Here is a 104,367-nt window from a genome sequence, read left to right as displayed (position 1 = left end):
CTAGGCCCGAAATTAGTGTTATGAAACACTCAGTAACTGATCATTCAAAGCCCATTAATAAGAGATTAGTTAGCAATTAACCACGCTTTCTTACAAGTCCTGCCTTCTTGCAATTTTTGCTTTAATTAAAATAAATAAAATCACAACAAACTTTTATAAGATTTTGTAATTGCTAACTTCATAATGATTAAATCAGGGTTGTTTAATTTCTCATAAATAGGACATCTGTAAAGATATTGGAGTTTAGCTATGTAAGGGTGATTGATTTAATTATCATTAGATGTGTAGTTTCAACTTTCAGCAATTACTGTAAGAGAAAGAGACAGAATTCTATAGTACCTGCAATACCTCAAAAGGAAATTACCTATCCTAAGAGCAGTTGGAGGGCATCTAGATTTAAACCATGGACTGCTTGATCTGTAGTTATATATGTTACCCTTTAACCATGGCTCACGTCCAAAGTCTGTTTTATTTTACCAGCTATGATTGTGGAATGACAGATGTTAAAGTAACATCATGGTCTGAATTTACACTGATTTTTTTCCCAACGGGGAAGTGAACTGGAGTATGAAAACAACAAGCAAAGGTGGTGCACATCTGAATCACAGAAGAGTATGAGCTAGAGTAAGATGCTCTGCCACCTACATGGACCTAAGCAAAGAGAAAGCTATGTAGCCATAATTTAGAACTGTATCAAAAGCCCATTGAAGTTAAAGGAAGTTTTTCTTTTGCCGTGCACACAATGACAGGCAGAAGTGTCAAATTGTCACTCTATAACTTGAATTTCTGACTCTAGCAAACAAGCTGTCTATTGACCTGATTCAGTTTCCAAGTGGTCATGTTCAGACATACAGCCATTCCTTCAAATCCTTTTTCATTTATTTACAATCATTTGGAGAGCCATGTATATCTGAAAGAGCGTGTTGGGCAAAAATACTAATCTCCAGCTCCAAGAAGCTGTGGGAGTATAGTGGTAATAGAACAAGAGCTGCTGGGTTTAAATACATCTGCCCTGTGTGTGTGATTATGTTTTATGGTTTCTTTACATTAAAGTTATTAGAGTGAATGGTGCTGACTATATAGTTCAAGCAATTTAGATGAATATATTACAAATACCTATAAAAGAAAATATACGGCCCTTTAGTCAGTGAGATAAATATACAGATATTCAGTGACATCCATTAGTCTAATATTCTTGCTTTCCTAAACATATTTTCAAAGCCAACCCCTATTTCTTGAATGATGATGACTGCTATTCGGAGACAGGCTTTAATGCCAGCAATGTACACTCGCATCAAGCCACGCCACACGCAGCTTGTTCATTTTAAGATTCTGCTCAAAAATTGATTTCCCTCTTTTTTAACCCTACAGAGGGCTTGATCTGGCCTACCTCAAATACCGTCTCTTATCACCTAGCCCAACACGTCCCAAACCTTTAAAAGCAGTTTAACAAAGCCAGTTGGGCCCCTCCTTTACCCCCAAAGACAGGAACCACTGCTCTGCACACATTCCCCACCTAATCCTTTGTGACTACCTAGGGGGCACACCCCATGCTTTGGGAAACACTGGGCCTTCTCCTTGTATCTCTACATAACCCCCCTTCTGTTAGAGAAAGAACCTTCTTCTCTATAGTGCCTGTCATCTGAAATAGGCTGTATCTCTCCACTTTGTCGACTCAGATATCACCTGAAAGCAAGATCTTTTATTCCGGGCCTCTTCATTTCTTGGGCTTTCTACTAGTAATACATTATTTTCATAAGCCTTGTAAAATTCTACTCATCAACATAGAGTGAATAATTTTTTTCATGGCTACATTTTAAAATATCATTAAGGTGTTCATCTTCATGGCAAAGGGTCAGTAGATTCTGTGGCATGGCCAGTACATTTCCATTACTGTTTCAGAAGGGTGATGTAATTACGTATTAGCATTTGGGGAGGTGGTTCACATGCAAGGCACTAAACAAGATGGACTTGCATGGCCAATAGCAACAGAGCCAACGCATCAAAACCAAAATATATTATACTCAAACTTAAAACTAAATCCAGACTTTTAAAATATGAGAATACATATAAATACATATAAAAAAACATAAACCAATTAAACCATATGCAGTCACCTTACCACTTGCCTTTCCCTTACTTTAGTGGCTGACCATGCCAATAGGATAATCGCTCAGATCAGAGATATACTGTCAGTTCCTAATAAATGTTTTATTTTCTCAGAGGTTGTAGAAAGAGGCATTCAGGTCAAAACCACGGAAAGCCATTTTGATCTCAAGTGGCAATACAAATGACAATATAATAAATAATGGGGTGTGTTTTCCACCTTTCCAGAGCCACATGGACAGAGGCAGTTATATTTCTCAGTGCCAATATATCAGCCTTCTGAGTAAGCTGTATGCATAAAGTGGAAAAGGACAACTATAAAGACCCTACTTAACTTGCTATTGCACAAACTAAGTATCTGGCATACCCATGAGTCTTTTTAACAAGGGGGAACCCAGGTGACATATTTATAATGGAAACAACTGCCATGTCTAGTTGCTTATTAATGACTTCTAATCTCTGCTTGATTAGGGATTTCACATTTTTAAACTTAAATCTAATCATTTTCCAATTCTGAGAAACCTAGTGAATGCAAAGAATTTTGAATATACTCTAACCAAGCAAGTTTATGTGAAAAATCCCAGCTGAGCTGTTCATCTAAGCATAACCTTGACAAATGTTGTGGATGACATACCATGAACGCGAAGCCAACAATTTATATCACAGAAACTTGCATTGCACAGTATTTGGGCTGTGTTACATTGTATTTCTCTCAGTTGTTACAAACCACATGTTTATTGTCAGTGGTTGATTTTGCAGCCATGAAATGGCAAGATATTTGTTTGCTACTGAAGTAATTATTTTAAACATGTACTTCCCATTATGAACTTTCAAGCCATCAGGATACTTTGCTAGTGTTGTACAGGGAGGGCTCAGAAGGCAGGATAGTTGAACTATTACACTCAGTATCACTTGTAGCTCCATCCTGAAATTAGGTTTAGACAATCCCACAATAAATTAAAACAATTTACTGCCACAGGATGAAAATGTCTTTCACATTGTGGCTAAATTGCTTTGAGGTTCACAAATCACTAGGGCTGAAATCTAATAATATTAAGGAAAAAATGAACGTGAGTTAATCCATTCTGATGACCACACAAGGATTCATTAAAAGCTCAGGCACAACCCTCCTTTTTTTTTCAGCCCCAAATTGATTTTTGGATCCCTCTAAAAAATGCTCGGGGGGGAGGTATCTGGAGTTGAACCAAAGACTGCTTGATCAACAGTCAAATGTTCTACCACCAGCTTATAGAATCATAGAATCATAGAATATCAGGGTTGGAAGGGACCTCAGGAGGTCATCTAGTCCAACCCCCTGCTCAAAGCAGGGCCAATCCCCAATTTTTGCCCCAGATCCCTAAATGGCCCCTTCAAGGATTGAGCTCACAACCCTGGGTTTAGCAGGCCAATGCTCAAAGCTATACCTCTTCAGCTGGCAGAAGTGTGGAGAAGAGGGGGTTCCATGGAAAAAAATTTCCACCAGGAACTGAGACATTCTAGGCCTAATAATTCATATATTGTAAATATTCTGCATCCAGCATACATTAGTGAAGCAATCCAAATAAAAACCAACAATGTATTGTTATGACTCCTGGCTTACTGGAAGTGCCCCTTATAGCTAAACCTGTGAACTGCTTCTAATATCAGCACTTCTCTGTGCATGTGGGATACTTCTTAACTGTCTTTTCTCTCTTCTGGACTTGCCTCTGGCCAAAAAAGTGGTTTTTTTACTGTGGGATAATCCACCTGTATTAGCTGTCTTGCTGTAAAAAAAACACCGGGGAGGCAAGGGGCTCCGGTTTTACGGCAAGGTAAACTAGGCAAGAAAACCCCCACGAGAGGGTATAATTGCTGGTGTTGCCTAGCTACCTCATAGTATTAGGATCCTCACACTTTTTGCCACACACTGAAAAAACCCACCCTTTTCTGCTCCAAGTGGCTCCTTCTCTCCCAAAAGGCCCCCCACCCAAGACATATACAAAGATGTGATCACACTCCCCCTGCTGGACACTCATCAGCCTGCAGTGTTTGGCTCACATACTGAGCTGGTCTAAGCCCCCTGAGTCTGAGCAGCATGTAGGTTCTCCCTCTGGCCTCTCGGGCTCACTCCTCGGGTAAAGATTCCCTGTCCAGTACTCCTCCTCAGAAGTGAGACCCCGTGGCCCAGGTGGTCTCTGCCCCCAGATATGTACTAACCCCACAAGTTTCCCCAGCCTGCCCTTTCCCAGCACTCCCCCCACAAAGCTGCTCTGGTTTACGGTTTAACCCGCTGGGGAAAAAAACGACGAGGAGGACTTGTGGCACCTTAGAGACTAACAAATTTATTTGGGGATAAGCTTTCGTGGGCTAAAACCCATTTCATCAGATGCATGGAGTGGAACATATAGTTGGGAGGTATAAATACACAGTACATGAAAAGATGGGAGTTGCCTTCACAAGTGGTGGCAGAATTCATAACTTTTATAAAGGTCAGAAGGAACCATAAGATCATCCATTGTTCTTGTTACAAGACTCGCTCTCCTTTCATTTGAGAGACTAACAAATTTATTAGAGCATAAGCTTTCGTGAGCTACAGCTCACTTCATCAAGTGAGCTGTAGCTCACGAAAGCTTATGCTCTAATAAATTTGTTAGTCTCTAAGGTGCCACGGGTACTCCTTTTCTTTTTGCGAATACAGACTAACACGGCTGCTACTCTGAAACCTCTCCTTTCATTTGACACACTCCCAGTGTGAGATCCTGGGCTCTTCATCCACCAAACCCACCCACTTTGTTATTGAAGGCGAACATCTCTCTGTGGTTCTCACAATGAATAGCAGTGAAACAGCCCTTACTGAGAGACTAAAGTAAAACAATTATTAAAAGGGATTCATTACTGTCACTCTTTCCCTTGTTAATTTCAATGAAAGATAAAATATAGCATGGAGAGACTGTTAATGAACTTGAGTGACTTTGCGTGGGAATGCTGCTCTTATTTACTATTAAGCTGCATTTATTTGGTCTTTCTAAATCACACTGCACTTTGTAACAAGGTAGCACCCACCCACGTAGCAAGCAACCTCTTGAGCTACACACATACTCTATCACTGCGCTACAGCCTTGCTGCAAGAGCTAATGTGAGGTATGCCACCCAAACCCTACTTGTTAGAGCTTATATGTTACTTCTAGCACTTTTTTCTCTGCTCAAATTACAGAATCTGTGATTACACATGATCAAATCAAAATCCACAGTTAGGGCTAGTGGAAAAAGAGCAAAAACAAATCTAATTGAGATGAATTGTAAAAAGGAATTATGATCTTAATTTGAGTTTTTTCCCCCACCAAGCCCAACTGTGGATTTTGGTTTGGTTGTGTGTATTCACTGCAATGGGGACCTAAATCAAATGTGCTGATTTTGTAATGGAAAAAATTCAAAGAAAATGAACATTATTGTTTAGTTTTGAACTGAAAATTTAATTTCAGTTTTTCAGGGTTTTTTATCTTAATTTTTAAATTATTGTTTTAAGGCGTATGGTTTGGGTTCTGCGTCCCATGCAAACTTTCTCTCCTTTTTTTTTTTTTAAAGCGCCACTTTGTGTCACTTGTTTTTTGTTTGTTTTGTCTTTTCTTCCAGTGGGGAGAACAGAGACACAAACCCTTTTTTAAAAGAATTTTTGACAAACAAAACAAACATTTCCTTTCAACATTTTTTCACTGAAAAAAAAAAGGAAAAATTTCAAACAGAGCAAAAACTGTGAACATTTTTTGCTGTTGAAAAAGTCATTTTTCATCCCAAAATATTTTTCAACATCTCTGCTGCAAAGAAAGGATTTCATGTATAGCTCTGTCTTCTAACTGTTTCTGAGGCTGCACAATTACAGTAATCTTACAGATTCTATCTTTTTCAAGTGTTTTAAGATGCTTATACTGGTGAAGAAGAGAGATCTTACTGCACCTGGAAGTGTGAGACTCTCAGGAATCACTCCTGCTCCTCTTTCATTTTCATTTCTTTTTCAGGTTCTAACTAATATTTTAGAATTTCCCTCCAAAGTTAAATCCCAAACTATCTAGTATTTATTGAATGCCAGTGATTTTATAAAGACTGCTAAGAAAATAGGATAAAGTGTAACTTACTTCCTGAGTGTGTGTAGGTCAAGTATAGATTTTTTTAAAAAATCAAGAGACCCGCTGGTTCAGCTCCAGGTGATTGTTAAAAGGTACATCTTCCTGTTTTAGAACAGTAGCGTGTTTTCTGTCAAATGGAGTCAATAACCATACAGGTGAAAAATCTCTTTCTAAGCCCTAACACACCTCCAGTTTTTCCTTTAGCCAAGCTTTTAAACTCCTATATCAAACTACATAGACACATAGCAAGTGGTAGAGGGATAGCAAGGGATAGACTGTTTGCCTGCAGCTTAAACCGGCCCTGGTTTAAATCCCTCTCCCTCCTGTATGCATATTGAGAGGGTGGAATGTTACATTATACCTAGGTTAGCGCACGTAAATTATAATCAGGAGTCAGGACCCCTGTGTCCTATTTGCAGTTCTGCGTCAGATGTGATCTTGGAGAGATTTACTGAGTCTCAGTTTCCTCAAAGGTGAGAATAGGACAACAAGACCTATCTCATAAGGATGTTGTCTGACTTTATTCACCAACACCTTAAAGCACTTCTAGTTCCTCAGATGGAAGATACTATGTCCGGAGAAACAGCTATGGGGAATTTTAGGGGGAAAAGGGCTAGTGTCAATACAACCTATGCATGCTGGAGTGAAAAAGATTATTGACATATTCCCATAATACATAAAAGTCAGAATTTTTATTTAAAAATGATATCTGAGGTTTATTGAAAGGTATTTTGAAACAGCAACCCTTTAATCTGCAACTAAGAAGTTGGTCTTATTGGCCTGCTAAATTCCAGCAATGTTCAAAAGACTGGTGAAAGAGGACTGGTGTAACATTGGTGTGAGTTTGGGTATAGACACTCTTTTAGCGGTTTAGATCTGGCTTATATCAGTTTAGCTTGCACCCTCCTTAAATGAGCTTTTATTTGGTCTTGTTCTTATCGTTTCCTCAAGGAAACTGCAGTGGAATGAATAAAAACAGAGCAAAGACTTCAGGATTTGGCTCAATATTGCACAGAATTTATATGAAGATTTTCATTTTCCAAACACTTTACAAAGATTACATAATTCTCTAAATAGTCTCGTTCCCACCCAATTTCCCTTGTCTGTGAAAATTACAGCCACGTGGTTAAGAGTGTTGCTAACTGTCACAATTTTATCACAAATCTCATGATATTTGATGTTTTTCTCAAAGCCCCAGCTGCTGGAGTCAGGTTATTACTTGAAAATCTCAGCCTTCATTTCAACAAAAAGTCACTGGAGCCCTCATGGCTGCAGGGAAAAGCTTGAAAATGTAAATCTTAAATGTTCCTACACCAGAGGTGAAATAAAGAGAATCCCAAATTTAATATTAAAAGCTAAATAACTTCTCTGTGCCATAGGGTATGTCTACACTAGAAACACAGCAATGGCACAGCTGCAGTGCTATTGTAGTATAGACACTTACTACAGCAAAGACAGGAGTTCTTCTGTCTCTGTAGTAAATCCACCTTTCTGAGAGGCAGGAGCTAGGTTGACGGAAGAATTTGAATTCTTCCATCTACTTAACGGTGTCTACACTGGGACTTAGGTCACCTTAATTACATTGCACAGGGGGTGAATTTTTGTAGCTAAACCAGCTTAATTTTGTGAGGTAGGCCAGTCCCCAGTTTTCATATCTATGAAGTGCAGCTGCATGGGCAGCGGGTATCACAGGCCGGGGGAGGCTAAGCCTCCCCAAACAGCCCAGCGTGACCCCACCCATGCTCCAGCTCCAGACCCCTTCCGGCTTCCTGTTCTTTGCCCTGCTTGGGCTAGGGCTGCCTGTTGCTGGGACTTGGGACATCTGGAGCCAGTGCTCGCGCTGCCTGGTGCTTTGCTAGTGCTCTGGGGATGGGGGCACCGGAGCCATACCTCCCGTCTGGTGCTCCGGGGCAGGGTCTGTGCTGCCCACATAGCACTCCAGGGTTAGGGGCACTCGGGTGGCTCAGAGCTGGGGTTGGGGGGCTCTGGGTTCCGGTGCGGGAGGGCCTTGGGCAGAAGGCTAGCCTTCCCCAATGGGCAGTCCTCTTGCCGCTCCTGTGCGGCTGCCACCTTTGTACAGTGCTTTGAGATCTGTGGAAGAAAAGTGCTATGTAAGTGAAAACAAATATTATTACTTGAACCCACGGCAAAGTCAAAGTCCTGTGTTTATGACCTGCCTGCTAGCGTGGCTACTCACACAATCTCAGAATACTGGCCATTCCTGGAACGTTTTAAAACATGAAGGGCCTGCCTACTGCCTGCTGTCTTAGAATTGAATGAGAGATCACAAATTCTGCATTTGTGGCACCTTAGAGACTAACACATTTATTTGAGCATAAGCTTTCGTGAGCTACAGCTCACTTCATTGGACGCATCCAATGAAGTGAGCTGTAGCTCACGAAAGCTTATGCTCAAATAAATGTGTTAGTCTCTAAAGGTGCCACAAATACTCCTTTTCTTTTTGCGAATACAGACTAACACGGCTGCTACTCTGAAATTCTGCATTGTTACTTTACTCAGCAGGCTCCTGGATGGGAAGATGTGATTGGAGGAGGCATGGCTGGGAGAAGAAAAGGCTTCTTTCAAAACAAATCTATTTGATAATTAACAAAACTGTAAAGTGAATTCTGAAACCCCCATAAAAGGGCTTCAATCGATTATTACAATTGAATTATTACAATTCAATCGAAATTACAATCGATCATCCCTATTGAAGTTATTTAGGGCCAGATTTCATCCAGATCCTACAATACAGAAGTCTGCATTGTGGAAAAATCTGTTTCTCTGAGCTGCTGACATTTCACTCTGCAGGAACCAAATGTCATTTCGACTGGATCTAGTCTCGGTTTTGATGCTCCGATAGATGTCTCGGGTTTTCTGTGATTATTTGCCTTCTTTGGCAAGATTCTCTATTTTCTCTCAGTGGTTTTAATTTGAGTCTGCTCCAGTTAATTTCCAGCTCATATCCTGCAAGAGGAGTGCCACACCCTTAGCTGGGACCTTCTTGAAATTAGGATGAACTCTTAAGGCATGCAGATCTGCTGCCCTTGATTGGGCCAGCAACACAGATGCTGAAACAAGTAGGGCTGCATGCAGCGATTTAATAGGCAGAGCCTTGCATGGATACAAAATTTGTATCCGCCTCTGATCCGCAAACATGGTCGGCGGATATAAAGTGGATATCTGCAGAGTTCTATTAATAGGGTGGGTGCCTGAATTGATGCCCCAGCAATAGGTTAAGGGGTGTTTGAATGGGAATAAAACTGAAGTCCTGCCCACCCCAAAGCACTTGATACCAGAGCAAGGTTGTTACCCCAGGTGCCCTGGCCAAAATCCAATGCTGGGGGGGGAGGGATTTGCCTTTGCAAATGCCCCCCTTCTCCATCAAGCTACTACCCACCCTTCCTCCCTCTAGTGCCTGTGCCACGTGTACTTGGTGGGCTAATAACAGGTTTCAGAGTAGCAGCCGTGTTAGTCTGTACTGGCAAAAAAGAAAAGGAGGACTTGTGGCACTTTACAGACTAACAAATTTATTCGAGCAAAAGCTTTCGTGAGCTACAGCTCACTTCAGCGGATGCTGTAGCTCACGAAAGCTTATGCTCAAATAAATTTGTTAGTCTCTAAGGTGCCACAAGTCCCCCTTTTCTTTTTTGGTGGGCTAAGAATCTTCCATAAATCGGCTGCAGTTCCCCATTTGCCTCCAGAGGTGGCACTGTGGTGCACTGAAGACGATCAGCGACTACGGAGACTAGAGCGCCGTTCCTTATCACGTGATGAGGGAATAGGGCGTGACTGCGTCACATGCCGAGGGAGGCCCCCGCCTCCGTGCCGTCGTGTGACGTAGTAGGCCGGGCGCCGTGCGGAACTAATATCCCGGCATCCTTTGCGGGCCTCTCTCTCTTTTTGTAGCCACAAGATGTCCAAGCGAGGTGAGGCGCGGTGTGAGCGGCCGCCACTGGGGGCGGGGAGAATCCGTCGCCATCCTCCGGCCCCACGGGTCACGCGGCTCCGGGACCCGGGGGGATGGAATAGGGGGAGCCGGGGCTCCCTTCGGGGCCGGGTCTGAGGGAGGGAAAGAAGCGGGGATAGGCCCGCTGGGGACGGGGACTGTCGGGTCCCGCTGAAGGGGTGCGGGAGCCCGGGCCCTGCAGGGGGTGCGGAGGTTTGAGGCATTTGTGGGGGGCCAGAAGGGGGGCGTTGGACGGTCCATAGCTGGGGGGCGCTTTCAGGGTGAGGCCTTATCTTGGAATGGGGGGTCCTGAGGCCCATGTGGATGAGAAATTATGGTCGAAATAAGATCCCAGGTGCAAGCCCTCATTGGGGGCAGGGGGGGGAAGCTCAGGACCTGGATTGTCCCATGGCTGGAAACTGCTCCTTGCACCTCGGCATGCGAGAGGAGGAACAAGCCCTGTAAGTCGGAGACGGAAAGTAGCTGAGAGATGAGGTGCTTTCCTTAGGTTGAGTAACGTGTATGATGCCTAGATGCGACAGGGATGGGCAGGTTAAAAATGCACCGAGTGGAGCGTTTTAAATTGCATATTTTAAAAATAGCCGGTTTAAATAGGGGTTGAGACTGTTCGGATAATTGTACTGTTGCAGTTTTAGATTAAAACTTATTACAAATTGAGAGATTAGTCAGTGCTCTTTTTAAGAATGCCCCAGCTGGCAGGGTATTTTATTTGAATTATGGCGTGATATAGGCAAAAAACAAAATATTGTCAGTGACAACCCTGGTGCTGCAAATATTTAAATAGGTGCATCCGATGAAGTGAGCTGTAGCTCACGAAAGCTTATGCTCTAATAAATTTGTTAGTCTCTAAGGTGACACAAGTCCTCCTTTTCTTTTTGCGAATGCAGACTAACATGGCTGCTACTCTGAAACCTTAAATAGATGTGTAACTTTATTCATGTATAAGCATTTATAGCCTCGGAGACTAGAATGGTATTTTTCATTTAAAAAGTCTCTTCCTGTAAAATCTGTCATTTTGAAACAAGACTGTGTCATTGTTAACGGTGAAGAATTATTTAGCGTTTCAGTACATTAACAAAGTTTTTGTGAATTTTCTCATATGCCCTGGACCAAAATTTTCAAAAATAGCTCCAAATTAGGTGCAAATTTAGGCACTTGTGGTTGGGATTTTCAGAAGTGCCTAATTGCTTTAGTAGCACAAGTCTTCTAGTGCACCAGAAGATGGTATAGGTTACAAACATAGCACTGGCTATTTCCTTGCCAATTTTGTGTTTGAGTTTGTTGAGGATGTTAATGTGAGACTTGAGCTTGTCTCTTTCAGTAGATATGAACAGTTTTCATGGCAAAACTTAGTAGGAACAAAACCTATGTAATTTCCACATAAATGTCACTAACAATTAGGAAACTAAAGAACTACCAGAAGACATCCACTTTAGATTGTAAAGGGGGTTGGAGGGAGAGTGAAGAACTAGTAACACAAGTAAAAATGTGATTCAGGTTCTAAAAATCACTTCTAGATAAAATTATAGTTTAAATAAAATAATCAAATGTATTATTTTTAATCATGATTCATATCATCCCTGAGGTAGGAAAGAGGTTACAAATGTTCTTCTTTCTAACCTACAGGACGTGGTGGTTCGTCTGGTGCGAAATTCCGTATTTCCCTCGGTCTTCCTGTGGGAGCTGTGATTAACTGTGCAGATAACACAGGTGAGTCTGTCTGGCTCCCTTCTGGAGTTAATATCACTTGTTTCTGCTTCAGTAGCCCTTCTGCCTTGCTGTTTATCTGGTTAGGGTTTGTGTAGGTAACTGACTAAAGGAAACCAGGGGTTGGAAGTTGGAGCCAGGCAAATTTGCATTATAAATGAAGGTGCTAGTTTTTAACAGTGAGGGTAATTAATGGTTCCTTCTGGCCTTAACATCTGTGTATCTGTTAATCTGCTTCTGTGGAATTTCAATTTATCACTCAATACTGATGCTAAAAAATGCATCCTACCTCAGAAGCAACAACAGCAGCTTCCTCCTTCTGAAAAGCACTTGCTGGGTCTGTGGTCAGTGACTCAGTGAGTTGTCGTGGAAGGGCATAAAAAAGGCATCGCTTTTGGGTGAGGTGGCAGCATGTGCTGTTAACTTCAATGAGCGACGTTACAGTGATTCATGAGGGGACATCTATTATGTCATGAGCTGGCTAATTCAAAATGTTTTTTTTTCCTCGTAGGTGCCAAGAACCTGTACATCATCTCTGTGAAGGGGATTAAGGGGCGCCTGAACAGGCTGCCAGCTGCTGGCGTAGGTGACATGGTCATGGCTACTGTCAAGAAGGGCAAGCCTGAACTCAGGAAGAAGGGTGAGTGTTGGACGTGCAGGTGGCAAATTTACATCCTCTACATACAGCGTCCCATGGGCTCTTCTGTAAGTGTCTGCTACAGACATCCTGTCCTGTAGGATTAAGACCTTAGCTGCCCAGATTTCCCACAAGTGCTACACACGATTTGTTTCTTTGAGGAGGGAGGTGGGAATACTGTCTGGACACAACTGAGTTGTGTTTGTCACCAGGTATAACGCAAACTGGGCACGCAAACATTGTTATGCATGTAGAGTATGCTGGGTCTAACCTTGATGTAAGATGATTGCAGCATTGCAGCTCATACCCAAGGCAGAACTAGGACTGACATAACAGCACGATCTCAACAGGCCTCCTTCAGCTGGTGGACTTCCTAGTCTCTTGTAGACTGCCCTTCCTCTGGGAGATGGAAAGGCAGCCCTTCCACATGGGAGGAGCAAGGCAGTTTCAACCTACCAATAATGATGCTAGAAGTAGGCAGCCGGTCTCTGAAGCAGCAGCTTCCCCCTTCTAAAAAGCACTTGCTGGGTCTGTGCTCAGTGGCTCCGCGAGTTGTCGTGGAAGGGGATAGCAAAACCTCACTTTTGGGTGAGGTTAGCAGCAGCATGTGCTGTTAACTTCAATGAGTGGCGTGACAATCCTGAAAGTTCACGTTCTGTTTTGATTATTAGTATATATTTTTTCAATTAGTCTTAAGTGTTTGTGGAAGGGTTTTTCCTTCTGGATGTGTCTGTGGGGAGTGACCTTGCATCTGGAAATGTGGCCAGGTTTACCTTACAAAAGGTTGTTTGAGCACTGGGTTAGAACATGAATGGTATTGAGTCACTCGGGTATAGATTCAAGTGTAAATTACATTGGACTAGTTTTTATATATACAAACACACACACTTTTCCCTCTGAACCAGCACAATGAATGTATGCTCAGCGGAGAAGTGGTCTTAGCCCTTTTGAAACTAAATATCAAAGACTTGCAATTGGAGTAAGTGTGTGGAGCAGTGTTTAAAGCAGGTTTCCACCCTAAATACTTGTCATAAATGTAGTTCCGGTGAAAGGCTTTGTCTTGACTGGCTGGGAAACTGCAGACCCCTTCGCTCACGAAGCAGACAATAGCCAGGAGGACTGTTCCCACCTCAACTCTACTCGTCACAGTTTCTGTAGCCCATCCAGTTCTTGATGTTACAGATGAAGCTATCAACAAAAACATTTGTGACGTGGATGTTTGGTGGTATCAGTCCCAAAGGCCATTGATGGTAATAACTTTTGGTGGCAATCCTCATACAACAGGAAACCTTTACTGGGACCAAAATCTCGTATGCCATCCAGATGCACATTGCGGCCTTGCAAGGGTAGGGCTCAGATGAGGACGTTTACTGTTGAGCACAGCATTGAATCTGGGTGATTCCTTTTGAGTTTCTGCTGTTGGTTTGTACTTGGAAATTTAAAATCCTGAGCTTGTCTTTCTCCCTGCAGTACACCCGGCAGTGGTAATTCGGCAGCGGAAATCGTACCGGAGAAAAGACGGGGTGTTCCTCTATTTTGAAGACAACGCGGGAGTGATAGTAAATAACAAAGGGGAAATGAAAGGTACAGACGGCAATCTATTGCACTGGACAAGAGCAAACTCCTAAAGAATAGTGCAGCACAAATTTCTGCATTCCTGGCCCAAGGAGAGCACCACTGTCTTCAGGCAAAAGGACCAAAACTATCCTTAGTGCCATGAAAAGTGGGTATCTTGGATGCGCCAGCAGAGAAATACTGATGGCTCTGTTGTTAACATGCTGCCTGAACAGCACTCGCAGAAGAAGGATGTGGTCGGAGTGTAGAAGAACATAAGCTCTGACTGGTTCTTAACTTCTCCTTTTTCTTCCCCGCTTTCACAGGCTCAGCAATCACAGGCCCCGTGGCTAAGGAATGCGCAGATCTGTGGCCCAGGATAGCCTCCAATGCTGGCAGCATCGCATAAACCTGCGCCATCCTCATTGTAAAGATAAAATAAAAGTGGTTGCCCAAAATTCCTAATGTCTGTGTTGATACTGTAAAACTTGGAACACTTCCTCCCTGACAAACCTGGATAAGGTGCTCCTAGCATGGGGGCTTGGCTGCCTGGGGACAGTTTACCTTTAGAGCTTTAGTCATGTAGGTATAATACCCTGTGTAGATACACTTTAAAAGTATGATTTTTTTTTTGAGCTTAAACTCCTTCCCAAGCAGCACAAACTGAACTACAATAAGTCTCTCTAATACCAGAATAAGAGTCTCTAGAAAGGGGTTATACTGGCATAACAATATCTGTTTAAAATCATCCCTTGGGTTATAACAAAATTACTTTCTTGTGTAGACAAGGTCTGAGGTGCCAATAGGAATACAGCAATTGGGCTTTAAAAGTTGTGACTCCTATGCACCAGGAGGCAGATCTTTATGAAATAACCCATGACAGAATAATTTTCTTTGCACTGCAACTCTGCCTGATATTTTTTACATTAGGTACTACGGTAGAACCTCAGTTATGAACACAAGAGTTACGAACTGACCAGTCAATCACACACCTCATTTGGGATCGGAAGTACGCAATCAGGCAGCAGCAGAGTTAAAGGGAAAAAATAAAAACACATACAGTACTGTATTAAATGTAAACTGCTAAAAAAAAAAATAAAGGGAAAGTTTAAAAAAAAAAAAGTTTGACAAGGTAAGGAAACTTTCTGCCCTGTTTCATTTAAATTAAGATAGTTAAATGCAACATTTTTCTTCTGCATAGTAAAGTTTGAACATAATATGACATTACATAGTATTAAGTCAATGTTCAGTTGTGATCTTTTGAAAGAACAAATGTTTTGTTCAGTGTTATGAACATTTCAGAGTTACAAACAACCTCCATTCCCAAAGTGTTCATAACTCTGAGATTATGCTGTATAAGATGCTCGTGACAGACAAGCTTTGTGAGAAAAGCATTGTTTGAGTTTGAACGACAGCATTGGTTATTGGGCCTCGTGCTGCAAAGTAAGCTCTTTCAGGAAAGGAACTTATTAAGAAGAACTTGCTTAACGTGGCCCAAAGGCATAGCAGAGCCCACCGCTTTTGGAGGAGGTGATGGCTGCAGCATGTGCTATTAAGCCCTAGGAATGGTAAAACACGCTTGAAGGTGAACTAAGATGCTTCCTTTGACAAATAATGCCACATCACAAACTGATACGTGTAGACTTGATTTCCAAGTACCTTTTAAGGATGAGCTGATGGGCTCTCTAACTTTTTAAGATCACAGTTACAGCATTTAGGGTACTTGTGGCACCTTAGAGACTAACAAATTTATTAGAGCATAAGCTTTCGTGAGCTACAGCTCACTTCATCCGATGAAGTGAGCTGTAGCTCACGAAAGCTTATGCTCTAATAAATTTGTTAGTCTCTAAGGTGCCACAAGTACTCCTTTTCTTTTTGTGAATACAGACTAACACAGCTGCTACTCTGAAACCAGCATTTAGGGTAAAACCTTTTGCAAAAGGTGATGATACAGGCTGCTACGTAGTGCAAAAAGCTGCAGTCCTTATGCTGTGTGATGAGGCATGTCTTATTCCCCAATGTTTTTTTGGCTAAGTGCAGAACTGTAGATGTGAGACTGAATGGAATTGTAAATAAATCCATTTTCCTTTATACGAGCGTGTCAGTTAAGGGTGTGGGGGTTTTAACCAATATGCTTATACAAACCTTAAGATCTTGAAAGTAAGGGGATGTTAACGCTTATGGAGCAGACACCACCAAGTGGTTTTTTCGGTCAGTATTGGAACACCAACCACATCCCCAAAAGATATTAACTATGGGTATGTCTATACAGCGAAGTTGTTGACACACAAAAAAAAAAACACTCACAAACCTCCAAAAGTTCTGCTGATGCACGTGGCAGTGTGAACATGGCTTTGTCGACAGGAGCGCTCTCCTGGTGACAAAGCTAATGCTGCTTTCGGGGCTGGAAGTATTTTGTCTGCAAAAGTACTGACAGAGCGTTTACACGCACTGACTTTTAGCGACAAGGCTGTGTGGCTAAAAGCTGCCTGGTGTAGACAAGCCCTATGTTGAATGAAGCACTCTTCTGTTGGCATAGCTGCATCTATAGCAGGGGTTATGTCCACATAGCTATTTGATCACTGGGGTGACATTTTCACACCCCGGCCTCTTAGTTATGCTGAGCTGCTGTAACTTTTCAGCATACGCAAGCTGGGAGCATGCATGGGGTGGGGTTTCCTCCCCTCTGGAACTGTTAAGGGCTGCACATCACTTTACCGTGGCCCCTGTGGGAGTGGAAAAGCCCTTTTCCCCGTACAATAATACTGTACGCTGAAAGTTTGGCTTTCCTAGAGCTTTGTAGGTTCAGCCCTTATCTAGCTCCCTGCCAGGCCTGGGAGTAAAGCGCTGGTTCTGTTTTAATTTGCTGCTAGAGGCTGTCAGCTTCCGACGGTGCTACGCGGTTTGAGGGGCCGTGACCAGATCACTTCAGCGCCCCCCCCCCCCAGCCACCTCACTGCTTTGCTCTGAGCAGAGCGCTGCCCCTTGCTGTCCCTCTTCAAAGGGAGCTTGGCCTCCCAGCTGCAGGCGCAGGGAAGAGGGCCTGGCCCTGGCTTTCTGGCTGGCTTGCCGTGAGCCCGAGGGACGGGACGAGCTTACAGAGGAGCCCAGCGGCTGCACGGGGCAGCAGGAGGCAGGATGGGCTCCCCCGCGAGCAATGGGACGCATTGCAGAAAAGGGGGGCGGGGAGGCAGAACCTCGCCCCGGGTTGCTTGAATCTGCCCCCAAGCAAACCGGCCGCCTCTGATGGGGCTGGTAACGCGCTTCTCTCCCCCCCCCCCGCCGCCGCCGCCTGCAAACAGCTGATCGATCCCAGCCCCACGTGGCGTGATGGAGCGACTCGGGGGGGGGAGCCAGCCTTGCCGTGCAGCGGGTCCCGCTCCTGTGGGGCTGTGCCCCCCTCCCCCGGCAGGGGATGATGGGTGAGTCCTCGGCCCTTCCTTTCCCAGCCAGGGCGGGCAGCTGCCCTGCAGCCGGCTCTGGGGAGCCTAGCCAGGGGCGGCGCCCGAACGTAACAATGCAGGGAGCCGGGGGAGAGCCGGAGGGAGGCGGTGGCAGGGGCCGGGGGGTTCACAAGGAGCCGGGGCGGGGGTCCTGCCTTTGCTCAGCATGGCTTGTCTCAGCAGGAGGTGTCTGCAGAGGCAGAAGGGCTTTATCCTGGACGGGGTGGCCGTGGACACGCTGGCTGGCAGCTACACGCACATCCCGCCCAAGCTGTGGTCCGCCTTGCCCCCTTACAACGCCCAGCTGGATGGCCACGCCGCAAGCTACTTCGCATCCCCCGCTGTCAAGTCCCTGCTGAAGAACACGGAGCAGGTACCGTGCGGCGGCCTGTAGCCACAGCCCGGCTCGATGAGCCCCAGGGTTGGGAATTTCGGGGCTCTGGCTGGCAACTAGCTAACTGGTTAGCTGGCCTGAGTGCTGAAAAGAATGAACCACGGGGGAGCCAGTGGCCATGGGACAATCCTGCTTCTGTCCCCGCGGGGTTGTGTAACTACCAGCTTAGTTCATGATTCTGTTTCTATGACCAAAAAATGGTTTTATTTGTAAGGGCAAAAACGTGTCTGGCTATAAGGTGGCTCAGAGGAGACAGAATTTTACACAGTTCTCATCCAAAGCAGGTGGCCTGTTGATTGATCAAAAATGTGGACTATCGGGAAGCCGCTTGGTGAAAGAAGATGGTTTGTTTCCTTGTGGAAAGATTGAGAATTCCCACGATCGCCATTTACAGTTGCACATTCAATTGACACATTTCTAACCAAATTCTGAACTAAAAACTAAATGTACCTTAGACTGTAAACTATTTGGATTCAGGGGTTGACTTTGTGGTCTGTTTGTACCATCCAGGCCATGACAGGGGTTCCCAGGCAAGAAAAATAATCATAACATGGACCTGTAATTAACTTTATTATGAGCAAGAGAAGTCCATCCTCTTCCCCACCCCTCAAATTTCACCTTTTCCTCTGCTTAGATTTTTGAGATCCTTGCTCTTTCCGACCTCAGTGGTTCTTGTGTCATTTTCAGTGATGTCAGAATGAAAACACCAGACATGGTTAAACCAGCAAGTAGGAAAGGGAGAAGGAAAGTCATGGATTAGCAAAAATTAGCCATTTAAAGAGAAAACAGAACCATAGATGGACAAATTTATCTGGGTCCTGAAAATGACACAGTTGATCAAATGTTGATGTCCAGATTTTGGTAGAATAACAGGCAGATCTGCGCCATGAAACACTGGTTATAATTCAAAGAACAATAGCCAATAGTGGACAGCAGTCTACATCATAAATCCCTCTCACTCCTCTTCCCTACCATAGTGTTCTCCCTGATTAAGAATTCTAGCTCCATCTAATTTAGAATTCCAGCTGAAGGTGGGTGTGGGAAAGGGATAATCTCTAAATAATGGTGATTTCGTGATTCTTTATGCAGCTGGGATTTTTTTTTGGTTGCTTAATATCAGATCAGTTTAAAAAAATAATTATTTGTGAAATGTTTTGATCAAAAAGCAAATGACTGTTGCAGTCTGTGTGAAATTTATTTTTTAAAGAAAAATAAACAGGGCAAACGACCATAGTCACACATGATCTGCCTGTGCAGACCTTGTCTTCTTGCTATCTATGCTGCTTACAGAAGGTCAGCACTACCCAAGCCATGGTGAGACAGCAAGAGATATAATGCTCATTCATATTCTTTTCAGCTAACTGAAATTGCATTTCTTCTCAATTTAGTGTTTTAAAATCTCACCGATGCTTCATAGAAAACTTTTGAAATAATAATCCTTTGCTTTTATATGCACTGCATTAAAGAGCTTAACAAAGAGAAGGTTAAGGGGTAATTTGGTCACAGTTTATAAGTACCTATGTGAGGAACAAAAAGTTTGATAATGGGCTCTTCAGTCCGGCAGATAAAGACATAGCAAGATCCAATGGCTGGAAGCTGAAGCTAAACAAATATAGATTCAGGAGGGCAGAGTGGATGATCACAGTGGTCCCTTCTGGCTTTCGAATATATGAATATAATGCCCATTGTGGCTTTCATTGGGCTTTGTACAATGTCAAACACTGTTGGTGCTTAATAAATAACTTAGACCTGGTTCCTGCAGTCAGATCTGCTAGCATAGACACCCGAAGCCATCATAAGGGACTCCACACTTGCACTGAGGTCTGTGCTAGCGGTTCTGGCTGCAGAATTAGGGCACCTTTCACGTGCAAAGAGCTCTACAAACATTAGCTAGCTAATGCTGCACAACCTGGTGCCAGATTTAAGTCACTAGAGTTACAGCAGTGATGAATCTGGCCCTGTCTCTTTACAGGGAATTCTCTGGATACATCCAAGATTTTATGTATTTCATCACATTAGCTATTATTGATTAAAGATATTTTGCACAGCAGCAAGATTGCATAGCTTCCGACTCTGGAACAATAAATACCCTGCTTTCATGCACCCCAGATACATTATGAGTGCATACCCGGAGCTGTTTCTAAATGCAGTGCATTTTCACACTGTAGTAACAGCTGTCCGTGTGTCTTTAGATACGGAACAAAGTCAGGTACCTGGTTTTTTAGGTCCTGATCGATGCTACTGAAGTGAATGGGAACTTTGCCATTGACATCAATGAGATTCTTCATGTTGGGATTTAGAGATGAGCCAAAATCTGGCTTTGCTCTGAGTTTTTGTTCTTTCTCTGACTTGCCCCAGCACCAAGGTGGTACATCCAGGGATGGTTGGATAGTGGATTATTTCCACATCTATGGGCCAGGGCAGAGGTACCTGAACAGAAGGAATTGGGCAGGTGCAGGTAAGACTCCCTTCAATAAGCTCTTCTCTAATCATCAGTTACTCTATGTATCACCTACTGGGTTAAGAATCATGAGATTTTAAAAGAATAATAAATATTGGGTTCTTTTTTATTACTAACGTGCTTTCTGGTTTCATAAAATTTGGAGTAAAGGTGTCACGTTTTCAAGCTTTTCTCCTCAGTCAAAAGGCTAGAAACTTATATTCCTTTTAAAGGAAAGCTGAGTTTTTTGTATAATCACTTGATTCCAGGAGCTGGGGCTTTATGCAAAAATCCAGATGATAAAATTGTAAGAGTTGACAAAGCTGCATTCCACAGCATCACTTGGCAAAAATTCCTTAATGTTAAATAAATATAGTAGTGTATTTCATCCATCAGTTTCAACACACTTCACAAAGGAGGTTGCTATCGTTTACCCCCATTTTACAGATGGGATACTGAGGCACAGAGACAGGACATGACTTGCTCAAGGTCACCCAGCAGCAGAGCTGGAACTAGAATCCCAGGTATTGTAAGTCCCAGGCTAGCGCTGTAGCTACTAGGCTACGCTGCTTCTCAGGAGTGAGCAAAGTTGGGAGTCCTGGACCTGACCTGACCTTATCTTGTCCTGTCCCCTGCAGCAGAGAGTACAGAAGTCATAAACAACCCTTGGTGTGGGCTCTGCTTTGGGCCTTCATAGGTGGCACTACTCTAGTCCCCAGTCCTCACCCCACAAGTTCTGGGTCTTGGGAGAACTATTGTAACTTAGGGCAACCCCACAGGCTGTTTGGTGCTCAGCATCCAGATAGCACCAAGCTGACTTTGCCCGTCTTTCCTCTGAATTGCACCTCCACGAAATCTCAGCTTCTGGCATCTCACACTTAAGGCAGGTCCAATCAACACATTGCTCTAACTGTCGCCAGCAGCCAATGGCCTGGGCCCACCAGGACACCCAGCTGCTAATGGCAGAGCTATTTTTACTAAAGATTCCCTAGCGTCAACAAGGCTACCGAGCTTGTGTGTAGCTTGCACACCAGTCCGAGTTCGCTCAGTGGCCTGGGTGAGTTGCTGGATGGAGCACAGCTGAAAAGGAGAGGGAGATAAAGACTGATGGGGCCAACTCTTTTCCCCACAGGCCACTCTTCTGAGCAGGTGGGCGGCCACTACAGCTTCCTGGCAGACGTGAAGCCCATGAAGGGCTACAATGGGCGCTTCGGCTACCGTCGCAACACCCCAGACCTGCGGGTGAATTCGTCCTGCTTCGGCGAAGTCACTTTGTTCCCGCTCCACTGATGCCGAACGAGCTGCTTCTCACATGCCTTGGATGCCATGGAGACCTGGAGACACTGATTAGGAGTAAGAAATGGGAACTAAAATAAAATATTTGTTCTCGCTTGTTCTATTTTAACAGCTTGTTGTTACGGGTGATTTATTTGCCTAGGAGACGCACTGTTGATGCAGCATCTGGGCTCCTGCTTTTACCAGCTGCCCTGGAACGAGACTGACTGAGGCCAGGTGATAGTGCAGGATGACTAGATCATACATGGGCTTCCCCATCCATTCAGAGGAGAATCTGTTCGGACAGCCCAGACCTTCATCCCCAGGGAGACGGGGAAGATACTACCTGCAGTACAAGATGCTTTCATCTCTATTTATAGAAGAGCCTAGATAGATAATAAAACACATGTATTTGACAACAGAGCTTCACGTATGCAGAGCATTAAGGGAGGAGAAAAATGGGAAAATACACTTTTCCTGTTTGGCCAGGTGGGTGACAACTAGTGGGCTCAAGCCCTGGGGAGAAGAAGCAGTTAATATTTTAATAGTACCCGGAGAGATGAAAACAAGGCCCCTACCTGGAGGACCCTTTGAGTGGTTGCCTCATGTTCGTTGAGTTGTTTTGGTTTGGAGTTTTTTGCTCTCTGTTGCCCCAGCCCCACATTTGCAGGCTTTTGAGCGATTCAGCAGCAGGGTCAGGTGGTGGTAATACAGTGCTGAAGAGCTTTAAGGCTGGCCCAAGGGAGTGTTGTAATCTAGTTCCATTTAGGGCACTAGAGGTGTTAACCCAGACCCCCGGTGAGCAGGGTGATGTAGTCTCACTTGGGGCTCCATGGATTCTGAAGCTACCCCAGGGCAGAGGGTGGTGCAATCTAAACTCCCCAGAGGTTCTAGGTTGTGTTATGCATGTTGCAAAGCTGGGCAAGGCCTAATTAGGCGATGCTCTGCATTATGGATGCTCTGGCTTCTTGTATAGCATAAAAACAAGGCCAGGGGTTATATGGGCCTTGTCTACGCTAGCGGGGGGGGGGGGTGATCTCCCACCATTACACTGCGAGCACCCGTGTAGACATTTTGACCATCTCAGACCTGACGTTCTGTGAAAATAAAACAGCCCTTGCTGCTAATTACAGAGGTCACACTGAGAGAAAAAGCCCGGTTGTTTGGGTGGAGTGAGCGAGCAGCACAGAGACATCCAGCTTGTCACCTGATCCTGTAGCTACAGCAATATGGGCAGAACCCTGCAGTTGTATAGATCCCCCATGAACTTCCCTGGGGCTCCATGTAGGCAGACGCAGCTGCGGGCTCAGGGTCTGGTATTATAAAGGGAGCTGGAAGAAATGAACTGATCCAAATGACATCTGGTACATTTCAACCAGACTGTGCTTCTGGGGTTGAAGGTGCTTTTTCTTACATTGCAGTGGGACCCAGAGCCTCAAAGTCAGGAACCCCGAGAGCTGAGCGTTGTACAAATCTCTGCCCTCAAGGAACTTGCAATCTAAGAAAACAAATAATGTATGAAGGAGAGGGGTATTATAGCTTGACATTTTTTTATAATAATCATAACTGTGATTCTCATCTCCCCCTTCCTTTGCTTTATTCTATTTGACTTATTACATTCTCCTCCACTAAACTCCTTTTTCATCCACATCACCTTCTTCATTTCCTTGCTGTGAGCTTACCTGAGGTTATTTTTGTGGTGTCTAATTGCCAGCTAATTGCCAGAAATAGCTGCATTTCCCTCAGTCAGGTTTCTACAGAAGTAGATAGAAGTAGAATGGTGTAATCACAGGTGAAGGATTGTTGGAGGCGGGTGTTTTGCCAGCTTATTAAATACGTCTTGTGTGGTTTCAAGGTGTGCTGGCCATGAGAAAGCAAACACAAGCCATTGAAAAGAAGAGAGATTTTTATGTCATTGGTTTAAAGAAAGAGAATTCAGAGAGAATTAGAGCTAGAACTTTATTACCTTGGCCCAAGTGAACCCAATTCCAACTGCAGTAAGACTGGGGCGGGGAGGGTTAAATGCAAAATGAAAACTAATTATAGTTTGTGTGAGCAGTATGAGAAATAATTACAGGTGCAGTGAATCTGAGAGATAGCTACTGGCATAATTAGTATAACAGACCTATTACAAGAAGTAGTGAAGAGTAACAATGTGTCAAAACCAGTATCCGTAACTAGACTTACCTGTCACCTTAATTTTTTTGGCAGGTGGGGGTATAGCTCAGGGGTAGAGCATTTGACTGCAGATCAAGAGGTCCCCGGTTCAAATCCGGGTGCCCCCTTTTTTTCAACGTTTTAATCAAAACAAAGACATATTAGTTAAATATTTACTTTTTTGCAGTCACTGTGGACTGATCTTTCTTTGATTAGGTTTCAGCCAGTGACAAAGATATAGGCCATTAGTGGAAAGTGGAGTAACAATCTGGGAATCCTTAATGGAAACATGGACATTAATTAAAGTGTATTTCATATTGCAGAACTGAATTATATGGCTTCAGAGTCAGAGCATGACCATTAATTAATATGAAATTATCTCCATCAAATTAATAATATAGATAAAGGGGTTTTAATTCAGTGGTTAGAGCATTTGACTGCAGATCAAGTGGTTCCTGGTTCAAATCCAGATACCCCCTCGCTTTTATTTTTCTACTTTTCAAAAAAACCCAAAAAACAACAGGTCTGTAACTAGCACTGTTTTAGTAAGTTCACGTTTTGCACAAAATTACAAAATTTAACTTCAAGATACTCAACACCTGTTCGTATCCATGATCAAAATGACCCATTATTTGTTTAAAGTCACTCAAACTAAACAACAAAAATATGAATTTCTGGGCAATATCAGATTTCAGAGTAGCAGCCATGTTAGTCTGTATTCGCAAAAAGAAAAGGAGTACTTGTGGCACCTTAGAGACTAACAAATTTATTAGAGCATAAGCTTTCGTGAGCTACAGCTCACTTCATCGGATGCATTTGGAGGAAAAAACCACCAATATCAGTATTTCTACTGAATGGAAAACTGCAGGAATTTGACATTGGGTAATTAAACACCTACTTAAAAATATGTTTTAAAAATGCCACTGGTACAATGGGGCCCTGATGTTCTTGGTCTTAAACCTCTAGGTGCTACTGTAATAATAATTAATTGAATAATTAATACACAGCTCCCGAACAGTAGATGATGTACATGGGCTGATGGTTGAAAATGTTTTACTCACATTCTTCAGCAGAAAGAAAAGGAGTACTTGTGGCACCTTAGAGACTAACAAATTTATTAGAGCATAAGCTTTCGTGAGCTACAGCTCACTTCATCGGATGCATTTGGTGGAAAAAACAGAGGAGAGATTTATATACACACACACAGAGAACATGAAACAATGGGTTTATCATACACACTGTAAGGAGAGTGATCACTTAAGATAAGCCATCACCAGCAGCAGGGGGGGGAAAGGAGGAAAACCTTTCATGGTGACAAGCAGGTAGGCTAATTCCAGCAGTTAACAAGAATATCAGAGGAACAGTGGGGGGTGGGGTGGGAGGGAGAAATACCATGGGGAAATAGTTTTACTTTGTGTAATGACTCATCCATTCCCAGTCTCTATTCAAGCCTAAGTTAATTGTATCCAGTTTGCAAATTAATTCCAATTCAGCAGTCTCTCGTTGGAGTCTGTTTTTGAAGCTTTTTTGTTGAAGTATAGCCACTCTTAGGTCTGTGATCAAGTGACCAGAGAGATTGAAGTGTTCTCCTTTTGCCCCTCCACCCCCACGAACATGATACAGTTCTGTGGTGACCTAGAATCCTATTTTCGACGTCTCAGACTCAAGGAATATTTCCAACACACCTCTGACCAACATATTAACCCACAGAGACCTTCCTGCCAACACTACAAAAAGAAGGATTCTAGGTGGACTCCTCCTGAAGGTCGAAACAGCAGCCTGGATTTCTACATAGACTGCTTCCGCCGACGTGCACGAGCTGAAATTGTGGAAAAGCAGCATCGCTTACCCCATAACCTCAGCCATGCAGAACACAGTGCCATCCACAGCCTCAGAAACAACTCTGACATCATAATCAAAAAGGCTGACAAAGGAGGTGCTGTCGTCATCATGAATAGGTCAGAGTATGAACAAGAGGCTACTAGGCAGCTCTCCAACTCCACTTTCTACAAGCCATTACCCTCTGATCCCACTGAGAGTTACCAAAAGAAACTACAGCATTTGCTCAAGAAACTCCCTGAAAAAGCACAAGAACAAATCCGCACAGACACACCCCTGGAGCCAGGACCTGGGGTATTCTATCTGCTACCCAAGATCCATAAACCTGGAAATCCTGGACGCCCCATCATCTCAGGCATTGGCACCCTGACAGCAGGATTGTCTGGCTATGTAGACTCCCTCCTCAGGCCCTTCGTTACCAGCACTCCCAGCTATCTTCGAGACACCACCGATTTCCTGAGGAAACTACAGTCCATTGGTGATCTTCCTAAAAACACCATCCTAGCCACTATGGATGTTGAAGCCTCTACACCAACATTCCACACAAAGATGGACTACAAGCCGTCAGGAACAGTATCCCCGATACTGTCACGGCTAACCTGGTGGCAGAACTTTGTGACTTTGTCCTGACCCATAACTATTTCACATTTGGTGACAATGTATACCTTCAAATCAGCGGCACTGCGATGGGTACCCGCATGGCCCCACAGTATGCCAACATTTTTATGGCTGACTTAGAACAGCGCTTCCTCAGCTCTCGTTCCCTAATGCCCCTACTCTACTTGCGCTACATTGATGACATCTTCATCATCTGGACCCATGGAAAAGAAGCTCTTGAGGAATTCCACCATGATTTCAACAATTTCCATCCCACCATCAACCTCAGCCTGGACCAGTCCACACAAGAGATCCACTTCCTGGACACTACGGTGCTAATAAGCGATGGTCACATAAACACCACCCTATATCGGAAACCTACTGACCGCTATTCCTACCTACATGCCTCTAGCTTTCATCCAGATCATACCACTCGATCCATTGTCTACAGCCAAGCGCTACGATATAACCGCATTTGCTCCAACCCCTCAGACAGAGACAAACACCTACAAGATCTCTATCATGCATTCCTACAACTACAGTACCCACCTGCTGAAGTGAAGAAACAGATTGACAGAGCCAGAAGAGTACCCAGAAGTCACCTACTACAGGACAGGCCCAACAAAGAAAACAACAGAACGCCACTAGCCATCACCTTCAGCCCCCAACTAAAACCCCTCCAACGCATCATCAAGGATCTACAACCTATCCTGAAGGACGAGCCATCGCTCTCTCAGATCTTGGGAGACAGACCAGTCCTTGCTTACAGACAGCCCCCCAATCTGAAGCAAATACTCACCAGCAACCACACACCACACAACAGAACCACTAACCCAGGAACCTATCCTTGCAACAAAGCCCGTTGCCAACTCTGTCCACATATCTATTCAGGGGATACCATCATAGGGCCTAATCACATCAGCCACACTATCAGAGGCTCCTTCACCTGCGCATCTACCAATGTGATATATGCCATCATGTGCCAGCAATGCCCCTCTGCCATGTACATTGGCCAAACTGGACAGTCTCTACGTAAAAGAATGAATGGACACAAATCAGACGTCAAGAATTATAACATTCAAAAACCAGTTGGAGAACACTTCAATCTCTCTGGTCACTCGATCACAGACCTAAGAGTGGCTATACTTCAACAAAAAAGCTTCAAAAACAGACTCCAACGAGAGACTGCTGAATTGGAATTAATTTGCAAACTGGATACAATTAACTTAGGCTTGAATAGAGACTGGGAATGGATGAGTCATTACACAAAGTAAAACTATTTCCCCATGGTATTTCTCCCTCCCACCCCACCCCCCACTGTTCCTCTGATATTCTTGTTAACTGCTGGAATTAGCCTACCTGCTTGTCACCATGAAAGGTTTTCCTCCTTCCCCCCCCCTGCTGTTGGTGATGGCTTATCTTAAGTGATCACTCTCCTTACAGTGTGTATGATAAACCCATTGTTTCATGTTCTCTGTGTGTGTGTATATAAATCTCTCCTCTGTTTTTTCCACCAAATGCATCCGATGAAGTGAGCTGTAGCTCACGAAAGCTTATGCTCTAATAAATTTGTTAGTCTCTAAGGTGCCACAAGTACTCCTTTTCTTTTTGCGAATACAGACTAACACGGCTGCTACTCTGAAACCTATTCTTCAGCAGGAGATTCACTGTAAGATGTAGGTTGGGACGAGGTATATCAGAGAGGCTTGGGCAGGATTCAGTAACATATCATTTGATTTTTGGTAAATACTTTTTTAGTGTAGGTGGAGGAACATCAAGGATGAACTCTGAAGAGTCAGCAAAAGAAAAACTGGTGAAGGGGGTCACCCAGATTTGGGCTGGGGAGCCTCTTGATCTTCAGTGAAATGCTGTACCACAGAGCTATACCCCCGCCAGTAAACCTGCTATTGACTAAGAGCTAAAAGAGATTTTTATATGCACAGCCTAGTTAAGAATAATTAGTTTCAGGAATAATTTGTGGTTATGAAAATAGAAGCAAATAGAATAACCAACTGGAACTTATTACAATAGCTTCTTAAATATATTGGGTGAAATTCTGGTTCCACTGAAGTCAATAACAAACCTCCAATCTCACACTTTCTTGTCAACTGACTAAATGGGCCATCTTGATTATCACTACAAAAGGTTTTTTCTCCTGCTGATAATAGCTCATCTTAACTAATTAGCCTCTCACAGTTTGTATGGTAACTTCCAACTTATCTGTATGTGTGTGTGTGTATATATATATATATATATATATATATATATATATATATATATATATATATATCTATCTTATTATATGTTCCATTCTATGCATCTGATGAAGTGGGCTGTAGCCCACAAAAGCTTATGCTCTAATAAATTTGTTAGTCTATAAGGTGCCACAAGTACTCCTGTTCTTTTTGCGGATACAGACTAATCCAGCTTCTATTCTGAAATCTCCAATGTACTTCAATGGAGTCAGGATATCATCCACTGTATTTACTAAAAACCTGTGTCTTCTTAAGTCACCTTTCATTAAAACAAACCAAAGCACGTCATCTTTCTTGCAACCTTCTATACATGCATCCGATGAAGTGAGCTGTAGCTCACGAAAGCTTATGCTCAAATAAATTTGTTAGTCTCTAAGGTGCCACAAGTACTCTTTTTCTTTTTGCCTCTATACATGGGAAGACCATTTTGAGCTTGTCTGCTATCCCTGCCACATGTAAGTCCCCTTTTAAAGGCCTGCCCTTACCATGCTTCCTATACTGGAGCTGATTGATTTGTATATGAGTTGCCTGTTGTTATTCCTCTTCCCTGACATCCGTTGTTAGACTGGAAGCTCTTTGGAGGAAGAGCTGTTTGGAAAGCAACCAGCATAAAGTGGGTGTTAGCACAAATAAATACATTTAATACTAAAAATGTAAATGATTCAGGGATGATTACCATAAATAAGATCACTGATTCCTATCTACATTTAGCAAAGGGGGGTATAGTTCAGTCGTGAGGCATTTAATTTCAGAGTAAGAGGTTGCTCATTCATAGGTGCCCCCAGAAAAAAAACAGCTTTTTCCGATCTTCTGCAGAAATCTCAGATACAAAGAAAGGTGAATTTATTAGGTCTCGGGTTTAAATACACTGTTATATTTCTGATCATTCCAATGTGTTCAGGAGTTGCTCAAAATGGCAATGCTTAAAATGAACGTAAAGATACAAGACACCTTTCTAACTCTGGGCTGTGCCTCTTTAAGATTGTGATGCTACAATCCGATGAGTACATGGAACAAACAACTGGAAGTTATTAAAGGCTCCTTCTTAAATATGTTAGATTTATTAGATTTATTTTGAAAACCAGCATCTAACGTATCTTTTATTCAAATCAATGGAGACAATTTGTCGTACCTAGACATAAGGCACAATTTTTTAATAGTGAGAGTAATTAACAATTAGAACAATTTGCATAGGGTTGTGATGGATTCTCCACTACTGAACATAAGACTGGCCATATTGGGTCAGATCACCTGTCCATCTAGCCCAGCATCCTGTCTTCTAATAGTGCTCAATACTGGATGCTTGAGAGGGAATGAACAGAACAGGGCAATTTATCGAGTGATCCATCCCATTATCCAGTCCAGTTTCTGGCTGTCAGAGGTTTAATACCAGAGCATGGAATTACATCCCTGACCATCGTGGCTAACAGCCATTGATGGATCTATTCTATATAATGGTAGCAAATTCTTTTTTTAATCCAGTTATACTTTTGGCCTTCACAACATCCCCTTGCAATGAGTTCTATAGGTTGACTGTGAATTGTGTGAAGCAATACTTTTTTTGTTTCTTTAAAACTCACAACTATTTTACTGTTTATTAAAATGAACAAAGACAATTCATAGTAGCTCCTTTAGACATTTTTTCTTACTGTCCCCTTTAGTGAATGATGGTATCAGTTCTACTAAATTTGAGTCCTAGACACATAACGGACTTACACTGTAATCTTTAGGAGAAAGATAGAGACCACATCTTCAGCAAAACATCAGTGTGTAAGCCCGGAGCTGAACAGTAGGGCTAGCCATACTGCAGTCATGAATCATCCACGGCTTTGTCTTCACTACACTGTTAGCTCAAAATATAACTTGAGTGTGAGCCTTCACCCGACTCCTGTCTTCCACTGATGGCTCGCGGCATCATCACCAGGCCAATGAGCCAGCAGAGCCACACCTCTTCCCCAGCTTGGTTTTTCTCTCATGTCACCTGACGATTCTTCTTGGGGTCCCCTGATCGCCCCCTCTGCTACTGTTTCTTAGGCCCTAAGCCCTAGCTCCTACTTTCCAGGCCCATAGCCCCCTCCCCCAGGTTCCCCTCCCAAAGCCATGCCCCCCCTTCCCATGCCCACAGCCCCCCCACTAGGTCCCCTCCCCAAACCTGACTCCCACACTTCCCAGGCCCACAGCCTTCACTGGGTCTCTTCCCCAAACCCTGCCCCCTCCCCTCACTTCCCAGGCCCATAGCCGCCACCGCCACCGGGTCCCCTCCCTAAACCTGCCCTCTCCCACTTCCCAGGCACATAGCCCCATCCCCAAGCCCTGCCCCCCCTTCCCAGGCCCATAGTGCCCCCCCACTGGGTCCCCTCCCCCAACTTGCCCCCCCACTTCCCAGGCCCATAGCCCCATCCCCAAGCCCTGCCCCCCCCCACTTCCCAGGCCCATAGCACCCCCCCACTGGGTCCCCTCCCCCAACCTGCCCCCCCACTTCCCAGGCCCATAGCACTCCCCCCACTGGGTCCCCTCCCCGACTTCCCAGGCCCATAGCGGCCCCCCCACTGGGTCCCCTCCCCCACTTCCCAGGCCCATAGCGCCCCCCCCCACTGGGTCCCCTCCCCCACTTCCCAGGCCCATAGCGCCCCCCCACTGGGTCCCCTCCCCCACTTCCCAGGCCCATAGCGCCCCCCCCACTGGGTCCCCTCCCCCACTTCCCAGGCCCATAGCCCCATCCCCAAGCCCTGCCCCCCCACTTCCCAGGCCCATAGCGCCCCCCCACTGGGTCCCCTCCCCCACTTCCCAGGCCCATAGCGCGCCCCCCCACTGGGTCCCCTCCCCCACTTCCCAGGCCCATAGCGCCCCCCCCACACTGGGTCCCCTCCCCAAACGCCGCCCCTCCCCCTGAGGCCGGGCCCGGGCGCCGGAAGTGGCGCCATCAGCCGGGCCCCGCGGGGAAGGAGCCGGCGCCGGGAGCTGACGCGCGGCCGGGCCCGGGAGCGGGGCGAGCTCGAGTCTCCGCCGTGATGGGGGGCGGAGACCTGGTGAGGGCGGGGCGGGGCGATCTGGGGCTTGGCCCCCGGCAGCCCCCCGGGCTTTGGGAGCCTGGATCCCCCCAAGAGTTTGCCTGGGCGGATTTGGGGGTGGAGGGTTAAATGGGGGGGTCTCCAGCCCCCCAAAGGGTAGTTCTGGGGGGAGAGGCGTTGTCTGAGATGGGGGGGGCTGTATTTGGAAGTACACGTGTTTCGGGGGGGGGGCTGTATTTTGAAAAGCCGTTGCCATTAGGGTGCAGCCCCCCCCGTTTGTTTGTCCTGACTAAAGCCATGGAGAGATTCCCCGGGTAACTCGGGGACACCGAGCTGTAGGGCGGGGGCCTCTTTTCATCGGCGCCCTTGCGCCCTGTGCCGCTCGCTTTGCTCTCCCGAGCACCAGGCAGGCGTTAAAGGGGCTTTTAAACCAGCCCAGCACCCACCCCCCTCGCGCCAAGGGTTGGCGCAGGGGCTTAAGTGTAAGCTAGCCAGTTGCCCGGGAGCCGGGGGGGGGGGGCGCTTGAATTTAACTGGAAACACGCGCCTACGTGTTTGCAGGATCAGGGCCCGAATTTGGTTTTGTGGGGCAAGAGCGAGAGGAAAGGGCTTGCGACGCTTTGTAATGCCTTTGAGTGTAATCTCTTTGGGGCAGGGACTGGCTTTTTGCTCTGTGTTTGTGAGGCCCGGGTCCACAGCTGGGACCCCGAGGTGCTACCACAATTCAGATAACAAATAATGATTCCCTAACTCTCGGCCTAAAACACAAACCAACCCTACCTTTGTCAAATTGAGGTGGTAAACAAATAGCAGTGTCTTGGGGAAAAGGGACCCCAGAAGAACACAGTAGTTTTACAAAACCCCAAAGGTAGAATGCAAAGTTAAGCCCCCACTTTGATGTTTAAACCGTTGAGATTTTTTTTTCTGCTGGTTTAAAAGCTGTGGCTTGTTTGCTGCTCAGGCACTTCAAGCGCTGGTTTAGGTGAAAGTGAAACTGATTTGTCTGTTTTTATTGGCCAGTCTGATTGAAATGCCACCTCCAACCCACCCCCCAAGGTAAAGACCTTCGCCTGCTTTCCTTGCCTGATTACAGCTCCCACTGAAGTCTGGGAGACTTGAATGTGTGTGTGGAATGCAGGAGCAGTCCCTAAATTTGCTCACTAACCTGCCTTCAAAACTAATAATCGAAAGCATTCAGAAAGTAGATGAGGAAATATTTGTTAAAATATGACTTCTGTGCCCCTTTGATTCATTCCCCTGGCGCCCCTTGTGAGAAGCTTGTGTTCCTATTTCGCAGAGAGGTTTTGTGGATCTGGCATATTAGCATTCTCAACTGCTTGTACTGGTTCCTCTTCTCTGTAGAATCTGAAGAAGAGCTGGCATCCCCAGACTCTGCGCAATGTGGAGAAAGTGTGGAAGGCAGAGCAGAAACATGAAGCCGAGCGGAAGAAGATTGAGGAGCTGCAGCGGGAGCTGCGGGAGGAGCGAGCCCGGGAGGAAATGCAGCGCTATGCGGAAGATGTGGGAGCAGTCAAGTAAGAGTTAGGCAGAGTATTATGCTAGACTCTGTGTGTGTGGTTTTGTCCCTTGAAAATCCTGTGTGCGTCATTTGTACTTGAAGTACTTTATGGCACCAGGAGGAATTTCTGAATGGGGACATTCTAGTAACACATTTCTTTTAGGACTTGAGTCGCAGCTACCAAATAATTAACTCTCCTGGCTGTTACATTATAAACTGTGGGTGCCATAAAAAATGAAGGTGCTTGTTATAATGGGCCAACAATTACTTCTGGTATTGATTAGAATAGACCTGTCCACGTATCTTAGAGCTGTGACATATAATTCCACACTGGGAGAAATTTCTGAGCGATGAGATCAATTACCCTGTGGAATTGCCTCCAGTTGTCATTTAAGAATGGACAAAGGCTGGAGTGTAGAGAATAATCCTGCTGTGACAGAGAGATGGAAAAGATTAAGTCCTAATATGTCCCTTCCATCTAATTTCTAAGGCCCTAATCCTGTAAAAAATTTACATGGGCATATAACTTTCCACCCTGTGCATGGTCCTATTGACAGCAATGGGATTATTCGCCACGTGTACAGTTCAGCACCTACTTAGGTTTTTGCAGGATCAGCGCCAAAGAGAGGGGTTTAAAGTTGGCTTACTCTAAAGCATTTCTGCTCGTCTTTTCAGAGAAAAGTGAAACTTTAGAGCTGCTTGGAAGGAAGACCAAGTAACATGGAGTTTTTGTTTGAAACAGGAAAAAAGAAGAGAAGTTGGACTGGATGTACCAGGGTCCCGGGGGTATGGTGAACAGAGAAGAATATCTGATGGGCCGCCCTGTGGACAAATACGTCTTTGAGAAGATGGAAGACAAAGAGGCAGGTTGTTCCACTGAAACAGGACTTCTCCCAGGCTCCATTTTTGCCCCCACAGGTGCCAATTCTGTCCTAGACATGGCAAGCAAAATCCGGGAGGATCCACTTTTCATGATAAGGTACTAAATGTGATATTGACCGGGACAATTAACCTAGGCAAGTAGTGAGTTGTGATCGCTGCTTGACGATTGGCCAAGAATGGCACACAGCTCGTCTGTTTTAAGATTCGTATTCTGTTTGTCAACCCATACATCCCCTGTCCACTTGTTTCCTTTATCCACCTGTTGTGTTTTGTCTTTCAAACTCAAAGCTATTTGGGGCAGAGACTGTCATTTACTATAGATTTGTACAGGACAATAGGAATCTAGCTGAGACTGCAAAGCACATCTCTAATACTAATGTTTGATTTGATTGGCTTGCAATGGTTTAGATTTTTCTGCTGACTCTCAGAGATGTTGCATGCTGTGGTTGGAGTCTTTTTTTCTTTTCTTGCTGTGTTCTGTTAAGCAAGAGAATTTGAGCAAGGTACAATTTGACTTAAGGTTTTTCCAAAAACTGAAGATTGTCTAGAGATCTTTTTAGTTCTTTGTGGCATCCGATTAAGTGAGCTGTAGCTCATGAAAGCTTATGCTCAAATACATTTGTTAGTCTCTAAGGTGCCACAAGTACTCCTTTTCTTGTTTCCTAAATGTTACACTATTAATGATCTAGCTCTGAACATTTGTGGTGGGGTGTGTTTGTGTGTGTCCTATTTCCAAGCTTTTCTTGTGTTTTTTTTTTAATTTCTAACTTGTAAATACTAAGCACTCATTTGCTTTCCAGGATAAGAGCCAGATCCTGCAAACACTTAAGCATGTTAGTAACTTTGCATGTCTGAATGGTCCCATTGAGGTCTGTGAGACCACCCGCATCCAGACAGTTACTCGTGGCCTGAGGTGTTTGCAGGATGGGGGCCCAAGATGCATCCTGCTGCCCATGCTGTAGCTCAGTCTGTGTGGAATTTTAAGCAGTTGATGCCCTCCAGTAAAAAGGTGTAAATTCTAAATGCATCAGTAGGAAACAGAGACTGCATTTTCTACAAGGCTGTAATTTTGCATCTAGCTCCTGTATAAATGATTGTATCAGAGTTGCATAGAATTAAATCCTGCAGCTGGATTTTGAAAGAGACTGGATAATTTTATGACCAACAATCATAGTTATGCATGCAAAGGAGTGCTGTGTCTCATGCTGCAGATTGTAAACTGATTGCTCTGTGACTCTAGAAAGAACTTTACTTCCCCTGGGCAAGGCTTTGCAATTGTCCGGTTGCATTACATATATATTGCTCTTGGCTGAGGTATCAGACATTCACCAGTGCCTTAGCCAGGATGGATGGCATTGGGATAAGTCAGTTCCTAAGACAGGACTTGATGGAACCGTGGAGTCAATCTACAAGGGGATATAAAACAGTTTCTTGATTGACCTTGCTATTCAGCATTTCAAGATGGAAGAAAAAAGAAAAAAAAAAAAAAAAAAAAAAAACAACCACCAGACAAAGGCCCTGATCCTACAGTTGGATCTGTATGGTCGCACTTACAAAGTCTGCTTAAGCCCCAGTCCAGCCAATACACATATGTTTAACTTTGCTGCCTTGAATAGCCCCTTTGATTTCAATGGGGCAACTTCTGGTATTAAAGTTAAGTACGTGCATTTGTGCTTTGAATTAATATTTCATCTTTGATGTTATTAATGTTTTTTGAAAACCCCAGTGTCACTTATTTTTCGTTAGGAAAAGAGAGGAAGAGAAAAAAAGAGAAGTTTTGAATAATCCTGTAAAAATGAAGAAAATCAAAGAACTGGTATGTATTCTTTAACAGAAATCAGAAGCAGAATTTGCATTGAATTGAGTGAGAGCAGAATTGGGGTCCAGAAGAAAGACTCTTTAGATAGTGGCTCTCAATCTTTCCAGACTACTGTACCCCTTTAAGGAGTCTGATTTGTCTTGTGTACCCCCAAGTTCCACCTCACTTAAACTACTTGCTTACAAAATCAGACAAAAAAATACAAGTGTCACAGCCCCACTATTACCAAAAAATTGCTGCCTCTCTCATTTTTACCACACAATTATAAAATAAATCAACTGGAATATAAATATTGTACTTTACATTTCACTATATAGTATATAGAGCAGTATAAACAAGTTAATGTATGAAATTTTAGTTTATACTGACTTCGCTAGTACTTTTTATGTAGCCAGTTATAAAACTAGGAAAATACCTTAACTGAGTTGCTGTACCCACGGAAGACCTCTGCGTACCCCCAGGGGTAAACATTCCCCTGGTTGAGAACCACTGCTTTAGAGAAGGGAATTTTTCTATTCCCTGCCTACTTTTGGGTAAGAACAAAATAAGCTCTTTCATATAGAAAATCTCAGCAACGTTTTTTTTAAAAAAAAAACCCAACAATCCCTGAGCCATGTTATCTTTCCCTTATTTGTTACATTATTATAACATTATTTTAATTCTCAATTCTCTTGTCACAGATCAGCTATACCAAGTCACATAGACAGTGAGGAGGACTTGGGTGGGCTCCATAATAAGAGTCCCTTGCCCCTTCATAAGAGATTTTGCAAAGTGTGTGTTGGCCTGAGATTCTTTCCATACAGAATCTTTGTGCAGCCTCCCATGACGGTGGCTGTCTAACGCTTGTGTGAGCAGTGATGATCAGCACCGAATTTGGTTTTTTGCATTATAGTTGCAAAGCAGCTTGGAAAAAAAGGAAAAGAAGAAGAAGAAGGAGAAGAAAAAGAAGCACAAGAAACGCAGACATCAAAGTTCTAGCAGTGAAAGCACCAGCGGGGATGATGAGCAAAGCAGAGCGAGGTACATTTGGGGGCCTTAGCCATACCCTGCACAATTTTGCCACTATCTACATCTCTGCTCTCACTTCCTATACTTTTCCAGTCCTCTTGTTTTATTACTCCATTCAACCTCTCTTGTTCCCTACTTCACGGCTCTCATGCGGCCCCTATACTTGGAATGATTTCCTTCTCATCTGTCAGTTCCCCCCCCTTCAAATTCCATTTTAAACCTGATTTTTATGAATCTGATATTTTTCATCAGTCTCTGCACAACTGACCCTCCCATCCCTGGCCTGCTGTCTCATTTCTTGTGCTTTTCATTTACCTTGTCTTTCCCTGTCCCAAAAAGCTTATAATTTAAGAATGTCATATTCTGCTTTTGTATACCCCTTGGATCATGTTGTGGTGCTGTGTTATTTTTAGTTATAACATGGTGATTTGGTGGGATGATACACAAATAGCCAGTATTATGGAGGGGGACTACATTTTATTATTTTTTATATTTCCTGTAGGGGAAAAACAAATTGGGAAAACACACTCCAAACACATACCTGTCATGTTAGACTTTTTTATAAACTCTGAAAGATTTCATGGGTGCAGTGGATAGAAAGAGAGATTGTATTAAGTTTTTCCACTCCAAAGACTGTACTTTAATTTTTCCCTTTAGATCCAAGAAGATGGATAGTTCTTGGGAACCTGTTCATCCCAAAGTCCCAGGGTACGGCTTACAGGTAGCCACATGTGCTTCTCACAACTTACTGTCTGTAGAGTGTGCCCATGTAGCTGTAAGGAAAGCGTGGCTCTAGAGATTACATAGTGGTTTTAGGCTCTGGAAGAGGACTGTGAGAAACAAGGTAGTTTTGTGGGTAAGCTCCTACTGGGACCAGAGATTCAAGTCCCATCAATGATTTTGTCCTTCCAACATAGGTGATGGAACTAGGAGTGCTGGGGATACTGTCACACCCCCTGACTTGAAGTGGTTTCTGTCATATATAGGGTTTGCAATTTTGATTCAATGGCTCTCAGCCCTCCACGATACAAGTTGTTCCAGCACCCTGCCTTCCCAGGTGGATAAGACCAGTTCCATTCAGTTTACTGTGCCAGGGTCATATGGTTGTCTGACTTTATACTATGCTATTTAAGCACCTAGGGTGATATAGTGGCTCCATTAAAGACAAGGATAAAATGCCCATTGACTTCACTGGATCCAGGATTTCACCCCTTGTCCTCCAGAAAAGGCCTTAAAAACCAAGTTTTTATGTGCCCTGTGTGGCTGCTGAAGATCTAGTGGGGTTTTTCATAAGAGCAAGGATTTACCCCAGGGGTGGTTTTTTTTTTTGGGCCAAATTTTCTTGTCCCTGTACTGTTCTGGTTAGCTGCTGCACGCCACACCAGAAGTGGCTGTATTTTTGGTGCTCTGTGTGTAGTAGTAAGTGCTTTGGGATGCAAGGCCCTATAGAAATATATGTTTAATATGTCTAAAACCTCTGCACTAGACTGTGGACAGAGAAGAAACGACAAGGAGTCCTTGTGGCACCTTAGAGACTAACAAATTTATTTGGTCATACGCTTTCGTGGGCTAAAACCCACTTCATCATCAACTTCATGTACAGAGAGACCTTCTGGTGAATGGATGGAGTTGTAGATGATGCCTTTTGCCTCTGTCCCATACATATGCCTGCACTTTGCCTAGCCTAGTTCTTTCTGCCTCACCAGCACCACGCCGGGGGCTCCCATGAGCGTTGTGCTTTTAATTGCTCTTTGTTGAAGGATGTTCTCTTCCTAATTTCAGAGTAGAGACCCTGACCACAATCACAGGCCTCGGCGCTCTCCAGCTGCTGGCCAGGAAAGAGCCACCCACAAACACCGAGACCGCGCTAGATCAAGGAGCCAGTCCGGGTCTCCTAAGAGAGACACTGTCAAGAAGAGTACAGGGGAGGAAGAGTCTGAGCACAGGAGGTCAAGATCTCTGCCTAGGCATGGTGAACAGTGAGTGTGAAATCTTCACTTTGAAACAGATTCAAATAAAGGGCATGCATGGCTTCTCTCCCGGGTGGAATTCTCAGAAGTCAGTTGAATGCTCAGCATTAAAATTCCTCCTATTACCTCATCAGACTACTTGTAACTCTTTCCTAACGTTTCTGCAGCTTTAATTTCTCACATCACTTTATCCCAATGACTTGAAATTAAAGCTGGTGGAACGACAGATGCCTGGCTTTGTATCATCTGTTCAAGGGGCTGCCTTTGTAACTGTTGTAGAGATCTCCCAAACCACAAACAGGGCTTGGGAAGGATTTAATTTGACTTAGTAAATAAATTGTAATCCTTGAATTATCTCTTTATCCCAGAAATGAACAGAGGGAGACAGGGTAGGGCGAGACCCACCGTGAATTAAAATTTACAGAGAAAAGTTGTTTAAATTTAATCATTTTTACGGTGGAAAGTTTTTCCAAATATTCTCACACCACTGACACTCCCTTCTACTTCTAAACACCTATTAACTCCTTCCCCACAAAAAGGAAGTTTAATAAAATCTTAATCAAAATCCCTAACCCAAGCAGAGTTGTGACCCCATAAATAGAGAACTGCCAGAGACTCCGTGAAATCCACTAAGGACTTTGCTCTTGCTATCAGTGTTACAGAGAAGGGGCTCAGATACGAAGATGATGGGTGACCGTATAAAACCCTAAAATTGATTGTTAAAGGGACATTGATAATTTAGAATCTGGTCAGATTTTTTACAAAATAGTTTCAGCCCCCAGTCTCTTTGCCACTCACACTTTGTATTCTTTAAAAAGTTTTTTTCCCCCTCCTGTTGCTGTGAATAAAAGTGACCCATACAAACAAGCAAAAAGGGGAGAGCAACTATTTGGGGGAACCAGTGAAAGCAAATTTGCTCAAAGTGCAGCCAAATGCACAGAATAAGCAACCGGAGGAATTTTTTTTCCTCTTGAATCTCTTTCCGTTATAGTCATTTTAGGGGCTTTTTTTTTTTTAAAAAAAAAAAAAAAAAAATCAGGCAGTGTGTGATTTTTTTTTTTTTGAAGTGGATAGTGTCCCTTTAAATATTATTTGAGGGTTAATATGATATCAGTGGCTTTAACAAATTATTTGGTATGGCGAGATGCTCTGAAAAATGATATATGAAGCAATTATTGTTATGAATCTTTACTTCCAGTCATGAAGTGTTGATAAACCTTGGATACTAGTTATTCCCTGCCGGTGCAGAAACTTAAGTTGGGTAAAAATAACGATAAAAAAAAAAAAAACCAAAAACCACAAATGTTAAAATAAAGTCAGTCTAAAAATTCATTTTTAAAATGAACATCCATTCTGCTGAAGGTGACAGATAATGCACCTGGAACTATAGGAAAGCTCTTATTTCAAAACGCCAGCAATAGTTCTTGTGGTCTGTTAAATATCTGGTTGCTACAGGAAAGGGCTAGAGGTATGTTGATATTATGTGCATGCGTTAAAAATTCTTTCCTGGGTTACAGGTACAGCACCAGGGTGGACAGGAAAGAAAAGGAAAGGACTAGGAGCCCTTCCCCTAAAAAAGGATACCGACGACAGCATACTTCAGGGTATACTAGGTAGGCAAAAGGTTGCACACCTGGCACCTTTATAAGGAAGCTGCCCATGCTGATCCTAAAATAATAGGCAGTGAGTAATGCAAAAACATAATTTATATTAACTAGAATGGACCAAAGGTGAATGGAATGGACAACAGCAGGTCAGGTGAACAGTCCAAACAGTGTTTGATATTTCAGAGTGTGTTGTATTTTACCATCTCGTACTGCTTCCCACTGCTATGCATGTTCTCTTCCTGGCTACGAGTTGTTCAGCTGCCATGTACCAGCCTGCAGGGGCGAATGTGAAGTTGTTGTTTTATCCCACAGACTGGTAGCTAGAAGCATTCTATATCAGTCATCAGGCTAACATGATGCCCTTGTTGGTGTCCTATTATCAATCAGTTTAAAAAACAAAAAAAAGTCTTGGCTCTCATTGGGTTGTGGAGGGAAGGAAAACAGTAAAGATCAAAACACAAGAGACATTCCACTTAAGTATGTGCTTAAGCACCTTGCTGAATCAAGGCCCAAAAGAAAGCTGTGTCAGAAATGCCAAGAACTTGAGGCTCAAACAGCTGTTATGGAAAACATCCAGGAGATGGGTGGCTGTGTTGCCCATTTCTGTCTTATAAGGAATGAGGGGCCTTCTTGAGTATGTTCATACTTCAGAGCCTCAGCAAACAAGGAAGATCTCCTATGGGATTGCTGTGTTCAATAATGTAGTGGATTGTGTCCTTGCTATGAATAACTTCTGCATTAGAGTTTGGGGATGGGAGAGGCAAGTGATCATAATGAACAGCACTATTTCTGCCTCTCAACAGAAAGATCTCCGCCGAGGAGCTAGAGCGTAAGCGTCAGGAAATGTTGGAAAACGCCAAGTGGCGGGAAGAGGAGAGAGCAAACAATGTCAGGAGACACCGAAAGGAGGAGGAGCGGGAACGAGAACTGGAGAAACTCAGCTCCCGAGATGGGAAATTCCTACAGTGAGTGTCTTGCTAGCACATCCCTCTAGATGAGTTAGACACAGGGAATAGTCCCCCAAGGGAATGGGTGAGACAGCAGATGAGACATTTAAAACTAGACTTGACAAAAAACACTGTAGAGAATAATTCTGCACTGTCTGCAGGATGGGACGAGGTAAAACCTGATTGAGCTTCTCCAGCTCTACTGTCTGATTCCATGTTGTACATTAGAACTAAGGAGGTTTAAATGTTTTTTTTACCTAACTGTCTAAAACAGAGTGATCAAGACTTCAGTGGCTGCCTAGTCATTCAGTGCAAGTTATTTGTGGAGCACTATAGAACCGCATGGTGTTTTACAAGCGGATAAAGAAAAATTCCTTGTTCTCAGAACATGCAATATCAAGGCCTGATCCCAGAAATTCCCTGTACACAGACCTCCTATGTGCAGAGGGCTTGTGTGATTGGGCCTTAACTAGATCAAGAAATAACAGACCATGCAGGGTAAGGGAAGGGGTGTTAGGAGAGAGAAGCGTCTGTAAACACAAGGGGTGAGATCCTCCCTCCCCCACTCCAGGCTCTTTATGCTGGGTAAGAGTTAGAGCATTGTAAAGTGGCTGGGGAAGGATTCTCCCAGTATGGAATCTGAGGAAGACAGCTGTATAGGTGTTTTCTGAGGACCCACTCACACCTGGGCATAGGGGGTGTGGCAGGAGTGGTGTATAAGTCATACACCATTCCTGCCACACAGTGCTGTAGCCCAGGGAGCCCCTATGAACCATCTGAATTATGCTGGAGGCTGTTGCAGCCCAGAATTGGGAAGGTGCAAAGTAGCTTAAAATCACCACAGACAATCCTCCTGGGCAGAATCCAAAGGAGGAGGGTGGATTCCTCCCTCCCGCTCTCAGAGCGGACAAATTGACAAAATTTTGTACGTTACTGGAGGGCGCGGGAGGAGCATAGGATATTGTTTAATAATGTGGTTTGAGTCTTAAAGGTAGTACATCAGGGCTCACAATTATCCCTTCTTGTCTGTAGCTAACATCGCAATTTACAGCATGAGCTGTAGCATTTGAGTTCCTAGAGGAGCACTGCCCTGATTTGCAGGCAGATTGCTTTTCCCTCTTGTATGCTTCTCAGAAAGCTGAATCTCCCATGACAGATACATTGGTAATTAACAGTTCTGTTTGGAAGGTTGAGGAGTAATTGGGAACCTCTTAAAATTTATACAGAGCAACGCTGACCCTGCATATATGGTACTTAGTCTGTCACAGGCTAAACTGTAGTCATTCAAATGTTCTAGTGCAGACAGCATTAGGAAGCAGCAGTCTGTTTCCTGTTCTAGCTCATGCATGAGAGTCCGGGAACAATGAAGCTTTACTGGAAAGAGTAAAATTTAGAAGGATGATCTGACTTACTTTCTCATTCAATTCTTCTGCAGCCATATAAAACTGGAGAGCGCGTCCACTTCCTCTGTGGAGGATCGGGTCAAACGCAACATCCACTCTATCCAGAGAACACCAGCTGCCCTGGAAAAACACTTTATGCAAAGATGAAACTTGCTCTCCTTCTGCTGATGTGCTGGCTCACTAGGGCTTTTTCAGAACAGTTCACAGGACACTTCTTCTCAGAGGGCAGCTGCCCCATGCACAGAGGGATCCTCCAACAACCTGCACAGACTCCTGCAATGATACTTACTCGGTGAAAGGGAGCTGGACTTCTCTATATCAGCACAGAGTTCCTTGGCCTTCTAGCTTTGTAAATGCATTTATATCCAGAGTATTAAATTGCACTAAGCTGTTTGCTGGAGTCACCCTCCACCCTTATATTCTATTTTTAACATTGTGGCAGATCCTGCTTCCTGTTGTCCACCTAAACCAGCATCCATTTTTAATACTGTTATCAGACACAAATTTCTGGTAACTAATTACCAGACTAATTGAGCAAGTTGACCTCTTTCGATGATAGAAAGGATACTCAATGCTGTAGAATCGGCCTTGGGAACAAATTCACCTGTGGCATTACTCTGCTAACTTCTGTGAAGTGACACCAGAGACAGACTTAGCTTGATTAGTATTCAGTATCACCAGTTTGGGAATAGGCAAGGAGGGTGTATGGAGTTAGTTTCAGCCAAACTAATCTGTGAAATATCTGTAGAAATGTGCCGAATTGCTCACAGGTTTGAATGATGTGTCAGCAAGGCGGAGACTTGAGTGAAAGGAAAAATAAACTGAAACAAAACTCAAACAAGATGCAGGTAATAGAATAAAATATTTCTCTGGGATTTTGTACATATACACAGAGTAATGGGCATAAGTACAGGTGTGTACATCTGACTAGGCTTTTTCTTGTTCCTAACCTTCTTTTCTGGAAATGAGTCAGATTCTAATTGCAGAGAGCATTGTCAGTTCATCATTTGGGGCCAATTAGCAATTAGTGCAGTAGGTTACAGCAGCCTTGGAAAACCATTATAAAAATGTCTTCTCCCCCATTATGTTGAAAATGGGTATTTTACATCCAACAATAAAACTGTTGTTTTGCTAAGCAAGCAAAAACCTTTGCAATGCTGAGTGACACAATTGTGCGTTCATGGGTGGAAGGGGCATTATTTGGAGGCTGAGGGTAGCAATGTGGACATTTAATTAGGATTTTTCTCCATTTTATGAGAAGTCAGGTAAATATACTTTGTATCTGAGAGAGCAAATTTTCATGACAGTTTTGAAAGCTGATTTAGGTACTCTCTTTGAATTGACCATATTCTATAAAATGTTTTCCTTTGGCAAATGATTATTGCTTTATAGTAGCTTACTGCTGGGTTATTCTAAAATTAGTGCAAAGGGGAGTCAAATGAACCCATTTACTTTAAGCAACTTTTAAAATTATACCTAAAGACACAGTATTTCTCACTCCTGCCCTTGTACATTACCACTGCAAATCTTTCATCCTTGTTGTGTTACAGCACTGGGTTCTATTAAATGTTGTGTGGCGTCTTTTACAGCTGTATGTTTGGCTCATAACCACTTCTGTTACAGAAACAATAGGAGGCAATAGTAGAGAAAGCTCTAATTTGGGAGAAAGAATTAGAATTACACAGAGTGATTGAAAAAGGCCATACCAAAACATTCTCTGTCTCCTCAAGCATAAATGAGATTTACACTAAATGACTAGCCAGTGACCGTAAATCCTTATAGTCAGGTAAGGAAATAAACCAACCATCTACCCTTATTAAATAATCAGAGCTGGCTAACAAACTACAGATGTTTCCCTCCTTGTCGTTCCTATGACTGGGCTGACCCTCTGCCTCTCTGGAAAAGCCGCAGGTATTTTGCCCTTGGGCCCCTGTCTTTATAGTTTTCAGAGTAGCAGCCGTGTTAGTCTGTATTCGCAAAAAGAAAAGGAGGACTTGTGGCACCTTAGAGACTAACAAATTTATTAGAGCATAAGCTTTTGTGAGTTACAGCATCCGATGAAGTGAGCTGAAACTCACGAAAGCTTATGCTCTAATACATTTGTTAGTCTCTAAAGTGCCACACGTTCTCCTTTTCGTCTTTATAGTGCATTTGGATTTGAAGAAAGCCTCCCCTGGGGGAACCTGACATGCTCCCCTCTCTGTAGGCTGGAGGGGGACCAGAGTTCCAGCTCCTAGGTCTCCCGCTTCCAACCCGGGGATCTTGGAGGGGGAACTAGGGGGACCCCTAGTGGGGCACGTGGAAGCTGAGGCGGGAGGAAGCTGCCAGGCGCCTCCCCCATGTGCAGCTGTGCCCCTTTCGCTCGCCCTTTAAGAGTGTGTGGCATAGATAGCAGGCCATTCATAATTCCAGGCGCCTCGCTGCTTATTGGCTGCAGTCGAGCAGGACGGGGCCTGACGCAATACGTCACTCAAATTGGGCGAGACCATCCCTGGCGAGAGGAGGAGGGAGACACTTTCCCCACCCGCTCTTCTCTACCTCGCCCGTTCTCGCAGTTCCCCCATCAGCCCAGCATGTCTGACGTATCCTTAGGGCTCCCTCGGGGAACTCGTCCGGGACTAGCCCGGGACCAGGCAGTGGCTCTCCCTCCTTACACTCCTGCTCTCAGTACCCCTTGCCAGTGTGGGGAATGGTACATCCCACTCCCCTCCTCCTCAGGCCTCCGCCATCTTGGCGCCTCCTTAGTGCAGGAGCCGGAGCGGGCTCGGCCGGCGAGAGTGGCTCCTCCTTAGCGGTGGAGCGAACCACTGCAAGGAGGGGCAGCTAGCGGGGCGGCCGGCACCACTGTGGGGGAGAGGGAGACGCGAACGAGCTGGCAGGGGCGGACGGCTCCATCGGGCGGAGGGTGTAGGGGTTCGGGCGGAACCACTGTTTGGGGGTGGGGGGGGGGGAGTGTAACGGGCCGGGGCGGAACCATGCGGAGGCGCTGCTAGGGGGGCGGATCCGCCATGGCCTCGAACTGCGCGGGGGGCTCGTCGGCGGGGGGCGCCGGGGCGGCGCTGGGGGCCGCGCTCAGCGCCAGCAAGACCAAGACCAAGAAGAAGCATTTCGTGTGTCAGAAGGTGAAGCTGTTCCGGGCCTCGGAGCCGCTGCTCAGCGTCCTCATGTGGGGGGCCAACCACACGGTGAGGCGAGCCCGGGATCGGGGCCCTTTCCTTCCCCCCCCCCCCCGGGCCTCCGAGCCCGCCCTCATTGGGGGGCAGCCGCACGATGAGGAGACCTCGGGATCGGGGCATCCATCCTCTTGGGGACCCCCACCGGTGAGGAGAACTCAGCCCCTCCCCCCGCCCTGGGGATGGCACCCCCCCCCCTTGGCACTCCCCCCGGGCCCTCCCCACAGTTCCCTCATGGAGGGGGGCAACAATATGGTGAGGAGACCTTACTATGGGGGTTGGGGGCTTTTCCCCGTCCCCCTAAGGGTACCCCCCCCTTCCCCAGGGCACCCTGATCCTGGGGCTCTCAGCGTCCCTCATGCTGGGGGGGCAACCCCATGGTGAGAGGACCCCAGGCACTTCCCTGCCTCTGCGACGTCTTGCATCCTCTGGGATCAGGGCCCCCACCCTGGACACTCCCACCCCTTGCCCCTGGGGTACCTGCACCCCAGGAACCCCCCCCCCCACCCTCCCTGTCCTTGGGCACCTATGACTCAGGTTTCGGAGCCTGTCCCCAGTTGTTTTTCCCCATCCCCTCAGGGCTCTGACACCTCTCAGTCCAATGACAGGGCCCCCCCATCTCCCTGGAACCAGGAGATCCTGCTTAGGGGGGTAACAACGTGGTGGAAAACCCTAGAGGGCCCCCTTGTATCACCCTGGGACCCCCATCCTCTCTGTGAGAGCCCAGCTACACAGGGAGATCCTGGGAGACCCTGTGTCTTTGGCCCTCCCATTCCCGAAGATCCTCATAGCCCTCTACATCCCTATGTGGGAATCTACCGTCTTGGCCCCTCCTCTCCCACACATATTGGAGATTCCCCTAATGCTAGGAAACCACAGAGCCAGCCTTAGCATCCTCATGGTAGGGTCAGATGCACAAGGAGGAGATGCCAGGATCCTGTTCCTATTCATTCTTGCCATGGAAACTCTCACCCCAAACCTTGGAGCCCGTGCTGAATATTGACAATCTGGGGGTCATGTCCCAGGTGAGGTCCCAGGGCATTGGGGACCATAGAATTCCCATGGGGGATGGAGTGATACCTACCTCAGGTGGAAGCTGGGGGGGTTGACATGAATATCTCTGAAGCACTCTGAGCTCCTCGCCTGTCACAGTCTTCTTTGGATCCTGCTTCTGACAGCTTCATGCCTTACTCAGCAAACTTCTTCCCTCAGCTTCTGTGATTGCACCCAAAATCTTGCACCGTTCTCCTCATATACCCGGATGGGATGGGATGGATTGGAAATGACTGCCTCATGGCTGTGGCAGATAAACTGCCATGGCAGCCGTTAAAGATCTGAAAACCATCATCCTGGTATAATCTTCTGATTATGGAATTCCAGAAACCTTTCTCTCCTCCCGTCCTCACTTCAAATTTAATGTACTCCTTTTCGGGGCTGGGAAAACATTATTCCTTCTCATGGAGTGAAAGGGCCTCAGCCATCCATTCCTGCAGAACTTAATTTGCTGATTATTATTATTTATAAAGCTTTCTAGCCCATATGGTGGTGAAGAAAACCTCACAAATATGACCCGATGCATGTTGTCTTCCTGAGTCAAAAGATGCTCAGGTGTTTCTGCTGCTGCTCAGAACTTTGCCAAGAAGCAATCTAATGAAATTAACAAGACTTTTGTCAGCTTCACTGCTGTCATTAGGAACCCTTCAGAAGCAGTGAAATTAACAAGATTCTTCCGATGAAGTGAGCTGTAGCTCACGAAAGCTTATGCTCTAATAAATTTGTTAGTCTCTAAGGTGCCACAAGTACTCCTTTTCTTTTTAAGATTCTTGTCAGTTTCACTTGCTACCTCATAGTCACTGGAGCAGTTGCCACTTGGACCAGGGCCACCAAGAAGTTCCCTTTTTTATCTGCCGTTGGCTGTTACGAATTTGGAAAATTTTTCAAACCTTGAATTGTTACATTGCAATGGAATCTATTAAGGCTCAGAATGCTTGGCTGTGAAGAATTTACTCAGAGAACGGGAGGCAAGGCGAAAGTTTGGTGCGAACACCAAGCTAGTAACGTGATTATATCAAATATATATTATAATGATACTGCTGCCAGAAACTGCAAAGCTGCATTCTGTGGAGTCAGAAAAGGGTTTAGAAAATATCAGTTTTGACCCCCACCCCACCCTCTGACAAATATCTGTGATTTCCTAATGAATTGTCAATTAATTTTGATTTTACTCTGTTGCCATTGGCCTTGTTGCTGAGAAGGCATTTAGGTGAGGCTAAAACAATTGGACCCCAGCTCCACCATTGTGTAAAGCAGATCATAGTCTAAATTATTTTTATTTGCTTTACTAATGAGCAGTTGCTCTTGCAAGCCTGTGTTTGAGGAGTCCTCGGAGTAGGGCATACAAGAGTTATTTGTATATGAGGTGGAATCACTTTTGTGTTGCAAACAAATGGATTAGGCCAATTCTTATCATGCAGCAACTGTCTGTAAACAAGGCCCATTGCAAATGAAAAAGAACAGTTGAACCTGTGCATAATTGGCCAACCCTGAACAAATATTGACAGGAAAGCACCTTTTTTACTTTACAATTAGAAAAGAAATCTGCCCAGCTCTTAGGATGACAAATTACAGAAGCTGGAGTGAGGGTAATGCTTTGAGAGAGTCTTGTCACTGCCTGGCGCATGGCTGCCCAATTGGTCCATGTGCTTACTGAGAGCTCCTTAAGGCCTGAAACTAGATAGTGAGGCATATAGTTATGTTTTACAGATCACGTCAACTGCCTGTGTATTTATGCCACAGTTCTATCTCAAGTTCCAAAGCCCTGTCCCAGCCTGAACTGGACATGGTATACTATGTAAAAAGGATTGTCTGCAACCCAGTCTCTCCTTTGGTTGTTCCAAAGGCTTGGTTAGAAATCTGAAGGGATTTTCCCCAGGAAGTTATAGGTCATGTGTGGAGTCCTAGCTTTCTATCCAAAGTTATTGAAATAGACGTAGTATTTGAATATACTAGGTTTGCATCCAAGCACAGCAATTGTCCAGGATGCCGTACTGGGCACTGGTTGTACTGGTTGGCACGCTATCTCAGATTCTGCTGAATTGATCCAGTGTGAACAGGAAGCCACAAGCATGCAGCTGTACTAGCGCAGTCAATCTTCTTAATTCCATTTTATGATGCATTGTGTCTCACCTGAAAATGTGCCGTAAGCTCCTGCTCATAGGCAAGGCCACATAATATGGCAAGCAGAATCTAACTTCTGCTCCAAGGGCCATGGTCTCTGAGGCACTGTAGAGGAAATTATGCAACAACTGCAAATATTTTTAAGAGGTTTTTATTAAATATAAAAATGAATAATATTGTTCCAGTAGCCCTGTGGCATATATTTTGTAACTATGGAATAAAAAAAATGACTGAAGGTTTGCTTCAGTGGTCAGCAGTGAGAGTGTTAACGGTGTTGGCAATGTCACTGCTGTCTATAGGTTTCAGAGTTAACTGCTTCTTGAGATAAATGAGGTGGGTCACACCTCACCACTCCTATTCAGGCTGTGTGGTCTCTAAAGTTTAAGTATATTTTCAAGGTTATCTTTGCAACTATAAGATTGCAAAAGAGACTTTTTTTAGAAGCTTACATTCTGGAGCCCATTTTGCTGCAAAGGATGAACTTGATAGCTATAGAATACACGTCCCTATCGGATAAACCCTTTGGGAATGCCAGAACGTGTTGGTACCATCGTGATTGTGAGGGTTGTGTCAAAAATAGTTATAATTGGGCCAAACTGTTCCATGGACAAATCCAACAAACAACCATTTTATGTAATCTGTCTGCTTGTTTTGTAAAGATACACCCTGGGGTCCATTAATTTATTCTGGTAACAGCTAGGCCTCCCTTGTGGTTAAACAGGCTTGCTAGCAGCTGATGCAAATACAGTGGATGGTGGGCAAAAGTAGATGATGTGTGTGGAGATATTAGTGCATGCAGATTGGGAGTTATTTTTTACATCAGTTCAGGCTATAACTCGCTTTAACACTGTCTTCATCCATACTGACTGTGCTAGACCAAATTTAAATTGAGTGGGTCTGAACTGGTTTTTGATTGTATTTTGATACTTTGTGACTCTGTGTAGACAAGACCAACAATAATGATTGTTGGCAGCTGAATCTGCAGTGGGGGGAGGAAGCTTGTTCTTGCCTCCCTTCCTCCCCACCCCTCCAAAAAGTATGTAAAGTTGTGCGAGAGCGAGCCAGAAAGAGAGCGAGCCAGAAAGATTGAGTCCCATTTGTGAATGGCTCATGAGTTGCATTGAAGAATTAAACCATTTTAAAGATGGCATCCTTTGGGGGCTTTCGTGGCTTTTCGGGGAGAACAGAAGATTCAGGCTTCTCATTGCTGGCTGTACATTTAGTGTCCCTCCTGCATATCACTTCATAGCCTGATTGAAAGTGTTTGCGTAAGGGGTGGAGGAGGGGAACACCAAGAGGGGAGGTGAAAATGTTGAATTGTGATAACTACACTTCATGAAGCAACAGTGTTTGTACAAGTGGTGAGACCATCGTTCTCATTGTAAGGTATTAGTTATACCAGATGACAGGATTCTAGTGTTTGCCAGTGGTGGTGAGTGTCTCTCCCTGTTTCTACATGTTGAACAGCCATGTCTGTGCGGATCAAGTTAGCCTTTGTTCGGTGAGATGGTAGCTGTAGATCTGTGGCGTTTGGTGGGAACAAAGGGCTGGTTTTTGATCTGGTGTAAGCAGGTGCACTGCCATTTAAATCTGTATATTTGTGATGCTGTCTCTGTGGATCTTGCTAATGGTAGCATTCTCTCTTCTTGAATCTCCATGTATTGAATGAAGCACCACCCAATCTCACAGGATTATTGGGATTTTGTGCTCAGACAGTACAGAAGGCAGCTATTTGGTATTCAATCCAAATAGTAAAAAGAAAAGGACTACTTGTGGCACCTTAGAGACTAGTACTCCTTTTCTTTTTGCGAATACAGACTAACACGGCTGCTACTCTGAATCCAAATAGTAAAACTGGGATTTGCAGCATACATTGTGGCCAGAATTTATATAGCACACCAAAAACAGATGCATCTGCTACATACTGTTTTGAAGTCTACTAAACTGATGCACTCAACCTACCATGTGCCAATATTCATCACATCCCTAATGTTGATTGTTTCTTCCGGGGCTGTAATTGACCTTTAGTGAGTGCCGTGTATGGCAACAGGATTGGTAACCAGCATCAACGACCATTGCAATACTAAAGGAGTACTTGTGGCACCTTAGAGACTAACAAATTTATTAGAGCATAAGCTTTCGTGAGCTACAGCTCACTTCATCGGATGCATCCGATGAAGTGAGCTGTAGCTCACGAAAGCTTATGCTCTAATAAATTTGTTCGTCTCTAAGGTGCCATAAGTACTCCTTTTCTTTTTGCGAATACAGACTAACACGGCTGCTACTCTGAAACCTGTCATTGCAATACTGTGACCCCAACTTGCAACAGAATGTATTTTGGAACCTTCTCTTGAGATAATGAGGAGAGAAATAGCCCAGTGGGCTGGATACTGACCATGGTTCCGTTTCTCATTCTGTTACAGATTGACTTTGTGACCTTTGGTAAGTCACTTAGTTTTTCTGTACTTCAGTTCTCCATCTATAAAAATGGAAATAATAGCACTTACCTGTTTCACAGGAGGCTTGAGAGGATAAATACGTTAAAGATTGTGATACAACTACTCTGATTGGGGCCATATAAGTACCTAAGATGCATCAGAAAAACTGGACCGGGTGATCTCATGGCCTGCAACCTTAGCTGTGATTCCATCATAGCTCACAAGCTATTCAAAGTTGGGCCAGGTCAGTGGAGATCTCTGAGGTGCTTTGAGACGAGGTGTGTTCAGTATCACTAGGAGATGCTCGTCCCTTAATCAGTAATGAAATAGTGGTGCTAGGGGCTGTTTTCCTGTAGGAGGTTCCATCTCTGGGATGAGCTGCTGAACCAAAACTTACTGCTAATGGTTACAAAGAGTTCCATGGCATAATCGGTCTAATTAATCGCACTTCAGCTCACAAAAACTCTATTTTCTCAAACCAACCCACACTTAGGATTTCAGTTGTGTACAGTATTCTTCTTCACTTTCTGTCCTAAACCATTGCACTGTATTGCAGTCTTCTGCTGAGTGGTTGTATTCTGCTCCAGATATGGTCAGATATCAGTGCTGATGAAAGCGATCCTTATATTTATCCTTTACCTACCTCAGGAGGGTGTCGTGGAGCTTGATTAATGCTTGCAAAGCAGTTTGCGTTCCCTGGCTGAAAGGTACTAGAGGGGAACAAAGTATTTTTATTTTCTGAGAAAATTCCTGGTCTAAAGAATCCTGGAGAATAGACTTGGATACTCCATCAGTTGGATCTTGTTTGTAAACAAATTGTGTTGTCCCATCAATTTACTAATGGTAATTGCCACTTTGAGGCTAGAGACAGGTTTTGAAATGAAATTATGCTTTTCCTGTTTATCCTGAGAACAGCTGGCTCTGAACTGCACAGAATATTGATGTCTTATTCAATAAGAAATCACCCTTGCTAATAAGGATGAATTACCCACTGCAAATAAGCCTAGAATCCTATTGATTGCTACTGCCCAAGAATTCAAGGCACTAAAGAATACCACCGCTTGCCCCGCTTGTGTATTTACAGAGCAATACAAGCTGTTTTTATTTTATCTTGTACAAAGGAGGATATTGCATGTCCTAGTTAGTGGTATTGTGCTTGCACTCAGGTGAAACCAGAAACGTTCGTTCCTTGTTGCGGTGACTTTTCCGTCTGAGACATCGTCAAATAGTTCAATATAAAGTGTGACCTGCTGCTAAATTCTGTAATCTGCCCTCCAGATTCTCACATATCTGATGGGTTTTGTTTTAAATGGATCATGATAATGACTGACATGTGTCATCCTATTTAAATCTGAATTTACAATAGGATTCTGGGGAAGGGGATTGATGCCAGATTGACTAAACCCTGGCAAAAATACAACGGACCAGGTACAGAATGGGCAGCAGAAGCAGGGTATGCCCTCTCTTACTGGCACTTCTTTACTGACAGGGCTGGGGGTGTTGAGTGTCCCATTTGAGTCTTTACTTTGCTGTGGTCTTGCCTGGAATGGGAATAGAAAATTCAATGGCAATTTAAAAAGGCATAATGGGCCATGTAAAGTGACCATTTATTTTTCAAGACTGCCCAAGAACAGATTTCTTCTAAAAGGTCTTTTTGGGGGGAGGAGAATGGTGGGAAACAACTTGTAGAGGGCCAATAGTGTGCCAGGCATTTTACAAACAGATTTGAAGGCATCCCTGCCCTGAGTGCTTACGTTTAGGATGGTAGACAACATGTAAACGGATGGGATTAGATTAGTCAGCAAATGCACTGACTGAAAGGTGAATCTCAGTGTCTCTTTAGCGAACATAAGAATGGCCATACTGGGTCAGACCAAAGGTCCATCTAGCCCAGTGTCCTGTCTTCTGACAGTGGCCAATGCCAGGTGCCCCAGAGGGAATGAACAGAACAGAGAATTGTCAAGTGATCCATCCCCTGTCACCCATTCCCAGCTTCTGGCAAACAGGTTAGGGACACCATGCTACAGCAAACACATCAAAAATGTCCCTTTCTCCCTCCACTGGCTTCCCACAGAATATTGAGTCAGGTTCAAAGTTTTGGTTCTTGTCTCGATGGCCTGGACCCAGGGTATTTAAAAGATCACCTAAAACTCTGAGATAAAGACTGTAGTTGATAACTTCACTCCTCTGGCACAAAGGGAGTTTCTACAAAAAGGGTAAAGCTTGTCTGTGCAGGAGACAACTTTCTCGGGGGCTGGCCCAACACACTAGAATGAACTGCCCCAGGAGCCAGGGACCATCACAAACCTTGCCACCTTCTGTGCCAAGCGCACAGTTCTTTGATTTTGCTTTCTGTGACATAAATTCATAGTAACGTGTGTCTGCACGCACTCCTCTTCCTGGGGAGCGGTTGAGAGAACAGATACGACAGATGTTATTCACCTTGCTTAATGCACTCAGGTACTATGGCGATGAGAGCCGTATAAATACATATGTACTACAGCATGCCTTTGTAGTTCCACTTTTATTTAGTCAAGATTTAACATCTAATGTTTCACTCCTCTAAGAGGACTGTGCTTAACAGGCCCTTTGGAAGACGTATGGTTGGTTGGTCTTTTGGGGGGAGGACTTTTAGAGTTCAATGGCTATTAGCCAGGATGGTCAGGGGTGCAAGTCTGTGCTCAAGGTGACCCTAAACCTCTGACTGTCAGAAGCTGGGCGTGGAAGACTGGGTGGATCGCTCAATAGTTGCCCTATAGTTGTATAGTTCTATACACTCCCCCTGAACCTTTGGTGCAGGCCACTGCCAGAGACAGGATCTTCGGCAAGATGGACCTTGATCTGACCCAGTAGCTCAACTCTCACATTCTTGTGACTTGGTGGGAGAAGATGGAGGCACTGAAAACCAGTAGTAATGGTTCCGACTTGAGCTTTCAAAGACAATGTGAGAGCAATAGGTTTTTTCCTGTCCTTCAAATCCTAAAAAAGAATGTAAAATATGGCAGCTATGTATTATAGTAACAAGGTGTGCGGGTTACACTAGTCAAAGGTCTGGGATTTGCTATATTCAATCCTGGACTGGTGCCAAGAATGAGGGACCAGTGGAGACCTGACATAGTTTGAGGCAAATAGCTTGTGAACAGCAGGGACTAGGAACACCTGTTCAGCTCTTTATTCTGTTGATCACTTTGTAAGGTAATGATCCTCTGGTGGCCCTGTCATCTCAGGGCAAGTCACTTCCCATGTTCAGTATGGGATTGTAATACCCACCTTTCAAGGGAGCTATGAAGCATAAGTAACTCTTTATAAAGAGAGGTTTCAGAGTAGCAACTGTTAGTCTGTATTCGCAAAAAGAAAAGGAGTACTTGTGGCACCTTAGAGACTAACAAATAAATTTGTTAGTCTCTAAGGTGCCACAAGTACTCTTTTTGCGGTGTCTAAATGTCTGACCACATCATTCCACTGGCTTTAGATGTGGTGCCGGGCTACTCGCAGTGTGACCACCTGGCACTCATGAACCGTTGAGCTATGATCCAGTGCCATTCAGAATAAAATCACACCTCGTTAATGTGTAATGGCTGTACTCTGCTGACTCTCAACTCAGTATCCAAAAGCTGGTGGCGGGGTCCAGTGAGTGCAGCTGGCTTGGGGAGGAGGCTGCCAGCGAAGGACTCTTCCCCTGGACGTTGACGCTGAGGCACTGTTCTGTGGGGCAGGGCGTGCTTTGAATGAGCATTGGAGTAGCCTCAGAGCAAATCACACCTGTCAGTCGAAAGGGCTGTACCAGGTAAAGCCACTACAGCCATAGCCAGGAGAGACAAAGGTCAGGCTGAAATCTTTTTGCCTCCCATCAGGGAGCAGTTCATACATAAAGCTTAGCCATCTCCGAATATCCTTTTCCTCGCAGTCATTGGCTTTGGATACCTCTGTGGCTCTGAACAGCACTGTAATGCTGCTTTTGGCATCCTTTCTGAGCTCTGTGCTAGAACAAGCAGATTATGGCTTGCCAGCTCTCACCATGGCGCAGGATAAAAAAGGGCTGAAAAGGGCTGTCTCAGGAGAGGCGATTTAGTAGTTGCCTCCTACTAGGCAGGATAACTTGGAAGCTGCAAGCAGTGCCTCTTATTAACGCAGAATTGAGGGTCTGCCGCACCCCCCACCTGGGTCATCGCCTTTCATTTTGCACTTCTACACGTAGCCCTCAGTATCTGCCTTGTCCAGGATCAGGCTTTCTGCAAATGCAGTGAGAGTATCAGTCTCTTTGCTCCATTGCAATTTACAAATGATAGGCAGCATGTAACATTATTTATTCATTCATCTGTATGGTACAACAAAGCACTTTATGTAAGTGGGTACCATCCCCTGATGCTGCTACAGAGTAAATACTGGGCAGTGCTTTAAAGAGCTTCTGCTTTCAAATTTTAACCAGACAATGACCCTTTTACTTTCTTCCTCATTGCTGATTCCCAGGGTTTTTCTCTTTAATAGTTCTCTTTTCCCTTGGTAACACACCTGACTTTGCAGTGAAAATGCAGTCCAGGGTTTGATTCCACAGCTTACGTGCATTTCTTTCATTGGCAACAATGGGAAAAGAGATGTGAAAAATACTTGTCTGTTCAGTGGTTGTTTGCTAAGATATTAGAACAGTTTGGATAATCCTCTGGCCATCTCTAGTGCTTTCCATCAGCAGATCTCCATGGTCTTTGCAAACAATGAATTAAACCTTGCAGTCTCCCTAGGAGGTAGAGATATATCACTCCCATTTTACACATGGGGAAACTGAGGCGCCTTGAAGTTAAGTGACTTATCCAAGGATTCTGAAAGAGTCAGGATCAGAACCCAGGTCTCCTGACTCCCAGCCACTGCTTTAACTACAAGGGCAGGCTGCTTCTCCAAGTATTACTGCGTTGGAGCTGGCACATTTTAAAATAACAAAGATAATTGAATTGCCGTGGAATTACTTTGTAAATCCACGGTGTTAATACCAGATCAGTGAGTTGGGACTGATGTGGCCGCTGTGAATTCCAAATTAACTAATAACGATTGGACTTGTCTTAATCTGAGCAAACTTTGGGGTTTAGGTAAAGCTGAAATGGAGGGCATTGCTAAGCGAGCCATGCTTGCGAAGAATATTTCAATGCGTCACTGGGGACAGTCACGCTTCGATATTTCTTACCAAGTTGGTTCATTTAGCATATTATAGCCACATGTAGCCCTCCCGTTTTTTTACTACAGGCTGTTTCAGCCCATGGTGCAAGAGGCTGAAATGTTCATACATGGCTTTCTCAAAAGCCGCTGTTCTGCGGCGTGGCTGCTGAATACCCAGTTGCCTGTTTCCATATATTCCTGTGGTTGCCACACATGAACAGAGAATAACAGAGCCAGTGGAGTGATTCATCCTTTGGGGGAGTGTGGGATAAGAACTACAACAGACAGCCAAGGAAGGAGCCGGTATCGCTGAGACAGCTGTATTGGCTAGAGAGAAGCAGTCCAGAACCTCCGTCACTGTCCAACCTGTTATTTATAACAGTGACAACTAGCTATGGAGTTTGTTGCCAGTGCGGCTTTTGACCTAAAGAGAGAGGAGTGTAAAAATAGAAAATCTGAGTGATGCCTTGCAGTAAATGGTTAAATCTTTGTTCTCAAATCCTATCACGGGTGATCAATAGAAGGTTAACAAACTGTAGCTGCCTTAGAATAATGCAGAGCAGAGGTTGGCTGGAAACGTACTTGCCACGTCACTGGCAAGTATGTATAATGCCCTTTTAAACTTGAAACCACAGCACTTTCCCAGATCTGTTCAGCACAGAAATATGCTCTAAAAGTTGAATGAACTGTATCGCTTCCAAATCAGTTTCTAGCAAGTATTCAACACCACCCATAGCTTTCTGGGATCACCAGTAAACCCACTGATAATGACAGGAGATCATGATTCAAGTTCTGAGTCTTTTTGGTTTTTCTTTCTCTTACAGATCAATGAACTAAGCAATGTTCCTGTCCCTGTCATGTTAATGCCAGATGACTTTAAAGCCTACAGTAAGATTAAAGTGGACAATCATCTTTTCAACAAGTAAGTAGGTGTGGTTTCACCTCTCTCACCCCTCGCTATTCATTCTGTCTGTAAAGAGCTTCCACTCTCCCTGAGGATTGGCAGTGACCAGTTCAAATGTTTCCACGCCCGGTTGCAAAGAGAGAATCTGTCATGATTTGAAATATGTTCACCTACGTGACATGCCAAACCTGCCAAGCAGGGAAGTGGGTATTGTGACCGTCTGTGCCATGCTACCTTGTGGTTTGGCCTTGGTCACTCAAGCGGCGGGAAGAATGGTGATGCAGATGTGCTGTCGGTGCTGTGATAAAGAAAAGCTATCGCTGTAATCACAGATGTGTAGTTGCTGGATTGGGTTGAATTTGTTTTAGTGCTTGTGGAGGGCTGTTAATCCAACATCCCGAGGCTGAAGTTCTCTCTCCTCTTCCCACCCTGCCTGACCCGTCTGCCTCAAACCTGCCCCAGTGAGATGACCTCTAGGAGAGTGCGTGTGTGTGAGGGGGGGAGGCGGGGGTTCATTCTGCACGACCCCTTTGGTTCTTTTCTCTCTGCTGAGGTTGAGACCACCAAAGATCCTGTGTTTGGAAGTGCTTGGAAACAATAGATGTAACTGATATCGGGAGTGGCAATATGTTATCTGGCTCTGAGCCTCCTGTGCTGCCTCAATTGAGGGAGAGGGCTGCGTGAGAGAATCTCGCATTAAAAGGCGCAAGACTGGAGCAGATTCATCCACTCTCCTTTGTCTTCTGACCGTTAAGCACTTGCCACTAACTGACCTCCTCCTTACCTTGCTTTATCAGTCCCGAAGATCTGCTCTGAAACTAGAGGACCGGTTCCCCTAGCTTTTCATCTTAAACAGTCATGATGTATTACAGGGGACATCTGAATTTATTCAGCAGAACAAAAGCAACAAAAAAAGGGGAAAAGGAAGAATTTCTCCATCAAATCTGGACTTGTAGATGGGGGAGAATCATTCTACCTTGTGGTCAAAAAAGACAAATAACACTTGCCCAAATTAGCCTCCGGGGACCAACTGGTTTCTGTAGACACATCTCAGACTCTACGTTCTGTTGCTTGAAAACCTTGTTCTGGATTAAGGAAGCTGTGCTTTCAATGGTTAGGGCACGGAAACAGAAGTATGTGACAGGATCACTTTCTCTCCCTGTGCCCTTGAACAAGTCATTCCACAGCTTCACGCTTCCATTCCCTTACCTGCAAAAGGGTGAAAATGATGCATGCAGCTTCTAAAGCATTGAGAACAGAAGTGCATTGTGCTGCTGATTGGAAATGCCACAATACAGTTGGGAATGTGGACTCTGAGCTTTTGTGTGAGACTTTTATTTTGGCCTTTGAATAGAATCCTACCATGGTTTTGGATTAGGCTTTCCTAATCATAGAATGATAGGACTGGAAGGGACCTTGAGACGTCGTCCAGTCCAGTCCCCTGCACTCATGGCAGGACTAAGTATTATCTAGACCATCCCTGACAGGTGTTTGTCTAACCTGCTCTTAAAAATCTCCAATGATGGAGATTCCACAACCTCCCTGGGCAATTTATTCCAGTGCTTCACCACTCTGACAGTTTGGAAGTTTTTCCTAATGCCCAACCTAAACCTCCCTTGCTGCAGTTTAAGCCCATTGCTTCTTGTCCTATCCTCAGATAGGAAATATAGGAAGTATATAAAAAAAAGTATATAAAAATAGGAAGAATAATTTTTCTCCCTCCTTCTTCTTGTAACAACCTTTTATGTATTTGAAAACTGTATGTCTCCTCAGTCTTCTCTTCTCCAGACTAAACAAACCCAATTTTTTCAATCTTCCCTCGTAGGTCAGGTTTTCTAGACCTTTCACCATTTTTGTTGCTCTTCTCTGGACTTTCTCCAATTTGTCCATATATTACTTGAAATGCGGCGCCCAGAATTGGACACACTACTCCAGTTGAGGCCTAATAAGTGCGGAGTAGATCGGATAATAATGATTGATAAAAGCACACATCACTGTGAATTTACACAGTCCTTCACAACCATATAAGAAGTACACCCTCTCCCAAAGAGCTGCAAACTAAGGGCTAGACCCTGAAAACACTTATGTACACTGGTAACTTTTCATGAGTTATTTCTTACGTATTATCATAGTGCCTAAAACCTACAGAATTTAATACGACCAGTTGCATAGTACAGGTAAGCATTTGCAGAATGAGGCTATTAGGGAACACACAGAACGATAATTCAGGAAAACACAAATCTGAGAATGGAAGAGAAATAGGTAATTGAAACACTTCCGGGGCTAGTGTTGAGGTGGTAGGAGCTTAAAGCAGGAAAATAGCTTTGAAAATTGTACCACAATAATTTGCTGCACTTGAATAACGTCTTGCTGTTTGTCTTAGGGAAAACTTGCCAAGCCGTTTTAAATTTAAGGAGTACTGCCCGATGGTGTTCCGAAACCTCCGCGAAAGATTTGGGATTGATGATCAAGATTATCAGGTACGGGGAAAAAAACCCATTTGTGGAGATTGCAAGAGTTTCGATGTTTGCAAAGTTTGGTTCTGCAGGTTTCTAAAAGAGCAGCAGTGGAAAGGAGGCGTGTCGTGTTTGCAGGTTTGGGGGCCTCTTCAACAGAGTTAAAGCGCTGAGTGATTATTTTTGTACTAGGGTTTTATCAAGATGCTCTGTGTTTGGGACCTGTCCTAACAGCACAGCTGTGACCATTCAAACCTGTCTCAGAGGTGGGGGCAGGGAGGGGAACGGCCCATTGTGTCCTGCAGTGTGGCTTAAACCTGGTTGTCAGAGTGGTTGCAACTCGCTAGGATGCGTCCGATGAAGTGAGCTGTAGCTCACAAAAGCTTATGCTCTAATAAATTTGTTAGTCTCTAAGGTGCTACAAGTACTCCTTTTCTTTTTGCGAATACAGACTAACATGGCTGCTACTCTGAAACTCACTAGGATGTAACTGAGCCTCCCTTCTTCTTTGTAGTTTTTAGCTTTGAAGAGGTAGCAGATACTTAACAGGCAGGGAGATAAGAGGCTACTTAAATTAGATAAAACAGATTAAAAAAAGGAAGGTTTTGATGGCAGCCTGATCTTTAGCAGTATGAGTGTCAGGTAATTAAAACATCTTATCTTTGCAGCTCTGCAGGAGCCGATAACTGTTGGTATCCTGCCAGCAGTGGTCCGCTGATGTGTACCTACATATTCTTTGAAACCTGCAGCATTGGAACAATGTATTGATTAAGCCTGATATTTGATTGTGTTTTCACATATATGATCACCTTGTAAAAATTCTCTCCCCCAGCACTTCACCTACTTAGTTTTCTGGCATCCTGGAAATATTTTTCAGAAAGATCATCACAGTTCATTCTCATTATTTCTCAGTTATCACCCACCCTCCTCTGGCATGTTTCGAGGCTAGTGTAATGAGATTTGTTTTCTCACCCCAGACAGCATTGGAAGCAAAGGTGTAATTGCCATTATTATTCCTTCACGTGACAGCGCAGGGCTCATCAGGATGGGGGATTAGGAGCTACTCAGTCCAGTTTCTCATTTCCTACTTCAGGGGCCTGGAGTGGAGCATATGTCAGTAAAATGCACACTTGATGCTGCTCTGACCTGTTGTTGCCAGCATCACCAAGAGATGGAATACCCCTATACAATGGATCTGTCCAGATTTGAGTTGACACATTGCTAGTGGGCATCATGGTGGAGGGCTGAGCTGTTTGTTTTCTTGCTGTCCTTAGTCCTTCAGTCTTCAGAGTTGTCAATCCAGCACCTTTCCTTAGCCTTACATTGGTTAATTTTTTTAAAGATTTTTCCCAGTTATTTTTCTTTGTAAGAGTCAGGTCTCAGTTTCTACAGCAAGATAGCTTCATGTCCTGTAAGCCTTATTAGAATCGTGTTGAGAAGAGAGACAGAGTGGTTACAGCATGAGACTAGGAGCCAGGGGTGCCTGTGTTCTGTTTGCCACTCTGCTACTGTCTTGCTGTGTGACCTTGGGCTTGTCACTTAACTCATCTCCCTTAATTTCTTCACCTGTAGAATGAGGTCTGTGCAGCACATTGAGATCTCTGGATGGAAAAGGCTGTGTAAGTGCAATTCCCTGCTCTTAGGAGCATGACAGGGCTCTTGATGAACTTTGATTTTGAGGGTTTTTTCTGTAACTGTGTTTCAGGAGAAGCCTCTTTCGTGATACCCTTCCCCCCCCCCCACTTGTTAGACTCCCTTCTAGTCTGCTGCCTTATTGCACACCCAGTCAGAATGGACACACACAGCCTGTTTTCGCAGAGCAGAGCAGATTTCCTATGGCAGAAGCAACAGTTTTCTTTGCTCTTCTTCTGCAATAGATGGTTCATTAGTGAGAAATCAACAGTGGCTGCAGTTCCATGACCACATTTCATACCGCTAGCTGTTGTGACAGCCCATCTGCTGCTTTGGAGATGGAGCAGAGGTGATTATAAAGAGAGATCCTGTTGGAGGGTGAGGAGGTGTGTGTGTGTATGTATATATGCACGCACGCACAAGGAGCATGCTGAGTACTTCACAGTTACAGTTGAATGATTAACTATGCAGCGCACACAATCTCTCCTGGAAGTTGATTGTCATGGAAAATTCCTTTCATCTTATCTCTTGGACATTGTTTTTCCGGTGCACATGCTTTCTTGAGTTTTGGCCCTTGGGAGAGTAGACTGGGACTTAGAAGATTGGCGTTCTATTTCTGGTTCTGCCATTGGCCTGCTGGGTGACCTTGGGCAAGTCACTTCATTGCCACATGCCTCAGTTTCCCCATCTTTAAAATGGGGATAATGATACTACTGACCTTTGCTAAAGCACTTTAAGAACATCAGAGTGGCCACACTGGGTCAGACCAATGGTCCATCTAGCCCAGTGTCCTGTCTTTCAACAGTGGTCGGTGCCAGATGCTTCAGAGGGAATGAGCAGACCAGGGTAATTATTGCATGATCCATCCCAGCTTCTGGCAGGTGGAGGTTTAGGGACACCCCAAGTTTGGACCTTTGAGATTCACTGATGAAAAATGCTCTACAGTAGACACTTGTTTGCAGTAACACCTGGGAAGAGCAACCACGACTTACGAGCAGCGTTTCCCCTGGGAATGTTTTCCCTACTGCGAATTGTCGACACTCCCCAAAACTGCTTAGGAGCAAAACAGCAAAAGGCATTGATATGTTGCTACTAATGAGCATCTACTGTATAAGAGCCTGGTTTTATTATTATCAGTTATGCTGGGTTCCATCACAAATAAGGAATTTCTCTAACAGGTGCTGTTGGGTATTTTTCATAACCTTTTATTTACTATGATAAGCTCTGAAAAGGCTTGCAGCAGAAACCTCTTCCCACACCCTGTGCCTCCACTCTGCTTGCACTTAATCTCTTGCCTGCACATTGGTATGAAGAGCAATGGAGTCTAGTGGTTAGCAAAGGAACAAAAGTCAAGTCTCCTGGACTCAAATCTCAGCTCTGCCACAGATTCACTGTGTGAACAGGACTTCTTACGTCCATCTTAATTTCCCTGTTGATAAAAATGTGGATATTCTCAAACCACCCAATGAAATCCCTTAATGTTGGTAAGGAATTCTGAGATCATCCAGTGAAAAGCAGAATATGTGTAAAGTGTCCAGGAACCCTTGGCTACTGGTATTACGAAACCAAGTGGAAAAAATTGTGCTAAGGTTGTTGATGTTGCTTTTTAAATACTAAAGATGGAAATGCCCTAGCGCGTGTCTGCGCGCTAATACTGGGCACAACTGCATGTCAGGGCCTAGTATTGCTGATGGAGCCACGTCAGCCAAAATGTTCGGGGGCTGTGGGCTCTGAGCAGGCGGATCGGAGTTCTCTCTCTGAACTCACTGTGAAGGTCTGAGTGGCTGTGATGTGCAGCCTAGTGAGGGGTGTTAACAGGAGGCCATTGATTTGTTACAGTATCATCTTTGGAATCTTGGGTGACATCTGGAGAGAACCCACATAAGCCAGTCACTGGAGATGACTAGTCGCTCCTTTCAGTGGTATGGACTATGCCAGCCTTTATTTATTTATTTATTTCCCTCCTGCTGTCAGACATTCTCTGTACAGTGATTGCCTTGTACTGGCAGAGGAAGCGCTGCTGTCGCCTAGCCCACTGGCATGATTTCATGCCAGGCTTTATCCAGATCTTGCGGCAGAAGGTTGGACAAAGCTATCCGAACTCCAGCTGATGTGTAGCGGGTTGGCTGTAAGAAATAACTGTGGGTGTTGGCTTCACACAATTCAACGTGCCTCTTACATCTGTTTATGTGAACGTTGTTAGCTGTTTTCTCTCCGTCGTTATTTTTGTCCTCTGGCTAATCTGCCTTAGCATGTTTTTATGTAGCCTAGATGCTCGTTTCTTAGGTTACTCTGTATTACTCAGAATCACTTCCTATCTGGGAACACCATTATTGCATCACTTTCCTCTCTTGCCTAATCTGTCATTTATGTAATGCCTGTCCCTCGCAAGAATCCCTTCTCCCATCTCTGGGGTGGGACAGTGTCAGCTGTTTAACAGCACTCCGTTGGACTGAGGCTGTGTAGGACAGGACGTAAAGAATGCTGCATTCATTTGAAATTTCAGTGGGGATTCAGGCAGGTAGAACATAATTATTTGAGTGGGAATTTGCCCAGGAAGCTATATTTTTTTATCATCCCTACTCTATGGGGGAGAGAGAATAAAGTAAATCAGTGTGTCAGGACAGGATCTCTACATGACCACAAATGGTTAGCATTTTTGCTTCCTGTCTCCCCTAAAAAAAGGGAAATCGGCTTGATGGTGGCAACTGCTCTGTTTTTTGAGATGATGCGTGTGAGCCCACACAGCACTTACTAAGCTGCAAATGTCAGCAAGAAGCAATTCCCCCATGTCCCTCTCCCTTCCCCGCTTTCCCTGATGGTTTCGAGGCCATTGGCAGGAAGTGAGTTTTTCCCTTTCTGCATTAAAGTGAGGTGCATTTAAATGCTTCCTTCTAAAATGAAAAATCTCTCCTCTCAGCTTATTTTTTAGTTTGCAACTGGAAACCCCCCTAGTTCACAGCAGGCTCTGTTTGCCTCCATGTCCCATGCTCCACAGGAGCAGAAGAGCAGGCTCCCTCTGCTTTAAAAAAGCTCTGTGAATGGAGGAGAGAAAGCAGTAGTAATTACTGGCATAAAAATATGTGATGTTATCTGTAACTGACATCCAGAAAAGCACACGTGCTTTTGGCGACATAGCATCCTTCATCCTGATGTACATTTCGAAGCACACATACACGTGTAAGGATTAGCTTGTGTGGGTAGATATAAGACAATAGCAAAATAAAACGGAATGCTTCAGAGTCTAATAAAATGATGATTTTGCTCATATACGTAAAACAATGTACAGGGCTTCGGGGCCGGGGGGGGCGGAGTTGATCTTTAAAAGAGGAAGGATGGCCTTGTAGCTAGAAGAGAGATCAGAATTCAGTTCCTGGTTTTGCCACAGAATCTCTGTTGGACCTTCGGCAAGTCACTTCATCTCTCTGCGCCTGAACTGTCCCGCTTGTGAAATGGGGAGGACAGTCCCTCCTCACTCTCTCTCTAAGTAGCGAGTTCAGTGGGCGTGGACGGTCTCTTCCTGTGTGTGTGTGCAGTGCCCAGCACATACACATGGTATGATGACAGAAGCGGGAAAGGTACAAACTAGCTGTTTTTGCAGAGCAGTTGCAGCAAGGGGACGCTGCAGTAATGGGTAAGGGCGAAGTGACAAACGCTCGTTATGTTAATTCGTTATGGATTGAGGAGGATGTCTGTATGATAGCTTAGACCAAATGCTCAGCTACAGGCGTGCAACAAAGAGAAATGGGGAAAGATCAGAACAGAAGATTACAATCCGTTACCTGCCAAGGTTATTTAGACTGCAAGTTCTTTGGGGCAGGGACTCTCTCTTTTTGTGTTAGTACAGTGCCTTGTAGGATGGGGCTTGGGCCTTTAAGGTGCTACCACAATCTAAATCATCGTAATAAAGATACCAAAGAAGCTTTTTCTATAAAGGTTTGACTACGCTAGACTTCTAAAAATGTCCCTCTGGTGCAGTACCGATGAAAGTGCTAATGTAGACCATCTGCTGGCATTTTGACCACCATATCATATAACCCTGCTTCCCGTGTGTAGATGACATGATGATTAAAACCCTGGCAGCCACCAGAACACTGGCTGTCCCCCACCTCAGCTATCATCAGCAAAACCGGACTAAGATCACAATGGTGGGAATCTTTAAGGGGTAGGAAAAACAGTCTAGAATAGATGCGTCTTCTGTGGCTACTACGTAAATTGCAGTTGCCACATTTCTAGCACTCGACTGTATTGTGTTTCATTAGGACTTGAGGCTATTCATTAAGTGGTGTAGTCAAAGGATGAAACAATTTAATTGCACCCTTGTCGCAGAACATTATTGTCATGGATTACTCGACTCAGCAATTCCGTTTGAATTTTCCAATCTTGCAGTGAGGAGTGAGAGAAGCTGTTGCATCTTGTTTCTAAGGGTGGGGACAGGAATATAAAGGAGAGCTCCTCTTGCGTGTTGGAAGAACAATCAGTATTTCTGTTCTCTAGGCCCTTTGGTCAAACTCTCAAGAACAAGAATAGCAGGGAACGGCTTTTGGGTCAAAGGTGACCTGCAGAGGATTTCTAAGCAGTTAGGTGTGTGCCAGTTTTTTGCTGCTTTACGATGGATCAAGAAAGTGACATTTTTTAAAAACCCTTTATTCCTACTTTGTTTTTATACCCTGGATGTATCAGGAATGTCCAATCTGGCTGGCCTTGGTTTTACTGGAGGAACTTGAAGGAGTCTCTGACCATATGTGTTGTGAGTCCTTGCACCATCACTGAAGGAAGGGGTGAGAGATGATGACTCTTTAGCAAAGACTTCCTTGCTTCAAAATGTGTGTTAATCACTGGCATGAAATGTGTTAACAAATTGATGGGCAAGCTTTTTACAGATGGAGGCCTAAAATCAGGGTGCTAGATCCCAGATCTAGGCACCTAAATAAGTGGCCTTGCTTTCAGAAGTGTTGAGCATCCAACAGCTCCCATTATTTGTATTACTGTAGAGTCTAGGAGGTCCAGTCATGGACCAGAATATTAAGTACTAAGTGCCAGGGTGCTGTACAAACAGAATAAAAAGGCAGTCCCACTGAAATCTGTTTATCCCGTTGAGAAAGTAGAGAATTGCTGGACCGGTTGAGCTGATGCCTTGGCTTTAAAAGGGGGGCCTGCAGCTCGTTACCATCTCCTCTGATAAGATCACACCTCTTCTCTCCTCCTCATTGTTATCCTTCAGAACTCTGTAACACGAAGCGCTCCAGTGAACAGCGACAGCCAAGGTCGATGCGGGGCCCGTTTCCTGACCACCTACGACAGGAGGTTTGTCATTAAGGCAGTGTCGAGTGAAGATGTAGCAGAGATGCACAACATACTAAAGAAGTACCATCAGGTACGGTGAGTCTAGAACCCTGAGGAGAGGGTGGCGGATAACGCCTTAGGGGCACGTTTGATGAATAGCAGCGGGAACCTGATGAATTGAGACTAGCTCTTGGATTCAAATAGAATGGCCATATCTTCAGCTGCAGCTCGCCGGCAACCTTTGCGCAGGGGAGGTTGTACGGTTAGAGACTGGATGTTGCCAGTGGCCACAAGTTGTCTTCTGTTGCTTTGGGAGCACAATGGGATTTTTAACTTCACCTCTCCCCCAAAGGCTTGGCCCTCCTAACAATGTAAATATCCCTGCCCTGCAGGCTTGCCAATGCTTGAAAGCTACAAATCGAGACCTCTTCCTAAGGTTCCACATTGGATTAGAAAAGCTTTCCAGATGGATGAGAGGAAAATGCTATTTTGCAGAGGGGAAAATGGTAATCTGGGTCAGCTGCCATGCATGGAAATGTCCACTCCAATTCTGCCGCTCCGCTGTGTTTTAATGTATGTCCTTTTGCCTCCCTTGAGCAGTGGTATAGGATGGCCACTAAAAAGCCCCATTTTTAGTTGGCGGTAGATGCTTAGCTTCTCTTTGACCATGTGCGCTACTGGAGACCGGTAGTGTGACTTTTTTTTTTTTTTTTTTCCTCCTCACCCTTTCAGTTTATAGTGGAATGCCATGGGAACACCCTTCTCCCCCAGTTCCTAGGCATGTACAGACTCACCGTGGATGGAGTAGAAACCTACATGGTAGTCACCAGGAACGTATTTAGTCACAGGTTAATTGTGCATCGGAAGTATGATCTGAAGGTAAGTCTGCTCTGAAAGCGGCCAGTCCATACGTGGTCAGTGAGATGAATTTTAAAAACACATACCTCTCCTTGTATAGGACTCCCTTCCTGTTGCTTTATGAAGCATTCTTAAATTGTTTTTCACACTAGATCAATGAAGTCCTGACTTCCCTTTTTCTGAAAGATTTTGGCTGAAACATGAGTGGCATCTGTGCCAGCCCCTCGTTGAAGAGGGAAGAGATACTGAATAAGTCCCATAACTCAGATCCAGGACCTTCCTATTCCACTAAAGCTTGACAGTCCTTCAGCTCCAGCAGTGCAGTTGGGAACTGGTACTTCTAATATTGAGGTTCCCTTTATACAACATAAAAGAGTAGAAAAGGGCAGACACAAGGTATCCTTCCTTTGCAGTTCACTTTCAAAGAACCTGATGGTTGATTTCTGTAGCTGCTGAATTCCGAGGCTAGGAAGTTCTAGGCACAGTGTGTTTTACCTCCTACGGTTTGTGGCCAAGACAGGATTACCTTAAGGGCCAAACAACACTGAACCAAAGTATTCACTTTCCTTTTGTTAGCATGTCACTAAGGTTCATTGTGTGTCTTTTTATCCTGCCTTGTCTGCACTAGGAGAGAGAGAAATGCATACTATTGAGATAAAATCCACTTCTTCATAGTGTAGCGTGAGCTGCATTTCATAAAGCAAAGGTCAGAAGCTTTTTGCAGCTGTGTAGTTCTTGGAGGTGCTAATGCAGAGAGAAACCACGTGGTCTGTTGTCATGGACGTGAGAAAGTTGAGCCTTGAAAGTGTGGAAGTACGAGTCTGGCTCAGGGGGGTTTGTCATTGACTTCAATGGTGAAGTCACTGTTCCTCACTGTTCAAAGCATGGGTTGTAGTGAAAGAGGGATTCACATACTGAATCAGACCGGTGGCCGTTTAGCCCAGATTCTATAATATCCTATAATATCCAGGACAAGATGATTCACAGGAAGATGCAGGTCTCTCTCCTCTCGATCACGTATATTTTTAAAATCAGGGCAACACATTGCATTGCTCAAATTACTGGATCTAGTACCAGAGAGACACAAACAAGGGAAAAGGGAACACATCCTCCAACCAGCTCAGACCATTGTCTGCTGCCTTTATATGGTGTTTTCAAAATACATTTTTGTGAGGTTATTTCTTCATCAGGAGCAAAGAGGCATTTAAAAAAATAAACTGAATCTTGTACATTTATGCTTAGTGATGGTCAATTTAAATTCGGCTGATGGCTGCTCGTGGTGAATTATGTCCCACTTCTTTTGTTCTTATCAGGGCTCAACAGTCTCCAGGGAAGCAAGTGACAAAGAAAAGGTATGAGTGATGCTGCTACTTTACCTCTGCAGGAACAACATTTCATTCCCAGTGGTGCTTACAAGGGGGCTAGCCGGCTAACTGTGTCTTCATACCAAAGGGTTAACGAACAGTGAAACCTTGTGACAAGCTAAACTGCTGGTTCACGTTCTCCATTATAGCAACTGTGTGTTAGTCCCCAAAAGGTTGTGCAATGGTTTATCTCGTTGTTGCACAAAATAAAGTATTAACAAAAAAGCAAAGGGCTTGCCTGGCAGTCTAGGTGTGGTACAACCTGGTCCCCTTGTTTGCCAGGCTACTGGCACTGCCAAAGGAGGTACCTAATAATACCTTTTATATGGGGAACATTTTCAGAAGTGCCTACGTCCCACTGAAAGTCAGTGTGACTTAGGCTCTTCCAGAAATGTTGCCTATTAATACTCTCAGCGTGCCAGGTGTCTCGCAGACCAATCTGAAGCCAAAGGGCCAGATTGGGAGTTAGACACCTACTGGGGATAGGCACTTTGGTAAATCCCACTAAGCACTTACCTACATCTTTAGGTGCCTAAAGCCCTTTGTAAATCTGGTCCCGACTCCCTTCTCTACAGAGCTTCCAACCTAAGGCTCCAGTCCTGCAAACCCCTATGCCCTTGCTTAATGTTACTGCCATGAATAGTACTATTGAAATCAACTGAACTCCTCATGGTAGTAAACTGAAGCACATGCATAAGGGTTTGCAGAAGGTATGGTCCAGAGGGATGGGATATAACAAAGCCACGTAGTAGAGCTGAGCACACCTGGTTAAGGCCACACTTTTTTTGTTTCAATTTTTTGGAGCTGTCATGATGATTTAGGGAGTAGCACTTCACTCAAGCGGGAAGACTGGGCTGGAAGGCTGGATTGGTTGATCACAGGGTCTTTGAGTGGAGACATTGGAGGGATCCTGGAAGATTTCCTCTCCTGTCTACACAGTAGCCTCCCAAAAAGTTACAGATCTCTTGCACAAGCCATTGAGAATTTCCTTTTCATAATTAAATCTCCAATATCTGGGTATAATCTAACCCCACCTTACAACCAGGCACAACAGGGTAATTGTGTGGTGTTACTCCCTATGTAGTGTGCCTGGTTATGTGGTGGTATGTGTTTATGTGGTGTTACCAGGTATGCCTGATTATGTAGTGTAACTATGATTTCTTGTCTTACATCGCTTTGTGTGACACCACATAATATTTATATAAATTGCCATGGATTTACATGCCACTCTAAGGACGAAAGAATGCAATTCCCAGCTATACATGCAAAGAGTTTGTGAAACTTAATTTCTTTAATATCCATGAGAAGCACTTACATTGCAGAAACACTTGGTCCCCATTACAAAGTCCTCAAAATGCAGTGGGTTGATTTTCATGTAATGACTGGGGGAGAGGAGCACTTGTCTTGAGATTTTCTAATCTGAAAACAACCACATGGATTTTTCTTCTATTTTGTGGGGTTGGTTAGTCCATCCTTGGCTGAGACTGTTGATCAAGCTTTCAGCCCAAAGCCAATATTCTTGGCAGCCTTTGAAACTGAGCTGCTATTGGTATCTCTGTTGCCTCCTCCCCCTCCCCCCCCCCCAAGCTGGAGGCAAGCAAACGGACTTGCTGATAAATCCAGGTGTCTTGCTCCGTGCCATTTCCAGGCATATGGGAATGAGCGAATCTCTTACTTTAGAAGATGAAGTCAATGCAGCTTCCTCTGTTTTCCTTTGTCATGTTGATCCAGTTGATATTTTGCAAAAGAACGGAACCACCAATAGCTGTGGCCATTGGCATTAGGCTCAGGACATCTAACGTAGTCCTCTCTCTCACAGGCCAAGGATTTGCCAACGTTCAAAGACAATGACTTCTTGAATGAAGGCCAGAAGCTCCACGTTGGAGAAGAGAGTAAAAAGAACTTCCTCGAAAAGCTAAAGCGGGACGTGGAGGTAGAGTTGAGCTGGGGTTCAGATTGTTGCCATGAACAGGGCTCAGACAGCTGGGTTTTGTGACCCCGCAGTCCGTCCGTGTCTTCCCCTCCTCCCCCCCAAATGGTAAGGTAGCTGCATTATTTTTAAAGTATGCATCCTCTATTGCAATTGCTATGGAGGAGACAGGGAAATGACAAGGAAGAACAGGGCAGAGAGAATCTCTTGTCTCCTCCCAATCAGAATGCATCAGAAAACACCTTAGTGAATACATGGGGTGCTATAGGAATACTCATCTGACCCAGTAGCCCAAGGCCTGTGGTTCAGCTGTTTTCTTGTCCTGTCTCTCTCAGTGTCCAACACTAGGTGGTTCTCTTGGCTCATAAACATTGGCCCAACTCTGTGCTTTTGTGTATCAAACGCTATCCGCCTGTTGGATCCAAGATGCAAATGTTTCAGCAACCTCTCTGGAGTTCCATCTTAGAAGGCCCCACTGGCTGATTCCACATTGGTTAGCTCTATCCTGCTGTTATCTTTTCTGTCACGATCCTGTCCCCATCCTGATGTTTTCTTCCTTCATTTCTAAACTGGCAACATCCCTCGGTCCCACTGGCTCGCTATAGGTAGCCAAGCGCCTGTATCACACATTGCAAACATTTGGACTGATTTCCTGCCAGATGGAAGCAATGTGGCATCTATCCCCTGAGTGCTTGAGTGATGAGAGACTGACTGTACTTGATCTGTCTTTCAGATGGCCCTCAACAGAAACAGCAGGCCATTCCCAGTGCTGCAGTCCTTTGATCAAACTCACTGGTGGTCACTGGCTGTCTCTGCTCAAAATACAGAGGTGTTTTCTCCTCTCCATGTTGATGGTGCAGCCAGCTGGTTTTATCATGGTTGGGTATCTTGATGGGATCACATTTATATAGACACACTAACACCCTCCTCCAGCTAAGTAACCCCTTTCCATGCAAGGACCTCAAACCACCGAAACCATTAAGCATTCACAACTGAGCTAGAAATGGTCAGAGCAGGGGGCTGAGAGCCAGGATTCCTGGGTTCTGTTCCCAGCCCTACTGCCAGCCGATATATGTCCTTGGAGCAAGTCTCACGCAACATCCCAAAGCCAGGTACAGACCCAGAGTTCTGACTCTTCTCTAGCCACAAGACCATGATCGCTGGAGGCAGCGCGTGCTGAGGGATAGGTAGCTTTGGCTCATGAGAATGTCCCTATGGTTTTGTTACTCCCTTCTCCCAGTTTTTAGCTCAGCTGAAGATCATGGACTACAGCCTGCTGGTGGGCATTCACGACGTTGACCGGGCAGAGCAGGAGGAGATGGACGTGGAGGATCGGGCTGAGGACGAGGAGTGTGAGAACGATGGCATTGGCGGGAACCCTATTGGCTCTTACGGGACCCCACCTGACAGCCCCGGCAACCTCCTCAACTTCCCGCGGTTCTTCGGGCCTGGGGAGTTTGACCCTTCGGTCGACGTGTATGCCATGAAAAGCCATGACAGTGAGTGAGGAGGGATCTTGTTATGTGGAGGGGCAGGAGAGGTGTCCTGTTTTGGGTGGGGTACGTCTAGTGAGAACTAACCCAGACCCTCTCCTGGGAACCAGTCCACTTGGATGTTCAATTCCCTTGTTGTTAATGGCAAATGTTTAAACTCCATGGAAACAAGGCTTTGTGGGATGTTGATGTTTCTAGAGGGTAGGGCCTCTGCTCTGATGTTCCCAGTAGTTGCTCTGTCCTACCTCTTACAATCTCCAGTCATTTACAATCTGCTTCTCTCCCTGCCTGTTAATTACATTAAAGCAGATTTATTTACTCTATAAATAGAGGTGGCTGCAGGTGGTTATTCAAGCCCTGCTGATGTAGCTTGGGAGTGTGTTAAAGAGACTTGTGTCTTCTTAGGTGCCCCTAAGAAGGAGGTATATTTCATGGCCATTATAGACATTCTTACGCCGTACGATGCAAAGAAGAAAGCTGCACATGCTGCCAAAACAGTGAAACATGGGGTAAGCAGGTCTCTCTAAGAAGTTGCAGGGAGAGGGGGGTGTTTCCGGATCTCTCTCGTTTGTTTTTGTTTTGTTTTTTTGTGGTGGTGACTTTTTTGAATAATTGCTAAAAAACAGTTTTTCAGGGGCCTGGAAATTCCCCACCACCCATGAGATCCTTCTGTCTGCAACAGAACTGATCCCTAACCTCGTGGTATCCCTCAGTAATCTGTTCACCAGGGCTGAGCCTCCTGTCCTGTTGTCGCTGACTCAGGGATCAAAGGGCTCAGGTCTCCCCCTCTTAGCAATACAAACAACAGACACTAAGCTACTGGGCCAGACCACTGAGGGAAACTTTCATTAGCCAGATCTCTCGCTCTTTTCCCCAAGTGACTAGTGCTGGGCAAGGTGCCAGCTTGCCGGCCCTGAGGATTGTAGTCTTCCATCCCCAGAACGGTTACAGCACAGCCAACATGCCTCAGAGTTGACCTGGATAGATCCACCTCTAGGATGAGAGGAGAGATCAAGCTCCTTGGCCTATTGGTTTCTCCCTCTCTGCTCAGACTACCAACATGTGACCCTGAATCACTAAAAGTAGACTGACACCCAGCAACTTGCTTTGCCTAGGTCACCAAACAGCCATCAGGCAATAACTTTAGGTCACTACCAAACAGGTCTTGAAAGGAGCTGGCAAATGGATAGGATATGCAGCCTTTCATATTCCTTCCAGACCCGCCTCTAAATAAAATGCCACGCATCCATCTCCTGAGTAGAGCCCCAGACTTAGACTAAAAGCAAATTCCTTCAGGTCAGGAGTCCAGCTGTCATGGAGCTTGGAACCCATGTAACTTGTAGATTCTTGTTTGTGTGATTCTTGGTGCCTGGCTATGCTGGTGCAGTAACCTCCTGCTGTCTCCTCACTCCTCTGGGTTTAACATGCAGTTATGAACAGTCCCCTGCAGCTGCCATGGTGCTGCCTTGTAACTCCCCAAAGATCAGAGCCCTGTGCCTTAATCTGTCCTTCGTGCATTGCAGGCCGGGGCAGAGATCTCCACGGTGAATCCGGAGCAGTACTCTAAACGCTTCAATGAATTTATGTCCAATATCCTGACATAGTCACCTTCTACCTTGAGCCAGAAAGGAAGAGAAGAGGGGCTACTTCTGAGCAGAGAACACGGCCTGACACACTAAAACAGACACTGTAGCAGCAGCACGTGGGAGATGAGTGAGTGTGAGCATGTGGCACTGTATGATTTACAGGAAACTAATCTAGGTGCATTCTCAAATATTCCACTTGACCCAGGTGGAAAAGTGGCTTTTTTCCTTTTGTTACAGAAATGCCCAAATAGAGATTTGAGGCTTTTTTAAAAAAGAGAATCTAATTGCTGCAGCACTGCTGTTCATAATGACATTTTCTCCTCTCTGATCAAGAGACGCCAGTAAGGATACCATGAATGGCTGTTTAAAAGGGGGAGCTCTAACCTGTAGCTTGTGTTAAATAAGAGGAGAAGCAATGCCTAATTCCACAAACTGCTGTTCTTTTTAATGGACAGGTTTTTTTTTTTAACAGAAAGCCGTACAAACCCTTTTATTTCCTTCTCGGTCGGGGTCGGAGTCGGGGCGGGGGGGGGGAAAGTAGTCTGCCATTTTGAGGATGAAAATGTTGAGGAGCTGCTGAACCTTAACTAGGTAAATTCAGGCTGGGAACCTTTTTTGCGGGGGTCTTAAAAATTTCTTAAGAATGAACGTCACAAGAAAGACGAGGGAAATTAACATCTACCAAAGATGGTCACTTAAGGCATAACTTATAGAAGCTAAAAAGTAGTATGAAAAATACTGGATAGCCACACAACCATCATGCTTAAGATAGGTGGCCTGGGAAAATTCCATTGAATAAGAAAATCATGTTAACTTATTCTGTGGGTTTGGGGTTACATTTGGCTGTCTAGGAAAAAATGACAACTGTTAAATCTCCCTGCCTCTAAAATAGAGCTGATGCATGACAGTTCTGCCAGTGTTAATCTAGCTAATGTTCAGAGTCTTCCTAACTCATCCAGTTCTGTTACAAGTACTTGAATTGTTGCCTGAGAAGAGGTTTAAAAAAACAACCAACCCAACATGAAGTGCAGCTTGAGAAATGCAAATTGCTGTCACTCTGGAGTGTTGGAGTTGTGACTGTAACAAGTTGGATGTGTGTCCGGTTCCACTGCTCAACACAAAGGACTCCAAACTTGAGTTGTAATTATCTACGCTCTGCTTCGCTCCGGGTCCATAACTCTAGCTGATAGAGTGAGTCAATGGGCATAAATGACTGAACACTTGCTCCAGATATTTTTCCCCATAAGGAATTTGAACTGATTTGTGTGATTGAATTATGTCCTATTTGTCTCTAGAACGCTTGTAATATTTTTCACAGCCAAGCTTGTCGAAGTTGCTGTAAGTTTAATTAGTTCTGCTACAGAACAGTTATGTGTATTTTTTTTTTTAAGCAGGATTTAGCCGTTTTGAAGAGACCCTGCAGTTGACATAAGTTGCTTATCTGCCTTGAAACTGTTTTCACAAATGCCTTTGTTTCAGGAATAAGCTGTTAGAATGTGTGTGTGTTCTGTGCTATAATATGTGCTAGTTTGCTCTGTTGATTTGGTCCTGTTGAGAGAGAATCGGTGGTACTCATCGTGTCTTGGTAACTAACTAGACTAATGCTAGCTGTGATTAGATTCTGAATGTGGGATGACTATTTTAATCCACGTTCCTGACGTAATTCCGCAGCTCTCGGCATAGGGGAACGATGGGATTTGTCAAGACTGAAAACTGGGCTTAGAGTACATTGTAAATAGTGTTTAAAAAAGGTCTAAAACAAATCATTGGTTTTAATGGGACATGAAACTTTTTGTTCATTTGTGGGTCATTCCCTCTGATGGGGGACAAATTTTTTTTATGCCATTGTAATCCATTGTCTTGTTTTTGTGTAAATTTGGGGAACTAACATGCTATTGTCTGACACCCTGGTAAAGATTCTCGCACATCTTAGTGTGTTTGGCTAACAATACCACAGATCAAGTGCAGGTAAGAGAAAACGTAGAGGGGGTGAAGGAGGATATTGGTTGCTTTCCTCTAAACAAAAAATGCACTTGTCGTCCGTGAAATAGGAATTAAATACCATTCACGTTTTACTCTTGACAGTTTAAAAAGTCCTGTACCTACATTTTGGCCTGGTAAATTTGCCATTCTCCTTGTGGGAAATTAGTTGAAACTTTAGTATGCTAGACTTAAATATGCATTTTTTTTTTAAATTACAGTAAATAGGGAAGTAAACTGCACCCACTCAGCAGTGGTATATTTTAAGTGAGCAACCCAAAAACAGTCAACAGAAGTTTATTAACTTGGGGCAAAAAAACTGATTCACTGGAACTTGGTAAACAGCTGAAACCAAAACATGTAGTTCCTGCAGCCAATGTTACAAAATACATGACACTAAGGATTTAAGACCTTGTGATTTCTTTTCCCACTCTAGATAGGGAGCAAAGAATCCTCTATTAGACCCCATTTGGTTGTCTCAATGCCTCAAGTGGTATAAAAGCCCTAAAAATATCTGTTCACTTCAGCACTTACCCCATTTTGCCATTTTTGTTGCCATACTGTGTGTGTGTGTGTGTGTGTGTGTGTGTGTATATAAAAAAAACTAAATGCAATTTTATCATTTAAAGATGTATTACCCAGGTATACTTTAACATAAGCAGTTTGTATATTGTTTACATTGAGAGGTAGCATTATGTTAAAAATGCTAATTTTGTTTCTAGACAGTATTTTTTTTGTTACTATAAGAGGTGAAGCTGCAAATATTTGATTTGTTTTTAAAAGGGACTTCTGCTTTTGTTTTAATCTTGATATAGAATCTTTATTTTCTTGAGTTCAAATATTTAAACACCCTGCACCCCCCCCACCCCTGATTTTTTTACAACTGCCTGTAATAGCTTTATCTAGTTTCAGTCTGACTTTGTGTTCTAGGTTGCTGAATGTAGATATACTTTTGCCTGTAGCATGTGCCCTCCCATATCACATTACACTGAAGTGCATTGCAATTAAAACCATAGCTCGCATGGAAAAAGATGCAGTCTTTAGAGCTGTAGAATAAACTCTTAATAGCAGATCACTTAAGAGACTCCAGCCAAATGGCAGGAAAGTCTCTTTGCTAACATGCTATATCTTTTTCTAGAGAATGCTGTGCAAAAAGCTAGAGTTGAGCTGGAAGATAGGGAATGTTCTCCCTTCCAGTACACACCCCACTAACTTTAGGAAAAATTAATCAGGGCAGGAGCATCTCTCTCACTGTACTGGGCCTAACCCTACCTGGCCACACTCTGATTTCTTTCATGTACAGATTGTCTGTCCTTGTCATACACCTATAAGAGCAGCAAGCAGAGGAGGTTATCTTTGAGAAGATGTGTATGATTGTTTCCTCCCTCTATCAATTTTTTTCTACTTATCACTTAATACAGTGCCTCTAATGATGCCCTAGTTTTGATTGTAGTCCCTTTAGCTAATTATGAAGCTCTGGGGGGTGGGAGTGTACTTTAAAAAAGTCAACTGGTGTTTGACTTAAGAATCAACTGGCCTTGGAATTTTCAGCTAAAAATACTGGATAGGACCAAGGATGTTATGAAAATATTCAAGATGCTGCCAGTTTAAATATGAGATGGAATGCAATTTTCTTTATGTAAAACAATGCACTTTTGAGTGAGGGGGATACAGACTTTATAGCATGATGAAGGGCCTGCACTTCCACTTCCAGGAAATCTAACTTCAGATTTAATTTTTACTGACAGTAAAAATTAAGTATGTTTTTAACAATATGGGGTGCTGGCCCTTAGCCACTGGCAGGAAAAGCTGTCATTCTTTGCCTAGGTGGGCAATCAAAACTGCCTTCAACAGTGTTCTAACCCCAGGTGAAACTAGAGGCATAAAATTGTAGTGAGACTAATTTGAGAAGTCTTTTGCTGGGTGAATTATATTCTGGCCTAAACCTGTGAAGGACTCCCTAGCCTATACTTACTGTGCAAAGGTGCCCCACTTGTTGCTGTAGAAAGGCTGGAGTGTTTTTAAATGTTAGGTGGTATAAACAAACATTTCAAAGGTCAAGGGTGTGTGCACTAAAACTTTGGTTGCACCATCCTACAGCTAATTTGAATACAATACTCTCCCCTCCTGCTTTTTAATGCACCATTTACAACTTGCCTACTTGTCCTCCTTGCTGAGCTTATTTGCCAGCATCCATGATATTAGCCATGACTGACTGTCCTTGACATGTATAATGAATTCTTGTGATTCAAGTGGTTTAAGTTGACAACTCAGATCTTGTGCTGTTCTTTGTTTAGATGTATGATACTAAATGCAATTGGATTGAGCTGTGTTAAATGAGCTTGTTACACACAGATCAGTGGTGGGGCTAATCAGTGCAACTGAAAAAATGTGAATAAATTAAATTTAACCTAAACCTAAGAAGAATGGAGCATTCTAGATTTTCACTGCTGTTTCAGTTTTGTTTTTTTTTAAATAGGAATTAAGTCCTCTGTGCTTGTCTGTTTGCTAGGAGCAATTTGAGAAACTTACTGTTTTGAAATGCATGCATGTTACAAGATGAGTCTCAGCCAGAAAAAAAAATTAAAAGTTTGTGTACATCATTGTCTAATAAGTTCTGGTCTGCCTGTTTTTACTGTAGCTAAGCTGTGCAATATCAGATTCCTATCCTCTGCTACTGCTGCAATTCCAAGTACAGTTTTACAGCCATAATCCCCCTTGAAAATAAATACTATTTTGTTCTGAGCAGGCCCCTATTAGCTGTTTTGTAAGAATCTCACTTTGACTGTGTGCACAGCTGGGCAAATGGGACACTGCAATCTGGGAAACAATATTGGACACAACTACCACTGCTACATACCATGAAAAGCAGCAGTTTACCACTACTCTTAGTATTCTCCAGCTTGGATGATAGCAAACTCTGTTCTAACTATGTAGCTGAAACCCAGGCCTTCTCATTGTGGTGAGGGGTATTGCAGAGTGAATAAAATCCAGATTCTCTGGTTATGTAGTTATTTTGTAATAAGTATACTTGTTACATTGGGCCTGCATTCTCTCCCTATAGTGTATTAACACAAGAACAAGCAAGCCCAATACAATAATGGAGAGAGTTTATTTAAAAAATTCAAAATAGCCTGGCATGTGAAACAAGCACAAACTTCTGAGGCTAGTCCATGCGTGCTTTCAGTGTCCTGGTGGTGATCTTGTCTTTTTCACTGCAACGAGAGGAGAGACAAACTACCACTTCATCCTTCCAAGCAGACTTTGCCTGAGCTTGCAAAGTCCTTACAAAAATGTGGTGGAATGTTTCTATGTAATGCAGTATCATCATCAATACCCCCTCTGATCAATTCTAAATTTCAGGAAATGTTCTAGGCATTAAAAGGTGAGATTTTCCCCCTATTGATCTAGGGAAAAATGGAGCCCTTGCCAGCTGCTTCAAGCAGCTCTGCAGTTGTCTATACAACAAACTACTGGTTGATAGCACTAATTATTGCCTTCCAGTGTAATACCTCATCCTCCAAAGAGAGTTTAACATGTTGACACCCTGACTCTTGTTTGGGGCATAAGAATGGTGGGTAAGGGGAAGCTGGCACCCAGGGAGCTTAGAGGGAGACAGAGAGGGATGCAAGAAGTCCCTAGGGTATGCAGTAAGCTTGGCCTACAGCTGCTGCAACAGATTTTAAGGTTAAAAGGCACCCTTGTGATCTGACCTCCTGCACATTGCAGGCCACAGAACCTCACCCACTCCTGTAACAGACCCCTAACCTCTGAGTGAGTTACTGAAGTCCTCAAGTTACAGACAATCTGTCATTTGCACTAGTTTAAACCTGCAAGTAACCCAAGGCTGTCTGCCACTCTTACCTGGGGGAAAATTCCATCCTGACCCCAAATATGGTGGTCAGTTAGACCCTGAGCATGTGGGCAAGACCCACAAGCTAGACATGTGCAATGCCCTAGTTTTAGAGCTCTCCCTAGTTCTCAGAGACAATGTAAATTGGATACTAGATGTCTATGAATAAATGGCTCCCTTTCACAACTCCTAGCTTCATAATCCTAGTATAGACACCTGTGCAGAGAAACAGGTTTGAAATAGGTCATTGACACTTCATTCTCCTCCAGAACCTGAGCCACATCTCCCACTACAGTTTCAGATAGAGCTCTAAACAAGGCCCTCCCTTAACTCACTGATAAGAAATAAAACTAGTTTTGTTAAACACAATGGTTGAGACACTACTGAACATAAGGGGTGGCCAACCCAGCAACAAGGCAGCTTTTAATTCTGCATGGAAATCTTGAGTTCTACAGTGACGTATCATTTCATCTCAATCTGAAGTAGTAGCACTTCCTGGGTGCAAATAATCATGACTGGAGGGGGGGAAATGCTGCTAACAGCAGCTATACTAGACTCTTAATTTATTATCACTGGTGCTGCTGCAGCAAGGTACGTTAGCAATCATAGGAAATTTAAAGATCTAGTGTAGACAAGACCTTACTAAAGAAGGGCAGAGGTCAAGCCTGGTAGCCGTTCCTTGACCGACTTAAGGCTCTGTGTTTAACTCTGCCACTTCTCTCCAAGGGAAAGAGACTGAGAGCGCCATACTTACATTATATGCACTACCACACCCATGCCAGACACAGCATCTCTGTCCACTGCATTCAGCATAGCCTGTGAGATCGTTTCAAAGAGGTGGTTTGGCTCCTGAAAAAAAGAGGAAGGGAAAGTCTTTTAGTTGGTTTCTATAGCTACTAGGTTTTGGGGCAGTTCACCAAGCTGCAACACTCTGACCCTCTCCATGCCCAAGGAGAAACTTGACTCGGGATCTTGCATATTTCTGCCAGAACTTACCCTAAAACTTTTACTATTGTCCATTGTGGGGTTAGGGCATGGGTCCAGCACATGGGAGACCCAGGTTTTATTCCTCACTCCACCACTGACTGCTTGTGTATCTGTGGACAAGTCATTTAGCCTCCCTTAGTTCCCTATATGTTAAAATAATGCTTCCCTACCTCACAGTGGTGTTTGTGAACATAAATACTTTAAAGATAAAGATTATATAGGGGTTTTCATTAGTAGTCTCAAAGCACTTCATAAGGTACAGGCATTATTATACAAGAGGAGTAGTCTGAATTTCCTCTCTCCAATTTAACAGCAAAGGATTCAAAAAATCCAAGAATCATTTGGAAGTTAAACCACTAGACAGATCTTGCCACCTCCTCACTCACCATGTCAGGCTCCCAAAGAGACTCACACATGCCATACATCTGCTCTGAGCAGGTGCCACTGACAACAAAGTCATCTGTTATCATGGGACAACCAATCAGGTCCAAAGAGCAGATGAAAGGTTCATAAGTTATGGGGTCCAGTCCAGCAATAACTGGCTCTGTGTAATAGGGTCCAAACCTGTGAACAGCAAAGCATAAGTTAGAACAGCCTAAGGATGCATAAATTTGAAGTAACAGCAGAATTCTAACTCGGTAGGTATTTATTCCATCTCTGGTGTTGTTTATTTATTCCATCTCTGGTGTTGGTCGGAGCCTTTCAAATTAGTTTGGAACTACCCAGTTACTGTTTTAGTACCACATAACTGTGAATGGACTTTTATTTCAGCAACATTTAAGTGACAAAAAGACACACTGAAATAATCTGCTTCCCCATTGAAGTCAAAGTTTCAAAAGCTGTTTACGATTTCCAGATTCTGGTGTTTAGGCAAATCATTACTTGTAGGGAACAAACATTTTTGATCTGGGTTCAGGAAAAAGTAAGTGGTCCTTATATTTCAAAAACAGGTGCCCTCTGCATCCATGAGCACATCACCAAAACATGATGGTTTTTTCTTAAGTGGTGGGGGAGAATCTTTAGATCCCATTGGGCTGCCTCCAAACAGCCTTCAGCAATAGAAATGTGGTACAACTGGAATTGAGTATTGTTTATAAAATATCTTACATTTGTTCTGTTGGGAGTTGATCTAGAAGAGAAGTCTAGGTCATTTCAGCATGTTAGAGAATTTGCTTAACTCAGAATGCCTGATCTAACAATTCTAAGAATCAGAGTTTACTTAACTCCCTGATAATATTCTATGCAAAAGGCGATTGTCAGGAACACTTTAATTCAAGATAGCAGCTTCCTGTTTATTAATTAAATGTTACTCAGTGTGCAACTGTTATTTGTGATAGTAAGAATATAGATACAACTGAGCTTTCCTTAAACATTGGACCCAAATTGAAACCAATTCCAGGGACACAATTTCATTCCAAAAACTCTTCCCCTCTATGCTGTTAACTATCCATCTCTCTAGTGAGCATCAAACATAGTGTGCTTCAGTGACCTAGCTCTAAAGTCTTCGGTGTAAGACACTCATACAATAGTTATGTCTCCATTAAGGTTTCCCATTAATGATAATTGGTGCTGCCGAATATAGTTTTACTACATGTGTAGATAGGACTAAGCCATGTTCAGCACCATTTCAGAAACTGGCGGAACTGTGCTCAAAGTATGGTTTATTCACTGTTTGAATCCATCTATACATGGAGTTCAGCAGTCTTCATCTCCAGTGCAGCTACCACAGTTAACGTAGGTAAATCGTCTTTGCCAACACTAGGAAAATTAACATGCCTCTCAACTCCTCTAGAGTCATAATTTAACTCAGTTAACCATGCCTTGATTTCAGTGATATCTGTGGAATCGCTCAGCTGTTTGATATTTACCGTTTCTCATAGAGTAGGTTGGCCACCATACTCATGAGAGTTTGGGGCTTGATCTGTCTGCCTTCCTTCAGTTCATAGAGATTCAACCTGAACTTCAGCCGCTGGGCACTGCAGATGAGATCAAAATCCATATTATAAATCACATCCACCAGGTCCTCTTCCACCTTCCCAATGGTTAATACTTGCTACTAGAGATTAACATCTGATGGACACATGATGCAGACACATGTATTTAGAATGCATGCACATATGCATTTCAAATTTAGACATCTGATTCTCACTTGCCATGTGCTCTTAAGAAATCAGACACAGCTCTGATTTTGGAGCACAGCGGATTTTTTTTTTTTTTAAAGCAGGGCACAATTAGCCAACAACCAATGTCGCTAGTCTTTGGCACTATGGAGGCAGCATTTGGGATGGTTCAAGAATAACTCCAACAGGACTGACTGGAGTGGGGTTCAGAGAAGGGAAGTCTTAATACTCAGGCAAAGATACTACCTAAACAGCTGTGTGTAACATATGTTGTGTCTTTATAGATATACAACAAATTCCCTTTCTACAGACCAGAAATATCAAGTGTTCACAAGAGAAGATTCCACTTACACTGTCTGCACATCTGTGGCAAGCCCAGCCAGTCCGATATATAGTCTATCTCCCATAGGGAAAATCTTCTGAAAGTCTGTGGTCACCATCTGAGCCTGAATTCCAAACCGTCTGTCCGATGCAATGGCCACACAGTTTTTTCCCTTCATAGCCATTACAGCCCCTCCATTATAGGACATAATAGACTATAAAAGAAAAAAAAAAGAAAAAGATCATTTTAGGATTCAGTGGACATTTTAGTACACTCATCAATTATACTAGAAGGACTAGTATCAACTAGACCCATGCAGCTTAGCCAAGATACACAAGTCACACATAACATGGCTGGAAGTTACACTCTACTACACTGCATTTGCTTAGGTTTGTCTTGTACAGTCTGTGCTAAATCTTTAGATCATTTGGTCAAGTACATTCTAGAAATACCTGCAAGTCCTCCAAGGGCAAAGTCAGCCATTATAATCTGGCTGGCCTCACTGCTACAGAGAAGCGTCAAATATCTCATTTCCTTTAACAAATGCCAGTTACACTGACCATAAATAGTTAATTCCTCATTTGAAGTAATTTTCTCGCTAGCACAGTCATCTTACCCATAGTATTAGGTTTTCCAATTTTTAATTCTTATTTTCTACTGCAGTACCAACTTAATTACCTGATCACCTCATGCACATGCTTACGCACTTTCTATGTATAAACGGGTTCTTCCTTTATAGCCACAGATTCAGTCTTTGGAAGCTTCACGTCCAGGACCACAGATAAGCTCTCCTCACCATTCAGAATACCAAATAAATTCAGAGGGCAAAGCCCCTCTCTAAAATATTCTGTTTTATGCAAGGCCTAATTCTCCGTGATGACACTGCAGAATGTTTGTATCATGCTATTGCTGCGCACCTAGTCTGCTGTCCATCTGATTAACAGAGGAGGTGATCAAATGTATGAAGTCCATAGTTAAGACTTTATTTCCAGTATAGCTAAACACAGAACTTCTCTGGCTTACAATTAATTTCACACTGAAATTCTGATAGTAAATCTCCCTCCATGAATTCAGTAGTAGCAGTAATTAAATAAATAAATACAAGAAGCATCTTTTCTATATCACTTTTCATCAATAAAGCACTTTACAAAGGTGGTATCATTATTTCCATTTGCAACAAAAAACTTCTCCAGCAGACTTAATATTGACTTGTTAAATCAATATTTTAAGCAATCCATCTAATGCAGAGGTTCTCAAACTGTGGGTCGGGATCCCATTTTAATGCGGTCACCAAGGCTGGTGTTGGCCCTGGGCACCAGCAAGTCTGAAGCCCAAGACCTACTGCCCAGGGCAGAAGCCATTGGGCTTCAGCTTTGCCCCACCCTTGGTCTTCGGTCTCCCCTCCTGGGGTCATGTACTAATTTTTGTTATCAGAAGGGGGTCAGGATGCAATGAAGTTTGAGACCCACTGATCTAATGTAATTGAGAGCATAAAACTCTCTGGTGCTTTGGGGGCAACCATCCCAATTGAAACAGCATCAATTAAAAAGTTTAAGTATCCTTCTAACTGAGCACATGCAGTAGGAAGATGGGAGACAGTTATTGGTGAGTAACAAAACACAGCGGACTGATCTTGATTGTGCTCTGAGAACACAGAATAAGAGGCAGTCCCTACCCCCAAAGACCTGTCCTCACAGTACTTATTATGAGCAAACACAGCAGTATTGTAGCAGAAAATAACAAGTGCTGCAGGGTTCTACACACTAGCTTTGCTGTAGCACCATCCAGCCAAGAATCTCACTGCAATTTACAAACATCAGGCCCCTTGGGGTCACTTGCTGAGCGCTGAGCAGGGAAGCATCATCTCCACCTAAAGAGGGGTAAAGCGACTTGCCCAAGAGCCAAGAAGTAGCATCTGACGCGGACAGAAAAAGAACCCAAGAGTCCCGGATCACAGCTCCATATCACTGGGCCACTAAACCATTCCCAACAAGCACCCACTAGGGTCTCGTCCTCCCCCACACCCAGACAGGGCCACCACCTAGATCTTCACCCCACCTCGCCAGGCCAGCCCCATCCCCAAAGCCCCCCAGCATCCTAGCACCAGATGCTCACAAAGGCCCAGCAACCAGGCCCCTCCCCGGCTTCCGATCCTAGGTGTCCGGCCCCCCGCCCCCCGCGTCCACCCCCCCAGACTCCGGCCTCGCGTCCCCCGCCCCCCCAGACTCCCGCCCCCCGCGTCCACCCCCCCCAGACTCCGGCCTCGCGCCCCCGCCCCCCGCGTCCACGCCCCCCAGACTCCGGCCTCGCGCCCCCCGCCCCCCCCCAGACTCCGGCCCCCCGCAGACTCCGGTCCCCCGCCCCCCGAGTCCACCCCCCCAGACTCCTGCCCCGCGTCCCCCGCCCCCCCCAGACTCCGGCCTCGCGCCCCCGCCCCCCGCGTCCACGCCCCCCAGACTCCGGCCTCGCGCCCCCCGCCCCCCCCAGACTCCGGCCCCCCGCAGACTCCGGTCCCCCGCCCCCCGAGTCCACCCCCCCAGACTCCGGCCTCGCGTCCCCCGGCCCCCGAGTCCACCCCCCCCAGACTCCGGCCTCGCGCCCCCCGCCCCCCGCGTCCACCCCCCCCAGACTCCGGCCCCCCGCCCCCCGCGTCCACGCCCCCCAGACTCCGGCCTCGCGCCCCCCGCCCCCCGCGTCCACCCCCCCCAGACTCCGGCCTCGCCCCACCCCCCAGACTCCAGCCCCGAGTCCCCCAGGCCTCCCTCTCCCAAGTCCCGGTGCCCCAGGCCTCACCATGGCGCCGGCTGACGAGAACCCCCCAAGCGCAACGATTCTCCCCCGCCACCGGCTCCTTCCGGGCTGCCGCGCCGCGCCCCCGAACCCGCTACCGCTCCGAGACACGCCTCCCGCTCTTCCCATTGGCGGGCAGCGCCAGCCCCCGGGACCGCTGCCTGTTGGAATTGGCGGACCTGCGCCGTCAGTCACGAGGCGGGGCGGGGCCAGGCCTGGGGTGTAAAGTTAAGGTTGGTTGAGAAGAGCAAGGAGCGGTGTGAAAGCGAGAAAAAAATGAAGAGTCATCGCGAGCGAGCGGGGCACGATGGGATCGTGGCGGACCCGGCTGAGCCTGTCCAGGCGAGCGCAAGCGCAGCTGGCTGCATGCGTTGGAGGGTGCATGGGTGCGTTGCACATGTATGTGGCCCGCAGTCACAGGCTGGCCAACCGCAAATGCTCAAAAATCATGAGGCAGCCCCCCTCCCCCGTTAATAAAAAGATGGACTTAAAAATCATGAGATTTTGAACATAATATACAATGCAGGGTTCCTTTTCTTTGCCTTCAGGTTTCTCCGCTTTTGAAGCACGTTTGCTTCACGTTTCCAAGCTTATCTCTGCAATTGTAAGGGCTAGATATTTACTTTGTTTTCAGATAAAAGCTGAGATTCTCACATAACCCACTCATCGCCAAGAGCTAGCATTTGAAGAAAAACTCTAAAAATCATGAGACTCACAATAAAATCATGAGGTGTGAACACTACATTTACGCCTTGCTGTCTGTATGATGCATGGCTACGCAGCTGGCTAACTAGGTGCATTGTTTGTTGCTGACTGCTTCATATATTGCTGTATGATTGGCAGGATAGAGGTCAGGCCCTCTTATAACTGGAGGTTGCATAAAGAATCTAGAAATATCTGAGAAAGATTTCACATAGTCTGCTGAAATGAAAGGCCAGAACTCAAAGGATTACATTGTGATAACTGTCAGAAGGGAGACAGATAAACAACACCCAAACCTTTACAGCCAGAGATCTACAGTTATATTGGCTCCATTGGGTTGTACAAACAAATTCAACTAGCCACTAAAATAAACATTTAATATAAATGCAGAAACAAGAGAAAAGGAGTCTCTGGATAAATACAGGTGCCTTTCTAGGGCTATTTATTATTTTCATGACACATAAGCATATTTTTCTTCACTTGGATTTGATCCTGCAGACCTTCCTCAATCAAAATTCCCCTTGAAGACTGGGCCTGGGGATACATTCAACTCTTGATGTATGTTCTTGTCTTTCAACTGTATGATTTTGTTAACAGCATTCAAACTGAAGGGGCAATGGAGGAGGCTTCTCTCTCGCTGATGCAGTTTATCCCCTTCTCCACATTTTTGGATTCTGCAATATCTACCTTTTTCAAGATGTCTTTTGCCTCTTGCCTCTTCTAATGAACAAAGTAGCTGCCTTTGGGATGCACCAGATTATTTTAAACATTAAGTATTTTTTTGAAAGAAAGAAAGAAAGAAAGAAAGAAAGAAAGAAAGAAAGAAAGAAAGAAAGAAAGAAAGAAAGAAAGTGGATGCCAGAGAAGGAGCCCCTAAGATCCTCCTAAAAAGATATTGGCCCAGATCCTCAAAGGTATTTAGATTAGTGCCTAACTCCTATTGACTTCAACATGATGAGCATTAAGCACCCAAGTTGCTTTGAGGATCTGGGCCTTTAATCTCACTCTGTGTATCGTTTATTTCAAAGGCCTTTTGGATTCACAAGCGGTTTGGAATACAGTTTATTTGGTGACCTTGAAATACAGTGAATTAGATGGGGGTAACATGGAGCCAGAACTTTCATACCTCTCTAGAATCCAGATTGTCTCATGATGGCCCTAAGCCACAACTTCACAAAATCTTTGGAAAGGTATTAGTGATAACTTCTCCAGCTGCTCCTGCACCTCATATTTCACGTACCTATGCTGCTTCGCACCACCTTTTGAGCCTGCTGCTGTAGGAACACTTGGAAACATTTGAGTTGGAGCTTTTATTAAAAAAAAAAAGACTTGTTAATATTGAAGTGTGGCATGGAGATACAGAGAGCAGCTTTGTTGGAGACTAAACAGAAAACGATCTTTCTCACCCTATGACTGCACTGTTTTCCTTTTCTTGTCAGCATCTATTAAACTGCAGGCAAAATGTGTGGGTTTTAAAACATTTCTCATGTAGAATTTCCCCTCTCCCTCTCTCGCCTCTGGCATTTCCTTTCAGTGTTGCAAGCAGCAGAGCTAGTGGGTTGAACACCAGGAATTCCTGCTATTCCAACACTAACTCTCTATAGCTTTAGGCAAATAATTTGGGGCCACACTTTCAAAAGAGCTCAGCACCCAATAGCTCCCCTGAAGGATACATCTACATTTGAGCAGAACCTGCACAAGTTCTGCTCCAGCTAGCACCTAAAAATAGCATTGTATCCATGGCAGTGTGAGTGGCAGTTCGGTCTAGCTGTCCCAAGTACTTACCCAAGGTGTTGGGCACGATTTTGTGGGGGTCAGCTTGCTCAAGTGGCCAACTTTGCTACTGTGGCCACCCTGCTATTTTTAGGCACCAGCTCTGCTTGAGCTACTGTGAGTACATCTCTGTGTGCTGGGAATTGCACTCCACAGCTCAGAGGTAGATGTAGCTTTAGACACCCAGATAAATGGTCAGATTTTCAAAAGTGCTCAGATTCTATTTAGGCACCTAACTAAAGAGGCTGGATTTGCATAAATGCTCAGCCCTCTGCAGCTCCCAGTGAGAACAGGAAGAGCAACTGCGTGAGGGCACATGCACCAGTTTCATCTAGGTACCTGAACAGGAGCCGCATATGTTCAAAAATCCATCCCTTGGCCCTTCTCGCTTTGCCCATCTGTAAAACCCGAATCCTGTCTACACACCAGCCATCACTTAAGGGCACGAACTAGGCTTCGCCATGCCTGTCTGTCATGCTTCTTGCTGGAAGGCTCCCTAGTTATGTCCCTATAATGTAACTGGAGTAGGAGGACAGGTTATTGGTCTGTCTCACAACCCCCAACCAGGAGGGTTAATAATGCACTGCTTTTTGTCTGCACCTGTCCAGCTTGGGTAGCCCTCCCAGCAGTTAAAACACCCAGTGGCATCACTCTTGGGGAAATTGGAACAAACAAACCTTCCCACGAGGTCAAGGTGCAGACTTCCGGGAAGGATCTGTAAAACAGGGATAATCATAACAACCCATCTCACAAGGAGTTGTGAGTATTAATCAACTACAGGAAAGCTGGAAAGTTGCTAAATATGAACAGTACTTCAGGATCCTTCCTCACACCACAACCAGTGAAGCTCATTATTGATGTTTAACACCAGCAAGGATAATCTCTGTACACCCTACTACTTCCAGTTGTGTCTGAAGAGTCATCAAGACTGTATTGATTCGGATGTAATGTGCCATGACCGGCCTGGCACTATGGGAAGCGGGGAGCAAATAGAACATTTGGCTCCCCCAAATGATCTTCAAGGACCTACAAATTATTGTCCGAAAGGCCAAAGTATGTACAAAGTTATTCAATATTATGCAGTGAAACAGTAGCAGATTGCAAAAAGAAAAGGAGTACTTGTGGCACCTTAGAGACTAACAAATTTATTAGAGCATAAGCTTTCGTGAGCTACAGCTCACTTCATCGGATAGCTCATGAAAGCTTATGCTCTAATAAATTTGTTAGTCTCTAAGGTGCCACAAGTACTCCTTTTCTTTTTGTGAATACAGACTAACACGGCTGCTATTCTGAAACCTGTCAGTAGCAGATTGGCAAGGCGTCATCCTTTATATAAATGATAAATCACAGCGACATAGTGATGCAGTAGCCAAATTTTCCTTTGTAAGAACTCTTTAAAATTCAAGATTTTTTCCAGAGTGTCTAACTAGCTCCTGGAAGGTTATTTGATTTTTCAAATAGCAATATCCAGGGCCCCCAAAATACTCTCTCACCCCCCACCCCCAATCATGGGATCCTGCACCAGACTGACCCTATGAGGCATGGAATGCTCTATGTAGTTACACACCTGGGCCCAGATGAAGGATTTTTGGGTGGCTTCCTGCTTCTCCTGAACCTTACACCTGAGCTCTTGGTTATGTAGGTTGGATATTCGTCTTTCCACCTCTGGGAGGCAGCAGTCCTTTCTCCCAAGCTCAAATAACGCTGCTGGGGGCTAAGGGGTTGGCTGTTGCCATGGCGTTTTGCCTATTGGATGGAACAGGGTTTTGTTTGCATCAAGGCTCTTCTTGTCCAGATGACATATGTTCACTCTGTCTGCCCCCCCGCCCAAAGGCGAGATTTATTGATCAGCTCGCAGACACGAGGAGGTAATAAAGTCAAATACTGGAGGGGGTGGTGGGAAACCAAGGCACGGCCTGGAGCAGTAAGGGAAACAGGCAACCTTGCCACACAAACCGGGGAAGGGAAAGGGACCTTCACTTTCCGTTGCCTGATCGAAACCGCAAAGAAAATACCCACCAGCCCGTGCAATTATTTCTGAGCGGTGCAATTAAATTACTGCAATGCAAATAATCTGCTCTGCTGTGAAATTACCCGAGAGGGGCTGGTTCCCGCAAGGCTCTGAACACTTTGCCCCCTCGCACCCCTTCTTCCAGCAAAGCACTGGCTTCATTTTAGGCTAATCTCGAAGGCAAGTTTTGTTGGATCGGGGCCAGAGCTCAGAGCTCTCTTGAGGATGGCGAGACCTGGCTGAATTGAAAGGCCAAGAAAAGCAGAAGTGTTCCTTCCCAACGAATCTGTCTTTCACCTTGATTTAACGTAGCCCTCCCCTCCCCCCGTTTATTAGTTATCATCATTACTTTTTCATCCTTATGTGTAGACATTGCACTGGATGCAAGATCCGGCCCCACCGCTGAACACACAGATGTATATCAAACGTACATTGGGTCAGTTTCAGGCTGCTACTTAATACTATCGACTGAAGGCATTTTTCGGTCATTGAAATGTACAAGTGTTTGTGTTTCATTTAAAGCCTGAACAAATGTATGCAGCTTCTTGGGGAAGAAGTGTCCTACCCAACTATGACAATATGTCAATCGGACAAAAAAAAAGACAGTATTTTTTTTCCCCTAAACGAAGGGTTTTGTTTGCACAGTGGAAAACTACAACCATGGGACAAATCTGACTTCTCTTTATATACCTAGCCTGACAGAAAATATGGATGTAAGAGCTGGGACCATTATCCAGCGATTTTATATCAAATCTTTAATCTATCTATCTATCCCCATACACACTCATCTATCTATCTATCCATCTAACTAACTAACTAGTTACAGAGCCGCTTTTTGTTTTACCAGATCTGACTTTTTGGGTCAATATTTTTGGGGAGGATCGGGCTAGGTATATGAGGAGAAATCAGATTTGTTAAACTATTTGATACAATCGTTGGGTAATGCACCCAGATCTTATATTCTTGACCTCCAGGGCTTTCCCCCGCCCTAGTGGGTTGCGAAATTACCATAATGTTATTTTCTTCGCCGATATTTATGCCGTGACTATTTACATGGCTAAATATCTAGTTTAAAAACAAGACGGATATTGCAGTCGGCACTGGGGTAGATTTTGTGGCTTGATCTAGGATTCATCGATGGGTGGAAGAAATTCCAGTAATGGTTTTAGGGGATGTGATTCTTAGCACTGATCCAGATTCCCAGGGAGGGGGTTCGCTGGGCAGGTTTCACCATGCTGGGAATACCATTGATTTCACGCCACTTCCTTTACATCTCTCGATTTTGTCAATCGGTGGCTTAGATTCTCAAGGGTGCCAGGGCTATCAGGGAAGAAACGTGGTTGGTAATTGTCCCCTGGTCCCGGAGCTGCGCGGCTTGAACCCAAGAGAAGAGCTCGGCGTCTCTGATCTTTTGTGCCTTCGCTGGCAGTGGGGTGGGAAGGCTGGACATGCGGCTGGAAAGCGGAGCGGCAGGAATGGCTGGAGCTCAGGTTCAAGGTTTTAGTGGTTATTTTGCGGCAAACAAAGGTCACACAGGCGCGTAGGAGAGGGACATTTCTGAGTATCCGGGCTGTGTCTTTTTTGAATGAATGGGAGCGGTGGGTTCTAACTATCGCTTCCTTCAAATAAATAAATAAACAAATAAATAACCCGAGTTCCGGGTTCTAATTCTCATCAGAGGGTAAAAACAATTAGAACAAATGTCTTCTGAGCTCTTTCTGCCTGCGGCGAGAGGGGGCGGAAATACAACGATATAATATATGATTTGATCTATTTAATTCAATCCTGTCTTTTCCTAGTGGGGAGGAGGGGAAAGGGGAGGACACTGAATTAAGCCAACCAACAAAAAAAAAAATTTTTTTTTAACAAAGCAGCTGAGAAAAGGGGAATTTGCGCTCAAAGCCCCCAGAAAGTTCGCATGAGAGAAGATGGCAGAAAACACATTTCCAGGAGGGAAACAACAACAACAAAAAGAGTGTCAAGCTAAAAATAGTCTTAAAGGAGTACTGGATAATGTCAGTGTCGTTATTTCAGCAATTTATTGTACCACAAAGGGACAGAGATAGATAGATAGATAGATAGATAGATAGATAGATAGATAGATAGATAGATAGATAGATGATGTGAATGGGGATAGATAGATAGATAGATAGATAGATAGATAGATAGATAGATAGATAGATAGATAGATATCGGGGTGTGTATGGAGATAGATAGATAGATAGATACATAGATAGATAGATAGATAGATAGATGATGTGAATGGGGATAGATAGATAGATAGATAGATAGATAGATAGATAGATAGATAGATAGATAGATAGATAGATATCGGGGTGTGTATGGAGATAGATAGATAGATAGATAATGTGAATGGGGATAGACAGGTAGATAGATAGATAGATAGAGTTAAAGGATTGGGAGATAGCAAGTGCACAGCGAAAGAAAGGAATCCCAGCAAGAGAAATATAGAAACCTAAAAGAGACTCCGAGGCAAATGAAGAGCTGGATGGGGATGTATAGACCACGCATGAGGCCTGATCCGAAGCCCAGTGAAACCAGTGGCAAGATTCCCCTAGACTTCAGTGAGTTTTGGATCAAGCCCTTAGTAACCAATCAGCAGAAATAGAGAGGAAAAGTGGCGGAGGGCGCGCGAACAAAGAAACGTGTCTATAGGAGAGAGGGGAGGGCAGATCAAAGGAAGATGGATAACAGAAAAAAGTAAAGTCCCCGGGGTATTTCAAATATTGACTATATATCTGGAGAGAGACCAGATTCTTTAAATCTACGTTGATAAACCCACATTGTAAAAACAGGACTGATCCTGTGGGCGTGGGGGCAGGGAAGGAGTGATGGCCGCAGGGCGGACAAAGAGAAGGACAACATAAGAAACAGCAGCTAGGTCTAAGGGCCCGATCCTGCAGCCTGCCCTCCCCGGGGATCTCAATGGGAGTTTTGCCTGAGAAAGGCGTGGCCGGCTGAGTAGCCCTAGATAGGGGAAAGGTGGACGTGAGGGGGAGACAGGAGGCTGGGAGGAGGATGGAGACAATGGGGGCGCGGAGGGAGAGATGGTCAGGAACAGAGAAGACAAAGGGGAAATTCAGATGATCTCTGTCCGGACAGAGTCCTATAGAATCAACAAGGTCTCTATCCCTGTAGGGTATGCAGGGGGCTGGGGATTATCCCAAGATCACCTCTGGGCAGAATGCCTGTATTACTGTGTCCCTAGGGGCTATGAAGATCGTCTCCAGGACATTCATCTTTCTTTCTTCTTTTCCTCTCCTTTCCTCTTTCTTTCTTCTCCTTTTTTTCCTCTTGCTCCCCTCTGTTTCTTTCCTTTCTACATATTTTCTTCCTCTTTTATTTTTCCTTTATTTCCTTTTCTCTCTCTGTCTTTCTTTGTCCTTCCTCCTCTCTGTTTGTGGTTACTCCAAATATAACCTTAAGTCCCCATCCTGCAAACAACCCTACATGTGCTTTCAAATTTACTACCAGGAAGCTCCTGAATCCTGCTAGTCAAGTGCTTGCAGGATGGTGACCCTCACATTCAAAACCAAGGGGTTAAAATCCCCTTCCATGTGAAAGCCTGCAGGCCTCTGTCATGGGAAAATAGTTGTCTTAAAAAAACAAACAATCCCCCCCCCCAAACCCTCCTTAGAAAACAAATGCACAATAATATGCATTTTAAAACAATGAGCCACAGACCACTGAGGGGATAAAAAAATCCTTGTAAATGATGCTGCCGGATTTCTTTTAATGCACATGTTAAAGAGAAATTCGCTTCTCTGAAGGGTATTTGGTTTCTTTATCCTTCCCCCCTTCCCCCAGCTCTCCACTGTTCTGGAGGAGACAGAATTAAATATTTAATATAGAGGAGTGATGTTGTGCCAAACGGAAAAGGATCCATGTGTATAAAACTACCTCAAAATGCACAACAGATTAGGCAGCTTGGTTTAAATGAAAACTTCAGGCCTGTTTATGTTCACACTACTGAAGGGGACAACTCTCTTAAAGGAACAGGCCTCCCACATCTTATCTTTTTTCTTTTCTTTTCTTATTTTTTTTCAAAGCAGGTATGTAAAGTGTTTTCCACTTTAAAGTGTAGCTCCCAGACTGTAATCTAAAGTGTATCTGGGACTGGGAGGCAACCTCATACCTTAGTGCCATTCACTGAGAAGAGGAAACAGAACAAACAGAAGCAGCTAGATAGAAATATTTTGCAAAGCCAGATTTAAGCAGTCCCATTGTGCCTCCCTTTTGCTTATTACTGGGCCTCTCTGTAGGAAAATATTCCATGCTGCAAACTGAAGAAATAAACTGAAATTGTGATTCCCTTCCTGGGGAGTTGCTTTTCTCTTTGCTTTAAGAAAAGGAGTACTTGTGGCACCTTAGAGACTAACTAACACGGCTGCTACTCTGAAACTTCTCTTTGCTTTGTGAACAATATTTCATAGATCCTGAAGCCAGAAGGGACCATTTTGATATTCTAGTCTGACCTCTTGGATAACACAGAATTTCACTCATTAATTCTGACAATAGAATTAATTATGCCTCCTTACTTGAAAATATTAGTTTCTTCCTTCTTCCAAAACCACAGAGATTCCCCCTGAAAGGACATTGCTGTATTTCAGGCCCTTCACTAAAATACAAATCTTGCCCTATGGTTTCAATAGTAAAAAACAAATCAAGTGAGGCAGAAGTTGGTTTGTTTTAAACAGGCTTTAAGGGGAAAAAGATGTTTTCAAAACAGGACACTGGCATTAGATAAGGTTGGAAGTTCCATACCCTCGGCTCCTTTTTCTTTTATTAAAAATAGTTACTGCTTTCAGGTCTCTGATCATGTTTTTTAATATCCTGCCACTCATATTTTCTTATCTTCTTCGCAGATGGGGATGCTAATTTTGAGGGAACCACATGTTTGTATTACAGGCTAAGTGGTCTCCAGAGGCCAGATTTCCAAGCACTCAACGCCTACAACCAGGGCCAGATTTTCCAAAGAGCTCAGCTCCCACTCTTGCAAACACTTCAGCATGTGTGTAACATTACCCACATGCATGGTCCCATTGACTGCTGTAGGTCTTCCCTGGGCCCAATCTGGCACACACCCTCCACTTTAATCACAGCAGTAGACCCGCTGACGTAACAGCAAAGCACAGGTGTAAATGCAAGCAGGATTGGCTCTACATGGGAGCTGAGCTTGTTAGAAAATCAGCCCCTGACTGTGGATTTTGGCAAATTTAGGCCCAGATTCAAAAAAAGTCTTTAGGCTCCTCACTTCCAGGGATTTCAAAGTTAAGAGCCTAAATATCTCTGTTGATCTGAGCCCTGTCTCCTAGCTAGTCATAGAATATCAGGGGTGGAAGGGACCTCAGGAGATCATCTAGTCTAACCCCCTGCTCAAAGCAGGGCTAATCCCCAATATCTGCCCCAGATCCCTAAATGGCCACCTCAAGGATTGAACTCACCACCCTACATTTACCAGGCAATGCTCAAACCACTGAGCTATCCCTCCCCCTCAATCCTGCCCTTTTCCCCCAGGCAGGCCTGAAAACAACTGCAGTCAGATTTTTTGGTGAAGTGTCCTCCCACACCCCACAATTTTGTTATTTCCTGGAGGAGAGGGGTGTTGATCATAAATTCAGGGGGGTTGAATGTGGTACAAGGAACCTGAAGAGCAAGGCTAATCTCTGTGACAACCTTTTCTTCCCTTCTCTGTTCAGGAAGGGGCACCCATGATACTCTTAGACACAGGAAGTGCTATGGATACTGACCAGAGTCACCAGGGGCTAAATTTGTTAGTCTCTAAGGTGCCACAAGTACTCCTTTTCTTTTTTCAGGGGCTAAGAGCTACTCAGAATTCCCCAGTTCCCCTCCTTTCCTGGGGGGATGGTGGCAGTGAAAAGAAAACCATCTGCAGCCCCTCAAAGCCATTGAGAAACTCTCTGCACACACCAGCTTCCCAGCCCCCTCTGAGAATTGCCCTCTTTCATCTTCCCCCTTGTAGCTTTTGGGACTCAGGTCCCTAAAGCGATTCAGCGTCCTACCTCCCGTTAATTTCAGCCTAAATACCGTGGAGAATGCGGGCCTGGCCGCCTGTGACCTTGCCCATTACACAAGAGACCTTGAACTGGCTCACCTCCCTGCTCTCTCCGGCTGCAGGGCAAATCCAGTTTGCAAACGCGGTTCCCCGGTCCCCGGCCTTTCAGCGCAAGGCAAATAAAATGAACCCCCCCCCCCCCAAAATGGGAGCCAAGACTAGAAAGAAAAAAAAAGCAAAGCAACGTCTTTCCCGCGTCCCTGGGTGGGCTCGAACCACCAACCTTTCGGTTAACAGCCGAACGCGCTAACCGATTGCGCCACAGAGACTGGGACGGGAGCGCACGTGGCGGCCAGCACAGTCAAGCCGTAGTAACTCTGCTGGTGGCCACTGCGGGCAGCAGGGAGCCAGGAGAGGCTCGCGAGAGACAGCCGCGGCTTGCAAAGCAAACAAGGCGGGCGAGCAAAACCCAGCAGAGCCAGGGGCGGTGGAATAGGCTTGAATAGCGGGGCAGATAGACTCCCGAGGGGCAGATAGACACTCCCGAGGGGCAGATAGACACTCCCGAGGCAGCCCAGGACCAGGGGCGAGCAGGAACGTCTGCCCACCCCCTCCTCCCGCTGGCTGGTTCCTTGTGACCTTGTCTAGGAATCTGAGAGGCCAGTTTCCTTCTGCTCCTTCGAAGCAAGGGGATTTAGCAAATAAAGGTGGGGAAGATTTTCCTGAATCTTGAGAAACGTGTGTTGGGAGGAAGGCTCCTGTCCCCGACAGGGTGTGGACGCTCCCCTGCAAATTTCCATCAGGGGTGTCATTCTTCCCCCTGAAAGACTGGAGGGGGGAAGATTCTTAGCAGAAGTATTCGGCAGTTTCCATCGGTTTTGCAGTGCAGTGCAGTGCAGCTGGCACCCTCCCGTCCTTTGCTCATGGGCAGAGGGCTGTCCCCACCTGACAAGGTTAGTCATCCCTTTGCCCTGTTCGAGGGGCAAAGAGAGGGGCAGAGAATCGCCAGACACAGGGTAGATGTTTTATAAGGAGGATTCCTACCGGGGTGTAGGCTGCGTTTCAGGGGCAAATGCTGCTGGCCTGGGCATCTTCGAAAGGTCTTGCTAGACACCCTCTAATTTACAGGACGGAAATCTCCCTCTCTAACAGACACTTGCTCTCCTGGAAGAGAGCGCTGCATCTGGCTGTGATTCAGAGACTCCTCTGTATTTATGTCCTTTCACGACTGGAGCTGACTGAACATGTTGACTTCAGGCAGACCCCTCGGTTGCAGTTTGAACGTGTTACTTGTATGCATTAAAAAAATCCAGATCAACAGAATCATGCCACTGTGATGTGCTATTGATTAATAAGCAAGACCTCCCCCACTGAAGTCAAGGAACCAGAGTAGCAGCCGTGTTAATCTGAGTTCGCAAAAAAGAAAAGGAGGACTTGTGGCACCTTAAAGACTAACAAATTTATTTGAGCAAAAGCTTTCGTGAGCTAGTTTGTTAGTCTCTAAGGTGCCACAAGTACTCCTTTTCTTTTATTTTTTTGAAGTCAAGGAAGGAACTCTGCTTAAAAAGAGGGGGCTTGATAAAAACCCATGGAATAATTTGGAGACAGTCTATTAGATCTATCCTCCCAAACTTCGTCCAAACCGGCAGTCTGTTTCATACAGCAGAGCACAGGAGAATGAGCAAACTGAGGAGGAAGGCAGCCAACCAACCAAGCTCTTTATGATTGCCTTCTGGGTTAAAATCAATCAATCGAATGTAATTAGGTGGCTTTACAAATAGCCCAGCTTTGCAGGAGGAAAGGGGCGTGTGATAAGCCTTTTATAAAAGCCCAAGATAGATGTTCTCTGAAGAAACGTGGGGCCGACTGATCTGGGATTTCGGCTTGTCCTCGGTGTCAAAATATTAGTGATCACATCACATCGCATCAAAGCAAACTCTTGGGGAGAGAAGCGTCCTTAAAACAGAGCTCGCTGATGTTTTAGGAGTAAAAACAGGTAAATCCATGGGACCAGATTTTCAGAAGCGTTCACTTCTATTTAAGCATCATTTCTCAGAGCACTGGGGCCTCAATGCTGTTGAGAATCAGGCGCTAAATAAGAGCTGAGCTGCTTTGAAAATCTGACCCCTCAAGGGCGGGTGAAGAGAACTTGAAAAACAGGGGCCCGGAACTCTGTCTGCTCTGCAGGCCACAGCCTTTTAAATCAAATCAATGGCAAAGTATGATTGGGCACGTTAGGGTTTGATGGGCCACCAAATTCCCCTGTGAAAGAGAGAGCAAACCAGTCTGAACACGGTCACTACTCAGCTAGTTTTCTCCATACTGTGTAAAAAAAATAATTGCCGTTTTGGGTGGTAGAAGTCTACTAAATCCATAGTTACTTGTTGTGCCCCTCTGCAAACTGGAGCTCAATGGAAAAATGATGAATAAATATTAAAAACAAATACCTATTAATTTTCAACACTAATATGACACTTTTCATCCTGAGATCTCAAAGCTCCTGGCAAGGATTAATTGGTTAAACCTCACAGCGCTTTTTTGAAACGGGGAAGTAGTATTATCTCCATTAGGCTGAGAGGGAAACTGAGGCATGGAATTATTCTGTGAAATTGGGGCCAGATTACAGAGCTGCGGTAAAAAATTATTATTCCCGGGTCTCAAAAAGCCGCTGCCGTTTGGATTCGTATGTCAGACACCCGGGGGGGATTCGGTTTGTAAATAAGAAAATCAAGATTTGTTTTGATCTGAATTGCTTCTCCTCACACACATTCGATTAGACATAACAACACCCTTGTCCATCTAACCTCATTCCTGGAACAACCAGTTTGTGCGATTTTTAATCAAGCTCAGCTCCTTTGCAAGACAAAGGACTGGCCTGGTGGTTCATTCTGTTAATTCTGGAGTCCTCTGATTTTCCTATTTAAACGGGGATCACTCTCCAGTTACACAATGCAGGGCATTCACCTCCCTGGGCATATTTCATGTATGCAGTGTAGGTGTGACACTTCAACACACTGAATGTAAACCAGCCTTTTGTTATTACGTATTAACCTAAGCACACTCATCTCACCCCTGCTCCTTATTAAGCCAACAAAACTATAGGGCACATCATTGACTATCCTTTTGTAACACCACAGCCCGGCTCTTTTTCTTATTGCCACTCTGCAAGTTTTATTTTTTTCTTACCATGGGAAAATTGAGTAGAATTAGAGGCAATTTAAATGCACGATCGGTGCTTAAAGCCTGCTCCCACTGAAGTCAAAAGAAAAGTCCCATTGCTTTCAATACTGCCTACATGGGGAGGGTCTCCTCCGTTCCCTCACGACCTGCCAGATGAAGGCTGCTTCGTTTTCATGGTTCCATTGGACAGTTTCATAGCAGATCATTGCACAGAGATACATAATTGCACCCTAGTTTAAGAACTCTAAGTTGCAGGGAGAGCAAGTTGTTAAAAGAATTCTTTAAAAATAGTTGCTAAAATTTCCAATTCAGGAATACAGAGATTGCTGTTGGTCTATCCTAATCATAGAATCATAGAATATCAGGGTTGGGAGGGACCTCAGGAGGTCATCTAGTCCAACCCCCCTGCTCAAAGCAGGACCAATCCCCAACTAAATCATCCCCGCCAGGGCTTTCAATCAATCATATCAACTCTCAGTCCACACACATATAAATACGACATGTATGCATAGATACAGATAGCTAGACAGACTGATAGATATGTGCATTGTGTCCCTAGCCTCTGTTTGTCAGACGGTGGAGATGGATGGCAGGTCACTTGATCCTTACCTGTTAGGTTCACTCCCTCTGGGGCACCTGGTACTGGCCACTGTCGGCAGACAGGACACTGGGCTGGATGGACCTTTGGTCCGACCCAGTGTGGCCGTTCTTATGTTCTTATGTATGTAGGTAGATACCTATATTACCACATATACACAAACACACACATATATAGAAGGAGAAAAAATATTCACATTTCTATACTCCCAGCTAAGTTCTTCAACACGCATAGATAGGTGATTTTTTGACTGAAGATCTGTGTTCCATGTCCTTATGTCTATATCGATCTATAGCGATCTATTTAAGATTAATTAAGATTAAGATCTAATTAAGATGAGCAACAACTCCTGTGTTCTCTAGATGCGAATTACACGGGATGAGGGTGTGTGAACCAAGCAACACAAACCACCTTTCTTTGATTCATCTAATTCATATTCATTTGAGTTGCAACTCAGGACCTCAGGACTAACCTCAGCTTTCGCTCGACCGATCTGAAATTGAGATTAGTTCTGAGTTCCTGATCTACGCGTCCTTCCAGCCAAGTGTCTCTGCAAATATCTGCCATGGACGAGATAGATTCCATAACAAATATGCCCACGTCTCCGGGCATGTACAGTTTGCTATGCACACCGTATGAGCACGCACAAAGCAACTCTTTGATTCACCCTTGAGAATTGCTCTGTATATTTTCCTAGCAGGAGGCTCCAGCAAACCATCCGTTTCCCAGCCCGTCAGGGCCCAATCGAGTGACTAGCCGCATGGCCCCGAGACGAAGGGAAGGTGTTTCCAGTCAAATGCTCTTTGCCTACATCCGCGCCCGCGCTTAGTTCTTCCTCAGCCCATTTTTTTTATTACAGAGCGAGGGTGAATTTTTTTAAAAAACCCAAACAGTAAAGTAGAAAGCAATGCGTGTACCTTACCTGTGTTACCTTTGGATTCTCCTGGTGCCTTTAGTATGGATCCTGATAACAGAATGGGATTGGCACAAGGGATTTAGGCTCTGATCCACGTTTGCACACTTAGGCACATGCTTCACTTTACGGTAAACGTCAGCACGTGCGTAAAGGCTTGCAGGATCGGGGCTTTAGACAGTACGTAGAACACGCGGTTATGTGCTCAGCGCGCTTCCCCCCCCACCCCCCATCGACCTGGATAACTCACCCTGTTTAGGAGACTGGCTGCAATAACACCAGGTGACGGATCCGTTTTTTCGTATGGGCTTTATTTCCTGGATATGTTGCTGCCTATTTAGAATAATTTTCACCTAGTTGCTTTCTTCTCTACGGGTTTCTTTCTCTTTCAATTCGCCTGCTCCTGGAAGCTTACCCAGAGCTGTAGCTCACGAAAGCTTATGCTCTAATAAATTTGTTAGTCTCTAAGGTGCCACAAGTACTCCTTTTCTTTTTTCCAGATTCCGTACTGACTGAAACACATTATGGGCCAGATCCTGGCATCCTGATTCAGAGAAAAACTCCCACGGAATTTTGCCTGGATATGGACAGAGAAAAGGAGCCCCTAACTAAACATAATTCAGAGCCCTTTTATTTATCAAGTCGATTCTGTTCTATCCAATACATCCCTCCAGAGGGAGCGGTCAGAGAGAGATCAGGGAGGAGATATAAGTACATTAAAATATTTTTTCAATTAAATAAACACACACACACACGATGAAGGAAGTATATAGAATATATGATTTTTCCCTATACAGAATGGGAAGTGTGATATAGGAGCAAATAACAATGGTTTATTTAAATTTGAGTATGACAGAATAATTATTTGTAGATACAAGAGGAAGGTGGGACAAGGTGAATGATCTGGTGTTTCTATAAGCGAACCGATCTCTCTGTAATTTACACACACCTCTCCAGGTTGAGTGAAATCCTTGCACCAGTTAAGTAAGTGGAAAAACCTCCCATTGACTTCAGTTGGTCAGGATTTCAACCCTAGTGTTTGTATCCACGGTGTCAGTAGATCAGGCTAGGGACATATCCAAATCTTGTGTTCTCTCACACCGGTGTCAATCCGGAGCACTGTAAGGAAAGCTGGAAGAATCTGTCTCCCAGAAATTGGCATATTCTCCTCCTGCTTGTCGTAAACAGGATATGAAAGAAATGGCTCGATGCTCGTCCTGGAGACCGTATGGCAAATATTTCCGAGACAATCCTTAAAAGCTAATTCCTGGGAGAACCTTGAGCAATTGAATGCACACACTCACAAGGACACACACGCACATAAAACACCAACACACACAAATCATCGACTCTAATAGACAGCCCACAAAACACACACACCAAACACCTCACGAACACAGACACAGAAATATACACACAGAAACACACCCCCACACAAAATACACAAAAGCCCACACAACACACCACCATACCCCCACTCCTCCCATCACACACACCATTAAGATAGTCTCCTCAAAGCTCAGGAATGAGACCTCTTGATTGTATTGGCAGGACTCTTTGAGACTCGGTGGGAAAGTCTGAGGAAGGGTCTTCGGTGGCTTTTCTTGCTTTTGCTAGTTGAAGCATCGAAGTAATTAATTCTTCGTCCACTGACCTTATTGTTTCCCTCCCAAATGAAGAGAGGGATCAAATCTACCCGCCTCTTACTGTCCACCTTACTGGGTTGTTTTTTAAAATTGATCTGTTCTTTCTTTCCAGCCAGCAGGCAGCGGGAAGGAGGAACAAAGCAGACCAGCATCAGCCACTCGCCTTACAAAAATAGAGCCATATTTAGTAAGAGGAAGCGCCGGTTCCAAGAGGTGCCAGCTCTTGGACCCTGATTGGGTGGAAGACTGCATCGGCGATCTAAATCCAGCCAATGGGCTCCTGCGATTGAATGCGCATTTTGCCAGCAAATAGGGAAATCACTGGCAGAGAGATTAGGGGACCCGAACAAAAAGCAGTTCTGCTAATTTATGATGTTTTTAGTGATTGTCAGAGCCAGGGATTACTGGAGGGGGGGGGGGGAGATAGGCAAAAATTATGTCTATAGATACACAAAGATGCGTTAAATATATTGTGTCTCATGTAATCTGAGCTAGCTTTCTGTATAGACAGATACATAGCTAGATAATATTATATACACAGATACATAGACTTGATGTGTGTGTACACAGATAAACATATGTTTGATAGATAGATATGTGTGTGTACTTAGATAAATATGTATGATAGATAGATAAATACATATGATGTACACACACATACTTGTCTATATAATAATGTACTATATATTGTAGACATCAGTGAGAGCAACTGAGAATCTTGAACATCCATCTGCAAACATTTGTGTGTGCACAGGTATAGCGAGATGATAAGCAAACATGTTATAACATGTATTTATATAATTGTCTAATTGTAGCTATCTGTCCCTCTAGCTAGACTGGATTGGAAAACAATTATGTACATGGATACACAAAGATGTGTTTCAGAGTAGCAGCCGTGTTAGTCTGTATTCGCAAAAAGAAAAGGAGTACTGGTGGCACCTTAGAGACTAACAAAGATGTGTGTGCGTGTTCATTATAAATATAGTTGTGTTTCATGTAATCTGAGCTTGCTTTCTGTGTAGATAGATATAGAGCTAGAAAATGTTATATATACAGTTACATATACTTGATGTGTGTATAGATAGATATGATATATGTGTACAGATAAATATGTATGATGTATATACACACTCACCCTTTCTATATATCATGTGTATATCATATACACATACATCACATATCATATTGATCTAAGTACACACACATCCAGTCTATGTATCTGTGTATCTAACATTATCTAGCTCTGTATCTGTCTATACCGAAAGCTAGCTCAGATTACATGATCCACAATATATTTAACTTGTGTGTGCACAGATAGATGAATAATGATGTGTGTGTGGGTACAGACACAGAAACACACCCTTTCT

The 104,367-nt window shown here is 44.4% G+C and overlaps 5 protein-coding genes, 1 long non-coding RNA gene and 4 other non-coding genes across 13 annotated transcripts; 7 read left to right on the top strand and 3 right to left on the bottom strand.

The window, feature by feature from the left end:
• Positions 1–10,031: 10,031 nt before the first annotated feature.
• RPL23 (ribosomal protein L23) lies at positions 10,032–14,535 on the top strand. The gene is made up of 5 exons (XM_038385511.2): positions 10,032–10,138; positions 11,806–11,889; positions 12,398–12,526; positions 13,994–14,107; positions 14,404–14,535. Exons 1-5 carry the CDS (start codon positions 10,126–10,128, stop codon positions 14,484–14,486), a joined length of 423 nt encoding a protein of 140 aa, XP_038241439.1. The 5' UTR covers positions 10,032–10,125; the 3' UTR covers positions 14,487–14,535.
• On the top strand, positions 12,200–12,332 carry LOC119849201. The gene has a single exon (XR_005290434.1). It is a non-coding gene; the product is annotated as a small nucleolar RNA SNORA21 (small nucleolar RNA).
• On the top strand, positions 13,028–13,163 carry LOC119849196. The gene has a single exon (XR_005290429.1). It is a non-coding gene; the product is annotated as a small nucleolar RNA SNORA21 (small nucleolar RNA).
• A 2,655-nt stretch (positions 14,536–17,190) lies between the features above and the next one.
• Positions 17,191–21,759, top strand: C27H17orf98 (chromosome 27 C17orf98 homolog). Of its 2 annotated transcripts, XM_038385695.2 has the most exons (4): positions 17,191–17,499; positions 17,704–17,893; positions 20,273–20,372; positions 21,487–21,759. In XM_038385695.2, the coding sequence occupies exons 1-4, from the start codon at positions 17,408–17,410 to the stop codon at positions 21,642–21,644; spliced, it is 540 nt and encodes a 179-aa protein (XP_038241623.1). In that variant the 5' UTR covers positions 17,191–17,407; the 3' UTR covers positions 21,645–21,759. The 2 variants fall into 2 exon arrangements, with proteins under 2 accessions (XP_038241623.1, XP_038241624.1); XM_038385696.2 differs by lacking the exon at positions 17,191–17,499 and having other exon boundaries at positions 17,639–17,893.
• A 2,083-nt stretch (positions 21,760–23,842) lies between these two features.
• Positions 23,843–23,914, top strand: TRNAC-GCA. Its single transcript has one exon. It is a non-coding gene; the product is annotated as a tRNA-Cys (tRNA).
• A 3,788-nt stretch (positions 23,915–27,702) lies between these two features.
• On the bottom strand, positions 27,703–51,076 carry LOC122457687. Its single transcript, XR_006277360.1, has 4 exons — positions 50,900–51,076; positions 36,196–36,200; positions 29,438–29,443; positions 27,703–27,716 (listed from the first exon to the last, which is right to left on the bottom strand). It is a non-coding gene; the product is annotated as an uncharacterized LOC122457687 (long non-coding RNA).
• CWC25 (CWC25 spliceosome associated protein homolog) lies at positions 31,383–43,798 on the top strand. The gene is made up of 10 exons (XM_038385859.2): positions 31,383–31,506; positions 32,851–33,023; positions 33,750–33,986; positions 35,636–35,705; positions 36,601–36,728; positions 37,374–37,437; positions 38,499–38,695; positions 40,204–40,299; positions 41,097–41,258; positions 42,676–43,798. Exons 1-10 carry the CDS (start codon positions 31,489–31,491, stop codon positions 42,788–42,790), a joined length of 1,260 nt encoding a protein of 419 aa, XP_038241787.1. The 5' UTR covers positions 31,383–31,488; the 3' UTR covers positions 42,791–43,798.
• On the top strand, positions 45,367–78,666 carry PIP4K2B (phosphatidylinositol-5-phosphate 4-kinase type 2 beta). Its single transcript, XM_038385207.2, has 10 exons — positions 45,367–45,828; positions 57,404–57,501; positions 59,867–59,963; positions 66,796–66,948; positions 67,590–67,736; positions 69,029–69,067; positions 70,899–71,012; positions 72,250–72,508; positions 72,908–73,011; positions 74,026–78,666. The coding sequence occupies exons 1-10, from the start codon at positions 45,652–45,654 to the stop codon at positions 74,104–74,106; spliced, it is 1,269 nt and encodes a 422-aa protein (XP_038241135.1). The 5' UTR covers positions 45,367–45,651; the 3' UTR covers positions 74,107–78,666.
• PSMB3 (proteasome 20S subunit beta 3) lies at positions 60,571–86,302 on the bottom strand. Of its 3 annotated transcripts, none has more exons than XM_043503561.1 (6): positions 86,144–86,302; positions 83,380–83,564; positions 82,777–82,884; positions 81,295–81,472; positions 80,676–80,770; positions 60,571–60,682 (listed from the first exon to the last, which is right to left on the bottom strand). In XM_043503561.1, the coding sequence occupies exons 1-6, from the start codon at positions 86,267–86,269 to the stop codon at positions 60,586–60,588; spliced, it is 789 nt and encodes a 262-aa protein (XP_043359496.1). In that variant the 5' UTR covers positions 86,270–86,302; the 3' UTR covers positions 60,571–60,585. The 3 variants fall into 3 exon arrangements, with proteins under 3 accessions (XP_043359496.1, XP_043359497.1, XP_038241137.1); XM_043503562.1 differs by lacking the exon at positions 86,144–86,302 and adding an exon at positions 85,026–85,301; XM_038385209.2 differs by lacking the exon at positions 60,571–60,682 and adding an exon at positions 79,162–79,283.
• Positions 86,303–96,918: 10,616 nt separating this feature from the next.
• Positions 96,919–96,992, bottom strand: TRNAN-GUU. The gene has a single exon. It is a non-coding gene; the product is annotated as a tRNA-Asn (tRNA).
• Between the last annotated feature and the right edge of the window lie 7,375 nt (positions 96,993–104,367).

The sequence above is a fragment of the Dermochelys coriacea genome, chromosome 27 (genome assembly GCF_009764565.3).
Source record: "Dermochelys coriacea isolate rDerCor1 chromosome 27, rDerCor1.pri.v4, whole genome shotgun sequence".
Classification (NCBI taxonomy): domain Eukaryota; kingdom Metazoa; phylum Chordata; order Testudines; family Dermochelyidae; genus Dermochelys; species Dermochelys coriacea.
The sequence above is the reverse complement of the archived record's forward strand: the minus strand, read 5'-3'. Positions and strand labels throughout refer to the sequence as shown.

What these genes read in the sequence shown, in the direction of transcription:
- PIP4K2B (XM_038385207.2), top strand. Translation starts at nt 45,652, where the DNA reads ATGGCCTCGAACTGCGCGGGGGGCTCGTCGGCGGGGGGCGCCGGGGCG. An exon ending in GACAATCATCTTTTCAACAA is followed by an intron (nt 57,502 to 59,866) that starts GTAAGTAGGTGT and finishes TGTTTGTCTTAG; the next exon opens with GGAAAACTTGCCAAGCCGTT. An exon ending in ATCGGAAGTATGATCTGAAG is followed by an intron (nt 67,737 to 69,028) that starts GTAAGTCTGCTC and finishes TGTTCTTATCAG; the next exon opens with GGCTCAACAGTCTCCAGGGA.
- RPL23 (XM_038385511.2), top strand. An exon ending in TAACTGTGCAGATAACACAG is followed by an intron (nt 11,890 to 12,397) that starts GTGAGTCTGTCT and finishes TTTTCCTCGTAG; the next exon opens with GTGCCAAGAACCTGTACATC. An exon ending in GCCTGAACTCAGGAAGAAGG is followed by an intron (nt 12,527 to 13,993) that starts GTGAGTGTTGGA and finishes TTCTCCCTGCAG; the next exon opens with TACACCCGGCAGTGGTAATT.
- PSMB3 (XM_043503561.1), bottom strand. Translation starts at nt 86,269, where the DNA reads ATGGGAAGAGCGGGAGGCGTGTCTCGGAGCGGTAGCGGGTTCGGGGGC. An exon ending in TCTCGTCAGCCGGCGCCATG is followed by an intron (nt 83,565 to 86,143) that starts GTGAGGCCTGGG and finishes TTTCTTTTATAG; the next exon opens with TCTATTATGTCCTATAATGG. An exon ending in CTCTTTGGGAGCCTGACATG is followed by an intron (nt 80,771 to 81,294) that starts GTGAGTGAGGAG and finishes TCTTTTTTTCAG; the next exon opens with GAGCCAAACCACCTCTTTGA.
- CWC25 (XM_038385859.2), top strand. An exon ending in TGAAGAAAATCAAAGAACTG is followed by an intron (nt 35,706 to 36,600) that starts GTATGTATTCTT and finishes TTTGCATTATAG; the next exon opens with TTGCAAAGCAGCTTGGAAAA. An exon ending in GATGAGCAAAGCAGAGCGAG is followed by an intron (nt 36,729 to 37,373) that starts GTACATTTGGGG and finishes TTTTCCCTTTAG; the next exon opens with ATCCAAGAAGATGGATAGTT.
- C27H17orf98 (XM_038385695.2), top strand. Translation starts at nt 17,408, where the DNA reads ATGGAGCGACTCGGGGGGGGGAGCCAGCCTTGCCGTGCAGCGGGTCCC. An exon ending in CCCCCGGCAGGGGATGATGG is followed by an intron (nt 17,500 to 17,703) that starts GTGAGTCCTCGG and finishes TTGTCTCAGCAG; the next exon opens with GAGGTGTCTGCAGAGGCAGA. An exon ending in AAGGAATTGGGCAGGTGCAG is followed by an intron (nt 20,373 to 21,486) that starts GTAAGACTCCCT and finishes TTTTCCCCACAG; the next exon opens with GCCACTCTTCTGAGCAGGTG.